Source organism: Lytechinus pictus, unplaced genomic scaffold (assembly GCF_037042905.1).
Source record: "Lytechinus pictus isolate F3 Inbred unplaced genomic scaffold, Lp3.0 scaffold_19, whole genome shotgun sequence".
Classification (NCBI taxonomy): Eukaryota; Metazoa; Echinodermata; class Echinoidea; order Temnopleuroida; family Toxopneustidae; genus Lytechinus; species Lytechinus pictus.
Window position 1 is genome coordinate 16268835 of NW_026974140.1, and position 144179 is coordinate 16413013.

Here is a 144179-nt window from a genome sequence, read left to right on the forward strand (position 1 = left end):
CGGCTTCCATACAAATGATATGAAATTTTGATGTTCATAAAAATGAATTTAAAGTGTTTGTCGTATATGGGCCTATATTTATTCTTAAAAAATTTCCATAAATACTTTTCCTATTTCGTTGCCATGTTTGTATCCTGTTTATGATTCTTTACTGTGTTTTTCATGAATACATAAAAAAAAATAAGACTCGAGAGTTTAAATCTTTAAAGGACAAGTCCACCCCCAACAAAAAGATGATTTGAATAAAAAGAGAAAAATAAAAAAAGCACAACACTGAAAATTTTTATCAAAATCGGATGTAAAATAAGAAAGTTATGACATTTTTAAGTTTCGCTTAATTTCACTAAATAGTTCAATGCACTTCCCTGTCGGTATGCAAATGAGGGAACTGACGACATCACTCACTCACTATTTCTTTTGTATTCTATTATATGAAATATTAAATAATCTAATTTTCTCCTCATTATCATGTAAAACAAAGTTTTATTTCGCCCTGAACATGTGGAATTACAATTGTTTAATATTTTATGGTTCAATCAAGTTCGTCCTTATTGTCAAATCTGTCAAAATTGAAATATTGTATAATTCAAACAATAAAAAACAGAAGAAATAGTGAGTGAGGTACATCATCAATTCTCTCATTTGCATGTGACAAAATTCTTGTGCATACAACTATTTCATGAAAAAAAATAAGCGAAATTTGAAATGTCATAACTTTCTTATTTTACATTCGATTTTGATTAAATTTTTAGCATTATGCTTGACTGATTTTCCTCTATTGATTCAAATCAAATATTTTTATGAGGTGGACTTGACCTTTAAGCAACAGTTGAAATCGCATGTGAACTGATTAAAGTCGATGAGCATGAAAAGTGAACTGATTAAAGTTGATGAGTATGAAAAAAAAGTAAATTGAAATTGCTAAGTTATATAAAGACTCACTCCAGGCAAATAAAGATGAGTATTGAATCATATTTGGCACGTTTTAGCTGGATCCCATCCTACCAATCTTTGTACATCTGTCGCCCCTCCATGTATACTGGCTCACCGATCGTCCAATTTGCATGAATATTTTAAGGAGCTGATGGTAGTGAGTGTGTGTCGGCTCCTAGCAATGGCCTCCAATAAAATTATCAGCTCGGGAGGGAGCAAGACAGACCGGGTATATGAATCTTCAATAAGAAATAGACAAGAAATATTGTATCCAAAGTTGATGATAGGGAAGAAGGGGGGGGGCGAATGGGTTATAGATATACAACTAGAAGTAGGAGCCAGTTTTCATACGAAGTGTCATATCTTTGGGCTATGGTGTTGTTGAAGGCTGTTTCGTCGGCACTTTCACAATGAGATTACCGCTCTACGCTTTCCCATTAGTATACGATCATAGCTTCTGAATTTGTCAAGGGGGTTTCCGAAAAGAAAGAAAAATCCGAAATAAGAGCCATGACACTTGCCGGAGTGGGCTAGGTGGACGTTAAGGCGGATAATAATGTTGACGGAAGAAAAATGAGGGTCTTATAAATGCATTTAGATTGCAGAAGAACGAGAATGAAATAATGGAAGATTGGTGGAAGATTTGAATATTAAATTAAGACTTTTGAGATGGATGTATTGCTTCTTGATATCAGCCTGGGGTTATTTTTGAGGGTATTAGTGGATTATAACATGCCCTGCCTAACCTCTGATAATAATCTCCCTCATTAGTTTGCATTAAGTGACCATGTAGCTAAGTTCTTCTACTTTCTTTAAAACACCAGTCTCCTAATTCTTTATTTTGAATAAAGATATTGAAGCTACGAAATTATAATTTTCAAAATAAACTCATTGTCGTGATGGCTTATGCCTAAACGAAAGACAATAAGCCCAGAAAGTTTTTTCACTTTAGAAAATGCCGTTGATAATCTGACAGTATACGTATACTATACTTAAAATGACAAGCTCTATGTGACTTATACAACGGTATCTGAGCTAAGTCTAGGGTAATAATAGTTGTGCTTTGTAATTTCTCTATAAAAATTGCTATTTGAATTAATATGTTATTATAATTAGTAGTAGTAGTAATAGTATATAGATTTTTTTAAAAACCTAGGCATCACGCAAAAGTGATTCGAATGTTCATAATTATGGGGATTATAGAACTTATGGACTATTTAAGATAAAACCAAAACAAAAAATACAATTAAGACAACCCCTGAAAAAAAACCAGCGATGACGTTTACATTCAATTTTTTTTACATCTCATTCATAAATATTGCTTTTCTCATAGATTAATAACTTTTCATAGAAGTAATGTACATGCATGCATTTGAATCTTTTATATCAAAACTATAAATTCTTGTATAAATTTTAGATTGTTTGTTAAGAGCTTGAACTACGATAGTCGCCTGTATATCATTTTTGCTTATAATGAGATAAATGATTCATTAAACGCACGGTTGAATGGTCATTTTATGTGGAGGTATCGTACAAAACATCCAGAAATATATTATAGACAGTATACAAAAATAAAAACGGTCATAAGAAGAGCTGCAACCCGCCTTTAAAAGATCAACTGGTCACTATTCCCTTTAAAAATAATTCAGTTTTAAAGTTTGAAGTGGAATATTTTGACCATTTCTTTCCCTTTCTGTATCCGACTGAGAGGCGCATCATCTATCTTGCCCGAGATTATAAAAGAAAACAAGCTCATACCTAGATCAAGCCGGATAGCATTATACGATCCTCTACTGAAAAGAGTTCTCAGCCGACTACAAAATTTCTTCATTAAAAGAGCCATTTCTACGTTATTTTTCGCTTTTTAAAATCACATTATCCTTAGCAGCTTACCTAACATGCTTCAGAGCATTGTGTTTAGTAAATCTGTGTAATAAAATCTTTTGAAAAAAAAATCTAGAAACTCGTAAATACAGCCACAGCAACGACTCACCTCACTTCTTCTTCATTAGGTCCATCAAATGACATCTATAACACACCATTTTCTGTTTTTGAACCAAAAGAAAATTATTATGAAAAGAGGATTTAATATTCATGACCGTAACTCTTTCTCATTGTAGGTCGTAAAAATGGGATGGATTTTAGCGACATGAGAGACAAAGACGCAATATATCACTGTAGCCTGACAACGGGATAAATATGGAGGGAGAATTTCCACCTTTTGAGACAAGAAAGCAGGCTTTGAAAAAAAAGGCACAGCAAGCAAGGCGTAGACAATAGTTACATGGGATAAATATCCGCCACCGTCGTATACTGCTTGCATAGGGCGGTTTCTCCACTTGGTCTACAAAGAGTTGGGCTAATTCTCAGAGCGTCTAATACCACATGTGCTCAGTCCCTTTCGTTTGCTATTAATTTGGTCTAATTGCCATTTCGTCTGCACTGCACTCGGTCTAATACCATCTTAGTCTAATTCTCACAGTGCCCAATTAGTCTAAGTTTAAATTCAGCTATTCATCATTGTGTACTTTGTCAAATGAAAAGTTGGTTCCTCTAAAATACGTGGCATTAGACCAAGTAGATATAAGACGAAATGGATATGGCCTAACTGGTGTTTAGACAACATGGTAAAGTGGGCTAATTGGAAATTGGACCAAATGGTTAGTAGACAAAATGGATATGGCCTAACTGCAGGAGTTTAGAAAAAATGGTAAAATATGCTAATTGGCAATTGGACCGAAGGGTTAGTAGACGAAATAGATATAGCCTAACTGGAGATAGGACAAAATGATAAATGGGCTAAATGAGCATTAGACCAACTGGTGATATAGGCTGGTTAGGATTTGAACATGTAAGATGAGACTTAACAGGAATTAGACGAAATGGAATGTGACCAAATGACTATTTAATGACTTTAATGGTTTGCAATGAATGCTAAAGGGGGGAGTGTGGTGGGTGGGGTTATTTCATGTATTTTGAGCATTTTCCATTTTATCAGAGCAATAACCAACTGTTATCTACTGATCAGTATGCTGCAACCTCCTTAGCTTGATATGTAGACGAATTGTAAGGGTGGTTTGGGGGTTCCTCACCCCACCTCTCCCACCTTTGATGATCATGCTTGTATAGATTTGTTTGCATAATACTGCGCAGGGATCTTTTTTTATATTAATACTTCTGCTTAGCTTTCAATTTCACACAATTGCAAAAATAAAATAATGATAAAAGACAAGAATTACAAAATCATTGTTTATGGCTGAAACAGTGGATATCTTTTTTATTAATACTTTCTTGAATATGACACTTTCAGGCCATCATTGCAAACAGAGGCGTCGATCCTGGGGGGGGGGCACGGGGGCGATCGCCCCACCAATGAAGATATTGGGGGGGGCAAACATATCGTTTTGCCCCCCCAATAATTCCGCATATGCAAAAATAAAAAAAGATTGTAATGTTACACAGAAATCAGCAAATGAGATTGAAATACACAACTCGTTCTTTATTTAAAATCGTGCTCAAAATGTCCGCTTTTCAGATAGGAATATATTTTCCGCTCGCGCTTCGCGTTCGCATCATTTCTGTAGCTAAAACCCATACTTTTCATGATTAAATAGGTAAATAGAATGTCCCGTTTTCATTTCTAAACCTCAAAAGAACTCCCGCTTCGATTTGCAATAATCTTTTGTTGGATATATATCTTGTTCTTTATTAAAAACGTCCATTAAACTGTCAATTTTTTTCAGATCGAAATATCAAAATTTTCAGCTCGCACTTCGCGCTCGCATCTATTGTTCTTTTAGACACCCATCTTAATCATTGGTACCAAAAGTGCTTAGAATATCAAGCTTTCAGGTCAGAATATAAAAAAAATTCAGCTCGCTTTCGGCACTCGCATTATCTGTGTAGTGAGATATGTATCCTCCTCACGAGTTACTACAAACAATCCTAAATAGGTACCTTTTTCCTGTTTTCAGTTCAGTATACTAAAAAAATTTCAGCTCGCGCTTCGCGCTCGCATTAATTTGTTGGTGAGATATGTGTCTCTTTGTCACGAGTCATATATATATACACTGTTGGTCATAAAGGTGGAATAAAATATTTTTGAATAAAAATCGACAGTTTTGTTGGTATTTGAAAGGCTACGCGTAGTCAAAATGGTAATTGAGTGATTACATAATGTTTCCCCATTACACATGTGACATTATAACATAAGAAATTTGGATTACGTAATAAATTCTTTTTTTGTAGACTATAAAAGCCTATGCATATGATATTCTGTCCCTTTCCCTGATTTAGCACTGTGTATAAGAAGGTTGCATTTTTTCGAGTTCCTTGTACCATTTGAAATAAAAATCGGTAGAGACGTTCCCTGGACTATGCCTGCATGGTCCAACGGCAACAGCAACACGCGAGAGAGTGGTAGCACTGCGACAGGAGGGCTACAAGCAGACTGATATCGCAGAAGTCCTAGGGATATCACAGAGTGCAGTCTCTAAGATCCTGAAACGTCAACGTGAGGCGGGGAATGTGCGGCCACGGAAATCTCCAGGACATCCCAGATTGACCACAAGAAGAGATGATCGCCAATTGTTGAATTTCAGCCGCAGAAACCGGAAATTGCCTACGAGCCGTCTTCGTCGCTTGTGGAGGAGATATCATGGGATCAACGTTTCCCGGTCAACCGTTAATCGCAGATTGCTCCAACATGGTTACCGAGCACGACGGTTGACCAAATGTCCACGCCTGTCTGTTCGCCACAGAGTAGCTCGTCTTCTTTGGGCTAGGGAGCACAGAAGGCTTCATCCAGGACATTGGCAACATGTGGTCTTCACGGACGAGAGCCGGTTCATCCTTGACCGAAAGGATGGGAGACAACGAGTTCGTCGATTAGCCGGGGAAAACCTTCGCGAAGAATGTATCAACGAGACGACTCAAGGCGGAGGCGGCTCAGTGATGATATGGGCCGGCATCCATTATGGAGGGAAAACGCCACTGGTGGTTCCGGACGGAAACGTCAACGCCGCCGCCTACAGGGATATCTTGGAGTTCCACTGTCTTCCATATGCAAGACGAGTGTATGGGCACAATTTCCGACTGCAGGATGACAACGCTAGACCGCACAGGGCCGCTGCAGTAAGGGAATTCCTGGAGGCAGAGGGCGTCGTACAGTTGCCATTGCCAGCTTGTTCGCCGGATATGAACCCCATAGAGCATGCATGGGATGCCCTAGGCCGAGCCATCAACGACAGAGAGGTCATTCCTGAAAATCTGCAGGAGTTGGCAGATGCTCTGAGGGAAGAATGGGACGCTATGGCTGTCGACGTCATCAACAAGCTAGTGGACAGCATGCCACGACGTCTGCATGCGCTGGTTCGTGCCAGGGGTGGACATACCCGATACTAGTGACTGAGTAAGAACAATGACTCAAGTTTGATGCAAATTTGTCCATGAAATCACAAAAAAGAAGTCATCTGGAAAACTGAGAGAGATTGAAAATAAATATCTCATGATCCTTTAATTTACTGTATATTGTCGTCATTGTCTTGATTGTTGTTCTATGCTCATGACATCCATCGCTTAGGACATAAACTTGTAAAATATCACTGTCAAACGTGTGTGAAAGGCAGAATAATAAAGTAAAGTGGTTATCATGCACCATAAATGCCATATTCAAATCATGTTGTAATAATTACGCTGTGAAAATTTGGTGAAAAAAAATATTCCACCTTTATGACCAACAGTGTATATATATATAGGCCTATGTGTGTGTGTGTGTGCGCGCGGGTGGGTAAGTTTGTTTGTTTTGTGTGATCTAGCGCCTTTGGAACGTTGAGTCATGATTTTGCCCCCCCCCCCAATCTGAAAAATGGATCGACGCCCCTGATTGCAAACATTCATTTACCCCCTTTATTTCTAATGTCATAATGATTTCTAGAAATCGGAAGATACGTTGTTTGTTATTTTTTAGGTTGGGGCGGTCTCAAATTCTGCTTGTATTGAAATTACCCCTATTAAAACACCCCATAGCAATCTAATATCACTGAATCAAGATAGAAATTAAACCTTATTGGTTGTAATGGCGATCATGTGACAAGGCAATCTAGACTATTAACAGGCCCGAGAAAGTAGAACGAGTTGAATTGCAACCTGCTTGGGTAATAATTACTTTAGTTTGGAAACTATATCCTTTATGACATGGTTTAATTTTGGTTTATTGTTCAGTATTTCCATGATTGACCCTTTCATTTCATTTATTTAGAAGATGATTTTTTTTATCAGATCACCATGTAAACGTGAATAATGAAAAGAGGGACCAGGCTTAATGGTGCGAGATAATTAAATTTAGAAATAATGCATGATAAGTGTAAATCTCAGTCCGTTGACAACCGATAAATCAAATTAACTCGGTGCATATATCGCAACATGATTTGTAGAATAGTTCATAGGCAATAAAAAGGGAAAGCTTGGCGAAGGCATGAAAAATTAAGTCTCTTTGCTCAGTGTTTCACAGCGCTATACGGGGTGAGTGCATTGCTTGTGGCCTTGCTATGGTATCGCCTGTAGAGCTTAATGCAATGACATGTATTATGTAAACAATTTCTAGCTTCGCGCGCTTTTTGCGGCAGCGTCATCATCTTAATCATTCACAAATCAAATGAAATTTTAAACGTTAAACAAGAAATTACGTGCGATGAAAATGATGATACCATATAAAGCGATTTAATTATCTCAGCCCAATTACTCTCAGCAATCTTGTGCTTAAAGCTGCATTCCAGTCATATTAACGAAGGGAAACACAATATTATACACCATATATATACTTTCATTTTGAGAATGCTATCACTTTCTTAAAGTGACTACAAGTACATTCATTGGCTATTCCGGAAATATGATGAATCAGCACATGACATGTTGACATCTTATTTTCAATCCCGCTGAAGTTTGCTTGACTAAATCCAAATGAAAATATTTAGCTCATTGTGTTTTCAGAGTGCAGAAACGTAAATAAATCTTTAAAAGGTCACATAACAAAAGAAACTCAATTACTATCACTTCAATATACCAAGTGTTTAATGATACTTGAATTAAATGGCAGTGTAATGCTTTTGAATAAGCAAAAACTTTAAAATCAGTAAAGTACTGATTTTGGTGATATTTATTTTCATGGTATTATATTATGTACGTCTTATACGCGGTATACACTTCTTCTAAGACCATAATTTTCCCCATCTCCTCCTCCCCCTCTTTCTTCTTTTTTTTTCTTCTTCTTATTTTTCTTCTTCTCCTTCTCCTCCTTCTTTTTCTTCTACTTCTTCACTTTAAACTTTGCTAAATTGAAATTAGAATAAGATTATTAAACCATGTTAATTTTGAGACACTCTATACTAAAACGAATTACATTTGCTTTCTGTCACCCATTTTTCTAACACTAGACATAGAAAAAAGGGGGGAAAATGTTTGTTTAATTTATACCTTAATAATACATTTCATTCCTAATTGAATTAGTAATGCATAATTCAGTTGAAAATAATACAGACTTTCCATTACACAAAATTGCAGTAATTCAATTAATGCATTCTGACAGATGCCTTGATAAGGAAATTTCCAGTTTGTGATTTATAAGGGTTACGATACGATCCCGCGAAAAAAAAGAGGTGATAACAATGTAGATTATTTTTAATTCACTTAATTCAACCGAAAATTGGGGTAATTTTACGAGCCGTAAAGCCACAAATTGTTAATTTTTCATGCCGATCCGTTGACTATTGTTGCTTGATTATTGAACATGATTGTCTACTATCCTTGGTATTGACATCCGGGAACTTCAGGTCGATTCACACGAAATAGAAATGCATATACAATTCCTTAAAACTATTTTGTATTAAATCTGTGACAAACGCAATAATTCCAGGAAACATTTCGATAAACATGAAAAAAGTTTAATTCTCCAAAGTCTTTTCTTCAACCATCCACCCCTCCAGAGTATGACGGGAGTGTACATAATATAGACGGTCTTTAAACATTCGTACAGTATATTTAATTGGTTGGAGAGCATAAGATGAAGATTTGTTAGCAATTCCCTCTTTCCAGCCCGTAATAAAAAAGGGTTTGATATAAAAACAATGGAAATTTGAAAGTTGGTATAAGCATGATAAGGGGGATAATACAGCTCTGATGTTCGAATAAAGTTTTGTAATAATTTCTATCTCTTTTTTTATAAAATATATTTTTACAAATCGATTATGCGATTTCTATTTCATGTTAGACAAAAATATATGTTCGAAACGGGAATAGTCAAAATTTAGTGGCGAAATGTCTCCACTCCACTTTTTTTACTAAGCATAATGAAGTGCAAACACGTGAGAAAATGCTTTAGAAATCAACAAAAGAATAACATTTTGAAATGAAAATAAAACATAAGATGGGTTAAAGATAAGTATTGAATTATTGGGAGATAATGGTAGAATGAAATAAATACAGACATTCGTAACAGGGACGAGATAACGTTTGGCGAGAAGGCGAGCAAGATGCCAAATACTCCGTTCGGAGATTGTTATACTATCAACTGGAAAATGATTAGCTTTCTAATCTTTCCACCAGATGGAAAATGATTATTGGTAATTAGCGATAAGATACACCCCAACACCCATGAATTATATAACAATTATGTTGAAGATTGAGCAGAAAGATGGGAACGAGGGTGCAAGGGGAACCAAATGAGAATCATAATATGTTGAGCTCGAATGTGATTATAGGATTATTTTGGCGAAAGATAATTGGATATTCACGAATAACTAAACACCTCTCAAATTATCGAATGAAAAGTGCAAGGTTGTGAATAATGTATTTTGGCAAAACAAAGGAAAGATCATGTTCGCAAAATAATAAATTTGAATATCTTTTATTTTGTTTGATTATTATCACTTATAATTTGTTGTTAATTTAAGGTGCTGGCATTAATATGTCATTAAAGCGAAATTAAGTGGAGAGAATAACAATAATAATATTAATAATAACAATAACAATTAATAGATAATGGGTAGACAATGTGTAGACTCAATTTCATTTCACATTGTTGTATGCTCACTCATAAAAGAACAGAACAATTTATACTTGTTTTATCATCTTCTATCCACTTTCGTGTCAAAATGGCAAAACCTCATGATAATGAAGGGGAAAAAAAGAATGATATAAAAATACCCACCAAACAATAAAAATATTATATTTATTGCCTTTTATGAATTATGATCTTCCCTTTATTTTGATAAAAGATATTACGTGCGTTATCTTCGCTCGTTCATTTCTATTTTATTTTTTAATTTTTGTTATAGATTTTAGATGTTTAGTTATCCCTCTTCATATCAATATTGTCTTCCATCAAAATAATCTTATCTATTTATAAACGAATAGGCATCGAGAATAAAATAATGGTAAATTCAAGCAAGATATTATAAGGCATAAAACACACATATAATAATGACTTCATATCTTCCAGTGATATAGATGTAGGGCTATACATAATTAGCTTCATCACATTCATTGATGAATTATTCATCTCAATGAGAAAAAAATAAGGAAGCTTTCACCCTTGTTTTTAAACAATGCTTACAAATAAAGAAAATAACGAGATTATTTGCTTCTTACATAACTTTAAACTTCTATTATTTGATAATGTACATATAAGTAACCTTGCCCGGTAGACAACAATCATTCTGTACGCGGCTTGGACAAAATATATTCTATTCCAATATCAGCTCGAAGTCATGTAATTCCAATACTTTCAAGGAGAATAAGAGGTGAATAGATTGAGGAAGGGAAATATCTTGATGATGATGATGGTCATGAGCGCATACATGTAAATAACACAACCTCGCCCGCTCTCTCTCACTCTTTTTAACTCTTAGGGCGATAGCGCTAGTGTATTATGATCCGGCGTGCATCAGCGGGCGCGTTCGACACCTCTCCCGGGTTCCCGTGGGTTTTACAAGTCTGTCTCGGCCTGTAGTCTAATTACCTCGTTTGCAGCATGTTCCCCAGGGAAGAAAGCAGAGTTTCTATTATACAGCGAGCTGGATATTATTAAGCTCAACTATATTATGATTATTATGATGATGGTTAGATGGGATTTGCACGAAGGAAGATACTTTGAAGGTTAGGGAACGGGAAGGAGCTGAGAAGCTATATTTACAAGCGTACAGGGTGAACAAAATTTTGACCTCAAACATCATTATACAAGTTTAACTGATAATTAGACGTAGCAAAGTATCAATACGTGATGGCGATACCATTTTTTATGTCCTTTGAGGGTTGATTAACACGTAATTTTGAAGTAAGCATAAATTCCAAGTCAGATCAATTTTTATTCATAATAAGTATTGCATAGTTCATGGCGCTATAAAGTTTAATGCTTTTTAAATCGACAGTTGGTGAACATTGTTTATTGTTTATAATGTTGCTTGTGGATCTCATGATGATGCGAAAACTTATAAAGTATACATTTCAAACCTAATTTCATTTTCACAGGGCAGTTTTGATATTCATTTGAAACTAAAATTCTAATAAAAAAAATCCTATAATCATTTATTGTTACCAATGTTGTTAATCTTATCATTATTATTGTTATGTAACAGTATAAATAATTTGTGTTACTGTTATCATTTGTTATCACGATTATCATCACCACCGTCATCATCATTATTTTTTTTGCGGTAAAGCTGGTCGTAAACAAGACCTGATAGATAAGATGAATTGATAAGATTTAGACATACTGATATCAAATGGCGCGATAATATTTATTGCTATTGGCACAATGATTAATAATTTACGTCATTATGCCCCATGAATTCATAAAATATGATCCCTTTTTTTCAATGAATTCTAGTAATATTGTACCACCCTGTATCGTTTAGTATGAATGTAGCTAAACGCAGTGGTAAGTGAAACGTGAAATGAAGAAAAATAAACTTGAACTATGTCCCCAACGATCTCTCATTCTTAGAATAGGGAATTACTCTGCTCTATCGGTCATCCGTTATCCTTCTTTAACCCGTCCCCTTCTCACCATCTCTCTTCATCTTTTCCCAAATACATATCACCCCTCTCTTTCTTCTCCTTCAAAATCTTCTTGACATTTCTTCCATTTTCCTATTTTCACCGTTTTATTTTTCCTCTCCGTCTGTCTCTCCATGCACTACAATAAATCGAGTCATATTCATACCCCCCTTCTCTCTCACTCACTCCCTGTATTTTTACCTTTATATAAATTTCATAACCTCTCCCTATCTTTCATCCTGGAGAGGGGGTGATTTTGGATTAATTTGGTACCTTAATTGCCATTATAGGGTCACAATTCTAATCAAATTATAATGATTTTTATATGATAATGACGATGATAATTGTGATGATGATGTTTATAGGGGTACTGGTGTTAGCAATGAAGGTGCACGTTGTCTTACAAGATTATTATGACGGTGATTATGGTGGTGGTGGTGGTAGTCGCATTATTTTCGGTGCTGGTGATGGCGATGTGATGCATAGTGTCATTAGAGATGATGATGAGGATGATGACGATGATAATGATGATGATGATGACGACGACGACGATGACGATGATGACGGATGATGATGATGGTGATGATGATGGTGATGATGATGATGGTGAGAATGATGATGATGATGATGGTGATGATGATGATGGTGATGATGATGATGGTGAGAATGATAATGATGCTGATGTTGATGATGATGGTGGTGGTGCTTGTGATGATGATGATGATCATAATAAAGATGATGGTAATGTTAATGATGATGATGTTGTTGCTGTTGTTGATGATGGTGATGATGATGGTGATGGTACACACTAATGGGGCATTTTAAGAAACTTGCGATCAATTGCAAGTCTATTTTTGGTCCCTAAAACAATCATATGTCTTGCAGCTAATTGCAAATTAGTGATTAGCTAATCTGCTCCTTGAAACAAGAAGTTAAATCTGATTTGCTATAACTTACGTTGATCTATCTGTGTAAAATTGCAACAGAATGTTTGCAATTGATCGAAAATATTTTCTTGCAACATAATAATGATGTTGATGATGGTGATGTTGATGAAGATAATGGGATGGTAATGATGATGATGATAGTGATGATGATGATAATAATGACGATGATGGTGATGGTGGTAGAGGTAGTGGTGGAAGTGGTGGTAGTGGTGGTGGTGGTGGTAGTGGTGGTAGTGTGTCGATGTAATGTTGATGACATGATATCATTTAGTTTGAAGTAGTAACGGAATTGTAAACCCTAACCTAATTTCATTACGATACGTTAATACGAATTAGACAACATAAACATGATAACAATTTCAGCTGTGAATGTATCTGTAACAAATTTTAAATTAATCGCTTACTATTGAAACCAACCAATCAATCTTTAAAAAAGTCCTAAGTATACACGGTATATGGAAGTGGTGACAAGACTTGATTCAATATATAATTTAAATTGATTAACGAAGTCCAATGTATGATCCACTAATTGCTTAACTAACAAAAAGGTAAATAGTACATTGAAAGATCTTTAAAATTGACCCATGTTCACACACTTCTACCTCTCAAATTCACTCTATTCTGGTTTGGGACACTATTCAAAAGAGACATTATAGTTATACTCACTTGATATTATTCGTGTATTACATTATTAATAACATGAAAACTGAATATATGAAAAATATGTTTCACATATAAAGCTACTCCTTGCCCTCTTTGAAATGAGAATATAATATGAACATTATGTTTGCCCAGACCTAGTTGCAAAAGATCTTTCTCCTACAGAGCTGCCTCTGAATTTAACAGAATCCCTTTTGACGTGCGTAATGTCACCATTTTCGATTCTTTTAAGAGTACCTCTTCGAAATATATCTGTGCCAATTGAAACCAAATCACTGATTTGTACCAGTGGGGGGGGGGGGGGGGTTGTTGGTTATAAGATTTTTAGAGGTGATTTGTATTTTTTTAATGCTCAACTTTCTATACATTATGGCGATCATAGCCATTATTCAAGTAGTCTGGCTCCATGACCAGCAACAATACATTATTGTACATTATTGCAGCTGAATATGGACTGCCATTCGTATGTTTTACTTTTTTATCCTTACTGTATTTTTTACCTTGGCCTTTATCATTTCATGTTATATATATATTTTGCAGGTATTATATGTATTTTTTATTTGATATTTTATATACGGAAATAAAACAAACGAACAAACAAACAAAAAGATGGTTTGATAAGAATTTTCATAGAATTACAGGGTAAACATGTTTGAGCATCTTGATATGACCTCAAAGAATGGAACAATTGCTTTTAAAAGTGTTCTGATCATTTTTGCAGAATACATCCCCCTTCTCTTTTCCATTCCCCTCATATGTCATTCAGTTCATTTCTTCTTCATTCCGTCAACACACTCTAAACACCAGCTATCAAACATCATCGCCTCCCTGCTCAGCTGGTGTATTTAACATCGGTAATATTTCCTTTCTATATTTCCTCTCATTCGACCCCCTTTTCTTTGGACGCCACGCGAACGACGTCCTTGTCAACACGCCATTCTCCCCGGTCGATATATCCACTCACTTGCAATTCACCTTCCCTTCTATGTATGCCTGGCGAGGCGGTGAAAAGGAGAAACATATATGTGTTTTGTCAAATATCATATTTCTTATATTTCACACTAGGTTTAAGTGGGAAGTGACTGACACACGTTTATACGAGTATCATGTCAGTACACACGACCGTATTGAGACGGGAAGAAAGTCAGGGCAGAGAGAGATGGGCAGAGAATAGAAGGAGGGTGGGGGGGGGGGTGAGATACAGAAAGAGAGAAAGTGGCTAGAAATGTGTTTAAAAAGAGTAGAAAAACGATAGGAAGGTGATGATGAAGAAGAAGAAGAAGAAGAAGAAGAAGAAGAAGAAATAAAGAAAGAAAGAAGGTTAAAAGAAGAAGACGATGATGAAAATAAGAAAATAAACAAGAAGAAGAAGATGATGATGATGACAAATGGAGAGAGGGAGTTAGGACATGTTTAGATATATATATAGAGAGAGAGAGACGGCTATAGGGAAAGTGCACACTGAACGATAAAGAAAATGGAACAAAATTATTTTTTAAAGAAATTAAAACAATTATTTTGCGACATCTCAGAAAAAAGCAAGGAAAAGAAGAAAGATAAAGGGTCTAGCAGAAAAAAAGAAAGAGAAAGACACGTATAAGAACAGATATATACAGAAAAGGAGAGAGGGAGATGGGTGAGGGAGAGAGGGAGAAAGATAAAGGGGTTGGGTTGAGAAAGGAGTGACGCAGTGAGATGCTACAAGTAGGTATAGTAAACGACCTCACGCATGTATGGTGGAGAAAAATTGACAGTGAAAACGGGGTGAAATGGGTGACAGCAGAAACCAAGCACTTATTTGATTAAACAAATTGATTAAATTGACGCTGATAGGCCCACCATAAATGTCTAATAATACTTGCTTCTCGTTCCCTTCTTTGAAATGCAATATGCGGACTGTGATGGTTGAGTGGAGAGGAGCGAAAATGCGACTTAATTGAATTCTAACCTCCTGTTCAACATGAAAGACGGCGAATTTGTACATTAATTGAAATGATCAGTTGCTATATCAGACATATTCCCTCTTTTCACATTTTATTCTTTTAAATGTCTTATCATATCAAGTTTGTAATTTAATGATATATCAGCTGAGAACGTAAGCAAATATATATATTTTTTTTTACAAAGAATGATTATTGATGGTAATTGAAAGACTATTCATTTTTCACTCATTGTTTATGTACTCTTTTGATTATTTATTTAATCATTTCTTGAGACATTTATTTCACCTGATTTATATTCCCAATCCCAATTTGTAGCCTTTAAATCAATAGTAGTGCTTGCACATCTATCTTTTTGGAAGTGATAAAATGCTGTTTGATAATTTATGATAATAGCCTTTTAAGATAAAAGACCTGTTTAAATCAATCTAAAATACAGCATCAACTTTTATAAAATACATCAATGGCAAAATACGTTTAAATACCACGATGCGATTACATGACAAGACCATACTGGGGTATTATCAAATGGATGTAGAAGTAGGCTGATGTCTAGTACACAATCTGTCAAAAGAAATTAAAGAAAGAACATCGATCTACATGATTGATATTTGTATAAAACTACATAAAAACAAACAAAAAATTAAGCGTTCCACTTTTAACTGAACAACGCTTGGCAAGGAGACCGTATTTCGGGGAGGGCGTTGGCAGGGATGCTTCGCTATTCAGTTTATCACGTTTCCCGCCATTAGTAAAATAAGAGTCGTCTGGTAGCATTCTGGTATCATAATGATAGCACTCTATCAGTATATAGTGATCGGTACATGTCTAAAATTGAGCATTGTTACATTTACTATAAGACGTTCACCAGGTACGTGTTAGAAAGAAAAGATGGGGACAATTTGATGTACGTATATAGAACAGACGATTCAACGTCTGTTACTCCGTTACACAATGTTAAAAATTGGATCCAAATCACAGATCTGACAGAGACACAAGTTCGCCCTGTCTAATGCCATTGGTAGGGCCGTCATCGTTGTGTCTCTTTGTCTTTGGGGGACATTGACCAATGCTTTTATGGTCAATCGGCGCCATTCTTCACGAATATGTGCCATTATGATATTAATGGTAATCAATGCCTCCTGTATAGGTTCTTATTATCACAGGGAATGGAAATGTTCATTTTTTTTAACTTCGTTCAATTTCAACAGTTATTCGGATTGAATGCGTTGTTCATTGTTAGTAAATCAAATTATAAATTGCACGAGAAATAGTTGGTGTCGTACACTTACAGTTAGCATTTTGAGTCTGCGAAAATGCAAATCTTAAGAACAAATGAATTTGATCTGTTTAGTACGGAAAGAATATTGTGTGGCTTCATTTCAAGAGCAATGTCGTACCAACTTCTTGCTGGGAAGATGCATTGAGAGAAATATGGGGGGATGGGAGACAGAAAGGTAGGCAGGAAAAGAAAAAAAAGTAAAGAGATATATAAAGAGAGACGGGGAGGGGGGTTAAAGTGAGATAGTATTAAGAGAAATAGGAGAGAGTGACAAAGACAAGCAGAGTAGTTGTGATCGGGAGATAGAGAATATGGGTGGGAGGTGCCGTGGCCGAGTGGTCTATGGCGCCTGGCTATACATGGAAAAGTCCGGTGTTCGATCCCCGGCCGCTGCAGCTATGCCCGTGAGCAAGGCATTTAATCTACAATTCTAATTTATCCTGCTTTCAAATAAATGGAAATGCTATATGCATTATTGGTAATTAGGTGTGAACTTGTTTAATAATAATAATAATAATAATGATGATAATAATAGTTGGATTTTTATAGCGCTTTTTGCCTGAGGATACAAAGCGCTTGCAATTGTTACCCCGGCTTTAACTCGAGCTACCATCACCGGCGCTCAGTGCATGCAAGGAATTAATCCTGCCGGGTACCCATTCACCTCACCTGAGTCGAGTGCAGCACAGTGTGGATAGACTTCTTGCTGAAGGAAAACACGCCATGGCTAGGATTCGAACCCATGACCCTCTGTTTGAAAGGCGAGAGTCAGAACCACTAGACTACGACGCGCCAACGGGGACGGGACAGATAAGCGCGGGGGTACTTGGATAAAGGGAAAGGGGATACAGGGAGAAGCAAGAATCATTCGGAAGAGATAAATACCAACAAGATAGATGATGGTCGATAAAATGGAAGTCAGTTCCTATGGGAAAGACAAAAAGTTCATGTATATCCAGTAAAATACAAACAAATTACCGAATGAAATATCTTTTTTTTTTTTCACTATGAAGTCTGGTATAATACAGAACCGATTAGCATTGGATTGGAGAAAGAACGCGCTAAGGACCGCTTATCCGCTTTAGACGTCGCTGTATTTTTTATACTCTTTTCAAGGTTATTCAAGAAATTCGAATGATTGAATGAAATCATTTTCCATAGAGAAAGCACAGCGATGAAATTCACGGTACCTATTACTGTAGTCTTCTGATTCCATGATAAAGAAATTTTCACTCATATTTTTCTCAATTTATTCCGAATTTGCAAACGCAATTTACCACCTCAGTCCGATCAAACTCTGCGACGCAACGGAACACAATGGCAACTTCTTTTCAAAACAAGATTAAGGTCATGTTGTCATTCATATACATTATTTCAATGTGAATAGTGTTTATGATGATGACGATGAATATAAGCCACTCGGTATCCTTGAATACATCATGAATTTGCGGTCGTCTGTTTTTGTAAGTCAACTAAGGATTCAATGCATGATAATTCTCGTTACATGGTGAAGTAAATTCTCGGTTATAGAGATTCATTCAAATCGTCACCTTGCCTCTGATTAATTCTATGATAATCATGTCTCCATCAGTTTGTATTTGATAATAACTTCTAAATTTTTGCAGAAGTCTTTTCTACAAATTATTTCGTTTGTCATATTATCATTTAATAAATGATCCATCATAATATATTTCCCTAAGGAGGAAAGTCAAAAGCATGTCAACCAACACACTAAAATTCTGTATACATTATTATCAGTTTAATGCTACAGTGATACCGATGGGAATGCCATTGGATATAACGCAATATATCAATAGCTTGATCAATATCTTTGATCGGTCTATGGTCGGTTTCATGGGTAAAACAGTGGTCTGAGTTCGTACGAGTGAATGGACTTCCACTCGATATCGAGCGATAATGCACTCCCATTTGAGTGACCACGACGGTATATTCATTGACCAGCTTTTGTTATGAGAGTATTAAGCAAATGAAACTCGATACTGAGTTTATGCGTATGAAGAGAAATACGTTTAACCTTGCACCTTACCCGATGTCACATCACTGTCAGCATGTCTATAGGTACGTGGACCTTTTAGCACCTTTCATACCATAAGGGTTCAATGTTGCACCCGTAAATTTGTTCCTAATGTCCCATTGTATTGCACCGTCCAAAGATTTTCTTGTAGACGGAATTGTCCTCACTCGTGCGTATCGTAATCCGTTCTATTCCATTTACCTATATAACCTGATCTATTGAAGCTCACTTCTGTTCCCGTTTACCCTTTTTTTTATATTTCATGTACTCTCATGAGACTTTTTATGATATTTTGATTAAGTATTTTACTTTGATTGTATTTCGACCCAGACTTATTGACACTGGCGTACCATGGGGGGGGGGGGGCACCGGCAAAAATTGTGAGTCACTTGCCAGGTATACAGACCTAATAGAGACATTTTAAGGACAGTGCCATTAAACGGATATGTATCTCAGTTATCAAGTAATGCGAGCGCGAAGCGCGAGCTGAAAATTTGTGATATTCAGGCCTAAAAAGGAACATTATAAGCAAGTTTTTGTAATCATGATACGTACTTGTCTCGCTAAACAAACATTACGAGCGCGAAGCGCGAGTTGAAATTTTTGTATATATTTACCCCAAACAGGGACTTTTAAAGACTGTATTTTAAAAAAATCCATTAAGAGTATACATATCTACCATTGTCATCTAATGCGAGTGCCAAGCGCTTGCTGATTATGTTAGAATTACATCTACACACATGAAGCACCGTCTTGTAGTCACTGTTATCATGATTAACATACGCATCTCACTAATCAAATATTATGAGCGCGAAGCGCGATCTGAAATTTAGGGAATTCAGACTTGAAGAGGGGCATTTTAAGGCTTGTTTGTAGGAATTCACGAAGACCATATGTATTTCACTTATCAAATGAAGCCAGCACGAAGCGCGAGCTTAAATTTATATATAGATTGACTCCAAACAGGGATACTTAAAAGACTATTTTTTTGAAGGAATCCATTAAGAGTATACATATTTCACCATAGTCATCAAATGCGAGTGCCAAGTGCTTGCTGATTTTGTTAGAATTACATCTAAACACGTTTTTTAGTCATTGCAAACATGACTATCAAACGCATCTCACTAACCAAATGATGCGAGCGCGAAGCGCGAGCTGAAAATTTTTTATATTCAGATTAGAAAAAGGGACATTTTTAGGAATTCATGACGAGCAGACATATCTCCCCAATCCACTAATGCGAACGTAAGCATGGACATGAAATGTTTTACATTAAGACCTTAATATGGGACAATCACTTTAAGTAGTCATGAAAAAGAAGCATATGTCACTACATAAAACAATAATAACTCGAAGTACGAGGAAATATATTTGGTGTATATTGACTTGAAAACGGGAGGTCTTAGTACAACAGGATTATATATCTCGTGAAACAGACAATGCGAACACCAGGGATAATGAAGACAAAGGCCCCGAACAAATTATATTTCATACAGTTATGAAAAAAATGTTTCTTATGTAATATACAGTAACATAACATATAATATGATATAACATTATAGTGAACAATAATTTCTTCTTTCCCAATAAGTTTCTCTTCCTTTCTCCCTCTTTTGATCCTTTTCCCCGTCTTTTTTTTTATCCAGCCGATGGGGGGGGGGGGCATGTGCCCCCCATGCCCCCCGTAGTTACGCCACTGCTTCTTGATAATTTCTTATTCTCTTTTATCTAACGGGTTTTTTTATCAATTTTTCACTACTTGAAAAATCAAAGGAGGCGATTCCCCTGCCCCTTCCTCGATTGCGCCGCCCCTGGGTACTTATTTCACTATTATACGTCTACTAATAATGATAACGCTGATGGTGGTGGTGATGATGATGGTAGTAGTGATGGCAACTGATTATGGTGGTCACAATAATTTGATGTCGTTGGTGGTGTGGTGATACGAGGGGCTGCAGAGTTTAGTTGTGTTCACGTGCCTTTTTAAAAACGTGATTCGATTATTGACGATATAGGCCTATATCAGCAGATTAGGCCTATTCTATACCCTTTATTTAATACCAGTTTCGTTATACAGTGCGTATCAAAAAAAGTTTACACTTTGAAAAAGCCATGGGAATTTAAAGATATACAACATGTGGGTAATTTTTTCACATATAATCTTGGGTTTGGGTCTCATCTATCCAATGAAAATAAAAGTTTTGACAGAATGTTACACTTGAGTGAGCACTGTCAATTTTTGTGAAGCTCGTAGAAATCTGTTTGCGCAGAAATGCTCGTTTTTACGCTGTGTCAAGGGGAAAGGGCGAAATCAAACTTACCCTGCAAAACATTTCTCATGCATTTTCCTTGCACTTTTAGTCAATTGAAATAAAACGGATACATTCAAGCATTTTGTAACAGTTTTGCTACCCAAACTGAAATTTCAACACTTAGTAAGCACAACCTTTACCCTTTTTGTGCCAGCTGGATCTGAGGACATAACTGAATCTGAACAAACGTTTATATCAGACATCTCCAGCATTTTTTCACTAAGTTTTTATCATTTAAAGTGGGTTTACATTTGATTTTTCTTTTAATACTTGTTTCTCCACATTTTCCCCAAGCTTGACAATGATCAACAAAATGAAAATCAAGCCTAAGCCATTTCATGTAAATCACAGCTCAGTGTAAAGTAAATATCGTCACGATGGCCTCGGTGTGTGGGGGAGTGGGGTGGGGTGCAATGCATTCTTCGAAGTGTTTTGGGCAAGGAAACAAGTTAAAAAAGGTAAAAGATATCTTCAAATCAATTTTACTAGCTAAATTCCACGTGTTCTTCATGATTAAGGTCTACTTTTATTTGCATAACTATTTCAAAGTTCTGCGCAAATCATTTTTCACTAACTTTCCAAAATCAGTGGTGCGCACTCAAGTGGAAATATTTTTCGACAGTTATATCGTAATTTGCTTAAACATGTTAAATGGACCTGTACCAATGTTAAAATGTTGAAAAATCTTTAGGATATAACAAATGTATAATTTTACAGGATTTTTTCTAGTGTAAACCTTTTTTTGATACGCACTGCATATTTCGAGACAACACCAATAATCATGATAATTGTGTTCATTTCCCACACCTACATTTTTAAAATTCCTCTCTTTTTTCCCTCATACCCATTCTGTTTATCCCTCTCTTTTCTTCTATTTGCCAATACGAAAGTGAATGACGAACAAGAAACATAAAGGAAGGGAGAGATTCTGATAAAAAAAAGGCATAGAGGAGGATATCAAGAATAGATAAAGAAAAAAAATCAACAGAGAATCCGAATAATAATTCGAATTATCCTCGTTTGTTTTTTGATACGCTCCAAATGATTTAACCATTCCATCCACATCAATAAATTACTGTAAAATGGCGAGAAAAGAAGAAATTATAATATTGAACATTAAACTATTGTTCTCAGCACTCTAGAAAATTCACCTCGAAAATTTTCAATATTTTCTACCACCACAGGTGAACTCTTATGATCGTACAATCAACGATACAGTAGTTCTTAATCTACCTTTGATATGACTAATTTTGTCATCATTGGTTCAGTATCTCTTTCAAACAAAAAACGAACTACTTTAGGTCAACATTATTCTTAGAAAAATTATACATAGTTCAGAAAAGCAGTGTAAAGAGATAAGAGAGCGCATGCGTAATGATTGTAAGATCTGATGGAGTGCTTTCATTGGGCAGCGCATAGATGTGTGTGAGTGCAAGTTATAGTGGAAAGCGAAGCGCAGCATTGGCGTACGGCTATGGCGCCGACTGGCCAATCCGACAGCCTGATAGCGGTTGAGCGTTCTCAGCTATCACTTTCAATGGGGCATTACTACGGCAGGTGATGTTCGTAGGCTAATGGTTTCCGGACAACAAGTTGGAGTTAAGAGAGAGTGAGAGGGAGAGATGATAGCCCAGTTCACTTGCTAAGCTGTCAACAAAACCACCGAGAAGAAGGGTAAATAGCCTGACATGACTGTACACCATTAAAACTCAAACAATAAGAGAAGTAGGATGAGAAGTTTGGCTTGCTAGGTTGGCATCGTGTGGATGTTGTCGCTTTACATCAAAGCTGACCTACACTCCCAGTTTGATCTCAAACTATAAGATCCACTCTCTTTCGTTTCGCCTCTCATTTTCCGTCAGACTTTCGCCGAGTCCATGGCCGACATTATTCGCACATATCAGAGAAGAAGATACTCATATTTGAGTTCTTGCTTCCAGAATTGAAAGGCGGATGTTTATCTCTCATTTCTTGCTGGACATTAACCTTTACAGGTAGGACATTGGGTCAAAATCGCCCTTCCCCACCGCAAGAAATCGAAGTCATCCCCCAAAACAGCCCTGGCCCTGTACCGCCGACAAGGTGTTTGAACACAAGACTCTACCACACTCTTTCATTCTTCTTTCTCTTCAAAAGAAGAAACTGCCAAAAATCGATTCCGAACCTTTTGCGAAGAAAAGAACTTGCTAATGTGCCATCCTTACAACGGTGCGTTTCTTTCTCCCAAACTCGATCTATATAACTGTTGTTTCCAGCGTACAGCTGATTGTCGAAATACACCAGCTAGAATCATCTTACTAGTAGAGAGAAGACGCCATTGTGGTTTGAGTTTGAAGGTCAAGGAGCTTTGAATCTTGGTCTTTGAGAAGGGTTTGTGCAGAGCCATCGTAGTCAGCCGAACCTACGCTGGAGTTAATATCATCATACCGCTACTCGGGAGGGGGAAACCCGGAGCGTTATCCAATGATGAATATGAAAGAGCATGTTGGTATGCATCCTCCCCCACTCGGCCCGGGAGGACCCAAGTATTCACCGCTTCATCGTCATCATGATCGCGGGCTTGAGATGACTAGGAGACACTGTATGAACGGACCGGTAAGGCATCTTTTCAGAACTCATTAATCCCTCTCTATTTCATCTTCTTCTCTTCATTTTCCATTTTCTTCGAATGTCATCACATATTTTATGCTTAAGATTCAACTAAATATGTTTTAAGTATTGCATGACAGTGATTGTACGTTTCTTTCATAAAGTTTTATCATAAACATGATAAAGGTAATTCATTCGTATATTTCGAAAAGAAATGTATCATGAATTTTACTATTGAAGTATTTGTATGCATGTATTTCACCAAACTGTAGGGTTACACAGATTCTCTTTGAAAACTTTAAATCAATCAAGTTAGGCACATCAATCTTGAAGAGAACTAATCCTTACATTATTACAATTTTAGAGACATTTCCAATTCGACATTCGATCAGAATATTAAATTATTTTGACGCAGTCTGGGTATTGTTCTCGCATCAAATCAGTGTTTGTGGTGTGTTTGGGAGAGCGATGCATTTTTAATGAGCTACTCGATCAAGCAGATTATTTCAGTTAATTTTGATTTAAATTTTCTTCCCGAAAGACTTTAATCAGCATAAGTGACATTAGAATAATTAAAAGCACTCATATTTTCACTATCAATTATCAAAACCTTCAAAATAGATATTAATGTAGATATATTTATCCTATTCTGTCTGAGACAGTGCGATAAATAACTTTTGGGAGTAAGCATTGTGTACACAGTATTCTACTTATATTGATATTTCTTTCCGAAACACACTATGGGGACAAGAATCATCATCAGATAATCGTTGAAATATCTTACAAGACATTCGAATAAAAACTGTAAATACTGAAAAATCACAACCCATAATCATATATTATTTAGGCGTAGAAGGTATTTACGATTAATTTTTAATAGGTCTATTTAAACCAACAGTCTCATACCCTTTCTTGTGTTAGCTTGAATCATGTGCTTAAAGATTAAATCTCTTGAATATTAATGATGAATTGATATTTAACTTAATTTTGCGGGGAAAATGGATTTGTTTCATATAATGGATGTGAATGCTCCTGTAACTAAAATGAAATATACCTGATTAGTGTCATTGAAATCATATACGTATCACGGTGAAGGAGATTGCTTTTAGCAGACAATTTTTCATCAATTATGTTAAGTGAATAATATATGGATATTAAAATTTGATGAATCAACCTGCTTTTTAAAGTACATCGCATAGGGGAAAGGTCTCGCTCTACTGGATCAAATTAATTAAATCGATAATGTGAACCAGAAATCCAATATACACTACACCGTATTATAACGTTGGTGTTGGCGTAATTCTTTGTCATAAAGTATGCATGGTATATATAGTCCTTTATGATTGTTAAACTACATCTTCTTGTGAATACACCGTAGCGGGTTCTGAGTTTCTAAAACTACTTTTTTAATACTCTTATTATACCCCCCCAAAAAAAAAACTTAAAGAGTTATAAACTGGAACCTCCTTCCGACGGAACCACGCGAACATTTTATACGTTTATTATATTATATAAGAAACAAAGATTTATAGAATAAGACCTTCTGCCTTTGAGTTGAACACTCAATATCTAAATGAAAGAAGGGAAATTGTGATTATATCATATCATATCGTTTCAAGTCATATGTCATATCATATTTCTATATCATATCATAATATATCTCTATATCTCTATCTATATCTGTATCTGTATCTATATCTACTGTATATCTTTATCTACATCTATATCTATACCTATATCTATATCTATATCTATGTCTATATCTATATCAATATCTATGTCTATATCTATATCAATATCTATATCCATATCATGTTAAATCATTATCATGTAGGGCCTTGTGGCCTTAATTTGTAGCTTTGTATATACCGAAGTGGATACCAAGTATATAATATGTGTGTATAAAACGTCTAATTTTTGGCTCTAATTGAAGAGTTTATACCTGGGTTATTGGTTTGAGGATATATATTTTAGAACAATACTGGAAGCGGCAACTTATGTGATTCTGCTTGAATGACAATGATTTTTTTTTCATTTCAATAAGTTATCAGGGATAGTGTTCACATTATATGTATGAAATTGGTCATACTACTTTTACAAATTCTTCCCACCAAATCTCCCAAGTTTATAACTCCATTTTAATTTAAAAAAATACATAATTCTGCAAATATTCAAATGATGATTTTGTTTTTAGTGTGAAGAATTGGAGTTATTATTTTATGATCAACTACTCTGTAATACTCAGAGACAAATTCGATACTGTAACAAATTACTCGTTAAAAAACAAACATCATAATTTGAAAATAGGGACGTAAAAGTAACGTATAATCAACATCTTAATAGCTATTGCAGTGTATGAAATACTAAGATGGAGTTAACCAGTTTGATTTATGGTTGAATTATCATATATTCTTTTTAATTAAAACTATGACACATGATATATTCTTAATTACGAATATTATTTTTGACTGCCTTTTTGTCAGCCTATAACTTTATGCATTATCTTATGATATGATGATGAGGATGATGATGATGGTGATAAAGATGATGATAATAATAATATTTATAATAATGATAATGATAATAATAACAATAAAACTTGAATGAGATATTTTAAGTTATGAAAAGAAATATGTTTACTTTTAATAAGATCTTTAAATGAGGGAACCAGAGTTTTTGAAAGGGATTATGTTAGAAGTCTTTGACTTTTAAATTATCTCCAAATTTACATAATGAGATTATCACTATATCTCTTCTTGTCCTTTTGCAAATAAGACTTGTATAGATTTCTGTTTATTATTTTATGTAATGTTTTTTTTCATTAATTTGAATATTGATTTGTATATACATTGTAATTTATCTGTAATACAATTTATGTTCCTACATAATCATGTTTTTAAATATGTTTTTAGGAAATGTGGAGATAATCAAACCAAATCAATATTTTGTTTACTTTAAATTCCAAATTGAAATTGAAAATTAAACACGGCATGTAAATCGAATATAACAATATTCCATTTAATAATTTCCTGTAGTTGAGTGACAAGTCCATGGAGCAGGCGTTTTATGTAAACCGATCTTTGACTCTATATTGGACTATTCAGAAGTAAACTGACAGACTTATCGAAGTGTCAAGCGATCAAGAATATTTCGAACAATTTCATCTGAGAAATTAAGAGTGAAAATTACCAGTAAAACGTGCAAAAGTTCCACCTGTGATATTTATACTCAAAGTAATTGTTGGATTGTGCGGGAAATTATTTGACATGCGTTTTGACAAGCGTTCTGCATTGTACAGCGATAAAAGTAGGTTGTAGGCAACTTATGCCAGATACAATATTAATAGACTGCACGACTCGGGCTGTGTTGACATAGTGAATAATAGATGATAATTTCCATGGTTTGGGTCCTGAATAGTTGGGCAATGGGATATGTGACACCCTACCTCACTGAAATATGAATGAGTGTCGAATTAAAACATGCACACACTTTAGTCATTCTCCCTCTTGTCTTGTAGCCCAGTCATGAACACATACTTCCCTTTTCTCTTAGCCATATTTTATGCATGATTTGAATCGCCATGTAACGAAAGGGTTATGTTTAAAGAGAATTTCATCTTAGTGGAGCGTTGTAAAAAGAGCGGGAAATGACAGTGTTTGACTGAGGATATCAATTGTTAATAAGTGAGTTTATTTGAGGTGATCCTAATCGATTTACGTCCCATATAGATGGCGTGTTAACCTAAATGTGAAGTTGTCACTAATGAATACTGCCGCATTAACAAAATAGCTCGGCTGACGGAAAGCGTATGAATTTGAAATGCTATTTACATCTTAAATTTAATATTGATGACACATCCATGAGTAAATACTTTAATAGTCCAGCATGTTTGAATCACACAAATGTAAGTTGCGGCTTGTTGAACGAATACATTTTTTAAAGTTCAAGACATGAAAATAAAACTTTCTTAACTTGATCATTTTACTTGATCACTAATTCACGTATAACATCATACTAATTAATAAAGTATACATACATCTCATATCAAATTCTTATAAAATAAAGTTAATGATATAAATCTTAGGAACGTATACTTTACACGTCACTGCTTTAATGTACTTCATGCCAAACGTTTTTCTTATGTTTTAAGGTAATTATAACAAAGTATTGTATAATAATAATAATAATAATAATACAGAATGTTATATCGCACCAATGTATATTAGATATGACACACATGACATTCCACAGTAATAAATTAGCTTTACCATAGCTGATATCATACTAAAACGTTTTAATATTTTTTTTTTGCGGTTACCCAATTACCTGATGGATATGCGGCAATTGTAAATTAATGCTTTGCCAAATGTTTTTAGTATATACATTATAACATTTGGATTGTAACTGATCAGTTATTTTCAGATATAGTGCACTCCGGAAATCTAGAATATAGGAATAAATTATTTGTTAAGGCTAGTGAAACAAAAAAAAAGGGGATCATGATAATTATGGAGGAGGATTAACTAGATAGCAGAAGTTTATTATCATATGTTACCTGTGTGACAAAAATACATTTTGTGTCGATTCGTGACTCTGTCGTAGTCGGAAGCGACACAAATGTTTCACAATATTTCATGAGAAAAGGATAAAACCGCGAAAGGTGCAAACAGATGAAAAGTAATGATCACATTTCATGCCTGTGTATATTCCGACACTGCTCGAGATAATACGCTCTCTGGGTGGGCATATTTACTTAATCCTTATTTCGCTGCAACCTAATCGTATGAGATGACACCTTCTGATTGTCACAGTTCTTCCTGGTTTGCACACCAGCGAATTAATTGTTACTATTCCTTACAGCTAATTATTGACATGAATATTGGGCATTAAGTTATCAAACATTTTCTCTTTATTTTCATTTATGGGTAGATGTATCATTGAATTATGTTCAATAATGTGTTAAATGGCTTTGTATGTAAAAATGTATTAAAAAGGGCGTTGATTTTGCGAAAACTTGCCCCATTTCCATTTCCTAATGGAAATACACAAACAGTATATATATTTGTTAATCTTATCACACTGAGTTTATATAAGGCTAGTAATCATAGAGATATATCATATTATATTCCGTATACTCACTTCAGGAGTACTTTTTATTTATCATATATCAAAAGAAATAAAAGATTACAGTCCGGCAAATGGAATATATATATCAAAATCTGAAATGATTTGACAATACCTCATTATTATTCTAAATATTTAACATGATTACATGATACTAATTTACTAATATTGTTAATATCCGAATTGTGCGAAGTGAATCGTGTGATAGATTGCATATTTTATTTTTTTAAATGGCGTTGTTCGTTTTTCTGATCTCTCAAATTAACAGCTTTGTTAGTTTTACAGTCAAAACGGATGTTGCTGAAAATTACTGAATATTATTTTTATTATTGTACTTGCATGATTGATTGAAAATTCTGTCAATATTATCATTTTCAAGCTTTACTTATAAATTCGTGAATTTAAGTTTAAGCTATATTTGAAGTCATATATAATAATCATTTGTAATAATCCTCTACTTTCTTTATGATAAACAAATACTGTAGATAAGGAATACAAGAAAATTCATTGAAAGCTGCTCTAAAATAAAATACACTGTTAAGGTATAATTTGCACTTTCACTTTTATTAACACTACTCTCACTTGCATTTTTTTTCTCTATCCTCTTTTTTTTGTTATATTTCTATTATTTTGTGAAATAAAAGAAGTCGTTTTTATTGCACGGTAGTCTGTTTTTTTTCTCACCTTTCCTTTCGAGGCCTCTATCAATTTCAAGCTCAAAGCTTATTAGATGGCGGTCTCACATTTCAATTACGTGTTTCAACAATTAAAAAAAATTAAAAAAAATTTCACGTATAATTTATATTCTGCTCAGAATAATATTATGTATGTTAATCATTTTGTTGGGATTTTTTTTCTCATTGTTACATAATGCTAAAAATGATTATAATAAGAAAATGTACATACTGTTGTTATTGAAATGTATATAGAAATAACATGAAATAAATAAAAGTAATAACTTTTAAGTTTTAATTCATGAGGCAAACTACCCTTTTTTAACATTGCATCTCAATCGCCCCTTTATTGATAATTGTCCCATTTTCTTCACCAACGGTGATTATTTGCTTATCATTCAATTATAATAAAGATCACTCTGTGTCCAGATTGATTACTGACGTTTCACTGCGAAAACTGATCGAGAACTCTGCATGATAGAAATACTAAGTTAACAAACAATCGATTGGTACTCGTCTCAGGGTTTCATTGATTATCATATTATGCGGGGATACGTTGCCATGGTTACCTATATGGTTCCTGGTCTTGCTCATCTTCTTTCTCTCCTGCTATCCTCCGACCAACATGTGACCCGTTACATCTTGGTGTGTTTGTGATTTCTCTACATAAATGATTGATTAGGAATTCCCTTAATAATTCACAACCAAATATCTACCGTCCCTAGCTAGCCCAGTCATTCGTTTCCTTCTCTCTGCTCTTCCCCATGCACATACTCGTATTTTCTTATTTACTCGGTCTCCTGATTTGTCCTTCAGTCACCACAAATAGTCAGTCAGTTTTTATTCTTACATAATTCCAATGCTTATAAAATATTTATACATATTATGTTTCCCCCTTTACTCGTTTTCTCTCTCTTTTATCTTATCTTTGTTCTTTCTTGTCTCTTTTAAAGTGTTCTTACTTATATTTGCCCTTTGTTTATTTCATGTGTCTTGATATGTTAAAGCGATGTTTTAATTGATTAACTTCTCATAAACACTTTTCTTTCTTGGTGATTTTTTTAAATCTCTCCCTTCACATTCACCCATAACTCACTTCCACATATCACAATGTCTGCATACATGTAATGTTACGAAACTCCTACAAAATCTGAAACCAATATTCCTTATGATGGGGGAGGAGAGAGGTACTCGTGCAGACGGTTTATCTTATTTGAAATTCAATCCTATTTCTGATCGTTTTGGGTAAGATATTATTATCGTTCCATTGGGTAATTTCAAATGGGTTGCTCACTGCCGTAGTGTCTGCCTACACTAGTTTATCGAGTATCATTTATTCAGATTATTGACTTCTGCATCTACAAAATGGCGCCTTGCCTAAGCCACCCGGGGTTTCAAATTGTCATCGGGTTTAGCTCTGCGTTAATAACCAAACGGAAACACGAATTATTAAATAACGTGCATACTATTTGAAAGTTTATTGCGATAAATAATATCCTGCTTCCAAAATAATACATTAGCTGCATGAAAATTCAAACCTTGAGCCTTTCAATTTCTCACGACATATGTAGTTTGTGTTAAAAAATATCAAATACCTTTGTTCTGATGAAATACATTGAAAATTTACGAATAGAATTTAAAATCGAATTTCCGAAAGGAAAGGTCATTAAACGTATAGCTATAACATACAGAATAGAATATCAAATTTAGAAATTAATCAGACAATCAATATCAAAAATATTAATGTTAACAATGTTAACAGTGAAAATGTTACACTAATGTTCTTGTCGAGTGTCAGGTCATATCACCGGACATAATAATAGACCCGAGCTGCCATTATCAAATTATGTACATTTATGCATGCAAAGCAGAAGAACCACAAAATATCAATCATAATTCGTTTACATCAAGTAGATTACCTTGAGCTTCAGAGTAACCACATATATTGTGTCTTATGAATTTTTCAACTTGAAGATATGTTCTTATGTAAAAATAATAAATTTTCTACTTCTTGAACATGTCAATTTTTTCTTGTCTCTGTGATTTAAACAGAGTCAGTTCAACACATTCAGAACACAAAAGATATATTTCATTCGATGCTGTGTTTTGAATCATTAATGGCCGTGACTATCTATTTGTTTTTGGTTTTCTTGTTTCAGGGTAATATCTTTGGTCCGTTAGATGACAGTGGATTCCTCGCCAGAGCCGAAGCCCTAGCTGCTGTAGATGTCATGTCCACCATGGTCAAAACAAGTCAACCTCATATGACCATCAAGAATGATACCAACTATTCCCACCACCATCCTGTCAACAGTGGGATGCATCCAGCACACTTTGCTCCGACATCATCTCCAGTATCCCGCGGTCTCCCTCATCATCATACGATGGATCATGGTGAGTTCCTGGACATCTCAGCAGCAGCTAGCCTTCCTGGAGGCGGTCCTGGACCGGGTCTATCTGATGTCCAGAGTGCAGCTGCAGCAGCGGCGGCAGCAGCGGCTGTATCTTCACACCAATCATCCTTCACACCCTTACCAGGTACAGGTGGGCATTTCAACCCGGTGAATACCATGATGCCACATGGCATGGGTATGCATGATATCGACACGGATCCTCGAGAGTTGGAAGCCTTTGCAGAGCGGTTCAAACAACGTAGGATAAAGCTTGGCGTTACGCAGGCTGACGTAGGTAAAGCTCTGGCAAATCTGAAGCTTCCTGGCGTAGGATCCCTCAGTCAGAGTACTATCTGTAGGTTTGAAAGTCTTACACTCAGCCATAACAACATGATTGCTCTTAAACCTATCCTGGCTGCATGGCTGGATGAAGCAGAGGCTGCTGCGAGGGAAAACAGAAATTCACCTGGTATCCTTGACAACGGAGACAAAAAACGAAAGCGAACGAGTATCGCTGCTCCAGAGAAACGATCTCTGGAAGCATACTTTACCGTCCAACCAAGACCGTCAAGTGAGAAAATAGCCGCCATTGCCGAAAAACTGGACTTGAAAAAGAACGTGGTTCGCGTATGGTTCTGCAACCAACGTCAAAAGCAAAAGAGGATGAAATATTCAGCGCAACCGAGGTGAGATCACTCACAAACTCCTAACAATCAAACTGAAAAGTGGAAGAAAGTAAAGGACTTCCTTATAAACAAAACTATGATATTCATATTTTCCAAATTGCCACATGACTTTTGTGAATGATTCTATCTGCCAATTTGTGGGTGAACACCGTTAGCTATTGTCTTGTTTTCCATCTCTCGATTCTATTCTCTCTCATGCCCCGACCTGGACGATGTTTAAAACGAGAACAAAACGTGAGCAAATCGATAGCGATTATCGTTTTTATATCGAGTCGATGAGATGGGAAGTAGTGAAAGCTTATTCTTTGCCTTACATGTTGTATAGTGATGTATAAAAGTGCAGACAATTGTTATCTCGTGACCGTTACACCTGTATTAAACTAAGAAATGAAATAATGCAATAGACATCTCCACTTGGTTATTGTTTAGGTTTGAAGCGTCTCTAGAAATGCTCCTTTGATGAATAGGGATTGGAAAATAGATTCAATTGAATTTTCAATTATATCTGACACGAGGTGAAATGTTTCATCAATATCAAGTAACATGTACTGATATAGAATAAATCTCATGAAGAACTAAAAAGTGAGAAGCGAAATAGTGGTACGACAAGGTATATACATACATCAGATAATCATTTTATGCAAATCAAGATTTTTGTAATCATATCAAATCCTCGATAGTGACGAACATTCTATAATCTACTATACGTTTCCTTAGGAGTAACATTAAAAAAAACAATTGTAATTTGTTGTATAATTTGTTTTTACATTTTCCTATTCTTTGAGCCCTTATTCGTATTATTTTCACCACTGAACACAAAGTTCTCTTCCCTTTGAGATAGAAAGATCAAATTTGTAAACTTGGGAGCAAGTATTGGATTTGAACACTCAGCATACAAAGAGCTACAACAATCTATGATTTCATTTTGGTATTATATTATGTAGTCCATTTGATATCCAGATTCGTCACGTAGTTGTGGTTTTTAATGGATTGGATTTTGGTGCTAAAAGACAAGTTTTACTGTCCCTTTTCTCATTCTAAGTTTTATCATACATTGTTTGGTTGATATTATTCCTAGATGAGTTGAGTATAATGCAAAGCGTCCACTCCGGTCAAATGGAAACGCGAACACGCAACTCTGGCTCACGTGTACAGCAGATTGGCGCCCCATTGTTCATAAAAAATAAAGATCATTATCTCCCCTAATCGTCTGCCTTTAGTTCAGAGCAATATGCCGAGCGTTCAACATAAATTCACCTCTTTTAAGAATGTACATTATATAACAGTAATATATTCAGATAATATTCATTTGCCGTTATAAACAAAGCAGTGGGTTTCTTTGATCACATACATTGTTAAAAATGTTCAGGATTAACGTTAGTTCTATTCAGAATGTTAAAATGGTCTTGTATGTGAACATATCGTTGCTATGTCAGGAACCATCGATCAATAAGTATGACAATGTCACTGGTATGGTAGAATGGTAAATACAAAATGATTGCATAAAATTACCAAGATGGTCTACAGTGTTATTCTACGTTTGTTGCTATGTCACACATACCTCGATCAAGCTAGATGACACCTAATGTGACCGTGATTAATTGAAGAGTGCTGGATACAGCATTATAATATCTTGTAGGCCTAATTATTGACGATCAGATGGTCTCGTTTGTATATCTACATTGTTGCTATGTCATACAGCCATCTATCGTGCTAGTTGGCAGCTTATATGATCTGGATTGTAAAATGGTGAATACAGAAGAATATAATTACATAATATTCAATATGGTCTATTACCGTTTATAAACGTAACGTCGCTATGTCAGACACCACTCGATCAAGCTAGATGACAGGTAATACGACCACTATTGTAGCGTGGTGAATAAAGAATGGATAGTTCCCATTGATTTAGTCAGTAGACAGATACGAGGTTATTTCTTAGTGTTAGAAATTTGTGCGACATAAAAACCCTCACTTTTCTTATAGTGAAAATACAAAGCGATAATTGCAAAGTTGAATATTTTAAATATACAAGTTCTGAGCTTAACATGATTATTTAATTCATAATTTCTATCGAAACGTACCTAATCAATAATTAATTTTATGTATCGAACCCACTGAAGGAGAGGGGGTATGCTTGTAATTATGGTTCCTTTTTAAGACAAATGAGTAAAATTATTCCCTCAATAGTTACTCTTCTACCATTTATGTGACAGATCTGCATAGAGAAACGATAAAGGGGGAGAGATGCACACTTAAAGATATAGAGAACTGATGATTGGTGTGGGGGAAAATGAACTTGGAATGACCAACACATAATTGGCTTTCCGCAAATTTACTTTGTCGCGATGAAAATGAGTAACACGGGAAGAATGGACGGAAGGATATCATATCGGTCATAATTTCGGCAAGAAGAAGGAGTAAAAAGGAGAGAGAGAGAGAGTGAGAGAGAGGGGAGATAGAATGAGAATGTGTGTGTTTAACTGCATATGATGGCGGGTAATTCCAGGAGTCATGTGTTATATGGGCCCAGGGATAAGACGAGAAGTGATCGGCTAATTTACTGCCACTCACCCACGCCTGGCTGCCCCGTCGATATACTCTGGCTGCCTGGCGTGCATGCCGATTGCAGCCCGCCGGTCGTATGGCCTAGCTTCAATTTGATGAGATATCATTGCGGTGCGAAGTAGCTTTTCGCGCCGATCACACGGGCGTGAAAAATGAAGCCGCCCATGCATGCTACGTCAATTTCTCTGGTTTTGTTACCACCATTGCTTCAATACATTCTCCCTTTTCTCTCTTCTCCCTTTCATCTTTTTCTCCTCCGAGGAGGAATTCCCGACAATGCTAATTAGCAAGCAACTATAATTAGCTATCCACTGCGTACAGTGACAGAAGGCCCCCCTTTTTGGTAGAATTTAGTCCTTACGGCAATATAATCAGATGGTTGTTCAGAATTCATAGACGTATCCACACTCGTATGAGGTAATTATCTGGTACAAAACAGATATATGACATTTTTTAATAATTAGTTTAAGAATGCAAGACTATCTATGGTCCCCGTTGGGTATTGCAAGGGAAATTACCACGATCATACGCGTCACATTGCGACATCGATTAATTTAAAGGTCAAGTCCAACCCAATAACAAGTTTGTTTGGGATAGACTTGCATTTTATGTGACTTGTGGAATTATAATGCGATAAAAACACATTTGAACCAGGCAGTGTACTCAACATTCATGAAGGGGAATGCTGGATCGAATTGGTGCGAGATGCTTGATAATTAATATTCCAAAGAACCAACTCCCACCCCCACCACGCCCATATCCATTTAAGTTGGTATCTGTTATAGACCGTGGGTAGATTTGTTATTGACTGATGGAGGGAGGGAGCTGAAAAGAAAATTTATAAATTTATGCTCATCCCATTTCTGCTGATAGATTGTTAGATTGGGGGCCATTTGCCCTTACGCCCCTGCACCCCACGTCTATACTCGAATAATCACCTGACTACATGGTATTTAAAGGGAACAGCTTTATGCTAATTAGGAGTGTTTGTCAAGGTCGAATCTTATCTGCAAAATGAAGAACAAGTAATACAAATATCTACGTAACTTGTCTTTAATTGATATTATTTTTGGCAGGGAAAATGAGAGTTATACACATTCTACGAATCTCGGGTCTAATTGACCCCAAAACCCGAGTCTGTTAGTTCCACATCTCGTCCGGGATAAAAATGATCCGGAATACCAAACGGGATCATTCTGGGTCATTCGAGGTGCTTTTCAAATTCACTGATTTGTGATTTGATGATTACTCATATTAAATATTATTATTTTCAAATATAACCACTGGTCTCCTGGTCTAAACGCTATGTCTTTCTTTAGCAGAATTTAAGTACCACATCATGCTAAGTTTACACAACATCTTCGTTTGAGAGTGTTAGCGCTCATCCAAATGAAAAATGAGAAAGGTCATTCGGGAAAAGTTGATCATGAGCTAACTGTGAATTAGCTCTATCTGCAAGCAACTTTATTGTGTACTTTATTTCCACTATTTCTTCTAACGTAGTGATTTATTTCTAAATTAATGTTCGATCGAATTCGTTTATCTTCATCTTTACGATGATGAGAAGGATTACCAACATCGTTTATATAAACTAAATTTTGATTAGACAAAAGTTACTCTGAAATTCATATTAGCTTAAAATAAAAATCAATGAAGCATTATCATCATTGTTTAAAAACGACTTCGTGACGTAAAATGCGAATTCGGGAGTTATCCACATCTGGGAAAGAAATCAATTAACATTCTCTTCTAGGCCTGTACAAGCAAGTATCAGTTTTCTGATGCATTATTTCAATGTCTTTGTCAAAGAACATGTTTGTCCTCATTATTTATATGTCTGAGTTTGTATGTACAGATTCAAATATTGTTAAATCTTCTTTCTATTTGGTCATGACCCCAAGCAGAAAGAGCGAAATATTTTATTTGTAATGAAAACTGTAAATACTTATTACTCTTAATGTAAAACAAGAAGAACATTGTGAAAAGTACAATTATCAGGAAAATAAATCTCTTAAATTATTGAAAACATTGTGATTGATCTCTTTATGTAAATAGAAAAGTGAGGAAAGAGGAAATGGGAAATGTGAGATGAGGAAGAGAGAGAGGTCAGGGGATAAGACATAGAGAGTGAGAAAAAGAAGAGAGAGAGAGAACAGCCCCCAAAAACCCGGACATACACTGAAAGAGAAAGAAACAAACAACAATAATTGAAGGAAAGATGAGACAGATTTTTTTTTATTGAACACGGTAAAAGAAAGATATTGAACAATAATTAGAAAGAAAAGAACGTCGAGAAAGAAAGAAAGAAAAAAAGAAATAAAGAAGTAAAGAAAGAAAGAAAGAAAGAAAGAAAGAAAGAAAGAAAGAAAGAAAGAAAGAAAGAAAAAGGAAAGAAAGAAGAGAGAGAGAAAGATAGAGGGGGAAGATGGATAGAGGGAATGTGTGTGTCAGAGAGAGAGAGAAGGGTGGGGAGTAAAAAAGTTGTAAAAAGTGTAGGTTGAGATGTTAAGTTTACCATTACAGTTGTTCAAAGAATGTAATAAAGACAAATCACATTATAGGATCACAGCAGAATAATTGAGCAGAATGAAGTGTTATAATAATCATTGCACCTTACTCAAATATTGCCCAAACAAAACTTGGTCTAATATCTGCCATCATTATCTGGTTTATATATTCAATGCATGGCAGTCTTTTAGTAAAAAACACACACAAAAAAAACATGTGGAATGAGAGCAAAGTTTGCATGATCCTTGGTCTCATAGAAAAGAGTCAAATTAAAATAATCTTATTGTTTTAAAAGCTTTAAAGAATTAATAAAAAGAAGGTATTTATTATGCCCACACAGGTCTATACAAATATGTAAAGAAATACATATGTTTACAAGTGTTTTACAGCCTATTTACATAAGACAAATCTTATAAATTTTATTTTTCTTAAAGGTCATGAAACTTAAACATTTTCATTCGATTTTTCTTTTAGATATTTTTTAATGTTTACATCTAAACACAACCTCGCTTGTCTACTATATGCCTGAAATAAAATTTTATGTAATATAAAAAATTGACCTGATTTATGTATCAATTTATACAGAACTCTTTGTAACAACACGATTTTCATATCGTACACCTACAAAAATCACGCTCTGTGACAGAATAGGACTATCGACTGAAGTTTCGGATGAAAACATTTTTGTCCTGGGATGGAAATGAGAAATAATGGCTCATGAGAACGATTGCATGCAAGACAAAAATGTTACTGTCCTTTTCTGCAATCAATTCTGAACACATGGGTAGGCAAGCACTTGGATGATTCGATGGCTTACAACATAAACGAGTCAATTTATCGAATTAAAACGACTCATTTAATTAGTAAAATTATCGGGTCATTCACGGAAGTATTGTCACCGCTAGATTATTCATTGTTGAGTATTATGTGCCACGGAAATAGATGATCAGGGGGAGGGGATGGGAACATATTCTTCATTATGAAAGTAATATAAACATAAAATAAAGGTATAGGGAATGTCCTTTATATCCCCTCGACATACCGCTGTCTTTTATTAATCAAAGTAAAATTCAGAAGGCGAAGCAAAACTGAGTATTAATTGCCATAATTTTATTCATTCGGACCCAGGTAAGGGCACATCCGGTCTGTGCCCCCCCTTTAGAGGCACAGAAAATAATTTTAGGGGAATATGTCATGCATATGCAAATGAGGGAATTTTTTTTTTTTGCTTGTCAATTTTTTTTTAGAACAAAATGATCTCGATTTTTGTAGTGAAAACCTTTTTTTTTGGCTTGCCAAACGCCTCCCCCCTTGGAAAATTCTGGATCCGCCCCTCTTAACATGAGATTAACACTATGTATGAGGATTGTGTATAAAACATCTAGCAAAGGATAAATTTTGATATATGTTTATATAAAATTTTATCTTGTTTGAGGAAAAAGAGCAACTCCCCAAAATATGTTAATATCATACGTAAAATTACTAATGTCTGTATGCCTAAAATGGCATACTTCTGAAAAGCGTTGATTTCATTTAAACTTTGTCCCTCCTCTTAAAATGCTGCTGCTTATGTCGTATTCTAATACAAAGCCCCCTTTCTGTTTACTAAATGACTCCCGGGAAGTATATAAACCACCCATGACTAGCATCATAACACCTGCCTTGCTTTAGAAAATTGACATTGAGCTTCTATATGTATGGAAGAGGCAAGGCAAAGACTGAGTCATGACTTAGGTTGTACAAAGCTCTACAACCTTCGTCTTTCTAAAAAAGGCCCGCCATAAATTTGCAAGAATCGTATATCAAACTCATTAGATATTCACTGAGAATTGTTGTGTTCATAACAATAATTAAACCCCAAACTTAGAAAATGTTATGAAATAAAGGTGGAATATTATAAGAATACAGACCTATTTTAGGGATATCCTTTATAATAATGTTAATAATAATAATAATGTATGTGATTTGTAATGCGCCAAATCCACTCTGCAGAGTGCCCAAGGCGCATAATATTATATTTTGACGAGTAATTGGAATATCGATCAAAATATTTAATATGCAAATTGACCTTTCAAACAAAAAGTCTATTCGAGTTGCTGAAAATAATGAAATAATACACCTAAAAAAATAAAAGAAGATTTAATCAAGAACATGCTCATAAATTAAAACGTGTTGTAATAATGATATAAAATGAAATATATTTTACCTTGATGATTACAATACAACATACCATTTCCGGTAGACCCTAATCATAATTTTACTGATCAGTTTTGGGGAAAATATCCTGATATGGATATTAATAACATGATAACCAGATTATGATAATGATAATTATAATATTGAACTTCAGCGCCATTTCCTGAAGATACAAGGCTAGAGCAGTCGCACTCAGTGCATTCAGGGAATTATCCTGTCATTTCACCTGGGTTGAGTGCAGCACAATGTGGCTTTCTGGAGGAATACACATCATGCCTGGGATTCGAACCCGCGATCCTCTTTTTGAAAGCGAGAGTCAGAACCATCAGAACACGATGCGTCAACTTACCTGACACAAATAAATAAATAGATAAACAAACAAACAAACAATCAATCTACCAATCAATCAATCAAACAAATAAATAAATGAATAGATGAATGAATAAATCAATAAATAAATGAATAAATAAATAGATTGCTAAAAAAAAAAAATAATTCTGATTGGGATTTGGTTTCCTCTGTGATGGCACTTCCTTCGAGCAAGAATTCCCCTAACGTCTGCTATAGACACAGTGTGAAAGAAACAAGACTTGGCGCGAAGTCATGCGAAAAAAATGAATACTTACTTTTCAAAGATAAAGCAATGTTTGAATTTGTAAGAGGTATAGGCCTATCTTTGACAGGATGATTATAACATCAATATTGTCTTCCACTCTTTTTGACATCCTTCCTCCCTCCACTGAGCAATGTAATTCTATTTTGTTCTATCCATAATTAATGACCAAGTCATGGTCCCTCATATTGATTCATTATAAAGGATGCACAAATTGTATCATTCAGTTAGGAGTACAAACAGCGATTTTGCTGCGCCATCAAAAATTTATTCAAGTTATTGGGTATAGGAACACTTTGTGATGCATTCTCGTAAACTAGCCGTGAATAATAGGCTAATTTTCGCCAGCATTATTTTGGTATCACCGGTAGTTAATTAAGACATCAAGGAAAAGACAGGCCAACTACACTCTTTGAAATTTCACACAAATGCTCTTGTTTTATTTATTGGTGAAGATGGGAACATTGAATCATCTACGTGCTTATCATACCTGCACTCGGCTAAATATGCGTAAGAGTGCTTGTCTGCCTTGCATCTGTACTCTCATCTCATACCTCCAGATGCAGACGATCATCTCTATAGCGATGAACAATTTTTGGGGCGGCAAAAAGAGCGCGCAGTCACGTACGAGAGAGGCCAACGGGGAACTGAGATGATGTATAGCCGGTTCAGTCGGCGTCACTGCACGCTGCGTACCCGACACCGAGCTTCTATCGTCCGCTATCTAGTGATGCATTCTGCAGCGTATTTTGCGACAAAAGCGCTAAAATTGCCCTTGGCGGTTTTTCATTTCTTGTCGATGGATGACATTTCAGTAATGACTTGAAAAGCCTCGCAGTTCATCATTACTAATCCCCCTGTCCGTTCTACCAACCTAATCGTTTCCTAACCATGATCAGAGCTTTTAACTCTCGTCAAACAATCATTATCTTATAACTACCACTCCATTAATCTAACATGGTAAAAAGAACAAAAACATGTATGAAGATATCCTACTAAAATCAAACAAGCTATAGGTCCTATAAGGAAACTGAACTTTATCCAATATTATAAACATTAATCATTTGCGATATTATACTTAGAAGCAAGCATATTCTTTGACTATCACACAGTCTTTGAATAAAAGGAAAATTAGAAGAAGTGACGATACCTTCAAAATGGATTGTTTGGAAATGAATTCATAACGCAGAGTAATGTACAGAAAGCTAACTGTTTGCTTTTCAAAATTGCAAAATATAATTTTCTAGTTGTTATTGTTCTTAGAAATTGTTTCTCCATATCTGACTGGAAATAGCTTACATCTCATGCACATAGCTTCATACCTGAAGTCAATGAATGATAATAAACATGAATAAAAGTTAACTAAGTGTATTTGATTCAGCATAATAATTAAATACCTTATGCAGAGATATTTGTTTCATTCTGTAAGCTTTACCGTATAGTTATCCTTTTTTTAGTTCAAGAACTGGTAAAATACACTTAACCGCAATTCTGTTGTAAATATTGTTAGAGACGTTCTATCTCTTGTCCCGTATAATGAAGTCTAGTTTAACGTAAGCCATGCATGGTCTAACTCTGTGCTAAGATAATTATGAGTAGCTAAAATGTCGAAATGTTGTTTACATTATTGTATATTTCTCATTTTTAGAGTATTCCTTCGTCTTGTTTTAATTGCGAAGAAAAGTATTATCGATTCCCAGACTTATGAATGAATTGGGCGCTAAAAGCAATAATTGAGTCTCTAAATGTTAGAGATAAGTGTCACAATGCCATAGTTGAATCCACAACTTAAGACGAGACTTTAAAATTAAACCCCAGTTCAGAATACTTGCCCTAGCCATTTTATTCGTGTTTTTTTCTTGCATAAAAACTATTGTTAAACAACAATAAATATTAGGTCCTTATATTTCCAAATTTCAAGTTTTCAGTCACTGAATTGTTTAATTTCAATGCAAACAGTAATATCAATGAACAAACAATTTACATTCAGTTAAATGAATAAGTCTTCTTTTGAAATAATATTATGTTACTTCTTTTCATAAAAATAATGAAAATTTTGTACATGAAGTGTGATGGATTATGCGTGGGTTTTTATTAAACTTATTATGATAAGGCAATTTTGATATCTTCGATTCGTACCAAAAATTACTATGAGAGGCTTTTATTTGGGAGATGTCTTCATCAAAGCAAGAATCTAGTTTTGTTTTCACAAGTGATAGATAGCTGAGCATCGTCCCATGTGGGCTTGATCATAAAACTCCATCCGTTGAGTTATTCTTACTTCAAAAGAATTGTTGTTCCCTTGTAAGCCGCTTATTCATTTCAAGTTTGGAGGATAAAGAATTGAATTAGAAACGGAGTTGGATACCCCGAGGAATGTGAAAAATACATTTCATAAACCTATTGAGTTCATGTCTTAAGAACTGAAATGATCTCCTCGGTGCCAAAGAAAAAAAAATGCGGTGCAGTTATAAGATGATTTGCAAAAGAAAACAAAGACAAATAAAGGCAAAGGATAAAGGCATCCGAAGAAAGATGCTTGAAGCCTAAAACTGGGTATGATACGGTTCTTATTCTTATGCAGATGTATTTAGGACCATTTCTGGCATCCTAATGGGAAAAAAAGTTAACACAACTGCGAGGAACTGAATTCAAATTACCACGGCTCAATAACAGAAATTTTCTTTCCTCGGGCCATGTATTCTACCAAGTGTGTCGAATAGAGTGAGCTGGGATGGAGCGAAGATGGTTTTCTCGTCTGCTCTGCATGCATCCCTATGAGGTAAGGAGTACAGAGAGACAGAGATGAAAAAAAATTGCTGCGAGTAGATTCTTTGGTCATTAAGGGGTAGGCAAGCGAAAAGGATAGAGGAGGGAATTGAAGAAGTCCCAAAGCAGAGTCGGGAATGAGCCTTGTGTGTTACTAATGCCAAGAGAGATTGAGAGAATGCGTATCGGGGGTGGGGGTCTAAGGAAGAAAGCATGATACAGAAGAGACCCGAGGGTTAGTTGAAAATCGCGCGCAATGGTCCGCTTGATTTCATTTGACTGCGCGCACGTAAGACGACATGCTTTGATATATTTCGGTGAAAAGAGAAAGAAATTTGAGAACGCTTGCTAGATTGATAAAAAAAAGGATCAGAAGAAATACTTAAGCGAACATGAGTGACCTAATAGAATGGAGAGAGATATGAGAGAGGGAGAAGAAGAAAGAGCGAGAGGGGGAGAGAGAGATAGAATGAGGGGAGTGCACATGGAAGTATTCTTGTAGAAGTATATCGGCATTGACAAATTACACGATTTTTGCTTAACCGAAATATCTGAAGTAAACCCCTACAAAAATCAATTTCGCAAAAGAGAGAAAATTAAAAATAAAAAAAATCCGAAAGACGCTATGATAATTATGTGCCCCATTACAGTTCAAGTTTATTATGTGAACCATTAAATAGGACGCTGTTGCTATTCTTATTACTACAGCTCATTACAATAACATTTCTATACGATTGAATAGGAACTAGATATCTCTATAAAGAGTACGTGAGAAGAAAAGTAATGCTAGAATGTTCTCAAGTGTCAAGATTGTTTTTAATTGAGAAAAGTGCAGTATTTAACATTTTTATGTATTATCTTAAGTTTTATAAAAAGTTTCACTGTTATTTCAACTACATATATCAATATATCTCAAACGCTGTTATTTGTATCATTTTTCTTTTGCAATATCATTAAATGAAACGTATTTCCTTTCTTGTTTTATAGAACCATCTATCCACTTCTTCTACATCTACGGTAGTTAGTGGCGCCACGTAGCTTATCTTCATACACTGGAGCAATCGTGCCATGGTTCGCATGCATGTGGGGAGCAGGTGCGTGTACCGTCACACTAATACCCACGTTTCCGATCAATGCTCTGTCCTCGGCTCTTGCTCCCGGCTCCACAGGCGGAGAAAGACCAGACCTTTCCGCTGTAGCGTGCTGCCTACACTTCCGCAAGACAAGTATCAGCAGCGGTTTTTCCCTTCCCTTTTAACTACCTAAATCTCATGATTTGTGGTTAAAAGAGAGGAAAACCGAGAGGAAAGGTAATATCATCGCAAATGTCGGGACCTTGTCATGATACGAAAGTGCTACATTTCAAAAATAATATTTATTTGACTGGAGGCAACGCAGGGGATTTGCTGACGTCTGTTCTCTCTGCGTGTATGTAATGTCTATATATCCCGCCTAAAGTCACCGTCTTATTTTTGCTCGTAAATCGCTCGTTTCAGAAGGCTGTTGCTCTTCTTACCCACACAAGGTTAATTATTGTTGATTTTTTTGTGTGGATATACTGTACATCTAGCAGAAAGCTTTACTGAAAGCATACATGGTATACTTTAAAATAAAGGCTCTCTCTCTATTCTCATTCTCTCTCCACACCCACTCTCTTTCTGTCTCTTTCGTCAAGACCCGTCAGCCTGAATAAAACTTATGTATTCATAATATTGAATGACTTCATTCTGTTTCCCGTCATAATAACGATAATAGGTGTGCAATGATGAACACATTTTGATTTTGATTGTGATATTCATATGCAAACAGTAAAGCGCATAAAATAACCGGATAGGATTACACTTGACGCACAGATAATAAAATCATGGTCTACATGCGACTATGATATGAATATTTCTTCTTTTTATTCGCCGTCTTCTTTTTTATATTATTTTTCTCCTCTTCCTCCCTCGTCTTCTTCTTCCTCCTCCTCCTGAGCACTTAAGTAAAACCCAACACCACGTATCGCCAATTTCGTTTTTAACATTACTTTTCCTGTATTAACCTTGAAGTCCTTGGTCATCATCATAATAATCCTCCTCACCACCACTCTTCTTCTTCCTCCTCCTCCCGAGTTCATAACTAAAACCCAGCCCCACGTATCACCACTTTCGTTTTAACATTACTTTTCCTGTATCAACCTTGAAGTCCTTGGTCATCATCATAATAATCCTCCTCACCACCACTCTTCTTCCTCCTCCTCCTCCTGAGTTCATAACTAAAACCCAGCCCCACGTATCACCACTTTCGTTTTAACATTACTTTTCCTGTATCAACCTTGAAGTCCTTGGTCATCATCATAATAATCCTCCTCACCACCACTCTTCTTCTTCCTCCTCCTCCCGAGTTCATAACTAAAACCCAGCCCCACGTATCACCACTTTCGTTTTAACATTACTTTTCCTGTATCAACCTTGAAGTCCTTGGTCATCATCATAATAATCCTCCTCACCACCACTCTTCTTCCTCCTCCTCCTCCTGAGTTCATAACTAAAACCCAGCCCCACGTATCACCACTTTCGTTTTAACATTACTTTTCCTGTATCAACCTTGAAGTCCTTGGTCATCATCATAATAATCCTCCTCACCACCACTCTTCTTCTTCCTCCTCCTCCCGAGTTCATAACTAAAACCCAGCCCCACGTATCACCACTTTCGTTTTAACATTACTTTTCCTGTATCAACCTTGAAGTCCTTGGTCATCATCATAATAATCCTCCTCACCACCACTCTTCTTCCTCCTCCTCCTCCTGAGTTCATAACTAAAACCCAGCCCCACGTATCACCACTTTCGTTTTAACATTACTTTTCCTGTATCAACCTTGAAGTCCTTGGTCATCATCATAATAATCCTCCTCACCACCACTCTTCTTCTTCCTCCTCCTCCCGAGTTCATAACTAAAACCCAGCCCCACGTATCACCACTTTCGTTTTAACATTACTTTTCCTGTATCAACCTTGGTCACCATCATCACCACCACCATCACCAGCGTCATCAGGGGCGGATCCAGGATCCCCCCCCCCCCAAAAAAAGGAGCACATTTTCAAGAGGACATATTTGACAAGCAAAAAAAAAAATCACTTTCAACAAGGGGGGGGGGGGGCACACTTCTGTTTTAACAGCATTTTTACATTACAAATTTCAATTTTGCCTCTCAATAGGGGGGTACAGGCCACCTGTGCCCCCTGGATCCGCCAATGAATGTCATCTTAGTATTGCGACCACCATTATATCATCTTCATTACCATTACCATCATCATCATCATCACTATCATTATCATCATCACCATTATCATCACCATCACCATTACCATCATCATCATCATCATCACCATCACCATCACCATCACCATCATCATCATCATCATCACCATCACCATCATCATCATCACCATCATCATCACCATCATCACCATCATCATCATCATCATCACTATCATTATCATTATCATCATCACCATTATCATCACCATCACCATTACCATCATCGTCATCAACATCATCACCATCATTATCACCATCACCTTTTCTGTTAATTCAACATTTCGACATGCCAGTCACAGAAGTTCGCATGCAAAAATATTCATTCTTCACAAGATATCATTATTCCATAGATATTCAAAATGGCAAACTTTGGGTAAATGAAAGTATGGAAAATGAATGATGATTTTAAGGTTTGATATTTAATCTTACAATATCTACATATATTATAATATTTACATCATTTACAAAACAGGTCATGAAATCTCTGAAGATGTGTCCATCAATCCATGCACATAACTTCAATGGGGGGGGGGGGGGGGAGATCAATGGTTAGGAAATGCACAAACATGATTCAAATAAATGACTGTATCCATAATTGGAGAACATTGGTTGACTTTCTCATCTCTTATTGACTGAATTAATGATCACTGAAGGCTAGAAAATCCCTCAAATTTAAAAAAAAAAGAATATATCTTTGACAGAACATTCTGTTAACATTTTATTTAGATTAAGTCTTTCAGATCGTTTTCATTCCATAAAGAAAAAAGATGCGATACAGGTTTATTCTCTCACAGGAATGAACCATCCACCAGTAACCAAAGTTTGGCAAGTAACTTTGAATCTTTGTTGACAGATCAACAATTCTTGGCAAGATTATACTTTGAGACTGAAAGTAACATCAACCTTAAATGCTTACATAGTCTAGGGAACACCTTTTAAAGCGATCTATTGTTGAAAGAAATCCTTTGGACAGAATAACAGTCATGCCTTATATCTTCCTAGGGTATGTTAACAAATCCTTAACTTTTAGACAAAATGGGAGTTATTGACCATCTAGAAGACATTTAATCTAGGTCCACCATACACTTTGCCATAATGCACCCAGGTCAGCGTACAGACTACATGGGTGTCTCAGAGCAGCATTGTTAAAAGGTACTGGGGTACCCTTATTTGGTAATCATAGACATCTTTAAAGAGTAACTGACTATTTGGCTTCTGAAGTCCTGGCTGTTCCAAGTTGACCTAGTATGGGTTCGCAGTAATGATTGAATTAGCAGCTGAATGAGTGAGTTTGATCTTCAATCCTGGGCAAAGATACTAACTGCCTTAAATGTCACCATCTATAAGATGAGACTTGGTCTCAAATCTTGGCTCATGGCTGAATCAGATAATTATTTTCACTGCTAACAGGTGCATGCCACAATATCAAGTTTAGATGAGTTTCAATTAGACACAAGGTGGCAGCAAACAAGAAAATAGTACAAGGATTTCGGTTTGCGTGTATTTCTGTTTGTGTTGAGTTATGAGAAGCATAAAAGCTTGATAAAAAGTTGAATGAAATCCCATCAAAACAGCAAAGTTCATGAGTGGGAATACTAGTAATCAACACAGGGCCTCGATTCAAATATTAGATTAATGAATACAATATATATATCTTTTTTAATAACATGAGATAACTTACAATCGATCTTCTTTGAGAGTATGAAAACAATTTTGTATCTCTTTTTGACTCTTTCAACACAACAGTAAATTTTGTTTTGCATCTTTAGTAATGCTCTTGAAAATTACGGAATTACATTGAATGCCTTCTTCTTTCATTTAAAATGAAATTCAAATATCCATACTGATAAAAAAACTCCACAATTCATGAGAAATAGACTATACTTTGACAACCTGTTCTACCAAGGATAATTTTTACTATAATTACATGGATTCTGTCTGCTTTAAATTCAACTCTAATTCAGTTGTACAGATGTGTAATCCATTTTGATCAGTCTATTACATTTGCAATTGTAAAGAACAATGACTTTCTTTATAATTAATGATCATTCTCAAAGCTAACTATTATCAACTGGTGTGATTTTATAATGGAGGCCTGTGCAGCTGATGTCTTCTACTATTTTGATACACTGCAGTATCAGGCACAGCCAATATGTATGATGTTTCCATCAAGAAAACTTTAATCTCAATTAAAGCATCATCATAAAAGGGAGTTTGACATTTGTTTATAACAGAATTGTTCTAGACTACTTCAAAATAATGTGAGAGTAATATGTATATTGATGTTAATTTTAAGAACATGTTTTATTTTTACCTGATTACCTGACTATCCATAGGAACAAATGCTTCTGGAGTAACTGCCATACAATCATGGACTCCATTGAAAGTCAAGCAAAGCTAGAGTTGTAACAGTCTAGAGGATACATCTCAGACTTTGGACGTTCTGAATTGTTGGATATTTACCACTGTCATTTAACCTTAAAAGGCCAGGGGGGCGCAGATTCCGCCCCCTCTTTATTTTTCACGATAAATCCGCCACACAAAATTTTTCAACCATACCACTTTTTTTCTTCAAATCTCCCTTAACTTTTGAGACCAAATTTGCGATGTCTGGGTATGCAGTTACGAAATTAAGTGCATACCAGACCCAAAACTGCTCAAAAACGTAAATTTATGTACAAATCCAATGCAAATTGTGTATTAAGCCAAAATTCATAGTGTATCATTATTTCTACTTTTACTGATTAAACTTAATTAATTTTGTCGTTTATGATCAGAATTAAGTCTGCATCAATTTCCATTGAAAAAACAATAAAAAACAAAAAGTCAATCAATTTCCATTGAAAAAACAATAAAAAACAAAAAGTCAATCAATTTTCTTTGAAAAAACAATAAAAAACAAAGAAATACATAAGAAATTAAAAATACAATTAAATACATAAGAAAAAAATTGCAATACCAATTTTTTTTTAAAAGTACATTTGATCGAGATCCTACAAATAATCTGTGAATTAAAAATTAGCAGTTTTGGGGTCGTATGATAGTTGATGAGAGCAAATGTTTCATTTCATGCATAAATTAGCATAATTAATTCAATAAATGAAAAATATTATTATTGAAAAAAAATTAACCATACAGCCTTGTAGATTTTACCGCACACTACCACTGTGCAAATTTTTGCGGCGCTCTCGCGATCAAAGGCCGAGATATCAGGGAGGACGGTATCCGGCTGTGAGATGGGTACAAATAACCCACCTCTTTTCGGGCTAAATGTGTAACAGAAATATCCAGGATATCATTAAACGACATCATGTGCAAGCAAGTCCTTTATGATAATCTTTCCTTAATCTGCCTTCTACACTCACAGTGGATCATATTTTCATGTCTCTTCTTCAAGATCTACCATGTCATCATCATCTTCATCCTCATCATCCTCATTATTATCCTCACTATCTCCATCTTCTTTAACATCATCTATACTTTGTTCCCTGACATCGTCCTCCTCTTCCTCCTCATCTTCATCCCCTATATCTGACTTCATTAGTCCCAATGATTGTGAAAGTGAGAGTCTATTATCTCTGACATCCATTGATTCCTCTTCCATCCAAACTGAACTCCTAGAATCATCATCATCCTGAAACATTGCAGCACGAGCCTCGTCACCGAACATTCCTCCAATCATCATTGAGGCCGACATCGATGTCGATGCTCCCATATCCTCATCTTCCTCATCGTGTTCCTCATCACTCAGCTTGTGGGATGGAGCCTGTTTGCTCTCATCGTCATCAAACTCGAAGTCATCCTCATCATCTTCGCTGTTATCTGGTGTAAGTTGGAGATCGTTGACCAGGACACTGCTCTCATCATGGAAACCTTCCATGGTTCGACTCTATTAAACAGATCATACAAATCAAAATATTATCATTCAGATATATCTTCATATGGAATTAAAGTACACCAAAGTTTGAAGTGAACAACTGATACTGAATTAAATCTTAGTTTTTTCTGTTGGAACAGGATACTCTCAAAGTATTTCAATTTCAACAATTTTTATTCAATCCATATATTGTGTACAAAGCATAAACCATCAATATATTAGTCTCAACCAGGTTCCAACCATACCTGATTCTCTCATTCAGGAATAAAACAATTAATATCACTACCTGCAATACATTGATACTTATCTTGAGTTCAACATGGTACAATTAATTGTAAATGCTCAAACGTGAAATGAATTTAGCCAACATGTAATCCTGGGTGCTACTCACATCTTCTCCTTCAATATCAATGTAGTCTCCTTCCAAGTCTCCCATACCATCTCTGTCACCACTAGCCAGACTATCCTCATATCCTGGATAAAAGAGATGAAAGTATATTCATTTTAACGAGTTGTCAAAATGGACTTAAAAACTGAACGAAACACAATCAAGACATCAGCAACGTTGTAAGCACAATATATAAGTGGAATTCTATCATCAATATGACTTTATATCTATCATGTGTGAGTGATAGTAAAAATGATAGCAAAAGTTGTTTAGTAAAGTGGTGCTGTCAAGGGGTACCTTATGAAATACCTACCTTGCATACTATCATCATTGACACCACTCATTGGTGTATGAGGAGCAGCTCCTAGACTCTCTGTCTCAGCTCCCTTAAGAACAGCTTCCTGGGCGAGTGCTATGTCTCTCTCTAGTTGTGAGATATGTTCTTCATTCTCTAGAAGTTTACTCTTACACGTCTCCAAGACTTTTTCTGACACTGATGTCAACTGACTCTCCTTGCCTGCAAAAATAAAACAAAATTAGAGTAATTAAACTTAATCTTGTGGATTGATACATTTTCTAGCATTAATTCATTTCAATATGACTTTTACTGAACATTAACATCAAATCCAATGTACCACAGCCACTTTGAACGGCACCAGCTCAATATCCAAATCACTCATAGAGTCCCTGGTTCCTTACCAAGTTTGCAATATTCTGATATGTAGTCTATCAGAAAGACAACAAAAGTTTTTGCTCTCTCTACAACACTCATAAAACAATTTTACCAAAGATAAAATACTTACGTTTAGCTTCGAAGTATTCATTTTTTTCAATAAAGATAAAACAAATATTTTTGATAGTTTTGCGAAAGAGTAAATGATAATAAAAACAAAGCGTTTTCTCAAGGCTGTAGATACCATAAACTAGGCTTCATCTTACCATTGTACTGGATGCAGTTGTCACGGATACGCTCTACATGTTTGAGGAATTCCTCTGATGAATGATAGTAATGCTTAGCGATGTTCTTTCTGATAGTTTCAAGATCCATGGGATGTTTGATGATCTTGTAATAATCTCTGACCTTCTTAGGATTCACAGGATTGTGGAAAGGCCAGGACTGAAAAAAAATACAGCGAAAATTAAAATTAAAGGTGTTGGTAATGCTTTACATTATGTTCATTGTAAATGACTGTTTTATGTCCCATGGTTTAGGAAAATCCATGATTCAACACCGCCTACATAAGTTTATCTAAATGAGTTTGACAAAATTAGTTACACAGGGGAATGTTTCATCAACATCTGTCATCTGATAAGTTGTCAGATGTGAGGTGTCTGAATATTACCACGGTAGGATAAGCATGTGACAAGTCCTTTCATGAACAGGCCCCAGCTTGTGCAAACTGTATAAAAAGATTCAGGGACTCTGACAACAAGTAAATTCATAGTATGGGGGATGAGGGAGGTAATGCTTAGACAAACTTAACTTACATGAAATTGTCAAGCAATGCAATAGCTAAATCCTAAACAAAGAAATTCAGTTTCTAAAATTTGAGCACTGTGGCTATCAAAAGGGTCATTATGATGTCTCTGAATTAAAAAATACAATCATATTTAAGCAAAGAACAAAACATTCAAAGTAAAGGGGTCTTATCCTGTGAATTTATATAATTATAGATTACATATTAATTTCCTTACCTCTGGTACATGTTTGAGAGCTGTTAGAATGTTATCAAGGATGAATGAGAAAGCAAGCTGATCATCGTCACCTAGAAGGGGATTGATGGCCATCTCTAACCGAGAGAGCTTGTCAGTTTTCTGCAGAATTTGAAGATTAAAAATACAACATTTAGTTCTGGATGTGAAGCAGAAAAATGGAGAAAACTGTCTCTAAGTGATTGTGAAAAGCTAATTATATAATCCAGATAAGAACTGGTGTTTGTTGTAAGGTAATGGAATCACTAGAAATGATGAACTGACTAAATTCTTCAGAAGGTGACATGTACTGTACACGGATAACTATGTATATGACTGCACCCACTAGCGCACCTGATGGAAAGAGAGGGGGGATACTCTGTTCAAATTAGCACAGTGAAATCCCTAACTATTTTAATTAATTCAAGAAAGACATTGCAAATCGAAATGTAGACTTTAATTTCAAAATTTATTCATTTTCTTCAAAATTGAGATTTCTATACATGTATATAATGAGATTAAAGTGTGGTTGCACCCAAGAAGCCAATGTAAAAATACAAAATTCACAGGTATACCCTATTAAAGACATTATGGGATACGTAGATAGACATACGTCTCTCTGTTTCTCACAAACACTTACCTCTTGCATCTTCTTCTGTGCCATAAGAAGCATGTTCTTAGCGACCATAGTAAGAGGACTCATCTCTCCGTTGTAAAGGATACTGTTATCAACAATCTGATTAATGTCTGATTCAAACTGATCCCTTGAGGCATACCGGTGCTTGCGAACATTCTATGATCAAAGACATGATTATATACAGGTGTTCAAAGGTTCAAATCCCACCAAGGCACTTATTTCCCTTGGCAAGACAGTACTCTATGTTTTTGCACACTTGACCTATATGTATATCTTTCAATTAGCTTTCAGCAGTCTTCCAGTGGTCTCTCCCAAAATATTAGACTAACAAAATGTCAAAGAAAGACTAAGGCCAACCCTTGAAAGTTCATTGACAGACCCCTAGAGACCGTTTTCCTTAAAGATCTCTGAAAAAAAGCTTTGAGCTTTCTCAGTTTTGGAGATCAAAAGACCATGAAACCCATTGAAAGAAGAGTCAGAAATTGTGAAAGACCTAGTAGATCAATATAAGTTAATTGTCATAAACTTGAAAGATCAAACATGTTCCATGGTCTTTCAGTGGATTTGCTCTCTGTGGAATGGGGGTTTTAATAACACAGAGGGAGAAAGGATTTGAGTACCATTTGTACAATGCAGAAACTAGCAGATATAGCAGAGAAACTGCAGAGAAACTGGTTGAAACACAAATTCAACCCAACATGATGTAACAAATAGTTATCATTCTTTAACTGGAGAAAAGTATGGGGACCTTAAAACAGCTGTAAACAGGTACCAGTCATTGTATGTTTTCAGTCTTCTTTGTATTCATGCATTATGCAATTCCTGAAAGTGATTGACACATTAGATATGAATCAGAATAGCTCTTTAAATTTTGATAAACTAGAAATCCAACCTTTCTTGTGAGTTGAAGTTTTTTTCTTTAGAATATGAATTTCAATTTTTGTTATGAGCTTGCAAACTTTGGATACATGTTTGATGATAAATTCTTACATCTCTGATAGTTTGGAGTGCTATAGGTTTGCTGACAATCTTGTAGTAATCAGGAAACTTCCTCTTTTCAACAGCCGTATGAAATGGTTGAGTCTGCAACAAAAAAAAAAAAATATGTTTATCAGAAGAAATTAAAGTCTTTACCTGCAAAAGAAAGGGTTCAAGCAATCTCCCTATCAAGGGGGGAGGGTGGAAACATAGTTCCAAGGACTATATTTTACACAAGAAATGAATTGTTACTTGATGGAGATGTTTACACGTAATCTATGGAGTTCATGAATCAATGCTTATTAGAACTAATTGCTTAGGATTAGTGATATCACTTCTTTGTTTTTAAGAAAGGAGAATAATCATCAATAATGTTAATCTTCAAAGATTGAATATCAATTTTAGAAGATGGGAATCAAAATCTGATTAAGTACTTAAAGGTCAAGTCCACCCCAGAGAAATGTTTTTTTTAATCAATAATGAAAAATGAAACAACCATAACACTGAAAATTTCATCAAAATCGGATGTATAATAAGAAAGTTAGGACATTTAAAAGTTTCACTTATTTTTCACAAAACAGTAATATGCACAACTCGGTGATATGCAAATGAGAGAGTCTATATGTCCATCACTCACTATTTTTTTATGATATACAATAAGTCAAATTTTACAATAATGGCAAACTTGACTGATCCACAAAATATTAAAACAATGGTAATTCAACATATTCAGTGAGGAATAAATCTTTGTTTCACATGACAATGAGGAGAAAAGTAAGATATTTCACATTTCATATAATGAAATACAAAATAAATAGTGGTTGACATGATTAGTGACCTTATTTGCATACCGACCTGGATGGGCATATAAACTTTATTGTGCTATGAAGAAAAACTTTAGAATGTCATAACCTTTTTTTTTTTTTGAATTTTTATGAAATTTTCAGTGCTATGCTTGTTGGATTGTTCTCCTTTTATTCAAAGGAACTTTTTGTTAGGGTTGGCTTGTCCTTAAACCAGAGTCATTAGTCATGCGTAAAATCATGCATAACCTATAATCAGGTTGACTTACATAGGGTAATTCCCTGATTGCATTCAGGATCTCCTCTAAGATACCACTCATGATGACCTGAGGATCAGCTCTACGCCTGTTCTTTGATTGCTTGGGTCTCTGCAAAGAACAATTAAGGAAAAATTAAGTTTATTGGCAAAATTTGATTCACATAAATATGTCAACTGGGAAACTAGTGCGAGTTACTACTGTAGGCACCTTACCAAAATTCAGTCAGGAATCTTGCAAGTATATTTTCATCATTAATCTCCATATTCACCAAGGACAAAATGTTGGGAATGTGGGAGAAGCTGCTATGAAAGATACAAAGTGCAAGGTACTTCAATAGTGGGAGTTCTGCTTAACCTGTTGGAGTAGTAGTAGATCCAAAGTTTTACATCCGTTGCTGTCCCCTTGAACAGGGGTAACTGGATTAACCTCACTGTCGCAGCAATTGCCCTTGGAGATGGGTTGAGTTTGCTATAACAGGTATTTTTTCATAGACCCTATGGCGCATATACGGTCTCATTCTTCATTGGGAGAAATACGCCTGCAGCACAAACTTTTGTTACCATACTTCATGAAGCACACTAGCATGTAGAAATGAACTTAATCTTCCTCACAACATCAAAATGTGATTTATGAAAATATGGCAACACAGATTGTGCAATGATTAGGGGAGATCGGGGTAAGTTGGAACATGGGGTAAGTTGAAACATTGTATTTAAAACCTCAAAATAAATTTATGCAATACTGCCCTCTATTTATTGGTATTAGCAATAGCCATCCACCATATTACAGACAGCACATGTGCAACAAGCCTGGTAAAGTTTGTTTTTTCACCTTCTGAGTAATTTTTTTTTCTTTCAGAAATGTTTTATTATCTCCGAGAAGTTTATAGATAAAACATTCCAGTTTGGGGGTATAATAGACACTTGTACCAAGCTACAAAATAAGGTTATTAATATGCCATGGTGAAGTCCTATTTTGTGCTTTAAGCTTATAAATGTCACAGGGGCCACCGGGGTTAGTTGGAACAAAATTGAAGGGGCTAGTTGGAACATGTTCCAAATGTTCCAACTTACCCCAGAATAATTATGAATAAAACATTGGATTTGAGAAAAATGTATACAGTATTTCACACTCTTTTGAGCATGTATTGTATACCATTACCCGCTCTTCCTTTCTATGACTCTCTAGAAGCACTGTCCAATAAATTCTCTTCGTTCTTTGAAGAAAAGATAAGAAAGATTCATAGGAGCCTAGATGATGTGCAGCCTCATTCCTATTCAGATCCAGCCACTGACATTTGTCAAAAAGATTTTGAGCCACTGTCACGCTTTGATCTTGCTACAGAAGATGAAGTAAAGAAGATCATTTTAGGATCACCATGCAAGTCGTGCAGTCTGGATCCGTTACCCACATGGTTCCTCAAAGAGAACTTACCATACCTTCTTCCTATTTTGACGAATATCATAAATTCGTCCCTTCAGTCTGGCGACTTTCCAAGTTCATTGAGGTCAGCAGTTATTCGGCCACTACTCAAGAAACAAAGCCATGACAAGAATTGCCTATCCAACTACCGGCCTGTATCCAACCTCAGTTTTCTTGGGAAGGTATTGGAGAAGATTGCTTGTCGTAGGCTCACGGATCATATGTCGGAAAATAGTTTATGGGATCCTCATCAGTCTGCCTATAGATCTCACCATAGTACAGAGAGCGCTCTTATCAAGGTGAAGAATGACATTATGTCTGCTATGGACAAGGGTCAAGTAACTTTGCTTTTGTCCTTAGACTTATCAGCAGCGTTTGACACGATAGATCGTCAGATTTTGATGACCCGGCTTTCAAAACGGATAAGAGTCCAGGGCACAGCTTTAAACTGGTTCCAGACCTATTTGGATGATTGGTCTACATGTGTGGAAATAAATGGAAAGCATTCACTAGTTTCTGTTAATTCAATTGGCCTTCCTCAAGGTTCTGTGTTCGGACCGATAGGTTATACTGTATACACCCTACCTATCGCAGACATTGCCAAAACTTATAATGTGTCTTATCATCTATATGCTGATGATACGCAACTTTATGTATCTTTTGACCCCAGGGCAGCACATGGCTTGGAGATTGCATTGAGAACCCTTTCGGTATGTGTTGCAGACATCAGCATATGGATGAATGATAACAGACTAAAGCTGAATGAAGCAAAAACTGAATTTCTGGTAGTAGGTTCACCATATAACCTTCGTGGGTTAGATAATATTTCTATTGATATTGGTACATCACAAGTCTTACCATCCGCTTCAATTAAGAGTCTTGGTGTATATTTGGATTGTAACATGTCTATGACAAAGCAAATTGATTTTTTATGTAAATCTGTTAGGTTTCAATTAAGAAATATATGTCGCATACGAAAGTACATAACAGTAGATGCATGTCATCATGCGGTACGTAGTCATGTACTATCTCGGATCGATTATTGTAATGCACTCCTTACAGAAGTTCCCCAAATGCACGTAAGGCGACTACAGAGTCTGCAAAACTGGGCAGCACGTATTATTCACAAAGTTGACCGTAGACATGATGCTATTCCACTAATAAGGGCATTACACTGGCTACCAGTTAAACAAAGAATATTATTTAAGATTCTTTTGTATGTATATAAATCATTTCATGATCATGTACCAATGTATATCAAGGGGGCACTTCAGGTTCATAATCCTAAACGAGAAGGTTTGCGGTCAGGTGGAGATCATTTTAGACTAACCTATCAGACAACCCGGAGCAAGGCCGGTGAACGTAGTTTTACTGTTGCTGCGGCAAAAGAATGGAACAAGCTTCCCACTAAATTAAGATCTGAAACTTCTCTTCTTAGATTTAAGAAACAGTTGAAAACGTACATGTATCTAGGATAGATGTAGCTTTTTTAAGTGTTGTAAATTGATCTACAGTGTAAACGCTATGATATAGTGTACTATGTATAGCGTTCCTAAATGCCTTATTATTATTATTATTATTATACCATGCTTGTTTTGTTTCTTAGTTAGGTCTGACAATGACAATGACATTTATTCCCATGTCACCAATAGAGTGGGTATTGGAGAAAACAATCATACAGTACAAATGAACAAAATCATTAATAGTATTTCATCAAGTACTTGCAGATCATTTTGAGTACAGTTTATAAAAGTAAAACAAAAATACTAATTTCTGAGTCTATTGTAGGCCCCTAATGCAATATTCAAACAAGATGCAAATAAAAAATCACTGATCACATAACCGCTTTGACATTTCCTAAATGCTATGTCATTTATTGATTGTTTTATTTCACATCTATGTTTGTCGGCTTATCTGATCTGTTGGCCACCAATACATTTCTCAAATGAATAGACCTAAACTAATTTTCTTTTCCTTTTCAGCCTTTAACATGCCACGTAATTATAAACGCAAGACTAATCGTGGGACCACTGAAAAAGACATCATGGAAAGGGCGGTAAAGGAAGTACTCATTAAATGTAGGCCATGCCGTGCAGTAGCGACTGAGTTCCAAAGAGCTCATGTCACCCTCCGAAGATACGTATTTAAGATGCATGACAGTTACGAACGTGTCACGCTTGATGTTCAAGAGGATCGTGTAGCTGATGTCATTAATGTGGAAAAAAACAACCCCATGGACAATGTAGAAAATGAAGATAACCAGGAACATCCCAGGCCTAATATCCATGATGGCAATGTTGTTAAGACCAACAAAGAAAATGTCCCTGTTGACAGTGTTGATGGCATAGATCCTGTTAGCATTCCACACTTTGGATATTTTAACAATCGTGCTGTCTTCAATCCCGAACAGGAAGCTAGTCTTGTTGCTTATCTGCATAAAGCTGCTGCATTGTACTATGGCTTACGTCCGCAGGAGGCCAGAAAACTAGCCTATGAGTATGCTGCACACCTTGGGAAAAAAATGGATTGAGAAAAAGATGGCTGGTATGGACTGGTTGGATGGGTTCATGAAAAGGAATAAAACTCTCTCATTGAGAACCCCAGAGGCAACATCTTTGAGCCGTGCCACAAGCATTAATAGGCACAATGTTGATGCGTTCTTCAACAACTTGCAGACTGTACTTGAAAGACATGAGTTTCCTCCAGATAAAATTTGGAACCTTGATGAAACTGGGTGCACAACTGTCCAAAAGCCAAACAAAGTTATTGCGAAAACTGGTGCCAAACAAGTTGGTGCAATTGTTTCTGCCAAGAGAGGACAACTAGTCACTTTGTGTTGCGCAGTGAGTGCCACAGGTAACACTGTCCCTTCGATGATGACATTTCCTTGTGTGAACTACAGGGATCACTTTATTAATGGAGGTCCTCCTGAATCTGTAATGGTCTCTTTCCCCCCTCATTGCTTGCACAAACTGCAGCCGCTCGACCGATCTGTGTATGGTCATTTCAAGAGATACTACAATACAGCTTGTGATGCCTGGATTTTGAACAAGGGAAAGAATATGACAATATATGACATTCCACCTATGGTAGGCCAAGCCTTTCCAAGAGCCATGACTTTGGAAATTTCTTCCAGTCAATCTACCCTCCTCCATGTCTGTTACCAGATGGTCCAAGTGTGTGTAATCATCCACTACCTCAACTTTGCTCCATATCAATATCAGCTGATGAAGTTCACAGGGGCATCATGCAGTTGGAGGACAAGAAAAGCACTGGCCCTGATTCAATTACTCCCATCCTTCTCAAGAAATCAGCGAATGTGATATCTCCTGTCTTGCTGCGTCTGTTTGTTATCAAGCTGATGGAGTCATTGATTTCAAAAGCGATCTTTCCCCACATGGAATCAAATTGTCTCCTTACTCCAGTCCAACATGGTTTTGTTAATCAAAAGTCATGTGTTACTCAGCTGACGACCTTGGCCCACTCCTGGCTCCAGGACCTGGACAAGCGTAGACCTCCTTCCATCGATGCAGTATTCTTCGACTTCGCCAAGGCGTTTGATCGCATGCCTCATGATGTCCTTCTGCATCTCGGGCGATATCTGGTTCTGGATTCGTTCATTTCTATCTGGCAGATTGCAACGTGTTCAGTACAAAGGACATCATTTTGAGTGGTCAATGCCTACCTCAGGTATACCGCAAGGGAGCGTCCTGGGTCCTTGCCTGTTCAACTTATTCATCAACGACCTTCCTGAGGCTGTTATGTCAATTAGTGCATTGTTCGCAGACGACACTGTTATATCTCGCCCGATCTATAGCCTTGCAGATGAACAGATTCTTCAAGATGAAGTCAATGCTCTTGCTAGTTGGTGTGACAGAAACAAAATGAGTCTGAATACGTCTAAAACCAAAGTGATGAGAATATCTTGGAAAAGGCATCCAGGCCAAGCTCAGTACTATCTCAATGATACTCAACTGGAGGAAGTATCTGAAATCAAATACTTAGGTGTGATCATGAACAATCGCTTGACCTGGGACAGTCATGTTACATATGTGATCTCTACGGCAAATCGGTTACTAGGTCTGATAACTAGCTTGGCCTCAGGCCTATCTTCATTGGCCGTGTTCACCTTATACAAGAGTTTGGTCCTACCAATCCTTGAATATGGCCTTCCCGTTTGGATACCTCACAAAATAGGCTCTATCAACAAACTTGAGTCTATCCAACGTCGTGCAACACGCCTTGCTTTGAAGCAACGGCGGGGACAAATGCCCTACTTACAGCGACTTCAAAGATTTAATTGGAAATCTCTCAAGTTAAGAAGAACTTACTTGACCCTGGTTTTCATTGCAAATTGTTTGTTCAAACATATCCAGTGCCCTGTTGTGAACGCTCTTGTAGTGGTGAACACACGCCATTCGGATGACCGGAGATTCAAGCATCTCCTTGCACGCAAAGATGGTTTGCATTTCAGCCCAATTCATGAGTTCCCCAGACTCTGGAACTCTTTACCTTGTGACCTGAGGAACTCTATTCTTACTGTATCTCTTTCAACATGGTGCAATCACCTAAATTCCTATCTTGTTGATTCTGATTAAGTGTCCAAATTCGATATGACACCAGATTTTTGTATTTTTAGAATTATCTCTTTTTATTCTTATGTATTTAACTGTTTCTATTTATACACTCTTATTATCAACTACTGGCCATTATCTATATCCAAAGGTGTTTCAATATTTCAATTTTTCAATATTCCAATAGCATTTTCATTCATTGCAGTTTAAATCTCAGGTGGTTGTATTCAACATGTTAAGTGCAATATAATTAATAAAATTGAATAAATATATGCTGTATTCCTTGCCAAGATACCACAGTACTTTCAATTTTTAATTATTTATTGCAATTTATACAATCTCATACTGAATCGCACGACAAAGCCAAACAAAGTTAATTGAGATAATTGGTCAGCTGCACATATTCCCTTTCTGATATTCAATTTCTCACCTTGTAATGCAGTGTATTTATTGATATTTGTTCGTATGATTTTATGTTTTGATTCTGAGTAATTGAACATTTTGTTATATGTAACTTTTAATGAAATTTTATGCTATGTTTATCTCGCATGAAAATACAACAGTGGATTCACCTGGATGGGGTATGGGTTAGGGCGGTCCGCGGACTATGGTTATTTGGTTAACTTTGCCCAATGCCTGGCAGCTCATCCAGTGTTTAATTATTTTTGTGTTACTGTATTATTGTAACAATTATTTTTTCATCATTGTATTGACTTGTTTGATATTCTGCCAAATAAAATAATAATAATAATGACACCTGCAAACATGCAGTCTAGATTCAGGGTTAGTGGGGTCTACCCATTTGATCGAGATGTATTTGACGATTCGGAGTTCATGCCAGCAGACGTCACAGATACCAATTGTAAATATACAGCTCTCTGCCTCAACATCTGGAACCGCTGTCTCCCCAGAAGTAATAAGACCCTTTCAAAAAGCAGCCCCCACAAAGAGAAAAGGCGGCAGGAAACTTGGGAGGACAAGGATTCTAACAGATACACCAGAAAGGATGGAAATAAGAGCTGCCACAAATAAGTGCTGTGTTAAGCAGAAAGCGGACGTTGTAAAGAAGTTAGCTAGGCCTGCCCTGGTGGTAGTAGACAGCGAGTCATCAGACGATGAAACTGATCATAGCAAAGAATCGTCATTTGAAGAAGATTCATCTGATCCTGATGATGATTGCATTGGCCACATAGATGCATGAGACTTTGTTCTTGTCAAATTCAGAGGAAAAAAAGTCCTGCATCACTATATTGGGGAAGTCCTAACTCTTACAGAGGACAACGATGTGAAAACAAAGTTTCTACGACGATGCGGTGAAAACTCTGAGCACCTGGCATTTTCTTTCCCAGAAGAAAATGACTTATATATTCACGGCAAGGAAGACATAGTCATGAAACTACCTGCCCCCGAGTGTACTGGGGGTACCAAGCACTGTGCACTGAAGCTGGTGTTCCCTGTTGATCTGTCATCTTATAATCCAAAGTAGACCTGCAAATAGTAGACTGTGCATGCTGATAAACAAGGATTGAAAATGAAAGACTAATAACATTTGACATTGTTCGGTTGAAATCCTTTACTGCATTTATTCTACCTCTATTTTGTTTGCATGCTGGGTGGATGTCATAATGTATGCAACAAAATTAATATGCAAGTCTGAACAAAAATTTGTAATGTTGCAGAAGTTGTTTTAAAATCCATTCTACATTATTATCAAAATAACACTTTGGTTTACATGCTAGGTACATGGAAACCCAATGCAGCAAATGTGTTGGTTTAAAATCTTAACTGCAATATATTTAGTTGCCAAATTAATTACCCTATGTATTTTTTTTTCACATGGTAGGTGCATTTTATTGGGTATGGTACACTTTGCTTGTATCTCATGTTTGACAACAACGTTCATTAGTTCTTAGCATAATTTACCTTTTCATTCATTCAGTCCTGACCTTTTATTGTTATTATATGGTATAGTTAAATAGTCCAAGTTCAGTTAAAGGTGTGTGTCCCTATAATCAACCCCAACTTTGCCCTTACCTAATGAGTAATAAGATTGTGGCATCATACATTTGTCATGAAAGCCACTATAATAATTCATATATACAGTGTCAGCCTCTATATCCATTTCATTACTGAGTTACAGTTAAAAAAACTACATTGTGTGAATAATTATTGGATTGATGTCATGTAAATTTTATGCAGAAGTACATGAAATTGCTGATACACTTGATTGCTTGTGAAATCAAACGCACACAAAATATACAGAATTCTACTATACAGTCGGCTTGCGTAAGTGGCTGTATAATAGAAAACATAAAGTTCAACAAATCAGAATACACCTTTAATATTTTGAACTTGAAAAAATAAGCAAATATTAAAAGCTAAAACCATGTAATATTAAAGTTGTAAGTAGTTTTAGTATAATTCTTAATTGACCATGCAGTGTTCCAACTTACCCCATACCATGTTCCAACTTAGCCCGTATATGGGGTAAGTTGGAACACTTGACATGGTCTTGTTCAAGATGGATTTTTTTCAGTAATCATCAGAGTAAAAGAATTTTATGGGGTACATTTATAGCCCCTAGAAATATGCTTTAAGTTGACATATTGTTTGCTTCGTGAATAAAATCTATTTGGATTTTACAGCCATTTTTGTCAAAAAGTTCCAACTAATCCCGATCTCCCCTACTCATCTTAAGTAATAATGTCCCTACCTTGAGGTAATCACAATGTGGTTCAGGGTTGACTCTCCTTTTCTTTGTCTGTTTGATATTCTCCTTAGGAAACCTGAGAACCAATGACTGCCTTCTGATCTTATCAGCACTGTAAAGAAAGAAGGAAATGAATGATGTGTTGCAAGTGATTCTGATCACAGTGAAAGATAAACCTAAGTAAATTGGCTTGTGTGGATGCATAAACTCAACTTGTTTTCACTGGGCTTTTCACAAAATCTTATCCATAATGCCAACAAAGATGAATTTGTGCCAAAATATAGTATCAAAGTCTTAAGAAAGCTAAACAGATAATGGAAAGAAGGAAGGGGATGGTCTAAACGAGAGGGAAAGGCAATCAATGGCGATGGAAAGTTAATGGCTGAAGGAAAGTGGTGAAATAAAAAGAGATCTCTTGGAATTTTATCAAAGATGAGGATGAGGTTCAAAATCAAAATGACACAATCAATTGAATGATTAAGAGGCAGAACCATATATTGACTGGTCATGCTGGGATGCTTAATGGAGAGTATACATTGCACAACCTTTGCACGTGACAATATAAAATCCAATGACTAGGGTAACAAAATATCTCTACAGTGTTATGAGATGCCATTGCAATGCATTGGACACTATTCAAATGAGGAATATCATCATTATTAATATACATACAATTAAACCTATATATAAAGACCACAAGAGGGAGATGAAAAAGTGGTGTTTATGAAGAGGTAGTCTTTGTGGACAGGTTCCTATAATACAGGCATCAATGGGGAAAAAAAATTATTAGTAGTCTTGTTAGACTGGTGGTCCTTCGATACATGTATTCACAAAAGCAGGTTTGAACAGATCTACAAAACAGTTCTTACTGGGCAATGACTCTCCTGTCTAAAAGAATCTTTGTTCCTTCCGTTTTGACCAGTTCATCATCACCAAGCTGTTTCTCTTCTTCATGTTCCTGTTCCTGCGTCATAGCAACGGTAATAGGAGCTGGTTTCTCTGAGTCTTCTTTCTTGTATCTTGGACAATCCTTGTTGGTTCTCATATGACCTATAAGACCACATGCTCCACACTTCATCTGACCAGGCACAGAGAGAACAACAAAATTATGATTAATAATGAATATAATAATAAAGCAACTTATGCAGTGCAGGTATCCACTCTGCAGAGTGCTTAAGGAGCTGTTTAGTTACTTACATTACCTGGGTCAGGTCAGACATAATAAGGAGTTTCTTGTCAAAGGAAATTGACTACTGAACCACAAATCTTCCACATATTAGGATTCTTCATATTCCTGTATTTATCATCACTTCATTGTCATCATCATCTTTATCATTATACCATCATCATCATCATCATCACCATCACCACCACCACCACCACCACCATCCTCCTTCTCCTCCTCCCCATCATCATCATCAGCCGCAGCACTATGCAGAGTGGATTAATGAGCTATACAAGTTGCGTTTATGTTATTATTTATTCTGTGAATATATCTCTCATTAATGATAAAAAGACTTTATTTTGTACCTTCAGGTCAGGTTTTTCCTTCTTTTTCTTTGGTTTCTTGATTGCCTTTGGTTTAGGATTAACCTTCTCTTTCTCCATCTTCTCCTGGTTTCTTTTAATCCTTCTGAGCTGTTCTTGGATTCTTCTTCTCTCCTTCTTCATCTCTTCTCTATGACGCTCATCATGTAAGGCAAACTGACGACTGTTGGGAGATAAAAAGACAGAGTAAAGCATGTTCAGGGATAATGAATCCTTTCTTGACAAGTGAAGAACAAAAGGTGATAGCTCCAATACAATTAGCCCCCTCGACGGCAGGGGGACAAAAAATTTGTTTGACACACTTTTCTATTGTCTTTTAAAAAATTTTCTTATTTCCTAGGGAGGGAAACAAATAAATTCATTTATGCTAAATAATGCTCAGTGTAAACTTTAATTAACATAACAAAATGTAGTTTTGAAATTGTGTGGACAAAGTCATGATATCATAATAATTTGATCATGATGCAATTACTTTTGTAATATGAAGTCATAATTTTTTTATGATCTCACAAGTCATACTAAATGATGTTAAGAGTTTGTTCACCTACAACTTAATCCACTAGAACTTTTTATCATAAGTGGTCAAGGGGAAAGAAGACTAAAATTTACAAAATAAAAATCAGAGCAAGCAATAATAGTATAATGCAACAAAATGATAATATTGGAATATGAAGATAAGAGGGAAACTGAGATAAGGGGGATAAAACAATTGATTAATTAATCAGATTAATTTCTTACAACATCAACAATCTTAATACCAATCCATTTAAAGCAATCAGATGAAATACAGGCAAATCCTGACAAAAGCACATTGGTAACATGAGAGTATGAATGTTAATTTAAATACAGTAAGGATGGAAGAGTATACAACTTACATGTATGATTCATCTTTTGTCTGTCTAATACGGACATATGTATCAATCACCTCTTGTCTTCTGACTGTCTCTACTCTCACATACTCCTTACCATCCTCTCCTTTAAACGTTCTATGAATCTTTAATCTACGTCCAGACTAAAATACAAACAAAAATAGAATTTCAGTATCATATGGGAAATTATCAAAATTTTTAGAATAAAATCAAATCTTGATATTTTACTGATGGTGTTAATGTCTGTTTAATCATACACGTACAAATCGAGATATAAACTAATGATGGCTTATAAAACTTTAAGACGAGAAAGGATATGAGCGGTGTTTATCAAATTCTCTGGCAATTACCCCATTAAACCTCACACCCTAGACTTGGACAAGGGCCAATAGAAATGTGTACTATAATGAATTCAATTTTTTTTTCAACAGTTCAAACGTTTATATACTTTTTAACATCATGATGGTCAAAACCATGATTCCATTTAAGGCATTGAGATCAAGATGATATACAAGTCAATACAAACATTTATTATATTTTGGTTTCGATTTTAAGACCATGGAATTGTGTCATAAGATGCTTTAGTTATCCTTTATTTACCATGCTTATAATGTTGTGGGAGCTGCACTTGTACAAGGCCATTTTAAGATTATATTATGCACTTCCCCATTTCTTTTTTATGTTTACTTTACTTTTGCCCAATACTTTACTATCAATAAAAGAAATATTTTTCAGATTATAAATCAGGCATAAATGCAAAGATTTATGGTGGCATTGCAAAGAAAATGTTATAGAGTATTCCTCTCTGAAAGCTTTAGATGTTGCTTACAGCATCGTGTACAACCAGGTAAATATATAGTTATAAATTATCAGACATCTTACCAGAGAGGAAGCAAAGCTATGTACTGATCCTGTATCATCATCCTTGCCTGGTACAGGTGTATTGGTCCTACTTCCTTTAGAGGTAGAAGGTCCAGACCCATCCTTACCACCCTTAGGTAGACCACTGTTAGAATCCTCACCCATTATCATACGTTGAAGCTCTAATCTCTCAGCTTCCTCACGCTCATGGGATAACTAAAGAAAGTAATTTCCAAAATAGCTTTTAACTTAGAATTCAACAAGAACTGATTAAGGAAACAAACACATTATCCTACAATACAAACATGTTGTGTGCTAAAGAATGATAGCACTGAATGTAAACTATTGCTATCAATATGAGAGAATAATCCTATTGAATTAAGAGATTTTTTGGAAGATCAATCAGCTTATTTTAACCATAGTACATCCACCTTGTCTGGCTAACACTTTTCTTTTAAACAGTCCTGTGGGGTCACTGCTATGAAAGTTGTTTACACTGACTGATTTGTCAGCCTTGGCAATTTTAGTGAAACCTTTGGTTTTGATTGGATGAGAAGCACTGGTTTCTGACTATTACTAAAGCAATTGCCTTAGTATGACTTTTGTCAGTGCTGACTACATTCCTGAAATAATATCTGTAATATTTCATACTGGAATAAAAACATACTCATCCATCTTTTCCCAAATGAAATCAAGTTCCTGAAATCAGTAAAAATTTAAACATATACAAGGTATTTTCCATGGAATGAGAATAGGGAAGATTTTAATTCCATCCAGCATCATACTTTGCATACATCCAAATGATATGAGAAAGCAAATACTAATGAGTTTACCTGTGAGCTTGTTTTCTTGCTAGATAACATGACCTCAATATTCTTTCCCATCTCTTCAAAATCACTATCTTCTCCTTCTCCTGAACTACTCTCCTCATCTGTTGATACCTCAGTGTTGGATAATACTCTGAAATATTGAAAATAAATTTTGAGTACTTCAAATACAACTTCAACAATATAACCATCTAGGGATACTGATTTGATAGCATTCCATTGATGAAGTAATTTAGGGCTACACCATATGAATGCCTAGACATTTAGAAATGTTAGAAAACACAAATGATCTGCAAACATATTTCTGTAAGCAATTCAATCCATAATTATGTAGTTCCCACAGCATGTGTACAAGAATCATCTTATCATCCCAATGGGCAACTAAATAAAAATCGAAAATGAATAACAAGAAACAATCCTGCCATAATCTACACATTTGCTATTTTAATAAGACATAAAAAATAAGCTAAACTTATTTGTAGTTAATAAACCTTTTGTATATTTGTATCAAATAAAGGCCCTTAAAATAATACCCCCATAACAAAAGAAAATAGTGATTGTAATTAAACATATATATATACATCATGAAAATTTGATTAAAAATTTTCTTCGCTAATAAAATTTGTATGAAGTTTATGCACAGAAACACTTATTCTATGAAAGGCAAATTGAATTCATGCAAATGGTGACACAATTAACTCACTTGCTCTGCAGATCAAAGATACGTTGGCATTCCTCCTTGTAGCGTTCATGATGCTCAGCGATTCCAAACCTATTTCCTCTAGCAAACTTAGATGTGGTGCTATCCCCCGTCCTGGCTTGTTGAGTAGAGTAGGTCCTGACGACATCAATCACTTCCCAACGAGATAACTTCTTGATCTGTCATTTTAATATGATGTACAATACTACATATCAAAACAATGCTCTTAATAGTGGTGAGAAATACACATTGCAACAAACTTTCAATAGTTATGTTGTATGCTTTACAAAATCAAATGGTTTCTTACAATCCACTTAATGGGAGTACACTTTGACCATGTTAAAGAAAGAATCACCTAATAATATTTTTCAGTTAAACAAACCATGAACTATATTTATGTGATCAGTGAACAATATGAATAAGTTATTTTGATTAAAAGATCCTGCTGATATAACATTTGAACAACCTTTGAATCTAATGATCATAAACAAGAATTTATTGCTTACATCTTCTTCAGCAATACCAAAGTTCCTGAGTAACTGTTTGGCTTGCTTCAAGTTGAGCCTTCTGAGATCAGCATCTGTTCCTGTCACTGTCTTCTTGGGTTGAGTTGGTTTCTCAATCTCATCTTGCTGTAAATCAAAGACATGATCAGATAAGAATCATCTTTTCCAATACCACTCTTCACTATGGTTTACATCAGTATGGAAAGTAATTAGGACAAATACTGGTTAGATATGGACTAGTTCTGTTCATGAACCAAATTTTACAAAAAAAAAACAAAACTCCAATGAAAAATGATGCATACAAAGCTATTTCATCACAGATACAAGAAGAAAAGGAAAATGAATCAGTAATAATTAATCTTACTCATTCAGAGATCAAAATGAAAATCTAATTAGAGAACACACACTATCATAATGATCTCGTATTAACCACTCTGAAAAAGTAACAATACCTTTGCCAATAAATTTTATATATTATTTATCATAACTCTGATCCCCTAAAGAACATTTCTATACATACAGAGAAAGGGCTTGTGTTAGAATAGTTTCAAACAAGACTGTATTATTACATGATACAATCTGTGTTTGAATTTATAAAAAGTACAGACATGAAATCTCCAATGATTCTTGATTCCCTAATACCCTATACCTACATCTATTCTTGTCCTATCTTGTAAATGTCTAAATATATTCCTGTTGAGCTTAGCCGTCCAACCATCTTCAAAGGACAACTCCCAGTACCAAGATACTGGGGAGATCTGGCTCACTCTATGACCTTCGACCTCTCGAGGTTTGCGTCCACGACGACGCTCATGAAAGGTAAGGGTGGTGGGGGATAGCTAGGGGTGTGGATGGATGAATGAAGCAGTGAGGTGAAAGGTGAAAGTGGAGTGCAGGAGGTCAAGCATGATAGCAAACATCACACAAACAATAAACACAGCAAAGGAAAGTTATATAAGTTATATTCACTGAGCAAATGAAATGTGAGAAATGATGAATACAAGGGTGAAGATCAGAAAAGAGTGCATACAACAAAATATGAAAACACATACTGCAAGATATGCAAAAATATTATGACATAAAGTGACAAGAAATCTATCCAAAATGAAAGTTGGAAGACAGAGACAGAAATTTGAAGTGATGGTAGGAGAATGTTGAAAAGACGGTATAGGATCAGGAATTGAGATAGAATGGTGATGATGGTGGTGGAGGCGATGGTGGTTGTGGTAGAAAGGTGTCAATGTTGTGATGGGAGTGTTTCAATTGCAGACAAATTCAAGCAAAACACCAAACTCACCACACACAATCAGAATGAAAAGTGAATATTTTATCTATTTTTATTCTTATTAATTATCCACAAATATGTATTAATTGTGAAGTCTGTGAGATTGATTTGGTAAAACCAGATAAAGCCACAACAATACTGTGATATCTTGTAAAACTTACCATAAGGCTCTCAGGGAGATCACCCTGATAATAACAGAAGGGGGTTGATATATCAATATTGGACTCATTTTCAATAGAACCATAACTATACATTAGCAACTGGCAGAATTAAAACGTTTTATTTGTGAGTACTTTTTAGCATACATTGAAAACATTGTCACATACATCTATAATCAAAACTGGATTTTCGCAAGCACCCACACTTGAGTTTGAATTATAAGTTTGAATCAAAATGACAACAATTTCTCTAATGAAGAGAGCATCAATCAATTTAGAATGTTCATTGATTCTTAGTACAGTTTTTAAAGCAGTAATGCAGACATGATAATAAAGTACTTTGAAATGAAAGATTTATAATGCAAAAGCTCCACGAAAGCAAAACGTCATGCACCCAGCCAGTCATTCACCATTATACATGCATTTGAAAAGGTTGGGAGAAGGGGTACATGCATGCTAAGTCAAAGATTGGGTTGTATGGGTGCCATGCAGTTAATGTACTTATAGTTGGATGATTTGTAATATTGTAATATATTACATTAAAACAGTAATAATTTCCTACTATAAGCAGGAGGACCAGATTATAATAGATCATTAAAGAGAATTTATACATAATAGATCATTTTCAGAAGGATTATAAATTTATCATCTTGAAAAATGATTTCAATCTGTCCCTCAGCTGATCTATTCTACAATATTTACTACGATGAGGCAGCAAAGACAATTTTGGACAATGCAACAAAAGCAGAATGAAGATAGCTGCACTAATTTTGGTGATAAACATGCTGTCTATGGGAGGTGCAGGAACCTATTCTATGACCAGGTATGGTCTTTGAAGTTGCTGATATCATACCTTCTGTTGCGTAGGTTTGTTAGGAACCTTGATGTAAGAGAATCCCTCTCCACATCCCGTTGGATCAGCCACACCAGTCACTGCCAGCAGACACTTGCCTTTCATTGCAGCAATGAAAGCACGAGTTGTATTCCATGGAGCTGTTTTGACCTGCGGACACAAATAAGCTAAATACATGAGTAAAAAATTACTAAAACTTATAAACACACTTTTATCCATTTCATTTAATCCACTGGATACACTATTTTCTTCATAGAAACAGAAACAGGAGATCGTGTCAAACTCATTGCTAATGATGCAGTGCCTAACAGATTGCCATGCACATCAGTAAAAATGAACGAGCAAATATGCGCCACTTAGAAAGTGATTATGATGACTGACAATTAATCAATGATTAAACCTTTTTTACAACGACATTATAATGAAATGTGATAATATTCTTGAGAGTAGAGATGAAAAACTAGATCATTAGAATGATATTTTGTAAAATACAAATCCCACAATTGTCCCAATATAATACAAATAACACAAAAATAATCATCTAACCTCATCATCTATCTTTTGGTTATCATCTTCATCATCATTGTCAGGAGCAAAGAATGATTTTTCTCCATAGCCAGCATCCTTGAGTCTCTGTTCTGCAGCCTGCATGCTGTAATAGGCACAGCATTGCTCAGGTGATACCATGGCACGGATCTCCTCTTCTGATGGAAGACGGAAATCTGGTTTCATCACCCACCAGTTAGAGTCCAAACCTAATATATTTATGGTTGAAAGAGAAAAGATAAAAGCTGACACAATCAATTACTAATTTCATCAAGCGATTATGGATTTTATATACATTATGTATGTTTTAAAGATTGGAAAATAAAATCATTTTGAACTGAATTGAATTTCAGGATACAATGAAAGGAAATGCAAGCTGATAATCATGATGCGTTGAACATAGTTGGTAAGCTTTAGTTTTAAGATCTTTGGTTGAATGAACCATATGAGACTTTTGATTCACAGATGATGAACAAATTAAACTATATGTTTTCAGGGTATTCCTCAAGTAAGAGGAATTATTTAACTTAAGATTTAGCATTAATTTTTTTTTTTCACAAAAAGTTTCAGTTGATGATGTTCATTATATTCTTATGAATAAGTGTGCTAAAAAACTCACACAAATTTGAAAGGAATATATCATTTTCTTGGAAAAAACCTTGTCCAGTCATTTTCAGAACAAAACAATGGTGCCTTATGTCTGCGCACCCATTCACTTTACACACGATTCAGGGATTTTGATTTGAAAATCTGCATTTTTAGGCCGTCAATTGAAATGCCTGAAATTCAATATTTTTCCACCATTTTGAGTCAGATTTTTTTCCATGAAAGTCTGTCTATGTATTACAGGTGTAAAATTTGTGGGCATTGCATATCTTCTTTATTCGAATCGCGCAGATACGCGTATGAGAGGACAGGGGAGACTGCGCAGACTTAGGGGGCCTTACCATACTCTCTCTTACCCTTGCTTTCTGTTTGCACATATATATGCAAGAAAATACATTCTAAATCTAGCACTATTTACACATATGATAGCCAAGATTGATTCTCCAATCAGGATAGCAAATGAGCAAAGCAAAAATGATTTACTACTATGGCTTATATTGAAAATAAATCATATATTCACTCAATACATTGTAATACCCTGTATTATTACAAAAAATTTATTCTAAAAAAGTAAATGTCATTAAATTATCTTCATATTGATGATGAGGGCATAATATAAATTGATTTACCAGTTCTCTTGAAATCAGCACATAGTTTGAGTCTTTTCCTGATACTGCTTTCAGAGTGAGTTGGGAATGCTTTCTTGATGTCTTCCATCTTGATCCTTCGAGGACGATCAATGCTCTTCAAAAACAGCCGGTAGATGAATACCTGATAAATATAGGATTGAAGTAGAAATGCATCATCATCGTCATCATCATCGTCATCGTCATCATCATCATCATCATCATCATCATCATCATCATCATCATCATCATCATCATCATCATCATCATCATCATCATCATCATCATCATCATCATCATCATCATCATCATCATCATCATCATCATCATCATCATCATCATCATCATCATCATCATCATCATCATCACCACCACCACCATCATCATCATCATCTTCATCATCACTGTAATCAAACTAATCATCATGACCATCATCATAATCATTATTAACAGTTATGATGATAATCATCATAATCATCATCAACAACATCATAGCAATCACCACCATCATTATCATAATCATCACAATCATCATCACCATGATGACCATCATTACAATCATGATCAACATTGTCATAGTCATCATCATGGTTGTCATCATCATCACGATCACTATCATTATAATCATGGTCAACATCACCATTACCAAAAAGTTGACATGCCAATCATCACTAACTGTAATCTTACCTGTAAGAAATCCCTGATATGATTATTAGATTTCTTTGAGTTTGGACCAGGAACTTCTAAAAGAGGATATTGCTGTCCAACAGTGAAGATATCATTCAATGCACGGATGTGATACCTGTTTAAAAAGTAAATCATCAAAATAAATATATTCAAATATTTAGCTTCAGTATCATAAACTGCATCATGCAAAAGACTAAGAAGAATCAAGGTCATGACAACTGTCACTATACTGTCATGTTCAAAAAGAAAGGAGATTAGGCAAGGACATAAAGGCACTGCTTACACTCTGGATCTTTGGTGAAGCAACATCACTTTAAGAAGGAAGGATATGATGATGTGTAATATGTAAGGTAAAAGATGGGGGAAACAAGATTAGCCTTGTGTCAAAATGATATATGTGTGGCGTCGCGCGAAAACCAGACTATTGGTGAGAGACAATAAATGCGCTAGGACGTCATTTAAATACGCGTGTCATCAAACTTTGTCTGGCGCGCGTCGCGAGGAAAAACAAAACAAACAACCCGCGGGAAATAAAAAAAAAATGTCAGGCGCATTTTTATTTTTCAGAACTGTGGATATCGGCTCGATATATTTGGTGGCGGGTTCGGGTATATGTTGATTGGATTTAATTCCCTTGGCTGAAATCTATGAAGGTAAGTTAAACTATATTGCAGATTGAGTTTTTTTGTTAAATTAATTGATAATTGCGATGCGAGGAACATGGCAACTAAACGCGTGAATGTGAATTTTGTGTTGCGTGTTTATATGGATCGATCGAGAGAGAGCCTTTTTAGGAACGACTTTAAACGTCAAATTACATGCGACTGCTGCAGCGATTCGCGGTATTTGTCCGGGACTTTGACGGCCTTTTTAAGATCTAACTTATGTCTGCCTAGGCTATCAACTAGATTTAGATCTGCACCTACTTAGAGTTAGATAGGCCTTTGTTACATACTTATAACCATGTAAGATAAATATATCACATGCAACAAGTTTGTAAAAAATGTATATAAAAAAAAAAAAAATTGGACAAGGAGTAAAAGAGCTATGATAATTTAAAGATATGGATTTCGGTGAAACAGTTCTATGCATGTTTTTATGAATTTACTTGACAAACTGATGCAAAGATGTCTCACCTTGTTACATGAAATTATGTTTGTTCTATCCCCCCCCCCCTCCAAGACTAGATATTAATTAATGCAAAAGGGTGACATATCATTCACACACGTATGACCAAATAAAATAAGTATACCCAGTTGTTGTGTGTCCGGACAGGTTGTGTGTCCGGACGATCAATTTTAGAAGTCATTTGGAAAAAATTACAAGTGAAGTTTCATCAATTTTTAGTACAAAATGTTAGGAAATATGATAAAGAACAAAATAGAAGATGATTACAAGTATTGAATTCATATTTTTAGTGTAATCCAAATACAAAAAAGAAGGCTTCAAAAATATAAAGTGTCCGGACACCCGACCCCCCATCCTATGATTTCATGTTTTGATATAAGAAAAGTTAAAGTGGGGTGTCATCATCAGCCCATCTAACGAATATTTATTAAGACGTGCATATAACTGTTTTTATAATGCATGAAAAACCCTTTTAGATCTAGTTGTTATCAGAGTTTGATGAAATTTGCAGCATTTGCTTACATTTGATGAAATTATTTTCAGCTCAGAGTACCCTTTTAAATCGGTTAATTATGGACATTTTTCAATTCCCCTCTCCTAACAAATTCTTATTTGTCGGACTTCTGATTTTAAATTTGGTTTTTTTTCCGGAGGGGGTGGGGTCCATTTGGTATGAGGTTCACCAAAGCTGTGCAAATGATATCGAAATTATAACTAGAAAACAGATTGTCACAATTTATAAGAAATTAATTAAAAAATAACAATATATTTTGGGGGGCGGGTGGGAGGGGGGGGGTATTTCTTATTTTTATCTACAATCTGGGGGGCGTTTCATGAAAGGACTTGTCGGACGTTTTATCCGACAAGTCCCATTTTATCCGACAGTTACCATAGTAACAGTACCTCTCAGCCAATCAACATCAGAGAAAGATGTCAGATCTGACAACTTGTCGGATGAAAATGTTGATGAAACACTCCTCTGGTCGAGCTACATTACATGAGGTTCGCCAACTTTCTACACAAAATCATTCAATATTAAAAAAAATGAAAAGGCATATTTTTGAAAAAGAAAAAAAATATTATAGTTTTAATTGTTGTTTTTTTTTTTTTTTTTTCTTAAGTAGTTTTTTTAAAAAATAAACTTTAACTCTGAAAATTTGTTAACTAATTGGCCTTGTTTTCTTTCGTTCTGTTAAACATGTTAAAGGCACGGTATCTAAAGAGCAACTGTATTGGTGCAGTGAGGACAAGACATCTCAGAACCAACATACAGCTGACAGCAGCCCTTCAAGAAGTACTTTAAGACTCTGATATGGGATTCACCATTACCACAGCTTCAGGTAGCTTTCCATGTTTTATCCATTTTCTATATGGAAATAGTGTGCCAGTTTTGACTTTATCATGTCAGTTGTAACCGATTTCTCCACGAATTTGGTTAATTGCCGTTTTATAAGATATTGTTTTAAAATTAATTTTACCACTATTAGTACTTGAAATCTAGAATTATGGAAAATATAAAAACATATAAAATGATAAAAACCATAAAAAATGAAAAAATATAGAATTTGGATAAAGGCTCATGCAGAGAAAACTTTTTGCAAGTGATATATCAAAATTAAAGATTTAAATATGAACATCTCATGAATTTTGGAGGGATTTTTTTTTTACCCAACAATAGTTTAATCTTATTATTTTTGGTAGAAAAATATGACATCAGGGAGTACTTCCACCTTTATAAGTAACATTTACACAAAGTCAAAGAGTGAAAAGTTAATGTATGTTAAATATCATGTTGTTGATAAATTTATGTCCATGAATCATGAAGAAATGAGAGTGTAATGTGATTGTTTTTATGTATGTATTCATCAAACATGCAGATTCGAGTCATCGGAACGTGGCATTTTAAGACTGGAACATGAAGAAAGCAAACAATGCAGAGGAAGAAAATTATCCCTTTTGGTGAACTCTGCTGACATACTCTCTCAGATACTCCCAGATAAGCTATCAACTGGATTTTCCAAATAGAGGGAATATGATATATGGAAAGATCTTAGATAAGGACAAGGCACCTCGCCCCCCCCCCCCCCGTAGGAGAGGAAATTGGAACAATGAATACATGTTTTACTTTGAATGAACAAACTCTATGAAGTTTTTCGATAAAAAAAACACTTAAACTTAATTTGTAACGTTTGCTGACCCATTAGAAGAATGTCATTGTAGAAAATTGAAATGTGGTAAGTTTGCTGCTGTATTAAGAAGTTTGTGATAATGTTAAAGACACACACTAAGGGGAGATTATCGTGTTTTATATCCTTTTTAGTGCAAATTTGGACAGTGGAGAGCGATGCACATTCCTGAGTTTTGCTAATACTGCTGCATAGAAGAGAGTAAATGTATGTAGTCTCTTCCATATCAAGAATTAAACTCTGATATTATTTTTTTAATGATGTTTACAACGCATATCATTACACACGTGTACAGAGTGTAGCAGAGAATGTATTTGTGATTATTTGTTAGTTATAATACCTGTCGTTTTAATATCTGGAGCCAAGTTTTTATGCACAGTTTTATTCTTCTTTTCAAACGAAGTGACCCCCAAAAAAATTTTTTTCAGTGATCCAGATAATTTGGCAGCAATTTGTGAAATATATTTTCATGACTTCCCCATCCCTAAAAAGAAACCAAATGTGGCCCATTTCATGAAATGTTGATATGATCCCTTGCTCGAATGAAAACAGTGAACCTTCTGCTACCTGATTCGCTAGTTCAAAGAGAGTTGATATTTCATCAAGAGTTGCTGTCATATTAAATCTTTATGAAATGTAGCTCGCATCAGCTTTTCGCTATTGTTTATTGCCACCGAAAAAACTTGGTTTTGCAAAATTGAATTTTGTTGTGTTTATTTTCCAAAGGTTAAGCATGATTTTTTTTTTAGATTGTACGAGAAAGTGAAGTATGGACAAACAGCAAGGTGGTGTCTTTTTTTTTTTTTGGGGGGGGGGGGTTATGGGCAGGGACAAATCTAGGATGGAGGTGGGCAGGGGCTTTGGCCCCACTTTTTTTTTCCCCCAGAACGCATGTATAAACATGTAAAAAAAATTACCATTTGATTGTGATTTTTTTTTGCATGGTCAGCCCCTCCCAATTTCAAAAAAAAATGTTCTGCGGCGCCTGTGGGGGTGAGCACCCCCCCCAAAAAAAATGATAAGCTGCCCCCCCCCCCAACAACAAAAAAATAAGATGAATAATCCAACACCATCTGCCCCTGGTCATTGGATCTGGGAACCTCCTCCCATGTTAAAACTACGCGCTATGACGAACTATATATAGTATGACAAATAGTCTCCATAAGGGATTTTTTTTTCATGTAATGTGAGTGTGTGGGTGTGGGTTCTAGTGTGGGTGTGGTTGAATATGTAGAATAATTTGTTTTATTGTATTCGCCTAGCTGTGTATATATATGAAATTATGTCTGCACTACAAAAGATCACCTCGCCTATGCCAGGTATGTTGGGCGTTACAAAAGCACCAACATTTCCCTATCATGAAAAGATGAATAATAAGCCCGACTACCATGACGACCCATACAGGCAGGCAGGGGGGGGTACCCCTGATTCAATTGGCCATATCTCTAATTTAAATATGAATTAGACTCTAATATTTTGTATACACATTGTACATGTGTCCAGGTACCAGAAAACATAAAAAAAACAAAATCCAAAATTTCACCTATAATACCCATTTTCCCAGGATGGCCCACATATGTTCTTCCCGGTTTTCAAGTAGCATTTGAATAAAAAAGATGGAAGCTATACATGTAAAGTACCAAAGTGTGACATCATAAGTTTCTTTTTATGTATTTCAACATTTGTGGCTCATGATATGGCTAATTGAATACCAAATGTTTGAAAAAAGGCCAATTAACACCGATTTCAATTGGGCTAAGTAGGTTTGAATATGGCCATGTCTTGGGCCCCGACAGACAGATTTCCAATAAATGAAGGTTGTCAATGTTTTTTCATCGCACTCTGTCGAGATGTGGTATATTAATTCTGAAATACTAATAAAAAATAACAATTTTGTCATGTCGTCACTGTGGTAAACTACAGGATCTTACCTGTGTCTTGTTCTGATGAGAAGGAAGTCTGTAGCTGGGACCTTGTGTTTGTAGAGTGGAGCTCTGAAAAGATTGTTCTCAAATGCTTGAAGAGACTGACCAGGTCTCAATGAACCAAGGAACGGTGAGCTGTGGACGTTGACCGTCTCACCGTATTCATACAATGGTGGTTTGGCATCTGAGCTTGGTTTCTATAATCAAATCAATGTCAATTAAATAGAAAAGATGATATCTGATACTGATAAAACTTAGAAAGTCAAAAGGGGCCTAAGCTTTCGATCCTAGCAGAATCTTTGTCGGAGGCAAAATGACAAACATATAAAGTGGAACAACCATAATATAGACCACAGACAAGCTACAGTAACACTAGAACCAAGGAGACAAAAGGGGCATTAGCGAGTAGAGAAGACTAATCAGGTTAGTGAAGGGGATGAAAGAAAACGAGTAGGCAGACACAAAGGGAAGTTAGTGTAAGTAAGGCCAGTAAAAGACCTCAAGCCAAGAGGGATTAAGATAATGAGGCAGGCAACATCAAACAGGATCTGGAACAAAACAGTGATAGAGGGTATGAGGAAGAGATGAATAAGAAGAGAAAAAACTTAACGGAAAAAGAAAGAAATCACAAATACTTATAAAGATATGACAAATTTGACAAGAATTTGATCAATATCAAATCACTAATGACTCACTTACCAAATCGTATTACGTAATACCATTTTTTCAAATTCTGTATGAAATATTTGCAAGTCGTAAGAAAATCCATTTTTCAAACTTTGAATTCATTGTTGAATAAAAAGAAAAGAAAAACAACAAACTTGTATCTTAAGATACATGTTGCATGAAATATTTGATCTCAAATCTAATAATTATTGGTAAAATTAAAAATTACATTAAATTTTCAAATGAATTGGTTAATTAAAATGATATAACAGGTACTACAATTTTTCTAAGGTTGGAATTTTTTAATAATATTTCAGAATAATTCACATTATTCATCAACACTTTAGACAGGCTTCCTGATGAAAATCAGTTTGGATGACGGTACTTTGTTTTAAAGAAAGATCTTGACTTTCATTGATTTATATGAATTGAAAATAGAAGATTAAATCAGTTGACATTTATATAAAATTTCCAAGGACTTCTAAAACCAGTGCATCCTTTTAGTACTATGTGCCCATGGATGACTCACCCTCTTGTAGTAGTTAGTGATGCGTGTTGCCATGCCAACCTGCATCATCTGTGGTGGGTATTCTTCACAGTATTCAGTCATAATAAGATGACCATCCATACCAGTTAGATCTTCTACTGTTCTCATAAAGAACATCTCACCTCCTCCTGAGGCTTGTCTCTCTTGTTCTCTTTGCTGTCAAGTCAAAGAGATAATGTTATTTTAAAAAATGCTGAAAACATTCTTAATCCCATGAAAGGGTTGTGTATTTTCATTCAGGATCAAATATATATTTTTTTCGTTTGCAGCTATAATTGCAAACCTTAAGGTCAGATAGGAATCACCTGAGACTGTTCAGCTAATTGGTCACTTGATTGCTGCAATAATGAGGACTACAGTCATAAGTGAACGCTTAAGTTAAAACTGAAAGGATTTGTTTCTATTTTCTTGTTTACATGAAGAATCGTAAAGCTCTCAAAATGGCATCGCTTGAGCAGTTCATAAAGTGAAATGAAAAATAAGGGTCACACATACAAAAGGGTTGATCATTTCATGGAATTGCCCTTATGCATGTTAATATTTTAAACCACTTCCTCCCCATGTAAGGCAAACTTTTTCAGAAGGAAACACATCCCACTTCGGCATTGTTAGCCATGACATTAAATCACCTTTTCTAATATCAATATCCAAAAGATGGGTAAAGTCAAGAAAGAAGGGACACAATCAAGAGATATTTAAAGCATTTGTACCTAAAAATGTAAAATGGCATACATGTACAATAATTTCACCACTGAATGAGGAACATGATGATTCCTGGACTCTTCATGAAAATAGGAGCAGCTAGCTAGTACTGAATGTATTGATATAGAAACATGGCAGGTATGTCTTCTTTTAAAACAGGACTACACCTTACCCTTGCTTTCTGCTTGATCCTCCCAACAAGAGGGAATACTCCATGAGGTTCATGGAGCTGAGATATCACCAAAGTTATATTTCTTGATTTGAGGATTCTATCTTACCCTTGCTTTCTGTTTGATCCTCCTAGCAAGAGGTAATACCCCATGAGGTTCAAGAGCTGAGATATCACCAGAGTTATATTTCTTGATTTGAGGATTCTATCTTACCCTTGCTTTCTGTTTGATCCTCCTAGCAAGAGGTAATACCCCATGAGGTTCAAGAGCTGAGATATCACCAGAGTTATATTTCTTGATTTGAGGATTCTATCTTACCCTTGCTTTCTGTTTGATCCTCCTAGCAAGAGGTAATACCCCATGAGGTTCAAGAGCTGAGATATCACCAGAGTTATATTTCTTGATGTGAGGATTCTATCTTACCCTTGCTTTCTGTTTGATCCTCCTAGCAAGAGGGAATACCCCATGAGGTTCATGGAGCTGAGATATCACCAAAGTTACATTTCTTGATTTGAGGATTCTATCTTACCCTTGCTTTCTGTTTGATCCTCCCAACAAGAGGTAATACCCCATGAGGTTCAAGAGCTGAGATATCACCAAAGTTATATTTCTTGATTTGAGGATTCTATCTTACCCTTGCTTTCTGTTTGATCCTCCTAGCAAGAGGTAATACCCCATGAGGTTCAAGAGCTGAGATATCACCAGAGTTATATTTCTTGATTTGAGGATTCTATCTTACCCTTGCTTTCTGTTTGATCCTCCTAGCAAGAGGGAATACTCCATGAGGTTCAAGAGCTAAGATATCACCAAAGTTACATTTCTTGATGTGAGGATTCTATCTTACCCTTGCTTTCTGTTTGATCCTCCCAACAAGAGGGAATACCCCATGAGGTTCAAGAGCTGAGATATCACCAAAGTTACATTTCTTGATGTGAGGATTCTATCTTACCCTTGCTTTCTGTTTGATCCTCCTAGCAAGAGGTAATACCCCATGAGGTTCAAGAGCTGAGATATCACCAGAGTTATATTTCTTGATGTGAGGATTCTATCTTACCCTTGCTTTCTGTTTGATCCTCCTAGCAAGAGGGAATACCCCATGAGGTTCATGGAGCTGAGATATCACCAAAGTTACATTTCTTGATTTGAGGATTCTATCTTACCCTTGCTTTCTGTTTGATCCTCCCAACAAGAGGTAATACCCCATGAGGTTCAAGAGCTGAGATATCACCAAAGTTATATTTCTTGATGTGAGGATTCTATCTTACCCTTGCTTTCTGTTTGATCCTCCTAGCAAGAGGTAATACCCCATGAGGTTCAAGAGCTGAGATATCACCAAAGTTATATTTCTTGATGTGAGGATTCTATCTTACCCTTGCTTTCTGTTTGATCCTCCTAGCGAGAGGTAATACCCCATGAGGTTCAAGAGCTGAGATATCACCAAAGTTATATTTCTTGATTTGAGGATTCTATCTTACCCTTGCTTTCTGTTTGATCCTCCTAACGAGAGGGAATACTCCATGAGGTCCTTGAGCTGAGATATCACCAAAGTTATATTTCTTGATTTGAGGATTCTATCTTACCCTTGCTTTCTGTTTGATCCTCCTAACGAGAGGGAATACTCCATGAGGTCCTTGAGCAGAGACAGCACCAAAGTTATATTTCTTGATGTGAGGACGATGCCAACCACGGAGTTTGATGGGACCCATGTGGGTTGGGAAGTACGGCTGACGAAGCTCTACTGAAGCGGTGGAGTGCTAGGGAAATACAAGACATGAGGATTAGCTGATGATATGCATTTATATTTAGCATCTCTACTGAGCTATATATTGAGGAAGGAGTTGAAGATGTATGAGAAATAAGTTTTGTTTTTATAAATTGGAGGACTACTGTATGACTATGTTACAATTTATTACACGAATTGCACATTTGAGATCCTCGTGCTTTAAGTGCTCTCATTAAAGACAGTGATAGCTCCACAATAAAAAACAGAAAAACAAAGTCATACTATAATGTAGTGATCATAAAATGTTTCTCTTTTTCATGTCATTGAAGCTATAACATACATTGAAGGATTGTATTACCAGAAAAGTAAAACATCAAAGCGCAGCTGTAATCAAATATTCATGTATTTGTTTCCTTGTGAATAACAAAAGTAAGAGTTGATTAAAGGAAACATTTTTTTTTCTTCATATAAACCAAAGTGGGTGAGAATATTACAAGGCAGAAACATTGAGCGAAAAGATAGCTAACCAGAAATATTTTTACAAATGTTTCAGTTTCATGCTGGAGTGAAAATAATCTTCTACTTATGACAGCAGACATTAATTAAAGTAGTGTATAAAATACAATGTTAGTGAACTCAAATCAATCAATTAATGCTACATGTACACAAAGATAAATTGGGATGTAGCTAGGAAAAGAAAACCAGATTTCTCTTCAAAATCTAAAATGCCAGGTAGGAAATAGGATACAGTATATGGAATTGACTTTGATGTGATTTGAGAAAAAAAGCACAACTTAAAAAAAGGTCTAAAATTCTTAATTTGATAGAAATTATATTGTTAAACTTCTTTGATTATTCTCGATTGGTTGCTGGGGTGGAGTTTGTTTTTAATAGTATATTCCATGGCTGTGTCACATACAGCTTTGCATAGCACCTTACAAATGTCTGATCCCCATTGTTTTTGTGTAAGGAGAATTTGGACAATTGTATAAGAAGGCGAATGAGCAAAATTGGCATTTTTTGTTCAAAGGTCCCTTTGGTAGGGGTCAAGCAATTTTCACTGGGTTGTAACCAGTCCATGTGGATGATTCACAAAGAGTTAAGTATGACTTAGAGTCGCACTTATATTACTTGAACCAAAATCTTTCTTGAATCTAAATATTTGTCACTTCCTTTACCAAATGACATATAAGAACAAGGAAGTTTATATATCATTTCATGTCTTTTTAAAAAACTCAACTTCCTTGGTGAAAGCATAAAATTTTCGCTATCTCGGAATATTTTTTATTTTACCTGTAACTTTAATACATGTCAAGGAAATAGATCCAAGTTCTTTAGTTTCTGTTGGTAGTCTAGCATTGCAACTTGGCTTTTTGAGCACCTGGATTTTGTAACAAAGGGATTGTCATAAACTGGAAACTAAATGACCTCTGATTGGTTTCTTCTCTGTTCTTTGGAACATAGAGCATATGAAACGATGATCGTGATTGGCAATTTTTATCACAGTCCCTGGATCAGCTTTGTAGGTGGGTTGATAGCAAGCTGTAACATTTCGTTTGTCAACGGTGCAACATGAAGTCCAATGATTCATAACGATTCACTTAAAATCTCTAGTTTTTGTAGAAAATATTGGTTGAGTGACACTTCTAGAGCCATTCAGGGAAGCATGAGACTAATGTTGTCATTAAAATCATTGGACACAACTACAAGAGCAAACCATGTCAAAGAGAATTTGATGGAAAGCTTTTGGAATCCTTGAGCTCCTAAGAGAAAAAAAGGCCTTCATACACTGAACTTGTTGAAGATGAAAAGACATGCTGCATTGCAGTCTGAATGATGCTCTCTTCTGAAAGAGCAAATACTTGAGAGACCACCAAATCCTGAACCGAAATTCTACTAAATACCCCAGACCTATGATGACAACTGATGGGAACATTTTGATGAATAAAAGTGGGAAATTCATAATTTTGAAGGAAATTTATTATGCACTTTGTTCCATTAAGCTTGAAATCTTCTTTATACCATCTCGCCTGCTATTCTGCAGGTGAAATAACTGACAAACAGGATTGTAAAACTTGATTATTTCTAACAGATCACAACCTTTCATTCCAGGATGACTTTATCACTTTTACTAACACCCCATTGTTCATGGATTATGTGTGTGCTATTCTTTCTATCTGGAGGATTGTCTGTGAATGATGGTGCATCAGGAAGAAATGTATTAGGAAACTGGAGCTTGGTCTCTTCAAGTGGGTGCGGGCTCGTTAACACCAGCCATGGTGTCTATGCTAACTGCCAATGGCGTGGTCTTCAATCTATTCCTCAGGACCTTCCACACAACACAATATCACTTGATCTCAACTACAACCTCATAAGAACCCTCTACAATGATTCTTTTACCTATCTTCCAGACATCATCACACTTATACTCAAAGACAATCAGATCACGTTGATAGAAGATGGCACCTTTCAGCCTCTGGGTAATCTCAAAGAACTAACACTGGAGAATAACAAATTAATGTATCTACCAACAGGTTTGCTTCATGCCAATAAACTTCTATCAGCTCTCAGCCTTCGTAATAACAAACTGACCTCAGTCCCTACAGATTCTTTGCCATGGTCTGACAATATGGAATCATTTAGTCTGGCTTTCAATAAAATCACTTCCATAAAATCTCTTGACTTTACACCTCTTCAGGATTGCTCACTGAAATTACTTGACATAAGTTGTAATAAATTGAACAACCTTGCAACAAATACTTTTGCAGTTATAAAGAGCATTCAATATCTAGAGCTTCCTAATAATGTTATACAAAAATTTCACATTTCTTCTATTTTAGGAAACAATGAAATAAATTATCTGGACTTAAGAGTATGTTACATAGATAACATAATTCCACTTAACCAAACCCATGACTATGTTAACAGCTTTCCAAAGATACAACTCATACATTTAAAAGATAACATGCTGAGCTCTATTCCAGAGTTTGTGTTTTGGGGTTTTAATCATACAAATACTTTATCACTTCAGCATAATCGTATCACAACTCTATCTAACAAAACTTTTTGTGGATTAGACCAGTTGGTTGTTTTGGACCTATCTCGTAATCAGTTAACATCCTTGCCACATGATATGTTTTACTGTAATACATTGCTGCGTCAATTGCGACTTGATCAAAATGAAATTGGAAGGTGGTCCAGCAGTACAATATCCAACCGATGCTCTATAAATTATTTAGACCTGTCTCATAATAACATCAAGGATATTGAGATCACGAACCAAACACTCCCCTCCCTGGAAACTCTGAATCTTTCTTTCAACAAATTTCAAATGATCAAGGAATTCCTACAGGGATACACCAATCTAAAAATACTTAACATGTCTCACAGTGGTATTGAATGGTATGAGAGTGAATGTCCCTTCAGAAATCTCAAGGGCCTCAAAGAGCTATACCTCACTAATGAAAAATATCAAGTACTCAATATGGTAATCTGCAATGTGAATGCTCTACGTATACTAGATCTATCATTCGGGACTTTGACAGTTATACCTTATCGCAAACTTCCATTTACAAATAATACATTTCTTATGAAATTGACCATGCATACAAACAATTTGGAAAGCAAAGACCTATTTCGTCACACAAACTCCACATCACTTTTTTCCGGACTTGATTCTCTGTTGAGACTAGACTTAAGTGGGAATTACCTTGATATGTTAGATGCAGGAACTTTCAAACCCTTAAAGAGACTTGAAATGTTGTTCCTTTCTCAGTCAGCTATTAAAGTACTAATACCTGGTGTCTTTGACAGCCTGACTTCTCTCAAAACACTTGATCTTAGCAACAATGATATCTCATCAGTTTCTGGAAACCTATTTATAAGTCAGACTCAGCTTCATGTTTTGAAAATAAACTCAAACAAACTTTATTCGATTCCTATATCTCTTTTCAAGAGAACCCAAAACCTGTACAAACTTTACATGGAAAATAATAAAATCTCCAAAATAGAGCAAGGAACAATATTTCCTATTAACATCACAATGGATGTTTCTGGAAATCCATTCACCTGCACATGTGAGTTGAGCTGGTTTGTGAAGTGGCTCCGTTCAAGCAATAGTGAACTCAGTCATCCCAATGACACGCTGTGCTCACGTTCTTCCTTCAAGGACATGGTGAAATCACCAATCCTGTCATTTGATCCTGATCAATACTGTGGAATCAATATCCTCCTAATAACAAGTGTGTCTTTGACAGCTCTTCTGGTTGCAGCTTTTGCCTTGTTTGCATACTGGAAACGATGGTGGTTCAACTACAAGGTGTTCCTTCTTAGACTAGCCATCTGTGGCTACAAGGAAATGGTCCAGGACTTTGAGGACCAGGACTATGAATTTCAGCTCAACCTGATGTACCAAGAGGAAGACCAGGAATGGGTGGATGATGTCATGAAGCCAGTTTTACAGGAAAGGTTTCCACATCTTGATAGAGTGGTCTATGGTGACGATGACCTCCACCTCGGGATGTTCTACATCAATGCTCTCCATTATGCTGTTGAGAACAGTTTCAAGACTGTCCTCCTGCTAAGCAACAATTCTGTGCGTGAAGCTTGGTTTATTACCAAGGTACGTATAGCCCTTGAAGAACTAAATGACAGCAGACTGGACAAGATCATACTGTTTTTCCTGGAGGATATCAATGATGATGATCTGCCATACCTGGTCCGACTATTCCTTAGTAAGGACAAACCTTATATGTTGTGGACAGATGATGAAGATGGCCAGGAACTATTCTGGGCTCAGTTTGAGAAGAGTATGAGAGCAAATAGGGAACTCAATAGTGTTATCCCTATATGAACTAGAAAATAAAGTTACGTAAACAGAGCCCCAATATTTGAAAGTCAAGTCACGATTTTTGTTTCCACTTTGGATTTCATTCGCAGGTTCTTAGAAAGGATGTTTATCTTTTAATAAAATGATTGTTGAATATGAATTACATCTACAGAAAAGTTGCATATATGCACAGCACTTCCTTGAAAGATCATCTGACCACTGGAAAACTATGCAATGCATAATTATTCCCAATCCCAATGCAAATTGTGTGAAACTAGTTTCTACAGGGTCTCAAAAATGCAAATTTTGAAATTTTCTTAAAGAGCAACATGAAGACTTATTTGTTTTGATGTACATTTGAATGAAGTTCTATATAAATATATCTCTCTGTTCTTTCTCTGTCTTAAAGCAACTTAAGCATTTTTATCAAAGAGGACGTGGTGCTATAAAAATATAATGTCACTTATAACATTCCAATCTGATTCAAATGAAATTCTTCACATCTGCTTGATGTATTTTACCTTATTGTATCAACTCAGTTCATAAGTTTAGTTGACAGGGTTTGTAAATACACCAGGCTTCCACTTCATAAAAGTTGGTAACTTTGCCATCCAAATTTAACTTTCATGGAATATTTGATTTTGATTGGCTTTGAGCATGGTTACCATGGTAGTTACAATTAAAGGTTAAGTTACCACAATATTAACATTTATGCAATGGTGCACTGGTACATCTTAAGTGAGTTAATAATCTTAAGTGAGTTAATAATAATAAAAATAATGTTACATTGTCTTGCTTAAAGAGTAAAGAAAAATATAAAGTTGTATAATTTGTAAATATTCAAAATCCATATGCTATTATAAATTGATTGTAAAATGAATGGTTAACTGTAGGTTTTGAAGATGATTAAAAATTGATTGTTAAACGAATGGTAAATCTGTAGGTTTTGTAGATAATGAATTGAAAAATTGTAGATGGTTTGAATATGATTAATAACAAGTTGTTGCATGATTACTGACAGGATATTTGATAAGTTGGCACAATTTGTGTGTTCATTATATCTTATTGGTTAAACAAAAATCACTAGGCATAAATCTGTCATGTACTATATTTTAGTGGTAAAAAACATTAAAATTCTTGTACATTAGAGTTGACTGATAATACTAAATTTGTTACATGAACTATGAATGTCATTATCTAAATGAATTTTGTGAAAGATTTGATATTGATTGAAAAAAAAATGTTTAAATTGAATTGTTACATGAGAAATTTCAAACATTGGCTTCAAATGATCCTTAGAATAGTCTATACTTGGTTCAACACAAATTATTTTCATTGAATAGGTCTTTAAATGCACTAGGTCATTTTACCATTTACTAATCATTTACCATTTACTAATCTGAAAATCATGCAATGTTTGCAAAGGTATCATTTCAGATTTTTGTAAAAACATTAAAGACAACAAATGAGTTCAGCTGCTTTTTGTTTGTACAACTGACTTAGTGCTATTATAGTAGTGATGGTTAATAAAATGAAACAACTTGAAAAAGATTTGATGAATTTCAATTGTATCATGATTATCAGATTACACAGTATCCAACAGAAGTGAGTACACCCCTAGTACAAATTAGTACATAATAATAATTCTTCACATTGATGGCTTTATATTGTAAGCTTCACAGACATTGTAGATGGGACATTGGGTTATAAATGAAAGACACATATTGGATATTAATATGCTGAATTCTCAAATACTACCCACATATCAAATAATGAGAGTAACAAAAGTGAGTATACCCTGTGTTATATCTCCACTGACAATGTGATCACATCGTGAGTAATTATGCCATAATTTTATAAATACATCACTTATTATGAATACGGGAATGGAGGGGGGTTGGTTGGACATCCATGCCCCCTCTACATCTATCTGTCAACTTGACAGAGAAACAATTGCGTTCAGAGAACACCTGTATTTTGCACCAATAATATCACTGTCTTGTAAAATTCATGAATTTCAATTGATTATTAAAATCATTGCAAAATTAGTTCAGCAATGTTCACATTGTCAATGGATATAAAATACAGAGTGTATTTTTGTTGATTCCAATTTTTTATTTTGACTATACTATTTCCGAATTCATCATATATATCATCATTGTTCTTATAATACTCAGAAATTATTTCCTTGTGTAAATCAATCACTCACACTCCCAATCACTGCACACTAATACAGGGTAGATTATCCTTACCTGTAAATCAGATGACATGTTTGGTCTTAGTTTGCCTTCACCCAAGTTCTTAGGATAGTAGTTCTCATCGTTAGAGATGTTGAAGGGATTCTTATTCTCCTGCTGGTCATTGAAATCCTGGAATATAGAATGATAATGCAAATAGTGAGAGAGTTTTATTAGTGAATGATCCCCCTTGCTCATCTTGAATAAGTGTTTTTAAATCAATCATTCGTTCATTTTGCCAATTATTAATACAGTATGATATGAAACATCTTATAAGATATAACTAAAACAACTAAGACACCAACAAATAATAAATAAACAATTGTTTAGACAAGGTATCAGCATCAGACTTTCCTGTTGAAATAAAGGAAAGATAGAGGAATATTATTTAGGTACACTGACGCATAAACTATCCACTGACTAATGTATGTCCACATTGTAATATATTCTCTGAATGATTCGAAGTCAATAATATAAGCCTGATAACTATTTTTGAAAGAAAATTATACAGTCTATGAACTCATTTAAGGTACACTTGTCGACAAAGTCCACAAGTCTAAGTATCGTTAAAGGGATGCTCCAGGCTGAAAAAATGTTATATCTAAATAAAGAAAGTAAAATTCACAGAGAAAAATGTTGAAAATTTCATCAAAATCAGACAACAAACAACAAAGTTATTGAATTTCAAAGTTTAGCAATATTTTGTGAAAACAGATATGCACATCATCATGAATATTCATTAGGTGAGCTGATGTCACATCCCCACTTTCCCTTTTCTTACATCATTACATGAAATCATAATTGTTTAATTTTTTCATACATGTGTGAATGATATGTCTCCCTTATAATGAAATAAGTTGCAGCAATGAATATCTCATGTACTAAATCAGTTGTCAATCCAATATTTTAAGTACTTGGTAGAAAAAAATTGAATAAACCTAATTTAATATAATAAAATACAAAAGAACAAGTGGGGATATGACATCATCAGTTTGCTCATTGAATATTGACAAAGACATGCCTAGAACAATTTCACTGGAATAATGCAAATCTTTAAAATGCCACAGCTTTGTTATTCCTTGTCCGATTTTGATGAAATTTTCACTGTTTTGTTTGTCTGATTTTTCTGCATCTCTTCAAAACATGTTATTTTCAGCCTGGAGTTTCCCTTTAAGAAGTCAAATATTTTTGGTGCAATGTACTAACTTCGTCCTGATCATCCGATCTCGTCATCCCACTCTTCTCCATCACAATCTTTGATTTCCGAGGTTCTTTCTTCTCCTTTCCACTGGCAGCCAACTTATCAGGGTCAATATCATCCGGTATCCTCAGTATGATGTTCTCATCATTGGGATCTAGTCGAAGGACAGGCGGGGTTGGTATCTTATCCATTGCCTCATGGTCCCAGATGATATCATCCTCCCAACGATGGTAGACGAGCTCTTCATTATCAGCAGGGAAGATGGAGTACCACATACAATCTGATTTCTCTTGAGCTTTCAAACAAAATGAAAGATTAATCATTAAAACAAAATATGTGTGGTTTCAAGTTTGGTGTTGGAGTTTGTGTTAAAAGCACAGTTCAGATTGCCGTCCCTAACTTCAAACCTCAAATCGTGTCAATTATCTAGCCTTACACTCTGGTGATATTAATCCCAGCACAAACTTCATTTATGCCAATGTAAATATTGACCCAGTACCTAAATAGGTAATTCAAATCTTTGAATGAATGAATCTGGCATCCTTTTTTTTCATCTTTATGAAAAATAAGACCAAAAAGAGAAAAAAAGGAAGCAATGCATATCTTTATAACATTAATATATTTTAATTGCATGTATATTTCTACAACTGATAAGTAAATAAATGATAAGCTGTTGGTTAAAAGTAAAGCATATTGTACTATAAATGAACGAGGGAGTATTATTTCTGAAGTCATGCATAAATGTATGAATCTTACTGGATACTGGGAAAACTTATCTTAAACTATCCAATATGAAGGCCAGGAGTGACTTTGAATTTTGCCTACTGAAAGACATGACTAAATGACTACAATGTTCTTAACCTGGTGAGTGTTTCATCAAGATGTTTGCAAGTTACGAATGACTAATGATACTTTCTTAAGCCAATCTCACACTATGCGATTCGTTGCGATCTGAATTTCAAATTAATTGTGATAACATTTGATATGGATATTCCAACTAATAAAATATTACGGATCAGAGTTCAGAATAGTGGTAGGACTACTGAAATCGAAAATTCAGTCCAGTTACAGCCTCCCGGAATGAATAAAAACTAATTCAATTCCAAATCGTAACGACGTCATCATCGGCTGTGACTTGAAGCCGATTTGGACTTTACTATGACCATAGGGCTTGTAAAAAAAATGATTTTAGTTTTTCTAATATGCCACACTTTGAATAAAATAGTTTTACTTCTTGGAACTTTCATATTCAATACAAAATGCGATTTCTTGAAAAATCACGCATAGTGTGAGATGGGCATTATGCGCTGAATCATCACCAATGAACATTTGGCGTATACCATAAAACACAAGAAAGGATCACGAGTCATTCGTAAAGTTTCTCATAACTTATGAACAGCTTTATGAAACACCCACCTGTATTGAGGGTTAATTTTGATAAGGCAGTTAAAGAGCAGACAGAACTGTGGTCAAAATCCTGAGACAATCTAAAGGACAATTTAAAGAAAAATTGAACAAGCATAACACTGAAAATTCCATCAAAATCGGATGTAAAATAAGAAAGTTATGACATTTTAAAGTTTCGCTTAATTTCACATAACAGTTGTATGCACATCCTGGCTGGTATGCAAATGAGAAGACTAAGACGTCATCTACTCACTATTTCTTTTGTATTTCATTATATGAAATATTCTAATTTTCTCCTCATTGTCAAATGATATAACAATTAATTCCTCCCTGAACATGTGGAATTAGCATTGTTTAATACTATATGGTTCAGTCAAGTTGGTCCTTATTGTCAAATCTATAAAAAATGAAATATTGTGTAATTCAAACAATAAAAAACAAAAGAAATAGTGAGTGATGGACATCATCGACTGACTCACCTAGTTGTGCATATCCATGTTTTGTGAAAAATAAGCAAAACTTTAAAATGTCACAACTTTCTTATTTTACATCCGATTTTGATGAAATTTTCAGCACTATGCTAGTTTGATTTTTCTCTATTTATTCAAGTCAGCATTTTCCTGGGGTGGACTTGACCTTTAATTCTTCTTAAATACTTAAGCAGACATCACTTTGTGGAATAATCTGAAGAAGATGCTTACCTGGGTTCTGTGATTGTCTGTTTGGAGTCGAGACTGTCTTAGCTAGTTTACTATTAGTCAAATCACTCAACATAGGACCAACTACTTTCATTGCTGTTCTCTCATTGTAGTTAGGACCAAGGTAGTCAACAATCTTCTGACCTATAAGGAATCATCAAGAAAAGGATATAAAACTATTTTTACTTTATCAGTTATGACATCGCAATCAAACTATCCATTCATCTATCTATCTATCTATCTATCTATTTATCTATCTATTTATCCATTCTACCGACTACCAATCAATCAAGCAATTTATTGACTGGATGGGGTAAAACCCTATATATCACTGGATGAGTATCATCAAGAGGTATTTGTCTTTCACGACCAAAGCAATATCTTGTCTTAAAAGATAGAATGAATTTATACTTGTAAGGTTTTATTTATATACCTATTTACTACATATAGTCTAGGACCCACAATATTGAAATCTCGAAAAAAGTGTGTTTTGGTTTAATCAAATTAGTAACATCTTAAATAATAATTTCAATATTGGATTGAATCCTGCACGTAACTCAAACCTGAAACCAAACAGCAAAAGGGTAATGTATCAAAGCTCTTTGATAAAGTGGTACAGATCCAACATTTTACAACACAATGAAGCAATTGAACATACCCTGTTGAGTGTAGTAAGCAAGAGCAGTCCTATTGGACAATGTCGGTACCCATCCTGCATTACTTGCTGCAGTTGAACTGAGGACCTTATCTTTGACATCTTCAGCATCCCATATGACATCATTCTCCCAAGGTAGTTGGGTCACCATGTCAAAACATTCATCAGAGGCTTGTGGGATTGGAGGGAGGTGAGAAAGAAGCTCCTCGGCTGATATAGAGGGTGCTGTTGGGGTGTCGTCGGATTCTTTCTTGATTTCCTTGCTCTCTTCCTTTACCTTGGTTTCTGATGTCTGGGTATGATTAAAAGGACACAAATTTGAGTTGAATAAGATGTGTGAGGTAAATAGAGAATGAACCTGGGGAGTTTTTCATTAAGTCATTTCTTTTTTTCAGCGGTAACGGTTATAAACTAATGAAATCCTTGTAGCCCATTGGTTGCATATATGTCACAGAGAATCACTGACAAAAGATGTCATGAAACACTCCCATAGGCCCAAATTCACAAAGGTGGTTTTTAAAATTATTGGTTGAACCCATGGGTTATGCTGATTTCTCGTATAAATTACGCTTATTTACTGCGTATATCAAAAAATGTCCAATAATAATTATATAGTGCCATCTATCTAGAAATAATCTATTCCGAGGCGCAGTGTTTATTATTATCATAACCCCGGCTTTAGCTCAAGCTGCCTTTCGGCGCCCAGTGCATTCAAGGAATTAATCCTGATGGGTACCCATTCACCCCACCTGGGTTGAGTGCAGCACAATGTGGACAAATTTCTTGCTGAAGGAAATTACACCATGGCTGGGATTCAAACCCACGACCCTCTGTTTCAAAGTCAGAAGACTAATCCACTGGGCCACAACGCTCAACAATGCTGATGCATGCACACTTTTGTCACAGTGCGCCAAATTGATGCCTGTTGCCATGGTTTAGTACGCTATTTTATTCAGGAGTCCTCTGTTTGAAGAGTGGACTCATTAATTCAAAACAGTGGACTCATGAACAAAATATGCATTACTGATAACATTTAGCTAAATGAATAAATTACTTACGGATTTGAGTTTGAATCCATAGTCAAATCCTTCTCCATTATCAGGTACATCTAGCATATCATACCAATACTGAGCCGGTCCATACCGCCATTCTGCTATCTCAGGTAGAGCATCTTTGTTCTTATCTTTATCAGAATTAGCATTACGATCATCCGCTTCCATAGCAGCCATGATTAACTCCTGGGGATTATAACAAAGATGAATATACCTTTGAACATTACTCTCACATTCTTACACTTTTCATTTCTGAATCTACTCTAAATTGCTTTAAAAGTGATGTTTACTGTGGAATTCATTGTGTTCTAGTTGAATTTCAAACCGTTACCTTAAATGGCAATTTCAACAATACGTCATGTATCCTGCATTTATGCTGTGGATATTATGGAGCATCAAAAAGACATTCAATCTTATTTTTGTACCTTTGTCATTTAGAGGCAAATCTTTCTTAGCCATTATGTATTACCTTTTATCACACATTCAAATACAATGTTATCAAATCACTAGAACCCATGGCAAAAGATTAAGAAATTAACTACTGTCATAGTCAAGATTATTCATTAGAAGGAAGCTCTCCAGTGACTTCTCAGCACCTAACCACTCTGATCAGATAATTGTACATACCGCATCGTCAGGCATGCAGTCCTCAGGAGGAGGAAAGGGAGCATAGCGATAATCCCATCCATCAATAGTCTTCCTTGGAGGACTGGATGGAGGAGAGTCCTTTGGGATGGCATCAGAACCAGATGGGTGTCTCTTCTTCTTTTTCTTCTTCATACCCCTCCACAGCTGTGGCAGGAGGTTTTGTTGAGGGAGCCCAAATAGCCGGTAGAATCTCAAGACCTACAATAAGAAGAATACAGTATTGGTCTTGAGAGAAGTCTAATAAAAATGTTAGCATTTACGTAGTTATCCAAAGTGAAAGAATCTCAAAACACAAAAAGTCTTGTAATAGCACCTCTTTTTTTCTAAAAGGAAAGATGACCCACAGATCATCCCTAACATTTTTTAATCTATAGGCCTATATAATAAATCAATTTTGTCTTTCATATGACCTGTCCTCTAAATCTAAGCCCAGAGCTAAATTTAATTAGTCAACCAACTGTATTGTTTACATCCTAAATGGTATCAAATCCAATAGAAGTCTGTTTGTCTTAAAACAATCGAAGAAGCACTGTCCAAAATTTCTTAGTGTGAACATCAACAACATTTTATCAATGAAGACATCATACTCTGACTAATACATTCATTACAAGATATTCCTACACATTTATGCATATCCTATTAAGTTGAATTGGGTTTAACTCATCATCACCTACCTGACCAGGCCTGAATTCTGGGAAGAGATCTGTTACTGTTTTATCTTTGAACTTCTCGCTAGCCGTGTCATACAAGTGCTTCAGAGGTGCTTCTATCTTTCCTTCTTCTTTATTCTCTCCTTCTTTTTCATCTGTCTTTTTCTTGCCTTCCTTTTCTGATTCATCCTGTTTTTCTTTATCTGAAGATACAAATAATGTATGAAAATTGAATAAAGGTATTCATAATCAGTGAAATCTTGTTTATAGGTTAAAGTGTTGCAATTGAATAAAATTTGCAACGCTTGAAACAATAAGATGGTCAACAACAATAAATCATACAATTCTATATTGGAATCTAACCCACTGGAATGAAATCCACTGAGGCTGAAGATAGAAGTGAGATAGCTCGACATAAAGATTATGGTATGATGCATCTAGTTGTGATAAAGTATATGTAATTTAACCCTATAGACAAGATAACAAGGGCTTGGGTTTATGGAATACATATCAATATATATAATCAGCTCTTATTTCATGGAATTAAACATTGCCTTTTAATGAGGATAAAAGTGAATTAAATCAGCATAACTGATTCATAATTACTACTGACATAATTCAAACACATCATGCATTACCTAGGCCTCATAACATAAAGATTTGAAATTGATCTCAAATTCCAAGCACCCATGATGGATGGTATGTAGGACAACACATGTTCATATCACTGTAAATTTGATTGGCCATGACAAAATTGGTGATTGATTGCAGCTTACTTGTTACTGACACATGGTGGCTGTTTCATAAAGCTCTTCTTAAACTAATGCTTGACTACTTGATTGACTTTATGAAACAGTACTCAGATATACTGTATAGGATTTTGTAGTTGTATATTAATATATACTATTTGTTTCAAATTGATTAGAAAAGGGAATAGTATACAAATATACCATCATCGCAAAATAGTGAGAATACGTTTGGTCACATGATGCAATTTAAACCAATCAGCACACAGGATTGAATTTATATGTAGCATATAAATTTTTTTTTTCAAATATATACATGTATCTCTAATTCTCATTATAAAAATTTATTATTTTTAATTTTGTATAAATAGGGCTTTGAAAATCTTATTATTATTATCAAATATCTTAAATCAAGAAACCATGTTATCACTTGTGCACTCTGGAAAGGATTTACCTTCACCAGTCTCTGCCTCTTCTCTCTTATCACTTCTGTTATCATTGTCTTGAGATGAGGCTGGAGAGGTATGCATCAGTCTGGTTACTGGAGGTGGTATAGGGGGAGGAGGCATCAAGATAGAATCATCTTTATTCTTGCTTTCACCATCATCATCATCAGCATCATAGTCATCATCGTCATCTTTATTTGTTTGGGGGATGAGAACAGGAGCATTACAAAGCAATAAACAAAATCAATATAACATTAATAACTTCAACTCCATATAAAACAATTCTATATTTTTGAGAAACATTTATTTTGTGTTTAAATGATATTGTCCTTATATCACCTCAGATTCACAGAACCATGTTGCATACATGTATATCCAATAATGATCACTGCCCTTCTCATCCTAAAAATTACATTTCTCCCTTCTCTGTTAGAACGTTGCGGAGCGTTGTGGCCCAGTGGATTAGTCTTCTGACTTTGAAACAGAGGGTAGTGGGTTCGAATCCCAGCCATGGCGTAATTTCCTTCGGCAAGAAATTCATCCACATTGTGCTGCACTCAACCCAGGTGAGATGAATGGGTACTTGACAGGAATTTATTCCTCGAAATGCCACCGTGCTGTAAAAGGCTGCGGGGCTAAAGCCAGGGAAGCGCATAGGGACGTTATGACATGTGATATGCGCTTTACAAGAACTGCGTTATTATTATTATAACGTGGTCATCAACACATTTCAAATATTAATTACCTATTCCATTAAGCTGTAACAGGAAAAATAAAATGGGCATACAGTAATTGTCTCCTTACATAATGAGATATCTCTACGATGTTGATATGAAATATTTAGTATAAATGTGCAAATAGAGCTATCGTATCAAGTATCAGAAACTACTTTTCCATGGAATGTGGTGGAATATTACAAACACCACCTTGCAGCAACATCATTTTCAATAGCAGATTATTTTACTCTAGAATCCAAAGTTATTACCTTTATTTTGTGTAGACATAGAAGCCATTGTATCTATATAGACCTGTTCTTCTTCGGCCATCTCTGTAATGTCGGAGTAATCCACAGCTTCAACTGCTTTCTCTTTCTCACCTGTAATACATACAACACAAGAAATGAATTAAAATAATGTATACTCCTTGCTGAATTCTACTGTAAATAAACAATAAACTCTCTGATGTTCAGCCCAATCAGTCATCAATGTCACCATGTCAGTCTACAATCAAATACTATGATAAATATGGCTGTTACTTTAAGCTTGGAAGGCAAGATGTAATAATGTACAATAGCAAAAAGAAGTTCATCTCATTACAGAATCAATTGCCTTCTAACTGCCCCTTGAATTTTATTGAATATGATACATATGATGGTGGGCCCCAAGTCTGCGCACCTAACAATTTGAGTTAAGATTTAACATGAATTTCTTCTTATTTCACAAAATCTTTCAGGTAATAATGTTCCTTATATTATTAAAAGTAAGTGTACCAAATTTCTCATTAAAAAATGAAAGAAAATATAGGATTTTCTTGAAAAAACCTTGGGCAGTCATTTTCAGATTGAAAAAAAATAAATGGTACCCCATGTCTGCGCACTCATTCACTTTGCACACGATTCGGGGATTTTGATGAGAAAGGCTGCATTTTGAGGCCGTCACATGAAATGCCCTAAATTCATTATTTTTCCATCATTTTGAGTCGGATTTTTTTATCAATACCTGTCTATGTATTGCATGTGTAAAGTTCGTGCTCGTTGCGTATCTTCTTTTACTAGAATCGCGCAGATACGCGTGTGCGCAGACAAGGGGGACTGCGCAGACTTGGGGGAACTTGCCATACATGTATAAATCAGTAACTCCAGTGCACAATCATTAAAATTAACAAAGATACATTATTTAAGACACATGCTTTCCAGCATCTAGATATATCTATTTCAATTCAACTCTTATCATGAGCTTATTAAGTTTAAAGAGAATATAATTTCAAGCTTTGGTAGCCCAGACCACATTATTGAATGGTCTCATCTTTCAGCCCTGCCTATCTATTCCTTACTGCTAGAGTCTTGATCAGAACCTGATTCATCATCATCATCGTAATCCTCCTCCTCGTCATCCTCCTTATCATCATCCTTCCTCTGTTCTCCAGTCAGCTCTTTAAACATAGATTCCAGACCACTCAGGGTTCCGAGACCTGAAAGGTGACACTTGGCATCCTGTTACACAATAGAATCAAATTATGATCAAAGATAGAAAAAACCCAAATACTGTACATAACAATAATATACAACATCTATAGGCTACAGCAGTTTGAACAATGTCTGCAAGTCCTGCATAATATTGTGGGGGCATCGTGGTGTAGTGGTTATGACTCCCGTCTTTCAATCTGAGGGACGTGGGTTCGAATCCAAGCCATGGCGTGTTTTCCTTTAGCAAGAAATTTACCCACATTGTGCTGCACTCCACCCAGTTGAGGTAAATGGGTACCCGGAAGAAATTCCTCAAATGCCAGAGCGCCTGTAGGCAGCACAGCTATAGCCACGGTAAAGATAATGGTAACATTATTGTAATGCGCAGTTGAGTATATACATATAGAAATTGTGCAATATAAACGTACAATTATTGTTATTATTACTATATTACCCAGGCCTGATCAGATACATGTACATGTATTTTAGACTTTGAGCAATTCCTTCCTAGCCATTTACTACACCTAGGTGGAGAGCATAGAAGATGAGTGTTGATAAATGTAGATAAAAGATGCAAGTGATGCAATGGGATTCAAACCCTGAGCCTTGTGGTTCAAAGTTCAGAGACTTGTCCACTGAGCCATAACACCTCTGTCAAGATAGAATATAACAAAAGTAAATATACTTGAGGTTAACACCACATACTCTTTGTGTCAAGTAATCCTACTTTGCTGCTGGTATGAGTGTGGTATGGTGCTACATGTATATGCAGCATATTTCTGTTTTACTTGTATTGTATTTTATTGTGCTGTATTGCATTGAACTTCCTCTCATGCAGTTACTAAAACAAATCCATATATGGAGTGAAATAGGCATTCTCAATCAAACTCTCTACGAAATTGCAACCTTGTACACATGCATGCACATAGCCTATTGAATACCATAACCAGATTAAAGCTCTTTAAAAGCAAATTGATGGGTTTATAAAGAAATATTTAAAAATGATAACACATGATAATTCTAGATTGCATTGATGCTACATGTATATTAACAACATCCACAAGTTTACTGCTATTGGTTAAACTGTCCTTGCATTGTGATTCACATGCACAGTAATGGTCAAATGTTATGAATGATATATGCACTATCCATACCTCATCAAAGACATCATCTTCTAATTGTCCACTCTTATCAATGTTACCAAACATGAATCCAGTCAATGAGAATTCATGGCCACCATCTTCATCCTCAGAATCCATCTTGCTGATCCAACCTTGTGATAGATAAACAAAAATACATGTATCTGATAAAGCTTGAATAGCAAGTTTAGGTACATACAGATTACACTTGAATATCAAGATAAGGTAAAAATGCTTTATTCAACATTAATTTTACCATATCTAAATTATGGAGCAATTGTTTGGGGAAATACACACTCAACCTACCTAGATAAAATATTGCTATTAGAAAAGAAGGCGTTGCGTGTTATTTTCAACTTGTCCTGGAGATCCCACACAGATCACTTGTTTTTCAACAATAACATTCTAAAAATAAAAACACTGTACCAATATAACTTAGGTCAATTCATGTATCAGTTAAACAATAATATGTTACCACCCATATTTCATTCTTCATTTAACAAAAAACAAAACTCTTCACAAATATCCCACACGTCAATCAGATGAATTCCATTTACCACTACCCCAGACCATCCTTACAAAATAAATTTTTACTTTTGAAGGCTCTAGACTCTGGGGAACTATTAATAATAACATCAAAGAATCACCAAGCCTAAATTCTTTCAAATATAAGTTCAAAAAATTTCTCCAAGATAACCATTGAATTAACTCTTCATCACTCAATCTCTTTTTTTTTTATAAATCAAACATAATTATCATGTGACGTACACTTTTCCATCTTTTTCGTTTTCCTGTTGATCAACGAGGTCCGTTTGTGAGTGCTGGGGCTGGATTCTGGAGACCTTTAATCTCTCTTTTTCTTATTTTCTTTTCTATTTTAATTTCCCCTATATCTTTTTAATTTAACTGGTTTATGCTCAAGTTGTTATTTTGATTTTTTTATGCTATGTAAGTACAATAATATTTATTAGGAGGCTGCACTCTACAAGCTCCGCTTTTTAGCAGCCTCCTCCATTTCCAACCTGATATGTAATAATCTTGAATATAATTTTTGTACAGGGATACTTGAATTAAGTTTTGTTCTATGTCAAAATGTACAAAACTGTAATTGTTGAAAATGGAAATAAATGAAATGAAATGAAGGTACATGTAGATAACAATTTCATAATTTCTGGTAGATCCTATTTAGTTCTATGTACGTTTTTAAAGAATCAATAAAATACTAGTGACTTATCTTGAAAAAGGCATTCTAGACCTAGTTGTGGTTTCATTTTTGTTATATTTTAACTTTTACTTCAATCAGTGGTGGATCCAGGATTTCCAAAGGGGGGGGGGGGCACATTTTACCCGAGGAACCTTTGACAAGCAAAAAAAAAGGTTATTTATCATCCAAAATTGAAGGTCTTTTTGTCCACAAAAAAATTTGACAAGCAAAAAAAGGTCCTCACTTGTGTATGAACTGCATATTTACATTACAAATTTTGATTATGGCTCTCAAACGGGGAGGGGGGATTTTCTGTGAAAGCTTGCATTCCTCTGGGTAACAATATTTAATTTTACTTGTGCAAACTCTGGGCCAATCTATTGCGCTCATTTAAAATTCTTCTTTTTCCTGTCACTTTATTCTTTAACGACAAACTTTACTTAAATTAAAGCTTATTATAGGCCAGGGGCATGTTGCATGTAAGGGTCAAATGTTTCACAAAGCCCATTTGGGTGATACAAAGAATGGTTCTTGGAAAGACATGTCCTATGTAGGCATGATGTCCTTTGCACACCACCCGCCACCATCGGTATTATAGGGAAAATGCGTTTACGGCAAGCCACCCTGACATATCACCTTTTTCCATTTTTGTTGTCATTCAATAACATGCTGATGCAGTTTATCTGGGATGGCGCCAACTTATTTTTTGTTTGAGAGCTGGCATCACTTTCATGTCGTCTAATCGCCCGGCAATAAACGACCCAAATTAATACGTGATTATAAATAATTATAATAATAATAATAATTATTCATAATCACGTATCAAATTTTGGTATTTGTTAAATAACAATTTTTATCTATAAATTGTTCTTCATTTTGTAACATCGCTAATCGAAGGTACATCATAACGAAGCGGTTCAAGGGTCAGACCTATTGTATTTGCTTTGTTGAAAAACGGATCGAGGGATCAACACAAGATTGATCTGATAAGAAACCTGTCATTTTTGCCATTCATGGTGAAATAATTTTTATCCCTTCATACGCATTAGGCGTTTGAAGGTTCAAATATCAATCAAATTCACACTTATAAACCGATTTCACCCTGTAAATATGGATTTCCTAGGGAAATCCATCCGGGTGTGGAGGTCTCGCTTAGCATATATGGAAAGAGTTTCAAGGTTCCATGATGTAGAAGTACATATGTCAAAATATTAAAAAATATCATCATGGAGTCCTAGTCACATGGATTGGAAAGGAAGACCTTCGGGTTATAGTTATTTAGTTAATCTTTTTCCTTTCCCGGCATCCATGTGACTCTCCTATTCCTATTGTTTGTATATGTTGTTTATGTGTTTGATGATGCCGAATAAATAATAATAGTCCTCAAGGCTAGGTCCCATATAGGCTCCGTGATGAAATGACAATATAAAAAATGTCATCACAGAGTCCTCTAGGCTAACATTCTCCAATTTAAACAGAAATATCTCTGTCAATATTTGACATCATGAGTTGATTTAAGGACGTTCCACAGTTATGTTTGTGCGCATCATGATCTGCGCATATTTTACGCTCTGCGCGCTGACGTCACAATGGATGAACATGTGATTTAATCAGCTGTAGGTAATGTGAGCTGATTTTTCTCCTTATCAACATTAACTGCAGATCTGATGTGTTATTTTATGAAGCTAATAAACTGGAATTATTCCATGGACCATTTTTTTTAATTCCTCTACAATTTCAAAATAGTTTCTCTGTAGTGCTGCAAACTATGATGAATATGACCCCGAGTATGAATAAATGAAAAAGTGGTTCAGAATTTTTCCTCACAGATACTGCTTTTGGCGCGTGTTTTAAGAAGCAAATTTGCTCTAATAAGAGTGCTGATAGTTTGAAAACAAGCACATAAACCCATATTTTTAAATGTTTGCACCTCTTAGGTATACCTTCTTGTACAACTTTGCAAAGTTTGGTGAAAATGACATGGGTTTTGAATAAAGTGCAGCATTTCTTATACTTCTCAAGTTTGTTATTAAAATTTGACATTTTTGAGGTTGAGTATCTTTCCCGCAATTTCTAAGAACTGATATTGTTGTTAGACTTAAATGAGCAAACAATTGACAGCAATCGATAGATTATCCATCTTACGGATACAATTATTAATCATATTGCAAAATTTGATGAAATTTTCATGGATTTTGACTGATTAATAGGGCTTTAATCTCAATGATGTGATCTCGTGAGGTCTAAAAATGCCGAATTCTTTTGGATGCGCAATTCTTAAGAACATCATCCATTTTGGGTTAACTTTTAAGCTCTATAGCAAAAAATCAAGCACATGGACCCATGTTAATTTTTGCATATTTGGAATATTCAGGTGCTAAAGTATCTATGTGCAAAGTATGATGAAAACGACATGGATTTTCAATGTTTGGGAGCAAGACTACGGAACCACTTGCATTTTAGACGGTATTAACAGACTTATGCTTGTTTTCGGTGCATTTTGGGCTGTTTCAAGCCAACGCGCAATACTTTGGACACTGATAATTTGAAAACGAGCACATGGACCCCAAACTTGTAATGTCTTAACTTCTTTAGAATATATTGTTTTTACAACTCTAGAGAGTATGATGAAAATGACATGGATTTTGAATGTTTGGGAGCAGGACTAAGGAACCATTCATATTTTAGACATTGTGGACGGTATTAGACTTTTGCCCGTTTTAGGCGCATTATAGACTGTTTAAAGCCAACTCGCAACACTTTGGACACTGATAATTTGAAAAAGAGCACATGGACCTCATATTTTTAATATTTTAACGTCTTCACAATATATTCCTCTATAAGTATAGAAAGTATGACGAAAATGACATGGATTTTGAATGTTTGTGAGCAGGACTAAGGAACCATTGGTGTTTCAGACATTTTTTAGACAGTATTATTAGACTTTTGCACGTTTTCGGCGCATTTTAGGTGGATTTCAATATTTTCAAGCCAACTCGCAACACTTTGGACACTGATAGTTTAAAAACAAGCACATGGACCCCATATTTTTTATATTTTAATGTCTTTAGAATATATTCCTCTACAAATCTAGAGAGTATGATGAAAATGACATGGATTTTGAATGTTTTGGAGCGAAATATGGAACCATTTGCATTTTAGAGGGTATTAAGAGACTTTTGCATGTTTTCGGCGCTTTTTAGGCGATTTTCAAGCCAACTCGCAACAGTTTAGACACTGATAGTTTAAAATGAGCACATGGACTCCATATTTTTAATATTTTAAAGTCTTCAGAATATATTCTTCTGTAAATCTAGAGAATATGATGAAATTGACATGGATTTTGAATGTTTGGGAGCAAAACTACGGAACTATTCGCATTTTAGATGGTATTATTAGACTTTTGCACGTTTTCGGCGCATTTAGGTGGATTTCAATATTTTCAAGCCAACTCGCAACACTTTGGACACTGATAGTTTAAAAACGAGCAGATGGACCCCATATTTTTATTATTTTAATGTCTTTAGAATATATTCCTCTACAAATCTAGAGAGTATGATGAAAATGACATGGATTTTGAATGTTTTAGAGCGAAATATGGAACCATTTGCATTTTAGAGGGTATTAAGAGACTTTTGCATGTTTTCGGCGCTTTTTAGGCGATTTTCAAGCCAACTCGCAACAGTTTAGACACTGATAGTTTAAAAACGAGCATATGGACCCCATATTTTTAATATTTTAATGTCTTCAGAATATATTCTTCTACAAATCTGGAGAGTATGATGAAAATGACATGGATTTTGAATGTTTGGGGGCAAAACTACGGAACCATTTGCATTTTAGACGGCATTATTAGACTTTGGCACGTTTTGGGCGCATTTGGGCGATTTTCATGCCAACTCGCATCACTTTGAACACTCATAGTTAAAAAACGAGCACATGGACCCCATATTTTTAACTTCCCTACACCTTCGATATGCATTTCTCTACAAATTAGCCGAATTTGATGAAAATGACATGGATTTTGAAAAAATTGCAGCTTACAAAATACTTTTTTAATTTTTGAGTAGATTCACATCTTTGAAGATTTGTTTTTTCCGAGTTTTTGCACCATTCTTGCCAAATGAGGGCGCTGCTGACTCCAAACAGATATAGTTCTATCAATTAAAATACTTTCTCTAACTTTTGTATACACTTTGTTATATATCTTGAAAATTTGATGAAGTTTGATGCGGTATCTACTGAGTAAAGATGATTTACACTCATTTGGTGAATTCGTGAGGTCTAAGAGAGGCATAATTCTCTTGATTGCGCAAGATTGTAGATCATTCAAATACGGCGACTTTGAAGACCCGTAGAAAAAAAATAAGCACATGAACCTATGTTATTTTTTGCATTTTCATAATACATAGATACCAAAGTAACTCTCTGCAAAATTTGGTGAAAATGACATGGACTTCATTTTAACTGTGGAACGTCCTTAAGCATCATTTTTTTTTTTTTCTTCTTATTTCACAAGCTTTTCAATGGAACCAAATTTGTTGGGATTCCTTCAAGATTTCAAAAAGCCACTGTTTCCCCACCCATGGGTGCATTACTGCCGCCGTGTACAGGAAAATTGAAGGCATGGCGCAAGCAAAATTGCAACAAACTCCCGCGAATTTCAAAAAAAAAGTTGTAAAACTAAGTACTTCTAAGAATTCCTCCTAATATGATGAATATCCCTCAAATAGCGTCATTTAAGCGTTGATTTTTCTTCTCGTTGACAAAATACGGACCCTGCTTTCATCTCCCAAATTTTTCGTCTGAGCTAAAGAGGGCGCGCGATTTATCTTCATATCAAAGAGACTACAAGGGAAAGACTAGGCACAAAAACTATTTTACACGTAAATCGATGCAAAGTCGGCAAAGTGTCCAATCATTTTACTGTAAACTTTGGTGGAACGTTAATTGACAAACGAACGGGGTATCACTTGCGGGGCTTCGTTCAAGGTATGTAGAATTTTCTATATTTTTTGTTTAATTTGTCATCACTTTTAATATTTTCCAAAAAGTATATCGTCAGCAAAAATAATATAAAAAGTATGTTTTTTTAAGTTATTGCATTTATTGGTGTCTCTATCTTATCAAACAATCATTGGAATTGCGCGTACAATGAATAAACAAGTGGAACGCCTCTGGCAGTCTCGCCTGCATTACGTGATTTAATATAGCAGCAGTGCTAACTTTGAAAACTACTATAAAATAATCATTCACAAAAACATCACTCATATAATGACTAGGCCTGGGAATAAAATTCGATCCATCAAAGCATTCGATCAGTTTGCCAACAATCAGCACTCGAATGTTACTTTTTACACTAATCGAATGTTCGCCAGATGATGATTACTGATTTGAAACATTCGATTATCAAAAGTACATGACTGTAAACTTAGATTTTTGAAAACAAAGTGCAAGATATCAAATGAAAATTATGCTAAAATTAACGAATTCCAAAGATCGTATCTCTTTCATGACACACAATGACTAAGCCATGGCGACCGCGCACAATTCAGATGTGTTGGGCTGATGTGCACGTACGTCTCTATAGGCGCTGTGCTGGACGCACTGAGTCGGGTGAGCTCAGTTTGCTCATTATACATTGTATGTGATTAAAGCCACGCCCAATAATCATTCCAAAAGCGCTAACAAATACGCCCATCTTGTCATAATAGTTAACTTGTACGCGAATCCTCTGAATCAGTCCTGAGAAGCCACACCTCAGTATATCGAACTTGCTATATTATGTTATACCCGCCCACTCAAACAATATCAGTGACTTACCACGTGCGCGAAAGCATTGTCACTGTACGAGGTAGTTTTGAGGCAGAGCCTATTAAACCAACTGGAACCGCCCACGAAATAGGCCCCCGCAAAATTCCCTTCTCTGCGTAACACAAGTAGCTCTATCTTTGGGTACGTGTACGTGGTGGGTTTGATTGACACATTTCCTTCCGCCGGATACGCTTTCCATACTTTTCCCCCAATGACTGAACGAATAGGATCCATTCCCAGTCACGCGCAGTTCTCAATCTCCTTCGCTATTCGTTCTTTGAATGGGCTTGTGGGCGGGATCTACGTTCGCATCAGCGCAATACATACAACACGTCCATTCACAGTCACGCACAGTTCTCAATCTCCTTTCCTATTCTTTCTTGGAATGGGCTCATGGGCAGGACCTACATGTATGTTCATATACTAACATACGCAATACATACATACAACACATCCATGCATTCTAGAGGTCACGCTCATAGTTCTCAAACTCCTTGTTATTCGTCCATTGTGTGCACTCATGGGCGGGATTTATGACATATCAGAGCAAGTGCAAGCATAGCTAATACATACAACACATCCATGCACCATATAGCGGTCACGCACAGTTCTCAATCTCCTTTGCTATTCGTTCATTGTGTGCAGTGAGGGCGGGATAAATGACAAAACAGAGCAAGTACATGTTCCTTGTATGTACATACAATGCATTTATTCCAAGTTCCACTCCCGTCATACCAGTTAGCGCAGCTACCAGTAGGTCATGGAAGTAGGTCAACTTTTGTGTGTGTGATTCTGATATTCCAGGAATCTCGATTAATCGAACTAATCGATTGTTTACTCTGGCGAACAATCGAATGGCAAAAAGGGTATTCGTCCCAGGCCTAATAATGACATAATACCACATTCATTGACCATAAATGACATTTGAACGGTGACTTAAGATTTGTCAACTACACCCATGTCCACATTTCATTCACTCTATCCATAAACTTTCAAAGTTATGATGGCAATTCAACAATTACCCCAACATGGCCTAAGTTTATTGACCTTAACTGACCTTTGACCTTGGTTTTGTGACCTGAAACTCACAGGGGATGTTCAGTGATACTTGATTATTCTTATATCCCAAGTTTTATGAACTAGATCCATAAACTTTCAGAGTTAGGATGGTAATTCAACAAATACCCCCAACACGGCCAAAGTTCATTGACCTTTACTGACCTTTGACCATGGTCATGTGACCTGAAACTCGTACAGGATGTTCAGTGATACTTGATTACTCTTATGTCCAAGTTTTATGAACTAGATCCATAAACTTTCAGAGTTATGATGGTATTTCAACAAATACCTCCAACTTGGCCAAAGTTCATCGACCCTAAATGACCTTTGACCTTGGTCATGTGACCTGAAACTCAGGAAGGATGTTCACTAATACTTGATTAACCGTATGTCCAAGTTTCATGAACTAGATCCATAAATTTTCAAAGTTATTATAGTAATTCAACAAATACCCCCAACTTGACCAAAGTTCATTGACCCTAAATGACCTTTGGCCTTGGTCATGTGACCTGAAACTCAAGCAGAATGTTCACTTATACTTGATTAACCTTATGCCCAAGTTTCATGAACTAGGTCCATATACTTTTTAAGTTATGATGTCATTTCAAAAACTTAACCTTAGGTTAAGATATGATGTTGACGCCGCTGCCGCCGTCGGAAAAGCGGCGCCTATTATAGTCTCGCTCTGCTATGCAGGCGAGACTTAAATCTAGTTTTAAAAATATTGACAAGCTCAATTAAGGTTGTGAATTGTATTAGCGCCACCAACGACCTTCCTTTTATTTCCGTCGAAGAGACATGCGAAGCAACTTTCCAGGCCGAGGTAAGCGATTTTGCTCTTTTTTTATATGCTTTTTACATTAAAAAAATTTGTAAATTTGAAAATGGAATGCTTTTCACCAGAAAAAGCCCTGGTGAGTAGCGGAATGAGGCTTTCGGTTAACATTATTTGCATTATGAAGCGATGTTAACTGACAACTCTAAAATCCATAGCGTAAACACGTATGTGGTGCGAGGTTTGTATAGCATACTAACCTCGCAATACGTGTGAGTGCTGTCTCCCCAACTCAATCAAACAACAAAAAGTTTGATTTTTTTTTTACAGAACAAAATCTGCATATTTTCCCCTGTATTAATTGTAAATTGGAATATCTCCGTCAATAGATCAGACAATGTGTTGATTGAAGCACCATTGTTTTTCTTAATCTTAATTCTTATTTCACAAGCTTTCCAATGAATTTGTGGGATTCCTTCACGTAATTCACTCATTCAATGAACAAGGTGATACTTTCTTTGTGTATGCAACAGGCAACACAAGAGGGCATAGTCTGAAGCTCTCAAAACCCAGATGCTTGACAAAGATCAGACAAGATGTATTCAGCCAGCGTGTCATAAATGACTGGAATTCGCTGCCCGAAGAGGTAGTCACAGCTCAGACGGCGAACAGTTTCAAAATAAGGCTAGACAAGGTGTGGGCAGACCAGCGGTACTGCTCACCCTATGATGTATAAACCATACTAATGTCGAGGACGGTGTAGATTTCCAAGCTAGACTGCTATGAAGATACCTAACTAACGAGAAGGATGAAGGACTTGAACTGGAAGCACGACTGCTGGGATCATCAGCATTCTTCCAGAATCTCGGGTAAAGTAAAGTAAAGGTTATGATGGGATTCCTTCATGATTTCAAAAAGTCACCGAACTGTAAAGTCTAGATCTAAAGGTAAAGTTGGCGGAGTACAGCAAGTCTGCAAATGCCGACTTAACCCAAGACAAGACAAGACAACTTAGCGCGTCAGAGTTGGATAAAGCGTAACTAGTGTTAGACGTATGGCAGTGTATCCTATTGCCGGACACCTTTATTTTAGTGCTTTAAAAATGACAACTAGAGGAAATACAATCAAGAAAAATTTACACTTGCTAATGGAAATATTATGAAAATTATGAATATGATAAAATTATTTGATATTTCCCAACCATTTTCTTTCCATCGCACTTGCCGCACACCCCTCCACGAAAAACAATTATTTTCGTGCGCGACAAATTACATCATGATTCCGGACGTGCGCCGGACGGGTAAAGATATCCTTGATGATAATGATGTAAGAACAAATTTGTGTGATTTTTTTCTTTTTATATATTATATCATTAGTAAATTCTAAGTTTTTATTAGCTTTTTTTATATCGAATCTGAGCAGATGTTGGTAATAAATTTGTGTTTGATAACTTATTTTATTTTTTCTTGTTAGCTGCATGTTCCATGGCACTTTCCAATAATAATATGCTCGCGTTCGTATCGTGACGCTCATTAAGTTCTATCGATGCGCTGCCGATCGACGGCTCTACTCACGGTAAACCTCACGCACGGGTACCTTGAGAACTAGCCGTCGACGATCACCCACAATATGTCCACACCTCATCATTCGATCGAAGAAGTGGACGAGATTGAAATTTGGCAAATCAGGCCCATATTTCCGTTAGAAAATATATCAATTGTTATATAATGCAAAACTACAGTTATATGATATTTTAAGCATTTTCTGTCTTTTTAGAGATAAATAAGGTAAAAGTTTGATTTTTTCGCCTTGTTTTTGCAATCTTGTTCTATGTATTGCTCTGAGAAATTGAATTGCGGAAGTCTTACGGTACAAAATTGTTTTCGAACGCAGTAATATGCGCGTCCGGAATCATAATAGTGTCCGGTAATACAATACGTGACTATACATGTATGGCAGTGAGTCCATACTTCGCGGACGGTCATTATCTAAAGAACTAGCCAATATCCTTAAAATATGACATCATCAACGTGAAAAGCGACCTAAAATTACCCTTTGGTGTAAGTTTCTTTAGGATGAGTTCAGTATTCATGAAAATATTGACAAAAGATCGGCAAATTTGTCACGTTTAGCGCCCGTTTTGAAGAAATCTGATATTCTCAACAAGCATCACGATATCACCATTTTGCAAGCAGAAATCATCAAAAATGTGAGTTAATTGTGGTACTAACCGATTCTATAGCATTTTGCCATCAATCTGATATAAATATTTCACTTTTTGAGCTTGAGTTTTTGTTTAAATGTCCACAAAAACTTTGGTCCGCGAAGTTAGGTCACACTTTTTCTGAACGGTTTTCCAGCACAGCGCGCATTCGCCGATCGGAATAGAATTTTGAGATCGCGATACCGGCGAATCCCCTTGACCTACTTTACATTTTCGTCCATGATTTTATAGTTTACGATCTTGCCGTCAATGTGGTAACTATTTTTTTAATTGGTTTTGTATAAATTATGAATATTTTGTGAAAAAATTTAAGCCTGATGAATATTTTTGAAAAGTGCGCGAAGTTTGGACACCCCATCATACTCACTCCTAGTACCAATGAGGTCCAAACATTACATGTATGGACCTCATAGGCGACATAAGTGATAAAACCGGTTAGACATTGCCGTTTCTATTTGCACCCAAGGACTTTGGCAAATGTACGCCTTAATACAAATTGGATGGTAAAATTTTTTGCATGAATTAGTTCTTAACATCATAAATAATCTTTTACAATGTTTAAAAGTTAATGGATTGAGGTTAAACTTACATTTTCAGTCTTTTTTCTTGAATTCTTGGTGAGCGTTCCAAACGCTGTGAGGACTGATCAACTCCGATGTGATTCACGTACTGGTCAGCTGATCGGTCAGGTGATCGGTTGGTTATCTTTTTGTCAGACGTTCATAATTTATATTACAATATATCACAGAACAAAGAATTGATAAATGTCCATATAGACCCCCGAGATAAGATTTATAAACCACTTCAATTAATATAACATCTCTGTTATGCCCCTGCACAGACTCGTCTACATTGATTTCGATATTTAAGCATCATTATAAAATAATAACAAAATGAACGCCTTGATTAAAGGCCATAAAGCCTAGAGACTCGCGAACGTCATGTAACAACTCGCCCTGGATTTGCATGTACAGGATCCTATGGCGACAACAGCCGCCGCAAGAGTTGGCCAGAAGAGGCGATGAAAACACAAATTGACAAAATTTGGAAAGAAAAGAACCGGTGAGTACCCATTTTACATTATAATTAGTCAATTAGTATGGCAGTGTGTCCAAACTTCGCGCGTGTCCATACTTCGCGGACGGTCATTATCTAAAAAACTAGCCAATATCCTTAAAATCTGACATCATCAACGTGAAAAGCGACCTAAAAGTACCCTATAGTGAAAATTTCTTTAGGATGAGTTCAGTATTCATGAAAATATTGGCAAAAGATCGGCAAATTTGCCACCGCTAGCGCCCGTTTTGAAGAAATCAACAAGCATCACGATATCACCATTTTGCAAGCAGAAATCATAAAAAATGTGAGTTAAATGTGGTACTAACCGATTCCATAGCATTTTGCCATCAATATGATATAAATATTTCACTTTTTTAGCTTGATTTTTTGTTTAAATCTCCACAAAAGCTTTGGTGCGCGAAGTTAGGTCACACTTTTTCTGAACGGTTTTCCAGCACAGCCCGCATTCGCCGATCGGAATAGAATTTTGAGATCGCGATACCGGCGAAACCCCTTGACCTACTTTACATTTTCGTCCATGATTTTATAGTTTACGATCTTGCCGTCAATGTGGTAACTATTTCTTGAATTGGTTTTGTATGAATATTTTGTGAACAAAAATAAGCCTGATGAATATTTTTGAAAAGTGCGCGAAGTTTGGACACCCCATCATAATATATATAAATAAGTTAGACCTAAATTTAGGCCGTAATTTAGAGGAATGGGCTGTAAATTCAAGGCCAAAACGTACCCGTCTGGCGTCGCCTTTTCCAACACGCGTTGGAATAGCGGTGTCGCCGAGAGTGATCATACTGATGTAGGGGCCTAGTAGATTGGTTCCATGACAATTGCTCCGCCGACATTTGCTCCGCCGACAATTGCTACGCAAAATACGACAACTGCTCCGCCGACAATTGCTCCGGACAGTTGCTCCGCCGACAGTTGCTCCGTCGACACTTGCTCCGCCGATATGTGCTCCGTCGACACTTGCTCCGCCGATATTTGCTCCGCCGATATTTGTTCCGCCGACATCTGCTCCGCCGACATCTGCTCCGCCGAAAATTGCTCCGCCGACAATTGCTCCGCCGATATTTGCTACGCCGAAAATTGCTACGCCGAAAATTGCTCCGCCGATATTTGCTACGCCGAAAATTGCTCCGCCGATATTTGCTCCGCCGACATCTGCTCCGATTATACGACAATTGCTCCGCCGACATCTGCTCCGCCGTAAATTGCTCCGATAATGCGACAATTATTTATTTATTTTTTTATTCGTACTTTCATACGCATAACAATTGTAGCACAGGCTGAAGGCGTCAATTTACCATGGAGCATAGCTCCATGAATTTACAAAGTAAACTTAAACTATGCTTGCATGATATATTACATGTCATACACAGGGGCCGCGGAACGGTTTTCAAAGTGAGGGCTGAGTCAAAAGTGGGGGGCTGTCCATGCTAAAAATCACAATCATATGGTCATTCTTACGTTTTTTGTACACGGCTTTTGAAAATTGGGGGGCTAAAGCCCCCCGGCTCCGCGGCCCCTGATACATGCATATAGAAAGAAATAGAAAAAAAGGGGTAAGCACAAAGGAGGGATAGATATTCTTAATGCTTATTCATGGTGGGGGGGGGGAGCATTTGTGTAAATTTTATTACGTGCCTGGCGATTAAAATGAAGAAAAAAAACGCGTTTTTATGTAATTATTATAACCATATAGCTCCATGTTATAACAATAGAAACAAATTAGACATACCCCATTCTTATCGTCAAAATCGCTCAGACTGGCGAAATATGCTCCGAAGTGGAGACATTTGCTCCAGGTGAAATTCAACGGTATACCCCACCTTGTTTTGTCGAAAACCTGTACTGTAGTCACGCAAAATGTTTAGTGTCGGCAAATTTTGTGCCACACAAACATGACCAAGCAAGACATTCAGTAAGTAAAAATTAATATTCAAGAAAATACCAACTTGTGAAAGGCTACATGTCGTGTCACCTTCTCGGCACACCCCTCCACTCTGGTTTCCATATCCTCTCGTACACACAGTGCTCTCAGTCTGGTCTCCACATCCACATCATGTCATACACACCGTAGGTTTTTAGATTATGATAATACTGTATATAATAGTGAGTTGCTTTTTTGTTTTATGTTGATCATGATTGTTTTCTTCACTGATAGAAAAAGGATAATTAAATTTTTTTTAATAATCCAAAAATAAAATCCATATGTTCTGTTTTATATAGTTATTAGTCAAGGTTACTTTAGTTCGCATTAGTTCTCATTGTTTATACGTTCTAATTCTTATGCATTATTCCGATTGATATTGTACTTTAAATTTGACTATGTATTGTTACTTTGATTTTGTTGTGCTCTGTGAACGGAAAATGAATAAATCTTAATCTAAATCTAAATATGGTCCGCCAATAGTCGAATTATATTCATTATGATGTTATAATGTAAGTAACAATTTGTTGTTGATGGGGGATATAATTTTACACGTAGTTTCAAAAAATAAAAAAATCAATCAAACAAGATTTTCTTCTATAAATGATATACCTTCATGTGTATATGGCCGCCTATGTATTTTCCAAGAATGAACTATATGAGAAGAAAACGTGTGTTCATGTACTTATTATCATTATCATTGTACCACCATTATCATCAGCATCATTATCAGCATCTTCATCATCACCATCATTATCATTGTCGTCGTCGTTTTGCTTATGCGGAAATCAAACAAAAATGATTGTGAAAAGGGTTATGGAGGGAAAGAGAGAGAGAGAAAGAGGGGGAGTGAGTGAGAGCTTGAGGAAAAAAGGAGGTGTATGACTTATTATTTCTGAATATCGCGATTTCTGTTTATTCATGGGATTGAAATAGAAGGATAAACTTAACAAGTTCTTGTCATTATCATTTTTTTATTTGATTTACTGATCAGAACATGAGATAAATGAAATCATGAAGACTGTACGTTCTCGACAGTTTTATTAACGTTTTCCATGAAGCTATTAATAGCTTCATGCGTTTTCCAACCAAAACTACACTTTAATGACTGCAAACACCTTCATTTTCACACACATGTAATTGAGAGTAGTGTCATTTTCAAAACCTTTCTTAGCTGCAAGGAATACTGAATCTCATTTCCACAATGTGCATCTGAATGCACAATGCCTGTGTTTCTAACATGTACCCAAATTACCAAATTTAAAGAACACATGTTAAGATCTAATGAATCAGCAAAATAATCCACATTCTATCATGATCAGCAGGCATAACAGCCTATATACTCTTCAATACTTCAATTACAGTTTGTCGAAAGAAATAACACAAAGAAAAAGAAATATATAGAATTGTAACTCTGGTAAATATATCAAAAATATTCAATTAACGCATCGTGCTCTCATTTCTTTACGAGATATCCCCCCCCCCCCCCGAGATATGCTTCGTGTTTACAATTTAAAAAAGGCGTAAAAATGTCCCCTTTCCATGTCAATAACAGCTCGTGCTTCGTGCTTGCATTATAAATTCAGTGAGATGCGTATTGGGTTTCATGAATGTGTAACTATATTATTGCTGGTATATATATTATTGTCTTTTAAAAATAACATTATTTGTTTAGACGTAATGAGAGAGATACATACATGATACATATATTCATTATTTTATTATAATATATTTATATTGTCGCTATTGCACAGAATAGAACAAAAATACAACCGAAGTCTAGTTTTATAGTAACTCACCAGTAGCGTAATAAGCCATTAATAAGAAATGGAGGGGGCGAGACAAGGATGACATCTATTTTCCTTTCCTTTATTCTTTTTTTTTCATTGGTAGGGAGAATGGGGGACCCGTGACCCCTAGCACGCCCCTCCCCCATCTGTACGCCAGTGATGATCATACTTTCGTTTGAAACAAATTGAAGGAAAAAAAGTGCAAGGGTAGATAAGGCCGAAGACGTAAATAAAAATTATTGATAAAAATATTAATAATTATAATACTGATAAATATACAATAAATCAAGCGGTCACCAATAAAAAATAAACAACGTGAAAGAACAAAACGAGAAAGAGAGAGAGAGAGAGCCCGCGCGAATGTATGGTGTGTAAGTCGCTGGAAAGCAGAAGAGATATTGTGTCCAGCACCCCCCCCCCAAAATTCCCTCCCCGCTCAAGACCGGAGTGAAACCAATGATAAAAATATATGAACAAAAATCCAGATTCACAATTTCAATGGGGAGTGTGTCATTCCCCTTCTCCGTTACAATTTGTCAAGTGGCAGCGGCAGGGAGAACACTTTGTTTTGTTTTTTAAGCAGAAAGCTGTGATGATAGGGGGAGAATAAAATAAATAAAACATTAACGAATAACAAGAACAAAACAACGACAATACAATTTGTATCAGGACAAATTTCTTATCATTTAACATAGACCAACTTGGAGAAATAAGATGTTCATGCAATTGTCGTATAATCGGAGCAATTTTCGGCGGAGCAAATATCGGCGGAGCAATTGTCGCATAATCGGAGCAGATGTCGGCGGAGCAATTATCGGCGGAGCAATTGTCGGCGGAGCAATTTTCGGTGGAGCAGATGTCGGCGGAGCACGTGTCGGCGTAACCCAGAGAGCTCCCGCCCGCGCAGCGGTCGGGAGCCCAGAAGCTTACCGTGTATTTTACCATTGTCACCGGACTAGGGTGATTTATGGTCTAAATATTTCTCCAAATGAATTGTGAAAACAGAAAGTATACAATTACCACAATTATATGGATGAAGGTCTAACGAGTGGCAGTTTCCTGACATCTGGGCACAGACTGGAACCTCAAAAAAACGAAACGTTCTCTCCTTCTACCCCCGTTTCGATCGGCCATTCTTGTTAAAAATCGTAACAAAATGGCCGATCGAGACTGGGGTAGAGGAGAGAACTTTTCGGTTTTTTTAGGTTCCAGACTGTGCCCAGATGTCAGGAAACTGCCACTCGTTAGACCTTCATCCATATAATCGTGGTAATTGTATACTTTCTGTTTTCACAATTCATTTGGAGAAATATTTAGACCATAAATCACCCTAGTCCGGTGACAATGGTAAAATACACGGTAAGCTTCTGGGCTCCCGCCCGCGCAGCGGGCGGGAGCTCTCTGGGTTAGTGTCGGCGGAGCACGTGTCGACGGAGCACATATCGGCGGAGCACGTGTCGACGGAGCAACTGTCGGCGGAGCAATTGTCCGGAGCAATTGTCGGCGGAGCAATTGTCTTATTTTGCGTAGCAATTGTCGGCGGAGCAGATGTCGGCGGAGCAATTGTCGGGTCACCAGTAGATTGGGCGTAATTAGATTGCAACAAACAGAAATGTTTACGAGTGGGGCTGAACAGAAACAACACGAATTCTAAGTAAAAAAAGACGGACTATTTTCGTCAAATAAATTTCACAAATGACAATAATAAGGTCGATATCCACTTAAACAACCACTAAGTATTTGTTATTATCTTCTCAAGCTCTAAAATCGTGAAAAATTACCTCAACTGATTGGAGACTCTGCCGTAGCGAACGCCTCAACCCGGGCAGAATCGCTCACGGGCATTTGACAATAACGTACCGTACTCTTGATATGATCGATATCTCGATCTCCAATAAAATTAAAAATTCTACCAATACTAGCCTCATGCAGCTCCCTAGCTGCATATAGAGTAGTCGTTGAAAATGTTATGTTATTATTTTCTTTTTTATTCATTATTTTGGTATGATCTTGGATTATGCCATGGTATTATGGCTCTGTCCTGATACAATTTATCTGCTATGTTTATTTTCCAATTGTCTAGTATAATCATGATATTTGTCATTTGATTTGTCACATCTGCGTTAGTTATATTATTTAAAAAAAAAAAATTCTATGCTATGTACCGCATGTATGAATTTCGATTGAAGTGAATGAATACTAGTAATAAAGATTACAATAGTACTACAAAACAAAAAAACCCAGGGGGCCGGCCACTTACATTGACATTGACATTTACAGTGACATAACAATATCGCTGTACTTGTTTAGGGGTTCATTTCAGGGAATACTTGCCAAGAGTATCGTTTTGTTTCCAATACTTGTTAAAAGTAGGGTTTCAGACGGTGTGCATTTTCAGAATATGGAAAATACGTGTTTAGGACCAGTGCTTTTCGAGACTCCATGGTCGCGGGTCGCGCATCAGTGGTATCCACTCGTCAATGATGGAATTGGCCCCCCCCCGGCCCCCCCCCCCCCGGCAAAAAACTCGTACTCGCTTGCGCGATCCCGGTATATTATATCTTATAGTGCGTGTATAAAAAGAAAAATACAGGAAAATCAGGAAGAAAATATCAAACAAGATATAGTTCTATATACGCCTGCACGTTCTGTTGGGTCAGCTTCTAACAACAAGTCACATCCTTAAATATTTCTTGTCCCGAAAACTGTTTTCTTTGCTGGAATAGTAGGTCATACAGTGTATGATGGCCCCGCACGTGCTCCTCCCCTCAGTTAATTTTCAGAGGCACAAGAAATTTTTTTTTTTGCTTGTCAATTTTTTCCTGTAACAAATGTCCTCCATTTCGGAAGTGAAAATATTTTTCCTGTACAAAAAATGCCGGCCCCTTCTGGAAAATCATGGATCCGCCCCTGATTTTAATGACATGACTTGTGACTCATCTTAATTGAATTGAAAAAGATACATTTTTTATTGAAAAGGCAAACAAAAATAAAAGAGATTGATATCAAATGGTTTTGAATTATTTTCCAAATTTATTCAACCAATATGACTTCTGTACATATGTTTTGTATTGTGAAAATGGCAAGTGATTGCATTTAAAAAGTATAAATATTTATAAATCAATTAAAAATCAAATCAAGTGATAATATAAATCAATTCATATATATCAAATTATATTTCTTATACTGAAAAAAAATATGTGGGACACTATAGTTAATCAAGATATTGTAGAAATTTTTTTTTTTTTAATTTAGGAGAATGAATCCCTTGAAACCAGCTGAATCCATATATCAAAGAGAAAAATCAAAGAAACATTTGAGGAAAGTTTGAGGAAGATTGAATGAATAATAGGAAAGTTATTAGCATTTGAATATTGAGATCACTAATGCCATGTAATTGATCCTCCCATTGGCAATGCGATCAAGATCTGTGATGTCACACACGTACAACTCCCTCATTACTTTAGTACTTATTTCACTAGCTTATATTCTCACTTTTATAGAGTCTATCACAAGGTGAGGTGTTCTCTTTATGAGAGGACAAGTACAGAGGTTTCACAACATTATATCATTGATGAATCGTTTGTCATAATGATTAGAATGAGCAAAAAGAGATGTTTTGGGGTATATTTTCAGTGTCCAAAAGGGGATAGTTGTTCATCTGTGACATCATAGATCTTGGTCGCATTGCCAACGGGAAGATCTCCATAGCATTAGTGATCTCTACATTCAAATGCTCATAACTCTTATATTGCTAGTCCTATTTTACTCAAACTTTTGTTGATCTTATTCTTTGATTTTTCCGCTTTCACAAAAGCTAACTTGCTCCAAGAGTTTCATTCTCCTTTAAGTATTAGAAAGAAAGATTAGCAGCCAAAAGATTCGATCGTGTTTTCAACAGAGTTGATTAAATCCTGCTTTCAACAGCTTATTTTAAAAAAAAAAGAAAGAAAGAAAAAAAAAAAAAACACCTCCGGTGGGACTCGAACCCACAATCCCCGGTTTAGGAGACCGATGCCTTATCCATTAGGCCACGGAGGCGCACGCGCTGTGTTGAGGGTGTACAACATATTCATACACAATTGATGTTCTCGGATCGCCGCGCGTTACTTTGTTCCGATATCTGGGGAGTGTTTCATCAACATTTTCATCCGACAAGTTGTCAGATCTGACATCTTTGTCTGATGTTGATTGGCTGAGAGGTACTGTCACTATGGTAACTGTCGGATAAAATGGGACTTGTCGGATAAAACGTCCGACAAGTCCTTTCATGAAACGCTCCCCAGAGAGATATCTGTCTCCGATTGATAATTTCTCTATGGTACATCCCCACTGAACTGAAAATACGCATTTCCAGTTCAGTGTGTGGTACGTACACGGATTCCTACATCATAGAGCTAGTAGCTCCATATGCCTACATACACAGTATATCTGGGTCCATCGCTCTCGGCCGATTCAGCTGGTTTCAAGGGTTTCATTCTCCTTTAAGTACAAGTTTACATAATTAAAAATTCAAGTCAAAATTAAAAATCTATCTATTCCAATGATTCCAATAGTATGTACAGCACCTAGGAGCTCTTACAGCGCAATATAATACGGTATATAGAAATAGTTTTTGCGCTATGTAAATGCATATTATCCGGGATATTATCATTATTATTATTATTATCATTATTAGCACTGCATGCATGCTGTTACCATTTCTTATGAAAAAGATACTTATATGATGCATAATTTATTATACCAAAAACTGCTATCCATTATTTTAATTCTTTAAATTCATTTTCGGTAATTGCGTTACTCACGGTTACTTTTCATACTTTTTCATACTCCTTTTTCACCTTATATCCTGGATAAAATATCTGAGGATACATGTGCATTTAAACGAGCCATGTATTTCTTTGAACCCGTTATCCTCGATCCCGGGGGGCCACTTCCATTGACGAGTGGATACCATATGCGCGACCATGCTGCGGTCTCGTAAACACGTATTTTTCCATATTCTGAAAATGCACACCCGAGCTTAACAAGTATTGGCGTGTGAAACAAAACGATACTTTTGGCAAGTATTCCCTAACTATTGAACCCCTAAACAAGTATAGCGATATTCCAATTGTTCAGTGTCACGGACGACGTCGCGACGCGTCGGTCGGGGTCGGTCGTCGGTAACTATACATCATGCCGGGGTTTAGTACAGCCCCACCTCCCCACACCTCGCGCAAATCGTACTCTAAACACCTGACGTAGTGTTCACTACCCAGGAGGAAAAACCAGTAAGACCAGTAAGAATTTTTACTGGTTTCCAGTAGAATTTTACTGGTTTCCAGTATATTTTTACTGGGCCAGTTGATTTTTAACTGGACCAGTAAAAATCAACTGGAGACCAGTTCCAAAAATTGCATTCCAGTTGAAGCAATTAGTAATACCAGTTAAATTGTTTTTCATCAAACTGGTGTTTCTGGTCCAATAAATGGTTTCCAGTAGAGTTTTACTGGTTTCCAGTATATGTTTACTGGACCAGTTGATTTTTAACTGGACCAGTAAAAATCAACTGGAGACCAGTTTAAACAATTGCATTCCAGTTGAAGCAAAGTAGTAATACCAGTTAAATAGTTTTTCATCAAACTGGTGTTACTGCATTGGTCTATTAAATAATCTTATTTCAAGTCAGATCATTTGACGAATTATGGAAAATGAATATTGCAATTCAAAGAAAGTTATTATCGTTATCATTGTTATCATCATTCTTCCTATAATTATAATTATTATTATTATGATTATTATGATCATTGTTGTCATCATTCTTATTACTGTTATCATCGTTATCGATATTGTAATAATTATTAGTAGTATTATCATAATTATCAAGTATTAACATTATCATTAAAATAATTATTTCCTTTAATTATGATTAAGATCAAAGCAAGATATATTCCTGTGATATAGTCAACTGGTCTAAAGTAATTCATTGTTTGAAATTGAACTGGTCAAGACCAGTAATACCAGTAATTCTGATGATGATGATCACATGGTTTACCTCATTTGCATATTTCCTATTTTAAAAAGAAAAATCAGGATTTAGAATGGAATATCCTTGCAATGGCACTCATTGTTGTTTAAAAACTTTCCAAATAAGTGTGTGAACTAATTCACAATGAAACTGTGTAATTTCATATATCACATTTAAAATAACAGCAGAAAAATTAATTTACTAACCATCTTTTCCATCACATTTCACTGACCATGGTTTATAACAAACCAAATGCATGTAATAAATTGATCCAGTAAGACCAGTACGAGGACCAATTCGACCAGTTCAAAGACCAGTCAGACCAGTAAAAAATACCAGGAAAGACCAGCTTGAATTGGATACCAGTATGAAGACCAGTGAGACCAGTAACAACCACCAGAAACAAGACCAGTATAAAATTCCAGTAATTCAAGACCAGTTTAATTTTTAACTGGACCAGTATGACCAGTTAGACCAGTAAACCGATGTTCCAATTTCCAGAGTTACCAGTTAAAATTATACTGGTCTAACTGGTCCAGTGGAACTGGTTTTTCCTTCTGGGTATTGGGGCAAAAAGTACATCCTTTATAAAACATTTTAGTCTTAATTTTTTATACCCTTGTAAATTTGACCCTAAACACGTAGCTTTCCTAGTGAAAATAGATACCCTTTTTTTCATTATTTTAGTGTTTTTGACACCATTACGTTACGTGTACGTAACGTGCCCTATCTTGAAAAAGACATCCTTTTTACGTGTTTTTTGGGTCGCGCATGGTATCCACTTGTCAATGTAGTAGAGCGGATAAGCTCCAAAAATCACAACAATTGTGCAAATTTTGACTAAAGCATGAAACTTTCACAAGTATTAGTATATGCCGTAAGATTTATTTTAAAGATGGGAGGTAAATTTATAAATGTCATTTTCGGCCGTTGCCATTGCAACGGATTAATTTCTCCAAGAACATACATTCCCATGTAAATGGTAAATAAACATAATATAGATGACCAAAATGATAAATTTCACCAAGATAGTTTCAATTGGTCCGTTGCCATGGCAACGGCTTGTTTTTTCCCCAGAAAAATTAAAATTTTGATTAAAAAAACGTTGTAGTATTATGATTTATCTTTAATTTCCCCTATTTTTACAGTGCTAAAGAAAGATATTTTGGTTGCTAAATGTGTCAATTACATCTCAAGCCATTGCCATGGCAACCAGATAACTTATGATTTACAAAAATAACATGGTTGACAAGACAATGGACAGGTGAAAAATACAATTGGAATTGACTTAATCTGTATGCTTAAGTTTTGACCCCCTCCTTTGAACAAAAAATACAGAAAGTGTTCTGCAGGAATTCTTTATAAAGATAAAAAATTATGTTGCCATGGTAATACTTGAATTAAATTTAAAGAAATAATTTTGTAAATTGTCCGTTGCCATGGCAACAGCTTATTTCCCTCTAGAAAGGTAAAAATACTTATAAAAATGTGGAATACATGTGTGATCAAATTAAATGACTGGGTCAAACCATGAGTTAATTGTCATAAATTGCATTTTCCAAACCTTATCATGTCAACCATGTAATTTTTTTAAAATTAGATGTTATTTGGTTGCCATGACAATGACTTTAGATGTTAGATGTGGAGCGTTGTGGCCCAGTGGATTAGTCTTCGGACTTTGAAACAGAGGGTCGTGGGTTCGAATCCTAGCCATGGCGTAATTTCCTTCAGCAAGAAACTGATCCACAGTGTGCTGCACTCAACCCAGGTGAGGTAAATGGGTACCGGTAGGAAGTAATTCCTTAAAAAGCTGTGTGCGCTATAAACGCCTAGCTTAAGCCCCTTTCACAATTGACGTATGTTAAGGTCTTAAAGGCGACCCGAGCTTAACGTGTAACTCGCCGGGTAAGTTCGCGATAAAGTGTTCCATTGCAATTATAAACGCGCGCGCACTGAATGGGGAGTTTGTGCGAGAAAATCACTTCAATTCAGTAGTACACAGTACCCCGACGGCATGGGTGTCGATCACGGGGGGGGGGGGGGGGTATACCCCCCCCCCCCAATATTTCAAGTGGGGGGGGGGGGATGGCCTGTATTATCATCCCCCCCAAATAATTCAGGGTAGAAAATTTGTAATAATGATGATGAAAAAATGAAAAGTTTGATAATGATGATTATAGTGATGATTATAGTATGCCATCAATCAGTTTGTTTCCCTCGCAATTTGTGTATATTGTTATTAAATAAAAACATTCTTTTCCAGGACTTTTAAACAGATGGGTGCAGGTTCAAGATAAAAATGAATGAAATGTTTATGTACCGGTATATGATATTTTTTAAACACATGACATAAAAGGACCCCGACGAAAAAAAACTTTTGTTGATAGGGTGTTCCATCCCACCAGTGGTGAATAAATTGATTTAAACAAATCAATTAATTCAAAAGGGTGGAAAAATAAACGGGTGGAAAAGGGTGGCAAGATAAACAGGGAAACCTCCATGGACGTAAATCCTAGAGGGGTAGATCTTGAAAAAATACAAAAACTTTTCTCAGATTTACCCCTCCCCACATCCAAGTGCATGATGTTTGTCCCATTTAATCTACAACCCTTTTGAATATTAAACATTTTATCATGTGACCCCATCAGATACCTCTCATGAAAATATTGAGGTTCAGTGAGCTCAATATAATATGATCATATTTTTACAATTTTTTAATAAGTGAAATCAATTTATGGTTTCAGAAAGAATAATCATTCATTTCTCTCTAAAGCGTATCTTCGAATATGAACATCGGAGGTTTTTTTTTCCATGTTATTCTTGTTATTGTCATGGACTTGAATAACCAAACTTGGTTGATTTTTTCTTATTTTGGCAAAAAGAAATCTTTTTTTGAGTTTGGAAAGGGATGACAGTTTTGCATTCTATATGAGCACACTCATGCGGTATGTTAATTTCATTTTAACACATATATTAGCTGATATTACACACTGATGAGTCAAGAAGATGTTGGAGAAATATCATAAGATGACAGTTGAGTTTTGATTGTTTTTATGTTTGTTTTTGTTTCATGCACTTATAAAACATTTAAAACGTGTTAAAATCCAGGGTTAAAATTGTCTAAGGAATGACGGTAAGCCCAATGGCGCACGAGAAGCCACACAGTTTGTAATTTGTGTTAGTCTTAATTTGTCCGAATCTGCATTTTATCATCATGCATTAAGAAGAAAAAAGATATTGCCAGTCGAGTTAGATTTAAGAGAGAAGTTGTATACATCATGCTCAATAAACAGATCACTTTGTACATGGTCCAGACAATTTTTGTCATTTTTTCTTTCGTATGAGTTTAGAATAGGCTCACTCAGTGGGGTAACTACGGGGGGGGCATGGGGGGCACATGCCCATGCACCCAATCGGCTGACAAAAAAAACGAGGAAAAGGAGAAAAAGAGGGAGAGAGGAAGGGAAATGTAATGGGAAAGAAGAAATTATTGTTCATTATGATGTTATATTATACTATAATTATGTTATATTACATAAGACGCATTTTTTTTCATAACTTTATGAAACATAATTTGATTAGGGCCCATGTCTTCATTGTTCCTGGTGCTCACATTGTCTGTTTAATTTTGAGATATATAATCCTGTGGTACTAAAACCTCCTGTTTTCAATATACTTCCTCGCACTTCGAATTATTATTTTATGTGCAATAGTATGCTTCTTTTCATGACTACTTAAAGTGATTGCCACATTTTAAGGTCTTAATATAAAACATTTCTTGTCCGTGCTTATGTTCGCATTAGTGAGATATGTCTGCTCTCCATGAATTCCTATAATCAGTCCTTAAAATGCCCCTTTTTCTGATCTCAATATCAAAACTTTTCAGGTCGCGCTTCGCGCTCGCATCATTTGGTTAATGAAATACGTATGGTCTTAGTGAATTCCTACAAACAAACTTTAGAATGCCCCTTTTCAGGTCTAAATTTCCTAAATTTTCAACTCGCGCTTCGCGCTCGCAATACTTGATTATTGCGATGCGTATGTTAATAATCATGATTACAATGACTTCAAGTGCTTCATGTGTAATTTCAACAAAATCAGCAAGCGCTTAGCACTCGCATTAGATGACTGTGGTGAGATATGTAGTGGATTCCTTAAATATAGTCCTTAAATCTCCCTGTTTGGGGTCAATATATACAAAAATTTCAGCTCGCGCTTCGCGCTCGCAATGTTTAGCGAGATAGGTACGTATCATGATTACAAAAAGTTGATTATAATGTCCCTTTTTACGTCCGAATATCAAAAATTTTAAGCTCGCGCTTCGCGCTCGCATTATTTCATCAGTGAGATACATATATGTTTAATATATGGCACTGTCCTTAAAATGTGTCTATTAGGTCAGTATACCTGGCAACTGAGCGCGCTTCGCGTGCTCACTGACTCAAATTTTTTGCTGGTGCCCCCCGATGCCATGACCCACGGTACGCCACTGGGCTTACTTGTATAACACAAATTGAATTTAAAAAAAAATTATTTAAATACAATACACTGCAACAATGAAGGGATTTCCAAGAACACCATGCATATCAACCACTCCTAAATGTCCTAACTTGTGATTTTAGTGGGGGTAATATTATAAGATCCCCATCCACAAGAATATTTGTGTCAATCATCCCCCCCAATCAAGAATACCGATCGACACCCATGCCCGACGGTACCATCAATATTCCATAAAACACGTGAGTATTAATACAGAGCAAACTTGTAATACCATTGACGAACCTCTTTGTCTTAGAGCGAAAACAAAAGCACGTGACAAACACTGTTCAACAGTCAAATTTGAGATAGTCTTGAACATATATTAATTGAAATGATTATAAATGAATTCTAGTGTCTTCAAATGAATCCAATTGTCTGATTAAAAACTATCAATGACCGACAACGCGTGAATTTAAATGCACTTTAATAAATTTAAGTGACTCCTAAATGATTTGAACGGAAAAACCTATGATAATAAGTATCAGGGGCAGTGGCAGTGGCGTAACAGGCGGGGGGCAGGGGGGGGGGGCAAGTTGCCCCCCTGGCGGATATCACCGGGGAAAAAAAACGGGAAAAAGAAAAAAGGGAGGGGGAAGAAAGGGAAGGGGGAGGAAAAGGGAAAAGGAAAGGAGGAAAGGGAAAATCAAAAGAAAACGAAGAACTTATTATTTTTTTATGAAAAAGGAAGGAAAGCGGGAAAAGGAACGAAAGAAGAACATTCGAGAAAGAACAAATCATTTCAAAATAGGCCTAAGTAAAGCAATAGCATGATGGGAATAAATTTAAAGATGACAAAGAGGCAAATAATAGCGGGAAATGAAGATAGATTTCGTCAAAAGCTAAAGTGGAAAACAAAGAACAAGAAAAAAAATACTTTATAACACGACCGGGCTGCCGAGGATTGAATATAAAGAGCGGGAAGAAAGACGGACTGCATGCATATAACATTCTGCTATAAGCTTGCTAAATTTTATTCAAAAAAGCTTTGCCCCAGACCCCACGCAGTAGGGGCTCCTCATATCTAAAGGCCTAACATTCAAATGGCTCTATAACGTCCCCCCCCCCCTTGTAGGGACCCTTCCTACATTAAGCTTTTCGTTCAATCACTGGCGTACAGGCGTGGGGTCTTGGTTCCACACCCAAGGGGAAATAAAAGAAATATAGGAGACAAATTAATGAAACGAATGGAAACAATTAAGTGTGTTATTTGCTGAATATAATGGAAAAATCTATCACATAATTATTTTTTTCTACAAATTTTCCCACATCGCTATGTTTTGCCCCCTCAAAACATTTGGTTCATTACGCAACTGGGTTGAATGAATGTGTTGTGTAATAGCTATATCCTGTATATGCCCGCGATTCGATTAAAATGGCGGCAATCTGCGAGGTTTAAATGGCTTTGATATCAAGAAGTTCCGGGGGCTCCGCCCAGGACCCCAACCACATAGCACTGTCGTATGTGAGTATGGAAGGGTTGGGCCATGGCCCCTAAAAGTTCTGCAACAAAAAAAAGAGGAAAGAAAAGCACAGAGAAAGTGTAGGACTATGATTTTATTTACTGAATATATTGTAAAAAAATATAGCAAAGTTAGATTCTCATGAAAAGGTGATTTTTTTTTCTCGCTCGCTTCGCTCGGGATTTATATTAAGCAGCTTTTTAGTACATGTGCCATACTGCGCCCCTGTTTTTTTTTACTCTTCACGCTACTGCTGCAAAAAATCCTATTCACAGTGGCATACAGACCACAACAAAAGAAATGGAAAGAGAGAAGATTGATATATATTCTCTGGATATCATGTCAAAATCTATCACAAAATTGATTCTTTGTATTTAAAAATGTCAAATTTTTTGCTCGCTCGCTTCGCATTCTCGCAACATTTAAAAAAGAAAAACTCTGCCCGATCCACAATATCTGGCCCTCTCAAAATAGTCGCCTCATTACACCATTACGCCTAGTACGAGGTTACGGTATGCTATATGACCGGGAAATTTTTGGCTCTTGCCCCCCCCCCCCCCCTGGTCACCGACCCCTGTTACGCCGCTGGGCAGTGGAACGTATTTTTGTTGAGGGGGGAAGCAAAAAAGGGAACTTATATGTCAGAATGGGCATTTGGTGCAAACGAATATTTTCACCGAAAAATTATCATATGCGTGAAGTAATTGTGAGTTTTGTGGTACTAAATTTGAGCAAAGCCTTTTTGAAGGGATTTGTGATTGATTACACATAAATGTATGCTTTATTTCTTCTGCGAGCAAACGATTACCGAAAAATTTAAAAATCTGTAAAAAATGAAATTCGATTTTTGGTGAATTTTGGTGAATATTAATGTCAAAATGTCACCTTTGCGAGATGTTACAAGCGCGAATCACCATCTCAAACTTCTGGATATTTTATGTAATAAGACAAAATAAAATACATTACGACCAGTTTTTGTTATGAAAAAAATGTCTAATCTAATTAAATAACTAAAGAATTTACGCAAGCGCGAAGCGCAAGCATTTAGTGACTGATGAATAGGATACATCTAACAAATCAGGTATTGGGAGAGCGGGACTAATCCGCCCCAGGAGCAAGTCCGCGCCCACAACTTGATCTGACACTTTGCCGTGACTGGATGAATTACAATTCACAATAATACATACATACATACATACATGATAAACAAAGAATAATTGGATTAAGATGTCAATTTCAAAAAGTGAACGTGTATAGAAAATTAACTAAGTATTCAATAACTAAGTCAAATAAGTCGGAGAAGGTCCCTAGATCCCGAAAATACGAATAGTAGGCATATAACTATAATTTTTCGTAAAATCAAAATATATAATTAGCCCAACACTGCTTACAATGACTGCATATATTGAACAATTACACAATGTTACATATGTAAATACAAATGAGAGGCACAAATAAAAATTATATAAAAGTGCAAAAATAATTGAAATGACAAAGCTGATGCAAGATTAAAAAAAAAAGAGAGGGAGAGACAGAGAGAAAATAATTCTTCAAGTCAATCACTGTTGAGTTTTATGTATTTGGAAAACGATATGCTTTTCAGCTATGGTTTAAACTAAGCAAGCTTTGGGGGAACCTTTAATCTATTAGCTAATGAAATCCAGAAATAATCTATTGCCCAATTCATATTTTAAGTGGTAATTCAGTGTTCTGTGTTGATCATTTAGTCACACATTGAGATATCACTATATCACAGGGGAGGAGCGTACTTGGAGCAGGGGACACATGACCCCCAAGTGCCCCCCACCCCCCCAAAAAAAAAAATAATAATAGCCGCAGGAAACTAATCCTTTTCCAAAATAGGACGCATTTCAAAATTAAATATGTCTTTTTCTAACGAATATACGTTTTTAGAAGTAAATTATACATTTTTGGTTAGAAAATCAATACATTTTTGGCACGTGCTTCGCGCTCTATCAATTATTAGTGAGTCAGGTATACCTTATCATGTTTATGGTTTTCAAAATGTTTAGAATGTCCAGTATCTAAGTTTGAAATAATAACAAATTTTTCCTCGCGTTTCGCGCTGGCATCAATTATTTTTTTAAAACAAATGTTCATTATATATATTTTTGGTTAAAAAAATGTTAAAATTTTCAGTTTTCAGGGTTGGGATATCACAAATATTAAACTCGAGCCTCGAGCTCGCATTATTTCATTGGCGAGATATGTAGGCCTATCATATTCATAAGTCACTAAATGCTGACCATATCAGGTTCCTTTTCAGGTCAGAAGGTCCTATATATAAACAAAATCAGCTCGAACCTACAGCTGGCATTAATTCCTTAGTTAGGTACACATCTTTTTTCATATTTAAAAAATACTCGAAATGTTTCATTTCCATGTCTTATTACAAGAAATGTCCGAATGTTTGAGGTCGTGATTCGACCTCAATAATTAGAATTAATGCCCTTTTATCTCAACAGTGAATAGCACCATGAAGCGAGTTTTGAAACTTCAGATTGGAATTTTTCCAAAGCGCTACTCTCTCGCGGAAAAAAGAGCCTATATATCTCAGCAATCAGTTAAAAAAGGCTTTCCTCAACTTACAAATTACTACAAAAACAACCAACTATACTCCACGCAGATAGCAGTGTCATATAGGAACATTGTACGTTTGCACCAGATGCAAATGGAAACATATGTACCCTTATTATCTTTGCCTCCCCCCTCTCCAAATGAAAATATGTTAAGTGCCGGCCCAGATTTACTTTTTAAATCCATGTTATTCTAATTTTTAAAATATTCACGGACAATACACTTTATTAATTCTGGTTAAGTTTTTCTTCCTTTTTGGTTTGTAGTCCATTCTAAAAATACAAATAAAAAAGAGATTTAAGACATATGATAACCTGGTATTAAAGTACCTTTATTGTCTTTGCCTACCCCCCTCCAAATAAAAATATGTTAAGCACCGCCCCAGCTTTTACTTTTTGAATCCATGTTATTCTAATTTGTAAAATGTTCACGCACGAAACACTCTATAGGCTTCTGGTTAAGTTTTTTTCTCATTTTTTTTTCGTTTTTAGTCAATTCTAAAAATACAAATAAAAGAAATTCAATACATATAATAACCTGATGAAAATAAGTTCCCTTATGTCTTTGCCTCCCCCTCCAAATGAAAATATGTTAAGCATTGCCCCAGCCTTTCCTTTTTCAATCCATGTTATTCTAATTTGTAAAATATTCACGCACAAACCACTTTATATGCTTGTGGTTAAGTTTTTCCTTCTTTTTGGTTTGAAGTCCATTCTAAAAATACAAATAAAAGAAATTCAATACATATAATAACCTGATGAAAATAAGTTCCCTTATGTCTTTGCCTCCCCCTCCAAATGAAAATATGTTAAGCACTGCTTCAGCCTTTCCTTTTTCAATCCATGTTATTCTAATTTGTAAAATATTCACGCACAAACCACTTTATATGCTTCTGGTTAAGTTTTTCCTCCTTTTTGGTTTGAAGTCCATTCTAAAAATACAAATAAAAAGAAATTTAGGACATATAGTAACTTGGTAAAAAAAAGTGCAGCATATTAGAGGCAATCGTGTGCTTGTGCATGTAGAGGATCATATGCGTGCATCCGATCCCAAACAACACAGAAGCAAACACAGAGGCACTGCGCACACACACTGGACACATTTTCAATAGGCTAGGGAGCGAGTTACGCTATAGCAGTAGTTAACACTTTAAGACCTTAACAGACGTACGACCTGTTTACGACCACCTGCAACAGTTTTTTCTTGTTGTTGCACGATCGATCCCTTGGTGTCTTGCGAGCACTCGCACTCGCAGTCGTTGTAGACGATCGCACAAACTCGAGGTGGTCGGAGGTGATCGTGACTGGTCGCATCTGAACTTTGAACATGTTCAAAATCCAAACGCGATCAAATACGATTGATTCACTCGCAACAGGTCGTACCATCGGTCGGGCGATCATCGTGTGAGTGCTGGAGACCTACAGAGACCAGTGTTGCGACTGGGTGCGATAATATAAGACTGTTGCAAGACCGATCGAAATTACGGCTTACAACATTCCACTACCGTTGCTTTCGCATGTACGCGACCGTTCAGCCCCTTTCACAATTGACGTCCGACCAGTTTACGACCGCCTGCAACAGTTTTTTCTTGGTGTTGCAAGATCGATCTCTTGGTGTCTTGCGAGCACTCGCAGTCGTTGTAGACGGTCGCAAGATGTTAAATTTATAAATTTAGTCACAAACATATCTCGATTTGTACCTTAAAATTAGGAAAAATGGAATGATGATCATACATGTACACCTGTATTCTACATTTTTATCAATATTTTTACCTTTCTAGAGGGAAATAAGCTGTTGCCATGGCAACGGGCCCTTTGCGACATTGTTTTTTTTATTCAAGCATTACCAAGGCAACATATTTTTTTTCTTTATAAAGAACTCCTGCAGAACACTTTCTGTATTTTTTGTTCAATTGAGGGGGTCAAAACTTAAGCATACAGATGAAGTCAATTCCAGTTGTATTTTCCACCTGTCTATTGTCTTGTCAACCATGTTATTTTTTAAAATCATAAGTTATCTGGTTGCCATGGCAATAGCTTTAGATGTAATTTACACACTTAGCAACCAAAATATCTTTGTTTAGCACTGTAAAATTAGGGGAAATTAAAGATAAGTCATATTCTACAACGTTTTTTTAATTAAAAAAAATATTTTTCTGGGGTAAAACAAACCGTTGCCATGGAAACGGACCAATTGGAACTATCTTGGTGATCTTGAATATTTTTAAATTTTATATGTATTCAATTGGGAGCCTGAAAATGATCATTTTGGTCATTTATATCATGTTTATTTACCATTTACATGGGAATGTATGTTATTTTGGAGAAATTATTCAGTTGCCATGGCAACGGCCGAAAATGGCATTTATAAATTTACCTCCCATCTTTAAAATAAATCTTACGGCATATACTAATACTTGTGAAAGTTTCATGCTTTATTCATAATTTGCACAATTATTGTTCGGCTAATCCGCTCTACTAATGTAGGGCCTCGACATATACATCTCTATGGGCCTCGATCACTAAATTCAGAGTGGCTAAAAAAGTCGAGCGCCATCTCAAGAGAATTGTGACGGTCTTCTATCTGTCTATCTATCTATCCGACCATCCATCTATCTATCTATCTATCTATCTATCTATCTATCTATCTATCTATCTATCTATCTATCTATCTATCTATCTATCTATCTATCTATCTATCTCATCTATCTATCTAATCTGTCTATCTATCTAATCTATCCTATCCTATCCTATCTATCTATCTATCTATCTATCTATCTATCTATCTATCTATCTATCTATCTATCTATCTATCTATCTATCTATCTATCTCATCTATCTATCTAATCTATCTATCTAATCTATCTATCTAATCTATCCTATCCTATCCTATCTATCTATCTATCTATCTATCTATCTATCTATATCTATCTTATCTATCTATCTATCTATCTTATCTATCCATCTATATATCTATCTATCTATCTATCTATCTATCTATCTATCTATCTATCTATCTATCTATCTATCTATCTATCTATCTATCTATCTAATCTATCCTATCTATCTATCTAATCTATCCTATCTATCTATCTAAATTCTAATATATCATATATATCTAATCTATCCTATATCTATCTATTTTTGTTAGAAATGTATTTCTAGCGTAGGCCGGGGGTGAATAATTTCATGAATTTATTAATTACTGTTTTACTATAGATCTCTACCAGCATAGTTTAAAAAAAATATATATTTTGTGCATATTCGGCAATTCAAAAGACATGCAAAAATAAAACACTAATTTGAATACAAAATTAAACAAATGCAATTTTTGTACAGTGCATCAATTGGCGGCCCTGGAAGATCAGAGCAAACTAATTAAGTCGGTTCCATGACGTACATTAGTGCTTTGGCGACATCATGCTCCGCTTTAGCCTTGATTTAACACCTGACTATATCCTATCCTATCCTAAACCTACCTGTCATTGCAGCCCTAACCCTATTTTTCTATTTAGTGAATTTAATACTTTATACATGTAGTGTTTTGTATGGATTTTTATGAGCAAATAAATTGAAATTAAAATTGAACCCTATACATCTTAGACGAACTTGAGCCCGGAGCAATTATTGTCGCATGCAGGTGCAATATGTCGTGTCACTATAACGATACCATGATGACCCCTCCCCCATCAAACTTGGAACGAATGGTAACAAATATTTCATAAGGGCAAATAATGATGAAAGAAATAAACAAATTCACATTTTCATATAAATTCGAGTACCCAACACTGAATATCACATGTATTCCATGAATTCCGAAGGTATTGATATAATGTAGGCCTTTATACTGTAATTTACGGAATAGTGTATATAGGGTATTTACATTAGCGCGATATCGAAATAAAAAATGACATGACATTTTTTAAACTGGAAAATGCTTTCACCATGTTGACCAGATTCAATTAATACAGATCATAGTAACAAATGAAAAGACAATTAAATAAATGAAAGGTACAAACAAAATAAGTGATTTATATTGGAATTTAATGTTGAAATATCTTATGAATAACAATTTCTATACAGCAAACATTTACTGATGTTAAAATGTAATATTTTGACAGCAGTTTCTTTTCTCTCATGATCAACGGAAGGTCTATGTAATGGTTCAATAGATTGTACTGAAGAAATTGAATTATCAAGTCAGTGAAATTATCATTTATCGTTATGCGCATTTGGTATTAAAAAAATACATTATGAGGATATCTTCTACATTCTTCCAGTCTAAGACCCCCAAAAGTGCGTTGGCATGAAGTATTTTCATAAGGTGTGGAGGGGGAATTTCATCGTAACGACAAAATTTTGATTTCATCATAACAACGTAATTAAACCTCGTGTAAAGTATGGGAAAAGAAAATTAGGTCTTTAAAGTAGGCCTAACCTAAAATTGGATCAGAAATGAAATTGAAAAGCATGAATCCTTAATGGTCTTATGTTATTTTCGATAATGAATCTATTTTTACTCTCGCTTCTTGGACTATTTCATGATTATTCATGCCTCGTTTGGTCTTGCACATTATATTAATTAAGAAGAGATGCATGCCTTGGGAAATCATTCAATAAACAGAAACTGTGTTTTGTTTTTAATGTAAGTACTGATTGGCTCATGACTTAGATATGTGTATCCCATCGGCATCGGGAGAGATATAGGTAGGAGAGAGTATTAGAGCGAGAGAGGGAGGTATAGGGTGGGAGAGTGTGCATGGAAAGTGAGGGAGTGGGGGGGGGGGGGTCGAGAGAGCATTCACCTAAATAACAAGTCATTTACTTTCAACACTAAATACACGAATTTCATAATCATAGTTTCCTGCATTACTGTGACTCAAGTGCCGTATGCTCAAGTTTGTTAAACTTGTTCATATTTATGCATTAAAAAAGAAAGACGACTGAGTTGATGAAGAAATATGGTCATTATGTATAGGAGAAAATCGGTTGATGGTAATTACACTGCAAGCATGCAAGACATGAATTTGGGTGGTTACGTTTCAATTAGGGCAATTGCTCGTTAAACGGGAACCAAATATGGAAAAATGGAATGAATGGAGTGGAGTTTTAAGTCGAGGGTTTCACTTTTCTTCATGAGTATGTCGATTAAGACAGGGACAGGGTGGATGGAGAGTGTGAGAGATCAAGAAAGGGAGAGAGAAAGAGAGAGAGAGAGAGAGAGGGTAGAAAAAAGGGAGATGGAAAGTAAGAGTAGGCGATTGAAATATTGTGGGAATGTCAATTTTCATATCCATCATTTTGGCTCAGAGTCTATTTTATTTTGATTTTCAATGAGACCTAGAATATATTTTCATTATTTTGCATTTATACTATCTTAAAGTTGATAAAAGGAATGAACATTTTGGTTGTATACGGCAAATATCTTTCCATACATGTCTTTTCTTAGCCTCTCCCGTCACAATTCCCTCTCTCCTGCACTACACTAATAAATTTGTCAGGTTTAACGTGTACAACGAGCTTTGTTGACAGAAATTATTTTGACAGGCACAGAGATTGATCAAGGATGTGTGTGCTTGTGGGTGGGGGCTTGAATCGTATTCCACGCCGGGACTGGAAACATTACCTCTAACCAAACAATATTCGAATTTGTATTATTGTATATATACTCTCTCTGTCATTGAATATCTCTGCCCTCCCCCCCCCTCCATCTCCCCCGCTCATCCACTCCCCCTCTCTCTTTCTCTCACCCCCTATCCCCTTTTCTTTCATTTATGATTTCCGAGAGCGCGCGAACATATCTACTACACTGTAAACAAATATTGGATAAAATGTTTACCACCACGAGGGTAATTATGTGTACAATCAAGTATTTGGGGCAGCATTTTACCCAGTGCGGGATACATATTGTTCAGTAAGGTTGAAAAATAAGCAGCAATTACTTTAGAATGGGCAAAATTTTCATCACACTGGATAAATAAAAATGCCCGAAAGAAATGCCCATTGTTGGTTGGACACATTATTACCCTTATGGAGCAGTTTTGCCCAATATTTTTAGAGTGTAGTGTTAACATTACATATTCTTTTTAGCAGCAAACACTAATTACAAGATGCAAATCTCCTCGTTGTCTCAACAAAGGGAGATCTTGCGTTTGAACACCGCAATCATTTAATTTAATTGTTACTTGTTATACTTATTATAATAAATTATCTCTGCACCGTTTACATGTATTTTTTTTGTAGAATGTTGATCTCTGCGCCATTGCTGGCCGCCCGCATTTTGGACAATGTCCATGTTATCAAAAGTTTGTTAAGAATTACTTTTTTCCGGTCATCTTCTCGAATCGAAAAATTATAATCACCAAAACTTGTTTTAATCAAAATCTAGATTAATTTCAAGGTTGGACTGCTCTAGAATTGTTTTTCTTTACGCCGTAATACTTGTTATTCACTGCGTAATTGTCAACAGTCATCTCCAATTTGTGATTCTATGGATAGAAAGTCATTATTATGCTCGTTTGTATCTATACAAATCTAAATGTTTCAACTTCCCTCACTTATTCTGGATATTCGCTAAAAACGAAATGGAAAAAAATGTTTTTTTTTTTTTTTTTAATATACCATTGTACACCACATCCGGAAATACATGACACGAACAAACATGAGATAGGGCGTAACATTTTTGAAAACTTTGGGGATAATTAACGCATTCTCGTCAACCTTCATATTTCCATTTGTTTAATAATGATATTTGGATTTTGAAATGTCGAGTTTATCTATGTTTTGTTAAACATAAAAACACACACTATAAATAAAAATTGATATATGCACCGACGCGAGCAAATAAGATGTTTTAGATAAAAAATAGATATTAGAGAGTCAAAAGGGGCCTAAGCTTTCGATCCTAGCAGAATCTTCGTCGGAGGCAAAAAGACAAACATATAAAGTGGAACAACCATAATATAGACCACAGACATGCTACAGCAACACTAGAAACAAGGAGACAAAAGGGGTATTAGTGAGTAAATACAGAAAAATCAAACATATATGGATAAAACAAGACAAATTAGATAAGGAGGATCACATGGGAGTGATACAACAGCAGAAAAGGAGATCAGTGGCAAAAAGAAGCTGCTGAAAACTGCTTATCTAAAAAAAGAGAGCCAAATGGAGTAAATTAGAGAGTCAAAAGGGGCCTAAGCTTTCGATCTTAGCAGAATCTTCGTCGGAGGCAAAACAAATAAATATATTAACAATTTTATGTGCATAATGTCAGACATACAAAAACATTGTGATGGTCATTTTCATTCTCCATTGATTAATAATTTTCAATTATCGAAGCTATAGATTATTCTTATTCCTCGTTTTTAAGACCCTTACATCAACATTAAAACAAAAGTCGAACACTGCATGTAGTTATTTTATTATTTTTTTAATGATGTTACCGTTAATGTAATGTCGATCTGTTTTCAATTAAAATGACACCTAAAATGTTTTCATAAACACAATAAATCGCATTTTATTTATCCTATATCGTTGAAAATTGAACTGGAAATTAATTAGAATACAAAATATTCAAAGTATCTATCATACACATCCACTCTGCGTGCTTACTTCCTCTTCCCATTATTTCTGATTTCGTTATCATGCTTCGTAATTCTTAAGTTAGTTTATGACAAGATTTTCAAACAACTGAGGGCTCGTTTGTATCAGTCACGACATTTCAAGTCCGAAACATGAACGAGATAACTAATGACGTCATCACGATGGTCACATGACGTTACCTCACCAATTTCAATATTTCCGAAACTACCCAGCATGCATGCGCACCAAACACACCATCATTTTGCTCAAAGAAATCGAGAAACCATAAAACCCCTACTGATTAAAACGATTCTGGAACATCCATGTGATGATAGTTCGTATTTAGGGGATGGTATTTGAGCACCCATTGGACATAGACTATTTTAAAAAAGAACTGTTGGCTTGCTTACGTCATAAGAAGCAGATGAAATCTCGAGAAGAAAAAGAGAGGATTTGAAGATGAAAGCGGGTTCCGATGATGGTATTTGGCAGAATTTACCAATCTCTTGTGACGAGTGCTTTTCCATCGGGACAACCTAATTCGTGTTAAGTGTTCAGAAAGTACTTCCAAGGGTGTGTCTAAGAATAGGAACAAGGTCCCTATATTCCAAGGCATTTGTTTTATTTAGGAAAGAAATAAAGAAAGCCAGGAGAGAGAGGGAGAGATAGAGAGGGTGGGGGAGATATGTGTGAGAGTGCGTGTTTTAGAGATTTTGTGCGTATGTGAGAGGGGAAAGAGATGAGCGAACGTGAGGGTGTGTTGAGGGGGGGGGGTGAGAGATTGAGAGATAGTGAGAGAGAGAGAAAGATAATGACGTTGAATAGGCAAAATGAACATATAAGGAAAGGGGAAATAAGAATGATACACGCCTTTTTAAATAGGCGTAATTTTGTCAAAAAAAGAGAAAGAAACAAAAACAGGCATTGATCATGTTGATATAGGAAATTGTGTTTTTCATTCAAACTTTTATTTGCATGCATAATATACCTGAATGGTGTTTCAAAAAGCTGTTTGTAAGTTAAATACAAACGACCCGTGACCCTAACTTGAGTGGTAAATAATTTATTAAATCAATTTTGATTATCATTGTCTCATCATTAGAATGATGTTAAGACATGGACAATTATGATAATTCTTTTTCCTCACCAGTCGTCTGTAAAATACCAACAGTTTATGAAAAGGCCCAGTAGAAGCACTAGGATACAGAACATATCTCGATCCCCTTCACCTGTTTACTAAAATAATCACTTAAATAAACATGACCATCGATATCATAGTTCCTAAAAAAGTATAATTGCCACTTCTCAGAAAAAAAAACAAGAGAAACAAAACCCTACATCAACACAAACCGAAATAAAAAGTGCAAGACTCATGAAAACAAGGGGAGTACGCCATCTCGTGACTGACATTCCTATTTTTATGTGCTTGTGTTAGTTTGTTCGTATTTCTCTTGAACAGATCTAATTAGTCGTTTGTGCTCTGTTAACATGGTTAAGCTATGCGATGCTCTGAGGGTTACATTTGTTGAAAGAGAAAGGCTGGTACTGGGAGAGGTGGCCCTTTGGCAAACTATTTTGTCACATTGAAAGAAATTTAGTTCATAATACGATCTGGAATTACCGATAATCACCTTTTTCATAGAAATTTGATCAAGAAAATAGCTGATTTTTTTCTTTAAATGTCGATGGCGTCGTCTCTTTGATTTTTCCGATATTGAAAGCCAGACCAGACAAGTTTTGAAATTGGAATTTTAACATGTTAATGTTTGAAAACTTCAGTTCTTTCCTTGCAGACTTATTTTATTTATCAAATAAATGACAATCGCTTGCCATTTCTTGTTTTTAATCATACACTTAAAGAGTGTTCAAATGCAGTCCCATCTTTTTCAATTAAACAATGTCTCTGGTAGACTTTTTAAATTCCTCATTCTTTCAATGAGCGAGGTAATCTAAAAACGAATAGAAGACATGATGGATCTAATATAATGCTGGAATGTTGTGAAGTTATTCTGGCGGATCCAAGTGATCAATACTCGGGGTGTTTTTCTCTCCATCTTTCCATCCCCGAGGGCGCCAAGACTTCCGCCCAGGTATCCGGTTCAATCCTGGGTGAGCCACACTCTTTATAGAGTCACATCTATTACATTCATTGTAAAACTAGCTGATTGACGTGGCGCTAGGTGCGTGGATGAAAGAGATAAATAATTTGATAGATAGATGGATAGAAAGATAGATAAATAGATAGATAAACATAGATTGAGATCGATAGTGTGAGAAAAATACATACAGAAAAGATACATAAAAACAGAGAAAGAGCGGGAAGGATAGGGGGGAATGCAATAAAAGAGGAAAGGCCTGTATGAGAAAATATTTTCTACTCCTATATGTTACAACAAAATAATGTGGTTTCTTTCAGTTCTATAACAGATATACAAAACAGACAGATCAAAATATTGAATAAAGAAGGGAATAAAAAAATAAAACAACATACATCATTAATCCACGTGGCTCATGAAGCCCATCCCCAAAGGTCAATGGGAATTGATGATGTTTTCCTTCGAACTCTTGATTGTAGTTATTATGGTGATTTTATTTTCAAGTGATGTTCAAAATTACCCTATTTTAGCAAATATTTGCTTTAATACCTTTCTTTAATACAGGCTGGGTTGTGCATAAAACAGCATAATAAAACAATATAGTTGATTGTACTGATATTTTATGTTTTTTACTCAATATGTGGAAAATAAATTGAATTGAATAGTAAAAACAAAATCAAACATAATAAGATGAACACATACTGTACACACTAATAAATTTTTGAACCCTAAATGAACATTTGTACCAACTTTTTGGGTGTAATCTTACACCTTATAAAAATAAAAAGGATCCAAAATGCCCCTTTTTATTCTTATCTACACCAATAAATGCTCGTTTGCTCCCTAAAAGGTGCAAATTTGAACCTTTCGAGGTGTATAATACTTGACATAAAAAAGGTCAAAACATGGTTCATTTTGCACCTAGGGTGCTTAATATATACACCCTGAAAGGTGCACATATGAACATTATTGCAGTCATTACCACCCATTGGGGTGCTGCTATTTCTGAGCGTGTACATACAATAATAAAAGACAAGTGAATAGAATTTGATAAGATGTGAATTGAATATGAAGAGGTCGATTAAACCTATACGTATATGAAATGATTATCGTGACTAAATTGAAAGATGTAAGAAAAGCTATCAATTTAGAGGGAAAGGATTTTAAGACGCCAGATACTGAAAATATATCTAAAGTGTCTAAACCATTTTATAAGATCTACCATGTATTCAAGTTAGGATCAGACCATGGAATCGGACACAGAAGTCGTTTTTATAGCAGTATACGGGGTAGAGGAGTTTGAAGGTTTAAAATTTATATGGTATTTTAAATGATTAATCTTTGGTATGATGTGAAAGACAACTTGAGAAGGAAATCCATCACAATATATCTTGCCATGATGCAAAGACTACGTAGATTTAAGATCTAGGTAGAGTCTTAACTGGAAATAATTTGGAAAGAGCAGCTTCCACTTTACAGTTGCACTAGTCAATTTTACAGGTGCGTTCAACCGTTTACCGATTCAAAATTATCTTTCTTGTAATATTACAGGCATAGTAGAAAAAAACTCGGACTAGATGAGAGGGATATGGTTTACATAAGTGATTCACAATATCTTACTTGATTATAAAATAATGTAATCAGGAAAAAAGTAAAGTTCGATTCAAGACTTCATGATGTACAAATTTCTTTAACAATTCATAATCCTGATTTTCATGCACACATTAGTTATCTTTCAAAATAAACAATTTTTAACTATCACCAGCATCAAAATCAATTTTTGAGAAGGTTATCATGGTTATTATAAAAAAATAAAAAAAAAAAAAAGAGGAAGAGGGACATTAAAGATAGCACAAATGTAAGTCATTCCAAATAACATGGTAGCTTTGATCGGTCTGGATTCAGTTTCATTGGAGTAACCATGGTAACTATGAGCTGCAACAACATACCTTCAAGACCTTTGTGGTGTAATAATGTATCAACGAGATGTGTGTCTCTAGTGGTATGAATTCGAACTGTGTAACTTTAATTATTTAAAACATCAAGTCATTTAAAGACTATATACAAAAAAAATATGGCTGTACAAGAACTAATTACATGTAGTAGTATTTTAACTACAATATTCATTCGTGTGGCAATCACAATACTGCCATTTTTTACCTATGATAGCGTGGCAGACTTTTGACTCCTGTAAGCTAAAAGGTGGTTTGAAAAATGTTATGATAATTATGTTCAGCAGCCCCTACTACCGAAAAGGACCCATCACACAAAGGCTTTAAAATAGCTGAGAAGAGAACAGTCGTTGTACTGTGACATTCAAATCTCCAGCATATAACACGGGAACGTAACCGAATTATGTTCCTCATGTAACCCATTGGCGAATCTTCTTGCATTGAAATGGCATACATTATAGCCCTAGGTATGCTCTCTCAGAATCCAAAAAAGAAGTGTAAGTGTCGATATCACAATTAAGCATTTCAAAACACCCACGTAAGACGTACAACCTTTGGATCAGTGTTACCAACTTTAAGACCTGTCGAAGAAATATTTTTCTCCTCATATATCTGTCCACTCTCTCTTTATCTTTCCTTTGCTTACTCCCATATCAATTCAAATCGGTAATATTGACTTTGTGTTTTATGCATCAAAAGAAAAAAAAATCTTCATAATAAACTTCTTCTCCCTACTCCTAAATCACCACCCTTTCCCTAGATCCACCCCTCTTTCCATCCCTTCAGTCATAGAGCTATTAATTGCGAGATCCAAGCTTCCATCAAAAAGAATTGTTTTCAATGGAGCGTAATTGGATCACGTAGTAGAAGGCTCCCTCCCAGTCCATTTGTACTGTCTACTAAAAGTAGCCCATAACTGTCAGAAATAATATGAACTCCATCACGAAAGTATTTTGTTTTCAAAGACGATCGAGGAGAGAGATAGGATGGAAGTCAAGGGAATGTATGAGTTAAAACTTATAGAATGCATACTACACAGTTAAAATCAAATACAATTGTACATTAGGTTTATTACTCCCATGGGGTCCGAAAATGATTCTCTTTCACCATAATGGTTGTAATGAAATA

The 144179-nt window shown here is 35.6% G+C and overlaps 3 protein-coding genes and 1 non-coding gene across 4 annotated transcripts; 2 read left to right on the top strand and 2 right to left on the bottom strand.

Moving 5' to 3' along the window:
- The first annotated feature begins 22543 nt into the window (after positions 1-22543).
- Positions 22544-37221, top strand: LOC129260802 (brain-specific homeobox/POU domain protein 3-like). Its single transcript, XM_054898772.2, has 2 exons — positions 22544-23756; positions 31708-37221. Exons 1-2 carry the CDS (start codon positions 23625-23627, stop codon positions 32629-32631), a joined length of 1056 nt encoding a protein of 351 aa, XP_054754747.1. The 5' UTR covers positions 22544-23624; the 3' UTR covers positions 32632-37221.
- Positions 37222-47265: 10044 nt separating this feature from the next.
- On the bottom strand, positions 47266-101068 carry LOC129260454 (transcription initiation factor TFIID subunit 1-like). The gene is made up of 35 exons (XM_064114638.1): positions 100953-101068; positions 99666-99825; positions 98599-98709; positions 97622-97804; positions 96446-96624; positions 95751-95969; positions 95130-95309; positions 94075-94363; positions 93420-93560; positions 91317-91606; positions 90126-90242; positions 82903-83076; positions 80433-80606; positions 79244-79434; positions 73999-74113; positions 73315-73456; positions 72080-72288; positions 71534-71683; positions 70684-70707; positions 69238-69363; positions 68735-68910; positions 68038-68164; positions 67226-67420; positions 66350-66486; positions 65457-65637; positions 64796-65004; positions 63930-64038; positions 55230-55328; positions 54170-54262; positions 53183-53335; positions 52546-52665; positions 51790-51967; positions 51164-51367; positions 50854-50936; positions 47266-50474 (listed from the first exon to the last, which is right to left on the bottom strand). Exons 1-35 carry the CDS (start codon positions 101055-101057, stop codon positions 49965-49967), a joined length of 5853 nt encoding a protein of 1950 aa, XP_063970708.1. The 5' UTR covers positions 101058-101068; the 3' UTR covers positions 47266-49964.
- LOC129260801 (toll-like receptor 13) lies at positions 85201-87897 on the top strand. The gene is made up of 3 exons (XM_054898771.2): positions 85201-85664; positions 85974-86044; positions 86738-87897. Exons 1-3 carry the CDS (start codon positions 85201-85203, stop codon positions 87895-87897), a joined length of 1695 nt encoding a protein of 564 aa, XP_054754746.2.
- Positions 101069-120781: 19713 nt separating the features above from the next.
- Positions 120782-120854, bottom strand: TRNAR-CCU (transfer RNA arginine (anticodon CCU)). Its single transcript has one exon. It is a non-coding gene; the product is annotated as a tRNA-Arg (tRNA).
- Positions 120855-144179: the final 23325 nt, after the last annotated feature.

Excerpts from the sequence above, each read along its gene's own strand:
- LOC129260454 (XM_064114638.1), bottom strand. The coding sequence starts at position 101,057 with ATGGATTCTGAGGATGAAGATGGTGGCCATGAATTCTCATTGACTGGA. Across the intron at positions 73,457-73,998 it reads ATATCAGGGATTTCTTACAG|GTATTCATCTACCGGCTGTT; the intron begins GTAAGATTACAG and ends TATATTTATCAG. Across the intron at positions 64,039-64,795 it reads GACAGGAGAGTCATTGCCCA|TGCTGATAAGATCAGAAGGC; the intron begins GTAAGAACTGTT and ends CTTTCTTTACAG.
- LOC129260802 (XM_054898772.2), top strand. The coding sequence starts at position 23,625 with ATGATGAATATGAAAGAGCATGTTGGTATGCATCCTCCCCCACTCGGC. Across the intron at positions 23,757-31,707 it reads GACACTGTATGAACGGACCG|GGTAATATCTTTGGTCCGTT; the intron begins GTAAGGCATCTT and ends TTCTTGTTTCAG.
- LOC129260801 (XM_054898771.2), top strand. The coding sequence starts at position 85,201 with ATGTGTGTGCTATTCTTTCTATCTGGAGGATTGTCTGTGAATGATGGT. Across the intron at positions 85,665-85,973 it reads CCTACAGATTCTTTGCCATG|CTTTCCAAAGATACAACTCA; the intron begins GTCTGACAATAT and ends CTATGTTAACAG. Across the intron at positions 86,045-86,737 it reads TCCAGAGTTTGTGTTTTGGG|ACTTAAGTGGGAATTACCTT; the intron begins GTTTTAATCATA and ends TGTTGAGACTAG.